Below are 143,747 nucleotides of genomic sequence, written 5' to 3' on the forward strand. Positions count from 1 at the left end.
GACGTCCTCAACCTATGGCGTTTCGCCGATACGTCAGAACTGGTTAAGGGCTGGTTCTCGGTTTACAACGTATAACGTTTTGTCGTTACTGGTTACGTGGAACTAGTTGGTGAGCGGAGCGGATGAATATGATGTCACATGGCGCTATAAGACGGCTTTGTTTAAATTTGCCTGTTGTATGTCACCTTGGATTGCGCTACATTTACTAACTTTTTGCCCTTTATTATGGCTTTATTCTAGCCATCTCCGTGGAAGTGTGATATCATGATGCATGTAACGGCTTTGTTTACATTTTCATCGGAGTTCTGACTTAAGGCGAAAATCGAATTATGTCGATCCTCAGGAACGGAACACCGACATAAGTCGAGGACCTCCTCTATATATTGTTTTCATTTGAATAATATTTTTAGAATCTATTTTCGTTTAAAGACAGATAAATGCTTAAACAATACACTGATCACAAGATTGAACATTTATTTGCAGTCGGTACTGTTTCATCTTGTTTCCAGTAAAGGAAGAAGTTCAAAGTAAAATTGCCAACAACTTAAAGTCTTACTTGAGTTACGGTTGTTGGCTTCACACTCAGGGCAGAACCATTCTTCTACAGGAACAGAGTCAAGCGGAGGCGTGAGGCATTCCATATGATACCTACAAAACAAAAACGCTTTACTGACAAGTTGTAAGCTGAAAAAAGTGTAAAAACTGACTTTCAACACACTAACACAGGTATATTTAGCGCAGTAATATCCATCTCACCCTGCATCACAGCCATCACAGAGCAAGAGGCGGTCCTCCCGGTCACTGCCTCCACACACTTCACAGTTTGTCTGCTCCAGGGTCAAATCTACTGTTTCTTCTTGACCTTCCTTCACAGGCTTCTGGACTGTAATCTGAATAAAGCAATAATCACAAAGCAAACACACATAAGTAATTAATTCACACAGCACAAGTGTATATGGAGTACACTGAATTAAAACTGTTCCACATAAGTTGTGTAAAATTGAACACACTCACCATTTTCTTCACTTTGCCTCCATAACATTTCCTTAGGTATATGCTGTTGAAGGCAATACGGTCTACAGGACACGAGTTTGCATTCTAAATAGAGAAGAAAAAAAAACATACACAGCTGAACAATTCATCTCCCTCTACAACAGATGCTTAAAATACAGAGAAAATACCAACGATCAAAAATATCAGATTCTCTTAAACAGAATGCCTACCTTGGCCCATTCAAGGATGCAGTCGAAACAGAAGTAGTGCTCACAGTTCTCTGGTGTAGCAACAGGCTGACTGTTAAATGAGTTCAGGCAGATGGGACACTTGTCTGAATCCTCATCTGAGCTCATCCCAGCAAACTCTGTAGACGTTCCCCCAAAAGCCCCATTGTTGGGCTTAGCATCTTCCTCCTCTTCTTCATCTAATAAAAGCAGGGAGAAACCAATGCATGTACTTTACAATTACATTAATACAGGATATTGCAATAACACATAAAGTCTGGGGCAAATATTAATCCTTGTTTGACACCACATTCCACAAATGTGGAAGCATGGATATTGATTCCATTGAGTAAAAATGTCATGGATAAGCTGAATCACAGCTGCAAAATTCAAGACTACAACGCACAGCCTCGTTATGTAAAGCTTAATCAGAGAAACAAGAAGCTATGCAAAGAATAATGTGTGATAATGATGAACATGGAGCAGGGCATCCCCATCTCAGGTAATGTAAACAACAATTAGAATACTATGAATTGCACATAGTCACTCCTACCATCCTCCTCTTCATTCTCTTCTCCATCCTCCTCCTCATTCTCCTCATCATCTTCTCCATTTCCTTGATCTTCCTCTTCTTCACCACTGTCAGATTCTCCGTCCTCTGACTCCTCTTCACAGTCGTCTGAGTCATCTAGGACAAAAAAGTAATATTACAATATACATAAAATGCAGTAGTACAGGCAAGTTGGATACTGTACTCTTATGAAAGTAACAGAATTTTATGAATCGGTGTACTCATGAATTTAAAAGCTCAGAGTCTACCTGAAATGACCCATAATGCAGCTCTCTTCCCTTTGCTGTGGGATGTACTGCGGTTGATCAGCTCATCTTGGCTGTCGTCTTCATCCATGACTGACCATCAGAACAACAGCAGAGAAACTTCTCTGACAGCTTTTCTCTGAAATAATACTGACATGACACAGAAGCAGTTGGTTTCGTTATTTTCCCCTAGCTAGATTAAGGGAATATGACCACTGTGTCTGGAAAAACAGTGTAATGTTGGGTACTACTAACATGCAAGCAAGACCAGCTGCTTTTCTGCCTAAGTTTATCAGCAGACACAGAAAACGGTCATCATGCTTGTCTATGGGACACAATTGTAGTGAATTAAAAAAAACAGGTAACGCTTTCTCAATCTCCGCAGGTGACATTTGGCTTTGCGTTTGTTTCGTTTTAACTGACAAAACACTGCTATTTATTTTTAATCTTTGAATACAAACAGTAAATGACTGTCTTACACCAGCTGGCTAATCAACGGCAGCCTGTAGACTATACAGAGGCTACATTTGTAAACAAAGAAGCAAACTCGGGAGCAAACGCCGTTTTCTCTATTACTATTATAAAACATGCAAGCGACGCAAATGCAGATATCCACATTGTAGATTTGTGTTCTGACAGGAGAATGAGACTGTTCTGAAAGGCTGTCGTTACTGAACAAATGACGCTAGCTAGTAAAATTAGCTTCGGTGTAGCGTGTTAGCTAGTCTGAGAATAGCTAAAATTAGCGAACGTCAACTACACGCTGGTTTGAACTCTGTGCTAAAAAACACTCCCCGCGTGTGTGCCCTTCCACGGACTCCCTATTCAACCCCACGCAACTACAGTGTCCAGTTAAAGCATTTAATAGCAAATTCAAACGTACCCTGTTCAGTAGCGTGGGGTATGTTTAGAGTGGTTTGAAGTCTACACGGTTGTTGAGTGACACCACCGGCTGGCTACGGACGGAAATGGCCGAGTGCACTCCGACGAATGTGACTCTTAAAGAGACAGTACACGGGATTATTACTACAGTACTAATGTACAGTGTATGTGTGTATTTTATCTATGAGTGTATCCACTTACACGAAGACACAGTCTGCCATCCAAATATGTCCCATGTTTACTCTGAACTGACACTAGAAACGGATCTATTGGTGTAAAGTCTCGTCATTAAATTTAGAAAAAACATATAATATTAATATAATAATAAAACACAGCTAATACTACAAAAACATTTATATTACTATTTATGTATAAATTTTATTTTCACTAGAAATGGAGCGAATGGAAGGTAAAGTCTCCTCATTTAATTTAGAGAAATAGATATTAAAATATTAATATAATATTAAACCTTCTACGACTCCGACTAATAATAAGAATGTTAATTGCTTTGATAAATGATACATTGTTTCTTTTTTAATTTAAATTTATTTATTTACTTATTTAATAATTCATTTGCACTAGAAATGGATCTAATGTTTTGTGAGTCTAAAGTGTAAAGTCTCATCATTAAATTTAGAAAGAAAAATATTAGAATATTAATCTAACAATAAAACTACAACTAATACTATAAAAATATATATGGCTATTTATGTATTTATTTAATTTTTTAGTAGAAATGGAGCTAATGTTTTGTGATGTCAATTTTAGATGAAATCTCATTATTTAATTTAGAAAAATATACATAATATAGTAATAAACTTTTACTACAACTATTATTATTATTATTATTATTATTATTATTATTATTATTATTATTATTATTATTAATAATAATAATAATAATAATAATAATAATAATAATAATAATAATAATAATAATAATAATAATAATAATAATAATAATGGTGATAAATGCTTTGTTTTTTATTTAATCTAATTCATTTATTTATTTGCACTACAAATGGATCTGAAGTTTTGTGAGTCTAAAGTGTAAAGTCTCATCATTAAATTTAGAATAATATGTGTATTATAATATTAATATGACAATAAAACTACTAAAATGTACTACAAAAATGCATATGATTTTTCAAAATTTTATTTTATTTTTGCTAGAAATCAAGCTAATGTTTTATGATGTCAATTTTAGGTAAAGTCTTGTCATTTAATTTTGAAAAATATATATTAAAACAGCAATATAATAATAACATCTACTACTACAAAAACTAATAATAATAACCATGTATGTGATAAATGCTTTCTTTTTTAATTTAACTTTCTTTCTTTCTTTCTTTCTTTCTTTCTTCATGTATTTATTTACTGATTTATTTGTACTAGAAATGGATCTAATGTTTTGTGGTGTCAGTATTTCTTGTCATTTAATAAAAAACTGCTAATATAACAATAAAATTATTACTACTGCTAATATTGATAATAATAATGTGCCCAATATTATTATTAGTTAGTTAGTTAGTTAGTTAGTTAGTTAGTTAGTTAGTTAGTTAGTTTATTAGTTAGTTAGTTCATTTAAACACAACCAAATTTGAACCAAGGTGCCGCAAAACATCAGTCAAATAAAACCACTACCCAGGTTACAACAACAAAAAACAAACAAAAAATAACAAAAGTTAATTTAAAAACCACAACAATGATAGAGTTGAGAGATCTTATCTTTCAAATTATAAATGGCACAACATTATGATCTTGGATTTATACAGCTCCTCACATCTCAGATATACAGTGAATATAACTGAATAATATTATAAGTCATACATACTTTTAGTTGCATTTGGAGAAAAACAAATATAGTAAACACTGTGAGTGAGGAATGATAAAGTGAAAGTAGTCATCAGTACATGAGGAAAGCAAATAGGGTACAGTGTGACACTTTGGATTTAAACTTCTAGGTTGGAGAGCAAAATGAGTTCACATATCAGAACAGTTCTGTGTTGCTGTCCATTATTTCTGCGGCGCTATACAGCCTATCCCTTTTAGCACAATAATGATCAGATCAGCAGCACTTTGACTGTAGGCCAAACAATTCTGAATGCCACACTGTGTATTCTGGCTGTTGCAATAAGAGATATCAGTCACAGCAAGTTGCAGAAAGCACAACGACAAATGTACATGTATATATATTATTTTATTTTTGTAGTTCAAAGTGCACCTCACAGTAGGTGGTGGGAACTCAACACGTGTCCATGAAGTGCTTTAAGTGTCTATAAGGCGATTTTTAAAAAGTTATAGCTAAGTGTAAGTATAAAAAGTTATAGCAAATCTGCTTTAGTCTTCAGGTCCTGTTACCTGAATTGCAAGCTGGCATTAGAGCAATCCCTGTCGCCCCCAAGTGGCAGTTCCAACCTGATAGAATCAGCTGTTACATAACACAATGTGTAATCCTGATTTGCTACTTTATGTCATGGGGTTATGTGTATCCTAGCTGTGAATAATCCGACAGGGCTTTGATAGTCAAAAACTGGTTAGGAAGAAAAGAAAAAAAAGACTTTAAATCAAAAAAGTTGTCTGACAACATCTCCGAAACAAAGAGAGAACACAATGTTCCAGCTGACGGTCCGAGGAGGGGGGCAGTTAAATGAAGTGATGCGTGTAGATCTAAAAATGAAAAGAAAGAGATGTTTTATTAACATTGACTAAAAACTGCAATGGACATAAAATCATTGCATCTTTACCCACGTGCTATTATGTGATAGATCTAAATACACTTTCAAAAAAATGGCATGATTAGATTTAAAGGAGACACACATTTATGTTTGTTTTTTTTTTTAAATATTATGTTACACAATTTGTTAAGGATGTCAGGGAGTCCTCAACCCTCATTCCGTAAATAATTGAATGTTCATCATCATCATCATCCTCCTCCTCTTCCACCTCCTCGTCATCATCAGATCAGACTGTCATGCAACATCCTTGGTACGTGCACAGCCACACTCTGCTCATGGCAACACTGTACACAAGTAAGCCGAGTTCAACCACTTCACACTGTAGGGGTAGCGGCGCCCTTTGTCCAACCGCCTTAATACACACTTGTGCCCGCTCCAGTGGCAGCTGTCGCATCACACGGCGTCTATTTAAGGCCAAAGAAACCTGTGTCGCGTGGATGTTTGCAATAAATAATCGTCCAGAACAGGAAACTGTTAACAAGATAATGGTTCGTTCCTAATGTACGACGTGCAAAACTGAACGCGCCGCACCCCAACTATAACTCTAAACCTCAACCTAACTGCTGCTATGTAATCCCCGCCCACATGTGGCTCTCATTGGGCGGTTATCTGTAAAAGGCGAGGTGTCGAACTTCAACTCCGCACCTGATTGGCTGTTCTTAATGCCGATATTGTTTCTAATTTGCATAACCAGGTCGGGTTGCAGATGCAGGGAGGTGGGCAGGGTAGGGGTAGTGCAAGTGAACTGAACTTCTGCGTCGGTGTAGGCTACACTGTATTCTTGAAATGCACCTAACTTTAATCATGCACTGAGATTTATTTTAGAGGAAAAAAACTATTTGGACGTTCGGGTTGATGGTAGACAGGGACCCATGAGCGGAAATGAAAGATTTTCCCATCAAAAAATTATTCTTGAAAGAAAACTTGGGACTGGTAAGTAGCTCCCTTTATGTGCCACTATTCTTTATTCTGTCTATATGGTGTGGTTGAACAGGCCACATCCGCTCTATCATTAGGTGGAAATTTTACAGTGAATTTTATTTTTAGTTGTCACATTATCAGTTGTGATTATTGTTTATTTTGGAACTTTTTCATGGGAATTGAAATTGAAAGCATTATGATGTATTTCGGCAGCCTGATCCATACGCTGTGGAGGGAAATCCAACTGTAATTTATAATTCAGTAGCTGTTAAAGTGTTGGAATAATGTGTGATTTCATAAATTTGTCAATTTATTTAAATTTCTATTATTATCTATGTCATTTAATGCTGTGTAGACCATTTTAAACAGTGCAGTTTCATAAGTATAAGTCATATGATTGTAATATAGCTACAGCACAAACCCCCCTCCACTCTCAAATATGTCTGATTTATGACTGTTTTTATTACACAGCATTTGTCTGTTTTTGCTCTCCAGATTGTGTGCGCTTTGCTGTCTTGTCAGTGTTATGCATGAGATCTAAAAGCAGGTAAGCCACTGACTAACGCACATTGTGCCAGTTGCCAGTTCCACTGTGCGTGTGACAGCGGCTAACCTGGTTTTGGGAATACCTCTCATATTTATTTGCCTCATCCAACACCAGCCCCAGCCGGACCAGACACACACCTATCTGCAAGCAGCCCTTGATCATGTGCACTGCCGGGACAGGCCTGCTCAGTTATGAATGCCCTCCCAGTGATCTCTATGTGTACTGTAGCCTACTTCCTACTGCACCTTATTTAGGACCAGTGGCTTTTTTGCATTTCCTCCTCCTATGGAGCTGACCTCTGTTTAAATGAGACTGTTGGTGAGTGTTCCGTTTCAGTTTCAGTTTCATCCGTGTGATTTAGATCATCTTCATGCTACCAGTTTGAGGTCAGGGGGCCTCCAGGGTTTCCTGGAGAGCCTCCTAGGGGCCCTCCACTACAAAGATTGAACTTGAGCACAAAACGGATAGAGATAATAACATACTTTCACCCGTTTGCATGAGTAGAAACAATGTACAGCTCATTTATAAATCGCGGATAGCTGCACAAATCTGAACTCTGTGAGAAAATGGACATGAATTGTTTTTATACAATATGCACAATGTATGTTCCTAAAGTGACAAGTAAAGTTTCTACCCAAATCAAAACTGTGGCATCATGTATCACGTGTGTGTCTCACCATGTAATGCATTTCTTGGTATCAGTAAGGGTGTTTTACTCCCTTCAGTGCATAATGAGTCGTTGTGACACAGAGGAATAGATAAGTGCAGTATGTCAGACTCATTAACTTGTGGCCCCATTCATCACTGTAATGTGGACGTGCAGATGCTCACTCTCGTCCACATCGAGTCGAGGAGGTTCTTTCCCAGACACCCACCGCCTGTCAGAGACACATATTGATCGTCTAAAAAGTGGTCAAATGTTAAGCTCAGCGTACCCTTCCAAAGTAGATTTCATTGGGGTTCATGTGGAGTGCAGTTGTGTGATGGAAAAATAATTCCCTCTGCACGGTGTCCCGAAATATCAGCATAATCTGTTAATGTGCCGTTATGAGATTGAAGTCCTCTGGGTTTAGACATGAAATGGGTGAGGTTGGATGTATTTTATTTTTTGTCTGGAAAAAGGTACATGCATAACATATGTCGGTGGTGATGTGAATATAAAATAATTGTCCTGAAGTGATGCAGGGATGTACAGAAATCAAACTTTTTCCATTCTTGCACAAATCACATAATCTAGCCTTGAATATTATCAATTTGAATGTAGCAGAAGCTGGAAAACGAAGACAGAAAGACTTTGTATTATAAGGGTTTTATGTGTAGTTTCCTTTCATGTCCACAAGTTGGCGTCAGTGTCACACCAGCCGCTGGGTTTGTCCAGACAGTGTGAACTAAACAAGGATTTGAAGCTTATCTAACCCCAGCAAAGCCAGACAGCTCTAAATCTTCTCAGTATAATCCAATTGTGCATAATTGATCATAATATCGTAGCTGGCCGTCGTGAGTACGTCTCCTTAATTCTAACACACGGTCACAAGTTGACAACACTGATGTGAAGGTTTTATTTGGATGGATGGAAAGAGTTTTCAGTGTGCATTTGTGTAGACAGAGAAAAGCAAGAAATGTGTGCGTTTCTTGGAATTTTACCTGGCACGTGTTAGCAGATGAGAGTATTTATAGAAGTCCACGGGGTTTCAGTAGGGGTTAGCCAGAGCACTAGGGAGGCTCATGTCACTCAGTGTGTGACAGCCTGTATATTTACTCTCCAGAGTAAACAAACAGGAAAGGAGTGGAGGACAAAAGTGTTGTGCTGAAGCCGAGCGGTTATCTGCTTATCCAATACCATGGTGATTTTTATCACCCATGACTAAAGAAACACATGTTGTTTGGTTGTCAGTATTCTACAGATATGTGCCATACAAGGACTCAGAGGCCCAAAGTCCACAATGGTCTGCAATCACATGTCCTGTGGTGGTGAGAAAGCCAGATCATTATACTGATAGCACAACCCTAAAAGCAAATTCAACAAGCTACATTTACAGCTAAATAGATCACCAGCCAGCCTTCTCAGATGCTCACAAGTCTCCAGTGCTCTTGCGTCTTTACCATCACGTCTTGCAGATGTACCGTGTTACATCATCCAGAACAGCAACAGCTGTGATGCCGGGATGTTTGCCACATTTCCCCCTGCATCCAAGGATGCACTTTGTTAACTTTCGGTCAGCCACCTGTGAACAGCAGCTTTAAAATGCCCCAGAATTACCGTGTGGGCACCACAGTTCCCATTGTACCTCAAGCAATAAGGAAAGCATGCATATTTCAGCACTTATAATATATTCATATTGCATTTCACATAGGACCTCCATGGAACTGTAATTTTTTAGAAACTGTACATTTGTGAGTAAATTATTTACTGCAGGGTATCCCAGATGTCGTGTACTTCCAGTTACTGCAACTAGAAGTGATTTAATAAAGAGGGTACAAAGAAAAACAAGCAGTCAATAAAATATTATCTAAAACACAATGCACATTTTATTATATTTAAATACATAGTAATAGTAATAATTTCTCTAGGTCAAAGGTTTCTAAATTATTTTACATTTCATATAGATACTTAGCAGTGTTTACAGTAGCAAAACTGTAAATATATTTGTCTTATGTATATACAGTATGTATATCGTAGTAGATTGAATAATGAATGAAAGTGTTACAAAGCAAAGGGTTACATAAGACATGACGGGTGACAGAACAGTGAACAACTTTCTCTTGGCCCTGCGGTCCATGTTTTATCTCCATGACGACTCTCGGGATGTCAGGACTGCAAGACACACAAAAATAAGTGGGGATGACGATCCCTTTGTATTCTGAAACAAAAAATACTTTTCAGCTAAGACACAACACCAGAGACCTGGCTGAGCTAAGAAATTCACACACGCCTGTGGAAAAACACAGGCGGACATAAGACCAGTCATTGGGTTAATTCCTTTATCCACAGAGTTTGTGGACTATGACTGAAGTCTTGTAGTCAGTCAGTGGTTTCAAGCTGTTTCTGTAACAAGCACTGAGATGTCTTCAGTTTCCAAACTAAGGAGCGTTTGAATAATCCCACAAACAAAACAGCACACTGCAGACAGTAAAGAGAGTGCACACGCAAACACACGTCACTTTGACCTGTCAGTATAATGCAGAGATGAGCGGTATAATGAAAGGTTAAGTGCTACGCTACAGTAAATACTGGCTTCAGCCGGTTTGGATGGTCATTTGTGGATAAGAGTAATGGAGATGATCAAAGTAGTGAAAACAACAGCTTCCCTTGTTTGACTTATGTTTGTTATTGGGACTTAGGTAAGTAAGCTCAACCTAAATCTACAGTACACTGAGGCACAGTGCAGGTTACGACAGGTCAAACATTAGGTGTGATGGCAGCAAAAGAACCAGGTGCATCCATCCCAGCGGAGGAACAGAAAAGCATCTTAACAAACCATGGGCCTGTGGCGCTACATTTGGAATGTATCTCTTCTTTTAACAAGAAGCTTGACAAAAATAGACTTGCGAAAGGCGTAAGCTCCCAAAATAAGTTATAGTGTCTTCAAGCAGAGCAAAAACTAACAGAAAGATACATTTCTCTGTAGGCACACGAGGACCAAGGTTTCACACAGGGAGAGAATCGGACAGTGCAAAGACATTTTGCAGAGCCCTCCGTAAAAGGCTCTTGCTCTTTGGAAGTCAAGCATCACCAAAGTACAAGGCATTGTATAGATACGCCCCCTACATATAAATAGTATCCATACGTAAAAGGCAAACCGAAATGACATTGGTCTCATATCTTTCCATGTCACAGTATAAAAGCAAACACACAATCAGAATGTCTGCCACAATAGTTCCCAGTGCTATCGATATGTTACACGGAGGTACGGTGAAAAGCAGCTGTTGGTAGTCGATTACTGACTTGAGGGTGGGAAGGCCACTCTGTATTACAGAGGGGGGAATTAGCAGCAAATCCCCAGATGCATTAAAGTGTAACACAAGCAGCTACTGTTAGTCCAGAAGCAAACAGTGAGAGAAGATGAAGACGGGGAGCAGAGAGAACATGAAAGGATAAACACATCCAGAAAACTAAAACATACAGGGATAAGTGAGAAACTGAAAGAAGGAAGATTACATCAGCTGGTAAAAGCAAGGAACAGAAATAAGCAGAACACTGACAGTTAGGTATAGAAGAAAAGTTTATCGGCCTTTCATGGTTGAGCACAAGGAAGCTGCTGAAAAGTTGAAGGAACCTCCACCATACAGATGCTTCCACTACCCAGCACCAAAACCGGTAGTTGTAGCCTTAAACCCAAACAAGCCGGGGTAGAAAATATGGGGGCAAAGGAGGGCTCTGGGACCAGGGATTGGACATAGCAGGGCAGGAGAGGGGCAGGATGGACTTGAGAAGCAGTGGGGCCTCACACATACACACCCTCAGGGTTGAGACTGGACACTAGAGGGTTTTGCAGGTTGCGTGGATGTCCCAGGAACTGTTTGGCAGTGGGGCGAGGCGGAGATTCCACTGGAGTTACACTGCGACCTGAGGGAAAGACGGAAATATCTTTAGAGGACAAGCTGTCGGTCTTTTGCCAGCCCTGTGTAAAATATGTAGTTTGAGACTTTATTTTTAGTTCCATACTTCCGTTCCTATATCCCTCCTGCAGAAATTGTGCCAGCTCCAGCTGCTCCAGCTGCTCCTGCAGCTCTGTGCGTGAGTGTGTGTGCGCCGGCAGGACACCTGTCTGCTGAATAAATTGCTGCAGGTTGCACTGCCTCAGCTCCTTATTCAACTCCTCCAGCTCCTCCTGTTTGGCCTGAGTTGGGAAAGAGAAACATGGAAAACAAAGGACCATCAGTCAGGTCTGAAAACAAACACTGACACCTTGTTTACAAGTTGTTCAAAGTGGATGCAGCTTATCAACATGGGATGTGATAAACTTGTCTGTTAACCAGCAGATATAATTCTTCGCTGCATAAGTTTAATGACTAATTTATTGACGCCTATAAAGAGGCATTTTCTTGCCTTTACCACAAGGGGGCAGCAGAGTCTACAAATCTACTCTCAAGTCACTGAGCACACTGTCTGTCAGGTCACCATCTATCCATTCAGCTACAATGAATCATCAAAGCCAAAAAAAAATGCAATATGAATTTTTCTGATTTCATTAGACTAAAGCAGCCTGAGGTATACTTCTAGATGTACACACTGCAATGATTATTTGCCTGCTGGCTTTCAAATTGGTGTCAATTGATGTGACGTCAGTGGTACGATATTTATCAGCTCCAATTATTGAACAGTTCAGAAATATTCCATCAAAACGGGGGGCTCGTCTTAACGCCTACAGATTAAACCTTGATGCACACAAGCAGGCCAGTCAATCAGTCTTAAATTGACTACACATCTGCATTTAATCAATGTGTCTGCACACAGTAGAGGAGGCAGCAGTGGTATGCTATGGCTCCCTGTGTGTCTCTGCGTATATGGGTAATTGATATTGGACCGAGGTAGCCTGCTGAGGCGGTTCACACCTTCAGGTCTGCCTCCATTTGCCTGATGACAGGAATGCTGTGCTCATCAGCACCAACACTTAAAACGCTCGGCTGGCAGCCTCGACTGATCAGTTGACTGATGACTTACATACACACTTTCTCGCACTATGGACTGAGTTTTATTACACTCTGTCATGTCAACATTTCATTTAAAGGGAATAAAGGCTTATTATTTCCTCTATGCAGTTACTGTCTGGGTGATAAAATGCCTCTGGGGTTACTTTTATGAACACTTAGAGTATTGTTGGTTACATGTTAAGACACGGTGAAGCATTTCACACCGGAATGTATAGAAAAAAAACGAAAACCTAATACCTCTGATCTGCAACAGGATGATTTCTACATAATTGGTTTCTGTGATTGTCTATGATACACAGTTCCTCTCTGTGCTATCAACTAGGCACTAAATCCGCTGAGCTCACCCTCAGAGTCGAACGCATCCCCATAAGGACGAGCGACTGAAAAGCAAATGAGCTTCCTCCCTATATGTTAATCAGTTTGGCAGCCAGTTTGCTATAACCTGGGGTCTACTGGATTAGGAAAGGGGTGCAATGGTCTTATAGTCCTAATGGAAATGAAACACTGAGCTACAGTGCTTACAGTGTGTTCTGTTTCATTGTGACACAACATTTAAATCAACGCCTTCTACCACACTAACATGACGAAGAGATTAAATTTTCTTTAGTCCTCTGGCTGAACCAGCTCCATGAAAAGGACACCAGAGTCGTGGGTTTCATGTGGATTATGAGGAAACTTGAGTTTCACTTTAAACTGGGTTAGCCTTTTATTGATACAGCCGCATCTATGACAACCACCAAAAGCAAACAAACAGTGACACCACAAACTACCATACGTTGAGGCTGAGTAGATAATAATAATAATAAAAGGGTGTTTTGTTCTAAAAATCAGTCCTTTTAATCTCCTTTTCTAAACACAGTACAACAATATGTAGATAACTGTCAGTATAATAAACACCATTAGTAAGCTTGTGTTTAGAGCATGCAACACATATAAGATGATACCTGCCAAACCAGTATAGCTAGACTGTAAATAGCAGTTCAGACAATAAAACACTTCCATACATGATAAGATAGGAGTGTACAGCAAAACATCATCAAATGATAACTTATATATCAAAATGCCACAATAACTCATGTTTCCTTTTTACTAAGGAACCATTTTATCTTTTGTTGTGTCTCTGCACTGCCTTGTTTCTGCTGCACTGAACAGGTAGGAGAGGGATACAGTTTACAGTAACACAAAAGAGGGTCTGTAGTTCACCCTGCAAATGGCAACACAAGGGCTGTTGTGGATTTACAGCCCCTTTTCCAGAACCGTGACCTCTCTCCTTACCTGCAGCAGAGACTCTGCCTTCCCCAGAGCCTTGTCAGTCTCAGTTAGCTGCTCCTCCATTTCGGTCCCATGCCTCTCCTGGCTCCACAGCTCCGTCTTCACAGCATCTAGCGACTCCTCGGGCCCATTGGCTTTCCCCTCTGCCTGGCTTTCCCGCTGGATCTCTTGCTCAAGCTGAGCAGAGCGAACTGAGAACTCGTGGAGCCGCCGTCCACAGTCGTCTAACTTGGCATGGAGCTCCCCCAGCTTCCTCCTCATTCCTTGCTCCCTTTCCACCTCTGCTTGAAATTGCTCCTCCCAGTACTGCTCATGTGCGAGCTCGGCCTGGTTCCTCCGCATGGCCTGCTCCAAAGCATCCAGCTCGTCTTGCAAGTGACCGTCTGGGACCGGTGAGGGATGGGGAGATGGGTAGGGGCGCTCCCATGTGTGTGACTCCCTCTCTAGGGATTCTAGCTGGGCCTCAATGGCCCTCAGTCTCTCCTGTTGCTGAAGAACTTTCCTAAAGACCTCCTCTTTGGAAGGGCCTATAGGTGGTGAGGGAGAAGGAGATGGCATGTGAGGGGATACAGGGCTGGGAGAAGATGAGGGAGAGGTTCTTTGCTCTGGAGAGCCCCGAGGAGACCTCTTAAACTGTTTGGCCTTGGTTTTAGGGGAGGTGGAAGGTCCCAAGTTAAAAGTCAGGGCTTTCTTAGGCTGGCTACGGTTTGAAGGCTCAGGCTCAGGATGCTTGGGCAGAGGAAGGGGAGTAGATCTTTCTTGTTTTGAGCAAGGCCCATCACTGCTGCTGGGGCCGGTGCGGCGCAGGAAGAACTGAACTTCACTGCCACGTTGGCCTAACTTCGCTAGAGACTCCAGAGGCCTCTCCGTGGCCAGCAGCTGCCTTTCTGTGTCCCTCAGACGCTGGATGAGAACATACCGGCCTGTCTGACCTGGGAACACAGAGATACAGAGTGAGTACAAATTAATCTGTGTACCAAAACAACACAACCTTAGCAAAGATGTCAGCATGATAAGTTGGAAAAAGCTACAAAACACTCCTGGTTTTACTCAAAAATGAGTCGAGTCTGAGTTATTTGTTACTTGTGAAAGACTTTTTCTCCTTCAATATTAATAAAGCAACTCCTCACACTGGTTTTCTGCAAGTAATTCTAAGTGAACAAATGACATCAGACACATTATGATAATGCTGATACTTCTAAATCTCTGCCACTGAGGACTGGAATAAAAGGCAACTGCATAAGACTCGCACAACATGTGAAAAATGTTCAAATAAACTGAAGTTTCCACAAGGACCTAGAAATTAGGACAAACCCTCCCTAATGACTTGGCAGTCGGCTCACTCATGGAAGGAGGAGAGTGCTAAATCTGGAGTTATGTTGTTCAATGCTGCTGCAGCGTATGGCTTGAATAAAGCTGGAGGATACAGGGACAGAAAGTCGGCCCACATCCAAACTGACCCACTGACAATCCAGACGAGGACACGACTCGGGTCAGTAAAGAATGTAAAGGTGAATGCAGAACAGGACCACTGCAACCTTGGCGTTTGTTGGTAAACTTATTCTGTCTGCATCAAAATCTTACTCCAGAGCTGTTATCTAATCGAGGCTTTTAGAGAAACTGTCAAGTAGAGTCAAACAGGGTGCAAAGTAAGAACAGCTTAGACGCTGGTGTCACATAATAGGCTTGTTTCAGACCTGCGCGGAATCGATTACCAGTGATCACTGCACAATGCATGCCGACTAGATTTCTGTCCGACTTGCAAACATTGGCAACGCTAATCTCCCAAGATCAAGGCGGCTGTGGCCACTGACTGCATGACCTTGGAGCATGATAGGAAACTACAAATTGATTTAAATGTTGGCTCAACAATATGACATTTGATTAGAAGTTTTCATTTTATCTTAGGCTTATTGTGCTGACAGAACACATGGTGCATTTGATGGTGATGTTTATCAGCTAGAGAGGCTGAATACATTTAGATTACGCATTATGAACTGCATAAAATACATCACAGGTGTACTTTATTGTAGATTAACGTTGGACAGATTTAATTCTTAAAGTATTTAACAATTTCTGGAAAGTTCTGGAAAGTGTGATGTAAGGATGCTAAACAGCTATACAGACGTTTCAGCCCTGACATATCAGTAATGAAAGCTATTGTCTTGTATTTCTCTCTACTGTATTTGACTATTTAAAAATGCACAAACAGATTTATATACAAACTGATAGCATGCTGATGAGAATTCATGCGAACCATCAACAGAGGTCACAGATCACCTTTAAAGCCAGTACATAATTAAAACAATTAGAGATTGCATTCAAGTTGACACACAAGTCCCATAACATTGTATTATTCTAATTATTGGTATGAGATTTAACAAGATGTGAGTGTTTCTTTGACTTCCTGTGCAGATTAAAGGCTGCTGGAAGCTGTCCGACTTGGCAGTTGACTTATTACACCACCCCCTGCCGCCGCTGCTGCTGCTACACACCCTCGTCTGCTTTCCAGGTGAGTCAAAGTTCATCTCAAAAGAGCCTCATGGTGACACAGTGATTTTAAAACTAAAGGTACTCACCGATGGCCTGTGCCAGAGCAATGACCACATCCTGGCAGGAAGTCTCCTCAGACAGGCCGCATACCACCCGCACCACTCCATCCACCCACACTTTGAGCTCCATCTGGGATCGAGGAGGGCAGGGTGAGGGGTAAGATGGGCTTCAGAACAGATCACTTCAGCTTGGCTTGACTCAGCTTACCGCTGCATGGCACTGGCTCTGGAAAAGACGAACAGCAGAGACAGATGAATAATTAGAGGTGTGTTAACCTGATTGATGACTAGTCAAGTTGCAAGAAGGAACTTTTGTGGATGACGAAATAGAGGTTCCTTAAGGTTGGATACCATTTAATAACAAGCAGGGTTAAAAAAAACTTTTCTGACTTCACTGAGTTGTAGACCATGATGTAATCTTACCCCGGCTTGTTGGTGACCTAAACAAACTTCATGGAAAGCAGTCTTGTACATAGCACCCTCACTTGTGATTCATTTAGCTGAAATGCCAGTTTATACACCAAACAGTGCTGACGTCAGAACTGTACTGTGCTGAGTGAGAGCATCATTGAATCGTAAATTTGAAGGCCTGCAGCCAATGGGCAGAGCATTGTAACATTTTGTTAAGTTCCTAGTGGCTAGTTAAGAACCCCGGCAGTATCTTGTGGACCTGGGAGCATAAATGCCAATCTGTAACCCAATTAAACGCTCTGCTGCCCTCCTTCAAAGCCGTTATGATAGCTTATTGCCGAGGGAAACAGACAGGGAAAGTGGAGCAACTCAAGTGTGTCTATGTTTGGGAGAGGGTGTTTGTGGGAGCAGAAATACACAGAAACATAGCAGAAGAGATAGAACAAGTGTGTGTATGTGTGTGTTCAGTTTGACCGGCCTCAGCAGGACCAGAACTGGGTCTCTTTAGACTTCAGAGGGCGCATCAGCAGGTAGTCGAACACATGTCTGGACAGCCTGTTTAACCTACAAAACCATCGCTATGTGCGGGCCTCCCCCCCGTCTCTACTTTTACAGCTCAACTTCAAAACAAGGTAATAAAATACTGTAGTGCACATAAAAAAGTGAAGTGCCTCAGGCAGAGGTAGAATTATCTGTAGAGCTTGGCACAGTAGATGAAATTTTGTAGCCTAGGTGGGTAAAAGACAACTCTTCACCCACAGTCAGACAGATGGTGTTCTCTTTCTGTCTGTCTCTCCGGCTCTCAATGGGAGGTGTTTAATACTGAGCCCCACCATTATCTTGCCCTTCATTCAGCTCATGGCTGTGCTCCACTGGCCGCCTATAGGGAGTTGCTTTGGAGGAATGCACTGACTTCATCTGCCAGCCGGAAGAATTCCTGCGTTCCTTAACAAAGCCCTCACCCCACCCCTCCCCTGCCGCTGACCTGGCTGCCCCACACTGCCATTACTTCTCTGCTGTTTGAACGCCAAACACAAACTCCGCTGGGGAGCTGCAGCACTATCTGATGTGGCAACAACATCGCACAGAACGGCTCAACATGACACCGCGTACGGAGGCAGAATGACGGCAGAGCTCGGAGATTGAACCCGCAGAACGAGATCACAGGAAACAAGCGGGAGATAGCGATGGATGATCACATGTGGCAAAAATTCTTTTGGAGCAATCCGAGAGAGGTGATGTCATCTGGCGAGAAACTTGATATTGAAAAGGGAGTGCTTATCAAAATCAAACACGAGAAATTTCAACACAGCACACATGCCAGTATTATTCTTAGAGGGAGCACAGAGTGTCCTGTGTTGCAATACATAATTAAGCCAAACTGGTTGAATTACAGAGGGAGTCAATCATTTACTTTAGCTCTGAGGGTTTTTTTTTTAAAACACACCAATGAGGAGGAAGAAACATTTTGATTCTTCAAGCCTTGTGCAATGGAATGCTACTTTACAGGACTGCACAAACTTTCCTTTATACAAAAAGCATCATCATGTACTGCACATTCAAAGTTCCAAAACAGGTTAAACTCATAACATTTCCACAAAGGGAAACAAGAGCCACCTGACTGGATTTTGTTTAAAATTTTCAACATCTTGCAGACAGTAGGTAACCTCAAAATTTCTATATCAGTTCAAGACTTTTATGCACCATAACAATCATATTAGAGGAGAGCACAAACACACAAACATCTCCCAGCTAAGAATCTCACTCTCCCATGAGGCTTAGCTCTTGTTCCTCCTGGCTGGTGAAATGTGATAATCTGCACTAACAGGAAACAAACAGGCCTGCGAGTCTCAGGTTGCTGTCTATTCTTTTTGTCACAGGCACAACAACACCGAGAACCAGACATCCGCCCGACCCGGCTCATTTTCCTCCACGCAGCTCTGGAGTCCCGTGTCACATCACCTGGAAATACAGATGGAGGAGAGGCCCCTTTACAGTGTTTGTGAAATCGGACTGAATGTAGGCTCCAGACTGGGGCTGCAGTGATGCTCGGATTCCTGCAAAGTCTTTCAATCCAAACTGTCAGCAGAGAAGGATGAGTTTACTGGAGAATGTTTGGTTTCAGAGTCAACATGCAGATGCTGTGAACAAACACAGGCTGCAGATTTGCTTTGCACATGTTCGGAGTCGCTGCACGCACACGCCCAATTCTAATCCAAGCCAGGAAAGTTCCAACACTCATAATCTCGCCCACATGACAACGCTCCACACCTTCCAACCCCACCCCTTAACCGCAGGTCGAGTCCACCCAATCCCCTCCTCGAACGGGACAAAGCACATCCCAAACCCTACTTTAACCCAGGCCCCAAACAACACTGGCAGAACCTATCCCCTCAAAGAAAGAAATTGTACCATCGCTTATAGAACTGAAGCAAGAAAAGAAAAATCTCCTACTCCAAGTTCCGACAAAAACACAACTGTATCCATGAGAAAAAAAAGCCACTCGAGGAGCTTGTCTGCTGAATTGAATACAGAAAACCAGTCACACCGTATGATGAAAGGGAGAGAAAGGAAGACAGTGAGGAAGACAGACGGTGAGCAAATGAGAAAGGCAGAGAATAAATAAGGGGAAAAAATGCTGACAGATAAAGAAGGAGAAGGGGAGGTAGAGAAATGAGCAGTGATTAGAGCCATGTGCCATTCTCTCCCTTCCCTCTCATCATCACTCACCCATCTAGCTAACCCGCTTTGCGTCTTTCATCACCCTGTCTTTGGCTCTGTCTGTCTCTCCTCAATAACAGCCTCCCAGCTCCTCTGTGAATTCAACTGAAGGCAGAAGTGGTTAGCATCAGAGCCCGGCAGACGCGTGGGGCATGATCTGGCGCGCCTTTTGTGCCACTCTGTGTGAGCAACAGTGCTGAGCTGTGAATTGATGGGCCTTTCTGGACAAGCTGAGCAACAAGAGGCTTCCCTGTGAAAAAATGTACAGCCGTTTACTTAAAATAATTGACAGCACATGATATCCCGAGGCTAGAATATTTCAGATAGTTTTCTTACTGGATGTCCACTTTGCGGTGCGATTTATGCCTCTCCAATTAAAACAAAGTTCTAGCCCCGACAAGAATCTGGTGGGATATTTGGGAGACATTCAAACTCATATTTTTTTCTTACTCATCCAAGAAAATGCATGCACGGGCACAAATACACACACACACACACACAACGCACATGTATTCATTCAGTTGGGCCGACACACCCTTGATACCCTTTAGAAGGTACTAACAGTTAATTTCTGTTAGTCATGAACGGTATTGGGAAACGTGGAAATGAAAGCTTTCCAGAAAAATTCCAAGCTAAGTAATTAATGTACTGCAGCTACTCAATGCCTGAGGCTACATGAAGAGCAGGCTTACTGGGTGTGTATGCAATGTGTGTGTGGAAATACAGAGCACTATGTCAAGCTAGAGCAATGGTCAAAGGCTGGGTATGTATGCCTTCATGTACAAGCTTGTATGTGTAAGTGTACTTGCAAGCAGACATGCCATTTAGGACTATCTTTATGAGAGGCTGCTCCAACTCAGAGTGATTACTGCCACTATCTCTGCAGCAACAGAAGCCTGAGAAACAATGGCAGGAGTGAAAGGGCAGAGCGTACGTCACACAGATCTCAGCAACAGATGGATAAACAAGCACAACAAGTGTGGACAAACAGTTATCCCCTATCAGTATCTGTAGAGAAAATAAGACCCAGACCCAGGCTGGTTGAAGTGTACATAATAGGATAGATATTACAGTTAGAGGACAAAGCATAGTGCTGGGGGATACTGTGCCCTCTGTGCCACTCTGCTCCAGGTTGGCAGAGGCAAACACTCAAAGAGCCAGGAACATGCTGGCACCAAGCAACCCAGTCTCATCTCTCCTGCAGAGACACTATTGTTGTTCTGGTTCCACACTCAGCAGACAGTGTAGCCTCTTTTGTGGCCTCTGGCAAAGCCGAGTCGTCTGCCACGGCAGCTTTTACTGCCGTTCTGGTGTGTCCACATGTTGCCACCGATAAAACTAATAAAAAGGGAAAACAGATACTTTCTTTTGTCCAGCCTCGCCCTCTCTGCTTTGCATTCTTTATTCCGCCTCCTCCTACTTCGTCCTACTCAAGTGTTTCAAACAAGCGAGCACAGTTTATGTCTTCAAAGATGGACGAGGCCAAAAACAAAGACGAAATTCCATGACATACTTTTGAAACACAAAATAACTATTCATAATGGTAGAAAACTGTCCTTTGCCTACAGCAATTACAGCTATTTCTCTGTGGAAATCTTCTGATAGTACACATAAGAATTCCCAGTCACTCAGAAAAGTGTGTAATTAAAGCATGTCTGTAAAGGTTGTAACACAGAAAAACAACTGAGAACATGATAATTCTATGCGACTGCTCATATTTGAACAGAAGTATCCAGGTGGTGCTTAAGGCAAGTAGGTCAAAAAAACATCATCAACAGTGAGCAAGTGTTTGCAGCCACAGTCCCAGGGCTTTAAGGAAGATTCTCAAGATTGCACTAGGATTATTACAATTTCTTTTATATTTCTCATTCCCTTTACATGCACCTTTAAAAAAAAAATCATGAGAATCTTCCTAAAGTATTGCTCAAGTCACATACTTGTCATTTTTGAAGATGAGGAGTCTTCCCAAAAGTAAAAGTTGCCTCAAGGATAGCACCGTGCTAATCCTTGTAAAAAACAGCTGTGCAGACTAGGACAAACTCAGTCCTCAGGCACATTCAGAGGATATTTGGGAAAATGCTTTACATTACATCGTACCACTGACAGGCCCGGCCTAGTCTCATGTATTTATCTTTCGCAATACTTTTCAAATTCTTCAAGAGCCACCTGCTGAGGCTCAAAAACACTGTTATTCCCTTGCAGAAGTCATCATCAGCAGAGCTCCAATGCCTGCAGACACAGCAGGCAGTGCTCCACTGGGCACGCGAAAAACTAGAAAAAAGATCTGAGTGCTTCCACTGGGTGACATTAAAACTTAATAACTTTCCATGGTAGACACACCTCTCACATGCTGGATGATTTAGTTTGTCTGGGTGTCAACAAGATATTAAGCATTCACTTTGTGATATAAGCAAAACTCCTGCAGCTCTGCTACCTGGAAACTCACTTTTGATACAGGCATTAGTGAAGCTTTATGAGTAAAGTGTTTAAATGACAGTGACTGTAGTGCTTCTTCCTCACAGTGGAGGTCCAGGGTGCAGCAGGCTCTCCAGATACACTGTTGGTTAATTAGACTGAACGGTTGCCTGATTCTCCGCTAACGGAGCTCCACTGAACACACCTGATGAATAATGCATTTTTTTTCGCAGCATTTTTAATTCGGCAAATATTTCTTGGAACAAAGTCCAAATGCTTGTTACCGACTAGCTCTTTGAAAATGTCCCCCGTCCGCTTGTGTCTCCACTCTATTGACATGCTAATGACTCAGCGCGAAGGAATCAGAAACAGCGCTAATAAGCTTTAGTCGTCATACTCGCAAACAGGGATCTGATGCCGCAGCCTTCAGCCTTCTCCATTATAATTATTGGCTCATCCAAGTGTGAAATCTCACTGTTGGTGGATCAGTGGTTCATTAATCCAGGGGTCACCTTTACCTCCAAATCAAGGGTAAATGTAGACAGTAAGATCAAATAATGAAAAAAAAAATCACTGAAAAGTTGCAAGCTCCGATACCAGATCACCAAAACTAATGTGGTTATTCACCTCCAAGATGTGTTCCTGTGCAACTGTTATGCATGTAAGAGATGATTGACGCGAGTTTAAAGGTTAAAGCTGATTACTCCATATGATCTGAAGCAGGCCTTGACGAGACCATTCAGAGTCTGACCATCACCTGTGACTGTCACTACTGCTACAGTCACAGTGTGTAAAAGAGCACTTAGCGTGAAATCCAAGTCATCATGAATCACCAGCAGCACTCACACAGACATGAAGGCAACCTGGCCTGAATCACAAGAGACAAAGAGCATGAGCAGATGTGAGAGAATCTTTGCTTAGTTTCAATTCTTTAATATAACGTAGGCTTTGCTTTTACTAATTTACTTTGGAAATCTGAAGCACCTCCTACTCACTTGTGAATTTCATTGATAAGCTTTACAAACACTCACATGAGCATGTGGCTGCAATCGTTTACACAACCCTAACCACAATAAAACAATACCACATTATTCAGCTCACCGAGTGAAAGACTTACTCATACCTGCTTTGGTCATTATCATTTCACTTGTTCTCTTCAAGCCCGGAAATCGAGCGGAGCTGAGTACATTAGCGATGAGGAATTTGCTTGCGCTGACTCATGGATCCACCCACAGAGCCAGCAGCTAATGGTGAGAATGATAATAAAGGACCGCACGCCCTATGGAGGGCCGGGCAGAGCTGGTCTCTGAGAGCTCAGCTCTGGATGAGTGGTTTGGTTGCCTGCAGGCTGAGCCTTGCGATCACAGGAGTTTTTATTGTTGGGTGAGCCGGGGAAGAAGGCCCTCAGACTGCTGATGGGCACCCATGTGTAATTATATACTCCCAATCTGACTCAGCAGTGCTCGCCAGGGAAGCAGGACATCGCTCTGTTCCCAGTCAAACTCTCTGCACTAGATAACACACACGCTTATATAGGCTGTTCACTGCACACATATACAGTGTCTGTCAGAAATATTCAGTTAGCACGGAGCCAAAATCATATGTTACATGGGTGTAAGTATAGACAGCAAGCTCAAACTAAATACTGATGCTTAACTTTGGACTAAATTAAAATGTAACCCTAAAAGTGGAGGCACTAATTTAAAGGATGCAATTTACACAGTACATAAGTGGAAAATGTGTAGTTTTAAATTTACCATCACTTGCTATTTATAGCTATGTTATTTCCAGGTGCACGTTATGATGCTTCACTCTCACTTCCTGCATGTCGGCGTGCACGTGTCATTGAGGAGTCAGGAATGCCACGGCCTCTAGTGTCACAAGTTTGAAGCTGAACTCATTAGTAATTTAAAGGTCGCTTCCATGTCTGCTCATATCAATTATTCACTTCTTTTTTTGTTTTCTTTTCTTTTTTTTTTGCAATCCTACATTCTCAAAGCACAATTCAAAATGAGGCCTCGAATAATACACAGAAAAACATTTATTAAAGCAAACGCAATGCAGTCTACGTGAATCAAGGTTGATTCAATGTGAGCAACTGAATGTAATTTAATTCATATGGTTTGACTATAAGGATATTGAAGGAAGGTCATTTTGTTAGTGACTTGAGATTGGTGTTTCATCATATTTTAATTCCATGTAATCTATGATGCAACATACACTTGCCGGTCCTTATCTGGGCTGAGGGAATATTGCCACAAGCATGCCCAAGGAAATAAAATTCAATGTGCTGCAGAAAAGGCACAGAAGAAATCCGAAAGCCTCATCATCTACACACAGCACCAGTCTGTCACATCATGTGCTACAGTGATACGAGGGAGACTTCCTTTCAGTCTTAGGTGAGGCAGTTACGAATCCACCAGGACATAGCAGGTGTACATTCTTGTGAAGGGATGGAGTGGTAATATTACAACAATAACACATGACTCCAACAAAAGAAAACACTGACCTGTCTGTACAATGAATGTTTTCACAGATGAAAGTGAAGAATTCCTCCCAGTTTCCTTCCGAGACATCAATCTGAGGTCAAGACCATTACATGGACAGTTCGCAAACAACTACTATGGCTAACGCAATCCATTCACTGCTGGTTTTCATTTGGTTTTGACTTTGAAACTGAAAGCTGGAGTTCCTGACTGTGACGATCTTGGAGCCACTGACAGAAGGTCTGAGAAAAAGCCACCAGCTGCACGGATTAACATGTTACTCCATTGCTAAGATCCTTCTGCTATGCAAAACATCCCTCCGCACACCTTTCCAATATTTACCTAGGGAGTTCCAACATACCTGGCCCTTAGAGAGAGGGATACAGGTAAACACAGTCACGGAGGGAGGGAGACTAAAAGTCACCTGGTGTATGTATACACCTTCAGGTAACATATCGTAGCAGGGCCTTGTAAAATCTCACCACAGATAAATAAGATCTTCCTTTTCGTTAACATAAAGGCGAATCATTCCACAAAAATGTGATTTGTGTGTGGTGAGATAAGGTCTCTGTTGAGTTCGGACAAGCAAGCGCTCTGGTATTTACAATACGTCATGAAATTAGGAACAATGATCACCTGTATGTAGAGCCTTACAGTCATATTCTAAATAAGCAACCTAGAATTCAAACACAACAGTAGAATGGAGACGGGAGCTGAGCTCACAGGCCGGTTAATGCAAAAATAGACTGAAAGAAAACAAAGCTTAAGAGAGGTAGAGAGTAAAGCGGTCAGGCAAAGTGCATCTTTTTCCCTCAGGCATCAAAGAGGTATTTTTGAACATTTTACTTTATAAAAGCACATTGAGGGTACAAGGAATAACCAGTAAAGAGGTAGGAAAGAACTGAAACTTGTGTTTGTGTGAGGAGTATGTGATATTTTGGGAGGAGGATAAACCTATGTCAAGGATGGTAAAGCATAACAATTGTAAAATGGAACTAGGTTTGTTTTGAAGTTTGTATACACTCTTATTCATAAGATACCCAAGTTTTGAAAAATACTTCTAAGTAAAATGTAAGCAAGTTTCTTCCTAAAAAACCTTAACATTTGATAAAAGAAGCCAAACCCCGTCAAAGGTCCTACAAGAGGGTTTTCTAAATTAAACAAAATAAAAAAAGCTTAAGTAGTAGTAAGCATTGTTAAAAACCTGACCATTTCTCTGTTTTTAAGTGCCTCAGCTCTACCTATTTAAAACACAGACAGCATGGTGGGATGCTTGTGTTGCATAGAGATCACAAGGCTTGGGTGGGCCTCTCAATAGGTCTGATTTATAGTTTGATTGGGAGGTGTCACACACGACCCTCTCTCCTTGTCATTATTCAGAGAAGGGTCCCGCCTATCGGAGCTGTGTAGTTAGAAGATGTGTGGACAGTCGAGATGAGTAAGGAAAACGTAGGAGGGCAGCTGGGCAGATTTATAGCCCATTCCCAGTATCTTAGGAGCACCTTTGGGACACTTCCAGATAGCCACCTTTCACCAGCCTCACAGAAGATCACCAGGGTGATCTTTGGCATGGAAGTGTATGTATTACTGACAAGGATGCTGCTGCTGAGTTTACATACGTGTGATATGTTGGCGACCCTCTGGGAACAGTAAAGAGAGAAGAGAGAGAGAAGCATGATGAAGGGGAAGCTGGAAAACACAGTACAAAGACTAGTGTTTGTTAAAGAGGGAATATTCAACAGCAGGCAGACAGATGCAAACACCAAGTCTGAGTTATGTCGAAATGAAACTAATACTATGAATAGAATTCTACATTTGAGGGGGTATCCAGGTTTTACGCAGCCAAGATACTCGAGGAACTTAGTAAACCTGCATTTTGGAGCGACGCCCAGATATGAGTCAAGCGTTGCACTTAAAACCACAAAGAAGGGGGAAATGTGACACTGAGAATATGGCTTATCTGTTTATCTCTATGGATGAAAAAAAGATAAGATAAGATAAGATAAAGTTCTTTATTTCTCCCCACTCCAGGGGAAATTTACATTGTTACAGCAGTTTTATTTACAATATATACAAGGGTGGCAAAATTTTTAACAGAAAAAATAAAAATAAAAATAAAAAAAAGTGTCCGCTTCGGTCTTTTTGTCACTGAGTTATGGGAAGCTTGGCAGTCTAAACTGTACACGTGATCAAGATTTACCAGTGAAAGACGCCTGTATGTGTGGCAGCTCACTAGGGCTGTGTAAAAAATTTACCAATACCTACATATGAGGGACACACTCACCTAATTCTGTTCATTTGGTAGGAACTTTTCCAAGATGCTTATGAAATCTATTAAAAAAAAAAAAATCCTTACATTTACCTTCAATCCTGACAAATTAATGCTTATACTGTATCAAAACAGCAGCAATGTGATTTATAATCACGAACACTTTAATATTTAGCACATCTGTGATATCATTTTTTAGCAAATCCTGTATTAAAAACCCAAAAGTTCATGTATTTTGTCAAATAAATGTGATTTTGATATGTCCACTTCTGCTCATCACTGTGCATTTGTGTACCAGTAGCTCCCGTCTACCCGTGAGCAACGTCTGCTTGTTTTTCTTGTAATGTGCTCGATCAGAAGCATCTACATTCAGTGACAGGTCTACCGTCAAGCCATCTCAGCGTGAGGGACGGTTCTGTCAGATCCACCTGCCTCCTTCCTCTGCTATCTGTTGATTTAGTATCTCCGAGCCCTGAGGCAGACATTTTCTCTTTCTTGCTGGCGTCTTGACCCCCCTCCTGGCTCTGTCCGGGACCCTCGGCTGAGGCACCATGTTATTTACTGCCCAGAGAGCTCTGTGTGCAGAGTCAACACAGCATGGCTGGTTGAGCAACGGGAGCAACCTGCTGCTCACACAAACATCCACGCACGCACACACACACCCATCCACGCACGCACACACACACACACGCACACATCCACACACACACACACACACACACACACATCCACACACACACACACACACACACACACACACACACACGCACACACGCACACATCCACACACACACACACACACACACACACACACATCCACAGATGGGAACACAAAGTCACAGGAGCATCCCAGGGGGTTGGAGATGTTTACCATGCTACAATCACTACAGATGCTACAATTGAGAGTCATGGACAGAGAAACGAACACAGACATCCAACAGCAGTAACCTGCTACCAGTTTTAGACCGTTTTAACAGGGAATGTGACGCTACAGACTTGAGGATGTCACGCAGCAAGCCCCATCGAAGGCTAGGAGAAGTTCACACTGACAGGACATGACAGCATTCACTCAGGTGAACTTTACGGTCAGCTGGACTCAGTCGGAAACATGTCTTTAGGTGAGCTAAGCTCTGCATGAACATCCTGAGAGTAGGTTGCTTAATGAAACCTCTGACCTGCACATGCTGGATGAATGAAGAGAGACTGCGGCTAAGGATATGTGTGGCGTTCAATGACCTCAAAGTATTTCAACAGGATTTCCTAAAAAGGAGGGCTGAAGACTAAAAAAAAAAAAAAAAAACCCCAATGCCGAGCAGTTGGCAACAAACCATTCCCCTTGGGGGGATATCTCAAACTTCCAGCTGGGATCAAAAGACTTAAACACTTGTTTATGATCAGTCTGCAAATTTCTGTGCAGATTTACAACACACACACACACACACACACACACACACACACACACACACACACACACACACACACACACACACACACACACACACACACACACACACACACACACACACACACACACACACACACACACACACACACACACACACACACACACAAACACAAAAGAAAATGTTTTCAGGTGCTCATAAAAAGGTACATGCTTAAAGAATTATAAAACAGAAACGCAGTGAAATTCCTTCTCCAAATCCCCTCCTTCCTTGGTAATTATAGCCTGTCAGCTGACAAACTACAGGTCTGTTGTGTTTGTCTTTGCCTCCTCAGATAAAACAGGTGAAAAGAGGCATGTGGATGCTGGGCTGGATGCCAGTCACTTACTGGTTCTGCTAGCCAAGTACATATTACCCTTCCTGGTGCAACAAGAACACTAAAGGAGATACTATAAAAGAACTGGCCCATTTCTTTCCCTAAAAAATGCACTGTCGAGAAAATTTCATCAGGAGGAAAGTATTTTCTTTGCATCACTGACAACTTGTAACCTTGTACAAGAGGCTGAGTACAGCATCCTACGCAAGAACAACAGAATGTTCTCCTTTGAGAAATCCTGTGAGGAAAAGTTTGCCATAGTAAACTCAGTAAGGATGATTTATTTAGAGGACTACAGATGATTTGATAAATTGAAAACTGGGTTGACTTTGGATTGGAAGCAGGGGTGTGAGAGGATGAGGGAGCAGGGTGTGAGGGATGTGAATGTGATGCAAGGAGGACTGGATCAATCTTTTATCACTGCAGTGTGCTTTCATCCCTAATGGATCCGACATGAGCAGAGCACAGCACTACCTTCCGTCACATTGCACAGGCAGGGGGGAAGGACGCACGAAAAAATACAAGGCAGAGCAAGTGAGGTAGAGCGAGCAACACGAGGAAGAAAGACACCAACACTGTAAGTGAGGGAGAAAGTGGCTCGAAACACCTTCCCAAACCCCAAACATGCAAACGTATCATTTCACCAACATGCTGTCATCACATTTCCTATTACCTCTGGCCCCTGAGTGCATCTGCAGGAAGTGGAGAAACACTACTGATAAGAACGGCGAGAAATTAAGTCACTTCACAGCTTGAAGGATGACTTAGAAAGTTCCCACCGAGAGTCCCGTGAGATGTCATGCAGTGCATGGGCAGACTCGCTTTCCCTGCCATGCGTGCTGAGTGATAGACGGACACACTGACAGCGGCACAGACAGACAGACTATTCTAGAAGACGAGGAGAGGAGTCCATCTGCGTATTCAAGCAGTGAAAGAGCCGTAAAAATAACATCGCGGAGAACAAGGCGCAACCACTCTCTGAGGACACTCTGCTCTCCCCATGCTAAACAGGCTCATTCATGTGATAGAAAATAAGAAATATCTAGCCAGTGAGGGAGACACAAAGGGATGGAGACAGAGAAGAAGTGCTAACTAAACACAGCTGGGAAGAAAGTTTAAAGTTTGATGATGCGTTCCAGCTACTGGCATTACCCTGCCATCTGTTTTCAGCTTTAGCTGTAATATCTATAGCACTTAGAAAAAGAATTAAACACTCCTCTGCACTGTCCATAAAATAGCTTCCTACATTTTACTGGAGATAATAAATACCCTGAACTTGATAGTTGCGATAACTTGTCACGTGCAGAGTCAGTATCAGCACTTAAGCATGCAAAGGTCAGCTGAATTATACGGGTAAATGATCAAATGAGCTAACTACAGCCAAATTAAAGCCGTTGTGCATGCTCGAATCCAAGTTACCCATTTGGTTCCTTTCCCTACAGCCATTTATTATGCTGACATTATCTCTCTAGGTACAATTTAACTGTGCAAAACACACAAACAGAGATAACACATGAGGTATAACTATGTAGCTCTCACAGCCAGTCAGGAAAAAAAAAAAGAAATCACATCCCGGGGGGAGGGGGGTTTCCAATCGATGGCCCTGATTGGATAACAAATACAGCCTGCTAATGAGTTCCACTGTTTGATACGTACCATGCTGGGAATTAAGGATTGCCTGGTTTTTCAGGGCCTATATCATTATTGGTTATCAGTAATCAAGGGGACCGATGGTAAATGATATCAGGAACAGATACACTTGGAGTAAACATCAATACCTGGGTGTCAAAATTCAGAATAACACTAAACTTCATTGAAATTAATTATTTATGTTTGGAATATGATAAATTAGAAGAGACCTTTTCACCATTTATCTTTTCGATGTTGATAAAGCCCCTAAAAACTCAACTTTCTGTATCCAAATGACATGTTTAGAAGTTTATTTTTCATGGAAATAATCCCTTCTCACCCTAAAACGCTTTAATGTAACTCTAAGTTGAATTGTTGGATCCTTCAAACTGTGCAGATTTATGAAGTCTCCACCTTTATGTAAATCCACCTCTTCACAGTTCACTGCAGCCCGAGCACACCAGCTCACCGACAGCTCTGTTGTAAAACTACTCTATGCTACACAATGGCAAGTGGTAATTTTGGAGCAATTTAATCTTAAATGTTAAAATCAGAAACCAATTCTTAAGGAAAATAAAGATACAGAAAGTCCAACACCACAAGTTGACAGGATTGGGTCTTTAAGGTTTGTTTTGTTTGAAACCATGGCAATCTGAATGTGTGTTTTTTTTTTCAGATCCTGTCATTGTAGCTTCAAGGCAGAAATTCCCAGCCATGGCAATGACTGCTTACTTCACTCATGATGTGTCCTCTCGCACATTAAAAAAGGCATATGGACATGTTAACAAGACAAAAAACTTTCATCAGAGGGGGATCTGTAACTTCATTTATTTTATTGGAAAAAAAGTGCTGAATATCAGCTCAATAATAGTCAAGGCCGACAATTGTTCAAACCCTAGGGGGGATCTTTAAATAAGATGCCGGCCGTGCATAATGATGAGCCAGTGATTTAACCAGGGTTGCTTAGAGGTTTAGTGTATTGCACGGTGTTGCCATTTCAGATGTGTAGCACGTAAGCAGTTAAATGTGGCAGGAACACGCAGCAAGTGAGCTGAACTCTGCCCAAGTCCACCATAAATTAATCTTTAATCCTACGGTGGTAAAAGGAGCTGCCTGTGTGACCAGAGACCAGTGTAAGAGATAGCCTCTACTTCTCACACAACAGAATGTTTGCACATAAAAAAATGCACATGGAGACTGTATCTCTGACTCCACGGGGAGAATTCCAAACAGAAAAATGTAGAAAAAAAAAACTAAGAAAGAAAAAAACACAACTGCACACAGAGTAAAGTTTCACCCAAACAGGTTTGAGTCCTTTTGTCTTGACTTGGGTGGCGGGTCTAGTGACAACAGGTACATGTGGAGACTTGGTTGAACTACTCACAGACAAAACACACACTCTTTGTTTCCCTGCCACTCACAAAAAAACACACACACACAACCTGACACCTATTAATAATGATGGCTATCATTACAAGCGTGCTGGAACATACAGCGAAGCCGTAGACAGATCGGCTGACTTCAGAGAAACTTCCTAACGCTGACATTCAAACCGGCAAGGACAAATCCAAGCAATCCCCCAAAGAAGCCCTCACACTCACCGATGGAGGCGATCCTTTGCTTCTGTTTAATGATTTAAATTTCCTCTCTCTTTCCCTTCTGCCTCACTTGGGGGAAATCCTCGACTTCTGACGGTGCAGCGGAGCCGGTTGGTTGTGTGGTTGGTGTGTAGAGGCAGCGAGCGAGAGTGAATGTGTGTGTGTGTGTGTGTGTGTGTGTGTGTGTGTGTGTGTGTGTGTGTGTGTGTGTGTGTGTGTGTGTGTGTGTGTGTGTGTGTGTGTGTGTGTGAGGAGCGTGCGAGTCCAGCGGAGGTCAGAGGCAGGCAGACGTGGTCAGCAGGACATTTAAAGGATGTCGCGACTTCTCCTCCGCTGCTATTCTGCTGCTTTTTCGTCGCCGGCTGCCTCAGGAATGCACTTCCAACTGGGTGTCCTCACCACAGCCAAGATCTGAGAGACTGCCAGAGTTCTCTCTCTCTCTTTCTGTCTACACCCCTCCTCCTTCTCCCCGTGTCTCTCACCCACACAGAAACACACCCTCCCAGTCACTCCTCTCTCTTTTCTCTCTCGCTGTCTTTCTCCCCACCCTTCCTTGCTGTGCTGACAGACCAGATACCTCCCCCTTTTCAGGTAGTTGAAAGCGTGTTTTCTGCTTTGCCAGTCTCCCTCAGTATCAGTTTTCTCGGTTATTCTGGTTGCGTCCTCCATGTCCCAATGACAACAACAAAAAAAAGAGACTGCTTGTAAGTAAACTCAAGAGGCACGAAGAAGCATAAACTCAAAATTCTTTGCATGCATGTATATGTACATGTGTCTTTACTGTTTGCACGATCAATAACCTGAAGCATGAGGCATCCACACTCTGCCCTGCAGCTATGCGAACAGCTGATTACACAAATGAGCCTGTCAGGTGATTTTCTCTTCCTTTTCCTGGAATGAGGTCATAGTCCAGGCAAGACCAGGTGCAACTGGAGAGTGGATATGTCTGTGTTTGAGTGAGACAACGCCCTGTGGGAAAATAGGTGATGGAGGCAATTTAAACCTGACCGCTCCAGTTCAATACACATCTACTGTACAAAACCTAACGATTTTATGTGAACTAAAAGGATAGAAGATGTTCCAAAATTCGTTTATAAAACAATGCCACAATCTTGAACAGCACTCCTGTGTCCATAGCCCCCTCCCACACTCACAATCAGAGCCAAGACATGCGTGACCAATGGGTCAGGCAGGATGTGTGGAAGCTCCTCAGCGGGAGCCAGACCCTGCTCCCCATTAGCATCTCTCCTGTCTCCATCTCTACATCTCCCTCAATCTTAAATTTTAACCAGTGGCCTCTTTTTTCCCCCTCCTCCCTTACCATCGCCCCAAAGCTGAAACTCAGACTGGACTTCATAACAAGCAGACATCAAGCAGAGGCTCGGCGATGACTAAAAACCTGTTAATGCTGCATACTGTAGTGAATGATACTAACAAAATCATATAAACAAGCCTACCGTTATCATCTGCAGATGTACAAAATTAACATCTTCATGCATAAAACTAACTATGGTAACATTTTTAGAAGAAGCAGACGTATGTGCCAAAGTTGCTGAAGACCATGTTAACTACTGACATTAATATTTGAGAATATAGCGATATATAAGTGGCTATTTTCTTTCACGTACATGTCTCTGATGAGTAATTCCAAAACTTGTTCATCACTAACTGTGACCTAGATTTGTCCTGAGCAGGATATTTTATAGTATGTGTCAATGCAACTATGATATCACTGTTAATAATCTACCTAGAGCATTCCTAACCGCCATTTTTGGTTACTTATCAGCTAACAGCAATACCAGCATACATGTACAGAATAAGCAGGTAACATCAATATGTCAGCGAGGTTCCTATTCAAATCTAAATTTTACAATTCCTTCTGGTTAGGATGGCATGGCTGTTTAATTTCTGTGAAATATACTGCTACTTTCATTCATTTATTCAATTTTCTTAGGTGAGTGAAGGACATGAGAAGTACTGAAATAAATGCCTTACGTGGCAAAAATGTCCACAAACTAAAAAAACTAACCTAGTGAAAGTAACATCATTGTAGTTCTGGAACTCTGATGCCATGATTCAGCAGCAGCAGGCCGTCAACAATACCTCCGTCATCCCTGTGTTGACTTTTCCTCAAATTGACGTCAGATAGTACTTTGGACAAACTAATGAGGACATGCAGTCACAGCGCCTAATAACCAGCGTGCACATGGTAAAAAGCAGATGTTCCAAAAATAGATGTCGGGGATTAATTGCATTAATTTGACAAATTAAATCATGCAAACAAAAGACCACTGCGAAGAATGCTGCAGCTTTCGGCCAGGCTGACTCATAGAGGTCCACAGATCACATGTATGCGAAGTGTTTGGCTGTTCTGTCTATGAATCAAAGCTTTTGGCACATCTAAGAGCTGTGCTGTCTGACAAATCACTTAAACCACACTCCTGAATAAAAGCAGGGGGGAGAGGGATGAGTCTCTGGGGTTTGTGTTTAGGTACCAAAGGCCACGGTGAGAAAAGGCTGAGGTGCCAAAGAGGAGTGACATTTTGAAAGCGGTAGAGAAGTAACTACACTTTATGGGTCCTGACAGGCTATTACCCCTCAGTGGAGCATATGCTTGTCCATCCTCAGAGCGGCATCAAGTTCATTTAAGGGTGAGGTTATTGTATTGTGATGCGGGGGATTATCAGTCCAAAGCCTCCCACACTTTGCTGACACCTTCCAGGCATTCCTCAGGGCTCCTCCCACTGCTGTGCCCCCCTCTTTATCCCAGCCTCCCCTGTCAAACTCCACATATCATCCCTCTTTTCTGTGTGACTCAAACATTCTTGCAACCCCCTTCCCTTCTCCTCCCCCAACACTCCCTCTGCATTCAGCAAAGGAGCTAAAGAAAACAAAGATGAGGCCTAAAAAGCTTAAAAACACGCGCTTTCAGAAGAAATCCTTCCCCGTTGTGTGCTTCTTTATTATTTATCCCCGTCGCCCAAACACTGAGAATGCGCTCAGCTCCTTCATCAAAACAGCTACTTGACTGCTTTCAGTCACCACCTACTACTAAGTTAATACCTCAACAAGTGAGTAGGTATAAATCTGTTTAAAGAGCGGCGAGGCGGCCGTAACTCAGCACCGAGGAGACAAGAAGATGGCTCTGGGAGTGAGAAATAGACTGGTCGGGTCTGGCAGCAGTTCAATTGGTTCTGTGGAGGGTAGCAGAGAGAGGGGAATACATGCTGATAGTGTCTTTGTTGGCCATTATTCACTAAGAATGAATAGCATTAAGTTGCTGCTGAGGCTCGCTGCTTCCCATCTCCCCCCCACCCGACCCTTTCGTCTCTATTTATTCAGCCTTTCACTAAAAACAGCCTTCAACAGGTGGCAAACAGGTCGGTTAAGACTCAAAACCTGGACGGTTGAATAGGATGAGAACAGGCTACGGTAGCTCTATTTTCAGACACCAAAACAAGTTACAAAATCCTGAACTCTTGTTGACATCGGTTTGCATACTCATGGCAAGCGACGCAAGGTAGTAATGCCCTGTTTGTGCCAAACATTCCTAAGTATAGCATCGCTGTCTCATTATGGTCAAGCCAATGTTGTTGCTCCAGTAGTGTAGTTATGTCTTGTGTATCATTATGACAGGCACGACGGCTTTCGCCCAGCGAAGGTAATGGCCCTGTTGAGATGTAGCACATCCCACATCAAGAACAGACAAAGACTTTTGTTTTCTTCCCAGAAAACCTGGCTCCGGAAGATGACTCATGGTTTGAAAGCAAATGCATGTCACTATTTTATCTCCCTACAAATAACAACGGGTACATTGATAAGGCAAGGTGAATCTGAGGTCAACGACATGACAAGTGAGTACAAAGGGAAAATGACAGGAAGGGACGGTCAACTGGATCAGCATATAAACTTGTGGTAAACAAATTTCGTATCCTCCAAACACTGGATAGAAGAGATATAAAAAAGCACACACACAACCATAACAAATAAAAAGCATAAGGCTCTTTTTTCTTTTCCCTCTCTCTGAACACTCCTTTCATACCGTCCTAACGAAGCACAAGAGAATCTCAGTTGCCTTCAGCAGCTTCCAAGTTGTCAGGACTTTGGCTACACTCTGGCACCCTTTCTCCATCGTCTCTTTTTCTTCGTCTTTATTGAGAACCAGCCCAGACTGGGCAAAGTTACTGCCATTCAAAAACACTGCTACCTTTCACATGGCCTCATGTTGCATTTTTGAGTTGCCGTATGAAAAGCTATTTTCAGAATTGAAATAAATTTTGGACCAAGATCACAAGCCCCAGCGTTGTCCTTCAATGCTTTCAAGTGGTCATGTTGGAACTAGTGCCTCAAATCTTCTTTCTTTTATCCTGTCTACCTAAGCTGGCGTTTTTTTCATCGTGCTCCTAGATGTAAATTCGCTCTCTGTCTCTTGAGATAAAGCTGTACCATTAGTGTCACACTGTGCTGCCCTTCCTATCAGTAAATGGAAATGGGCTACAACCGGCCTGAATGGCACAGGGAGAAAGCTGTGACTGTCATAGGGCCCTTAGCTTTTCACTCTCGCTCAAAGTCAGATGAGATGTCGATGGCAGGACTAGTAGCCAATTTCATTTCTTCTTGCCTCTCCCCAATGCAAGAGGGGCAAGTGAGCCGGAGAATAAAAGAAAGTCAAAGTTAAGTCAACAAGACGTTCTTGCCGGGGACCGCCTTGGGTCCTCGCTAAGCTGAGGATTTCTCAGGACAAAAGGGGGAACCCAACCCACAAGCTACAGTCCTGGTCAATGCATAACATCAGCACTGAGAGAGCAAGTAAACAAAGACAAAGAGAAATTGGGCCAAGATGAGATATTGCCCTGCGTGGGGGCTTAAAGTGCTGATGTGATCTCAGGAACAACAAAACCACAGTGGAGTGACGCACTGTGGCTCTAGATGAACAGGAAATCCAGGTTGGTGACGGGGGAGCTATCAGGTGGGTGCAGGTCAGGGGTCAGAGGTGAACAAAAGCTTTGTAAGCCCCACACAGAGTGAGAAAGAGGCCCCCCGGACGCACTAACTGACCCCCAGTCTGTCTGCCTGCAGCTTCCTCTAGAGGCCTCAGGCTTTAGTCTAAATGTTTTCTTAAATCCACTTTCTGGGTCTAAACGCTTTTCCATTTGTCCTCTATATAGACCAAGATGTCACCCTCAATTTTCTGTCCATTTATTCTTGACTTTGGTTACAATACTGGTCTATTCCGCCAAGCACCCAGGGGAAAAGCACTATTCAAACACCTGCAGGAACAACAGCATTTAAAAGCTTTCACTGCACCAGGCCTGTCATCTCTTTGCTTGTGTGGTTTTACTGGATCAAAGCAAAGCTGTAGCTGTGTTACAGCAAGAAAGTCTTTTGTAGCTACAATTATGCGCCATAAGCGCATACACAAACAGCAACAGAAATGAATGCACACACGCGTACACACAAAGGATGCGATGACACTGGTGCACAATGGAGTTGGGTCTTTTCTAATCATACCAGATATTTTAGTTTGAAGCAAGCGACGGATGTAAAACTGATCCACGGAAACTTCGAGTACAGACACTTAAAGACCCGTTGAATTTTAACAAGGCCGGTGAGGCTGCCATCGCCGTCTTTATTCAGGTTGTAGAGCATCTGAGTGTGTGCTGGAGTGGGCATGTGCGTGAGACTGAATTAATGACGTATGCGTGTGTGTGTCGGTGGATATGCCAGATTACTAATCAGCGCTTAGACAAAGGCCATATGTGTGCAAGTCTGTGCATCTCTCCCACGTCTCTCTGACATATTCCCCTCCATGTCTGCGTAAAAACCCTATCAGCAGGAATGCTAGGATTGTCGGGTCAGCAGTGGTGACATCATGGCAGCCAGTCAGAGGCAACAACAAGGCCTTAGCACCAGTTTCCTCCTGGTTGCATCAGCAATGCAATACCAGGCTGCGGATCAATGACACCCACTCCAGCCCTGCTTCCTGCCCACTTTATGAGTCTTCAAACACACAGACAAGCCATTGACATGATACACTGAAACTAGCAGAATCATAACAGTGGTTTGACATCCACATGACCTGAGCGGGCAGCTTTAAATCAAATCCACTTGCCTCTCGGTAACAACAGACTTGAAGCGCTTAATGGTCCACTTGGTTAATTATTTTAACAAGCCCTGATGAATGACCTGATATGACGCACAGGATTCGGTAAGACTCCAGAAACTTCACCTGCTTGAGGGGATCTAAGGTCAACAGCCAGACATAAATGGCTCGAGTGTTTAAAAAGAGACAAGTGTCTAGCCTGAGGGCAAGCAAACTTGGTGACAAAATGATACATATACACAACTACTATGCTATGTTTGTTATTATACAATCACAAACCGAAACCAACTTTTTTTTTTTTTTTTACTAAAATCAGTCACTTCTGCAACCGACAAACCTGTCTTTCATGTCTCCGTGAGGATCAAGTGTCAGCAAACAGATGCTAGTGTGTGTTTGTGTACGGCAGTGTGAGTGTGTGTGTCCAGAGAATCCTCCAGGTCATCAGATAAAGTGCACCTGAGGGAGGGGCACAGAGACGGTTGTCAGCGTTACCACAGCAACCAAACACAGAGGCAGCCACCTGGTTGATGGAGCCCAAGAAGGGGAGCTGAGAGGGCACCACTTCAGTATGGTAACCATGCCAGAAAAACCCTCTCGAAGTGGCCCAGTTCCCAAAACACAACCCTTATTGTGTCTGCGCTGCGATGAGTGGGGCAGAGATCATGCACAGCTGTTGAATCTTTCATGGAAAAGAAAAAAAAAAAAACTACTAAGCCCACTGCACAGCTCTCGTTACAGCTGTGAAATAACTTGGTCTAATCTTGTCCATGTTATCCCCACATGGTTTTAGTCATGGTTTGTCCTGCTAAACATTTGAAAAGCCATGGTCACTTTAACTCTGTGCCGTGTCACGACCAAGAGGCATCTAAAGCAGAAAATTTTTGGCCTCACTCGGAATTGAGGGGCATAACTCCCATTTTGGGGCTTAACTGTACACTATAAAACCTTAAATCCGTGTCCACAAAAACTCAATTATTTGAGGTAATCAAGAGAAACAGAGAACAATTTTGTGCTGGCATACTGTTGCTCCAATACAATGCACCCATCCAGACAGCAGAGGCAGTCAAATGTAGCTTTGAACTGTTGCCCTATGCACCTTATTCACCTGACCTGACACTGCCTGACTTCTATCTGTTTCCAATACAGAAATCCCATTTTCAGAGTGATGATAAAGTCTGTTGAGAAGTATCTAGAGGTTCAAGATGTGGCCTTCTTATTGATGGGGTAGTGAAGCTTGAACCTCGGTGAACCAAGTGCATTGAAGTTAAAGTAGACTTTGAAAAATAATGCAAAAACAATAATTCCCATCAATATTTCCCATGTGATGTTTTCTATTGAGGTCAAGACCTTTTTCAAGTAGCCTCACACCGTGGTTCAGTGACAACTGCTGGATGGTAACTCCAAAAACTCCCTGGCTACAGCTGACATTCAAAATGCATCAATTTCTCTTAAAAAAACATTAAGTCATTAATTTTTTGACAAGTCATTACCACCAAAACCTACTATTGGTCATTTTGAAATGACAGCCCTTTCTAATAACATTCTAAGGCTAACAGAAAGTATTGATGTCTGTCACGATTGACAGTTTGCTCATCTGCTGCTCTCCCCAGCTACTAAATTCGCTTAGTTTCAGGCTTTTTGAACTTTTAAAAGAGTACACTGCAATTTTTCTCCATACATGCAGTTCTATTGCAATTGTAGCTTAAAAGTTACACTAAAAAGCCCCTAATACAATGCTGTCTCACAATATTTCTAACAGAAGTCCATATTTAGACTGGTCAGCACTGGCAGCAAGCTTGCTATTGTTCACTTTGGTCCAAGGTAGCAGGAAGAGAGTGTTAAAGGTAACACCCTGCACTCCTTATTTGTAAAGTACTGGCTCCAGATGGAAAAGACAGCGCCAACTATAAGCTGCCATTCAGAGCTTCAAACCAGGTCCTAGTGGATGGTATCATATCTCACTATGTCCAGCTTTATATACAGTCTTGGACCATAATGAATGTATTAAATATCTCCCGGACACACAGACTTAAAATAGCAATAATCATGGCATATGGTCTTACTGGTATTCAAAAGTATTTTGGAATGATTCGTCATCAGTTAATATCACTTAATTATAGTGTCACAGTGCTGAGCAAGCATGTTTCCTAACATGTCAGGGTGACTAATACCAATAATAGGAGTATCTGTCAAACAAAGACTGAACTTATGTTTAACTTTAAAATGACTGATAGCTATTTCATGAATGGCTTAAGTGCACATGACTTGCTGTTTGCTTAGTATAAAACTTTTAAGCACTGAAAACAAGTTCATCTAGAAAGGAAAGTGTAAAATTTAATGGGAGAAAAAAATAATTATTAAATCCCCACAAACGAGGTCATTTGTTTCACTCACCTCCTGCAGCCCGAAAGGTCTCTATGACTGCCTGCCCGATGAAAAAGGAGAAGAGTGAGATGAGGAAGAGCGAGACAAACGCTGTCGCTGCCTGTCGCACTCTCGGGCTACCTGATCCACCAGCCTGTGGAAGAGAGAGAGACAGACCGGCTCAGAACAGCACAGAGAGCAAGGGAGGGGGGCAGCTGCAGAGAGAAAAGTGAAGTGGTGCCGCCATTCCCCGTCACCCGGGAAACCAACGCTCTTTTCAAAGAAAATCGGCCAATGGCAAACACCGGCAATTGTGTTCAGACAAAAAGTCACATGACTGCCCAAACACCACTCCCTGTGCACTTACTGAGAAGGGAAGAGAGGAAAAAAAAGAAGTATGGGGTGGAGGGTTGATAAAGAAGGGAAAAATAAAGAGGCAAGGACAGAAAGTGTAGTAGATAGTGGTCCACAATTAGAGCAGACTTACCAAGGCAGGAAACAGGACACCAGAGCAGACTCTATGCCGTCCCTGAGTGAATAAAGTATTTCCACCTGATCTTCTTCACAGTCCCATCTTCACAGCAAACAGATTGGCTACAGCTTATTTCTGTTTGCTAAGAAGAACAAAGCCGAGCCGCACAGTGGGATACTAAAGGTACAGCACTATCTCTAGCTGGCACACTCAAACATTTCCAACTTTAATATTAGGCTATTTATATGCAGAATGTATAAAACATTCAGTTTACTCCCGAGCATTGACCATCGCTACATCATCAGAGGTGCTGGCACTGTCAAAATCCACAGAAAACACAGATAAGCTTTAATCTGTCTTTGCTCCAATATATCAACCAATATTTAAATTCATATTGATATATATTTTGCCAGTGTACCCTCAAGAATCTGACAGTTGCTTTACATGCTTCACAAATAAGGCAAAGTCACAGATTGAACAGAGACACAACTGGATTAAAAAGATTTTGCTCATTCTTCAATGATGGTGACACATTCGCATTAGTAATGCTGTCTAACATGGTCCAACAAGTTTTCTAGTTTTGCCAAATCTGGGTGAAATGATTCATATCAATTATCAAGAACATTACCTTGTTGTCCCTTTTATCTCATTCACAATAGTAAATGCAGCAGACCAAGGTGGTGCTGAAGTGTTGGAGCTACATTACAGCTGAAAAACCAGATGGATTAGTGGTGACAATGGCTAAAGAAGCTTTATCTACTTAACCCTAACCCTAACTCTCAATAAGCCACCATGTTTCATTTTAAAATTAGCAAGTGGTTACAGAAGACTCAGCTTATCAGCACCTTCAAGTCCGAGGTCATGGTTCTCTGCTGGAAACCGGCGGATTGCTCCCTCCAGGTTGGGGGGCTAGATGCTTCCCCAAGCGAAGGAGTTCCAGTACCTCGGGATGTTGTTCACGAGTGATGGGAAAATGGAGTGCGAGATGGACAGGAGGCCTGACACAATGCTGTTTCATAAGATTTCTGACACAAGCCCATGTATGGATTGGACTGGTAAGTGTTTCCAAAGCAGAGCAGCAGATGTCAAAGCCCAGTGATGCCAGCAGAACTACATCATCTGCAGGAGGCAGTGATGCAGAAATCCCTTTTCAGGTTGATTAATTTGATTCAATACCAGCAAGTGACTCAGGAGAGACCTGAAAATGCATTTGCACAGCAGAAATGATTTCCTGATCTTATCCAAACCATTGGGATGGACATTCTCATTGTTCCGCAGGTTAATGTTATCTCACAGTGTAATGGAAATAAATGATTCTGCAATATTTGTACATGTGGACAACTTCTCAGAGCTACCTTTTTTTCTCTTTACAAGATGGCTGTTGCAGTTAAATGTGCTAAACATGGACTTCAAACACAAAAACCTCATGAACATGCTTTTTATTAGGTTTTACATTGCACACTGGCATCTGCCTGGGGTAGTAAACGAAATTATAGTGCGGCTTTCCAGCGTGAATTCTCAACAGAGCAGTGAGACAATGCAGTCTACAAATTTTAGTCAGACAGTTTATTACCCAGGCTGGAATCACACATCTATCACTTTCCTGGCAATATAGCGTACACTTGAACGCAATCATCTGCCTTGTAATACATCGCTTCAGTGCCACTAAATTACCCCGTTTCAGCTGTGGCAGGCAGGTCTCATTCTCAGAAAAGCATCTACCAAGTGGAAAGGGGCCCAATTACCTCTCTACGGCGTGAATTGTGAGAGGATAGCGGCGAGGAGCCTCGGCAAAAGAACAGGGACAAAGCTGACAGTGTCCAACGCATGGACAGCACTGACAAGTCTGAGCCTCTACCATTGATTTTTTTTCTTGAAAAAGGTAACGGAGAGGACTACCTCAGGCTTAACAATCCTGTATCAGCTTGTCAATAGATAACAGGCACTTTGTGGATCCAGGCTTACTGTGGATTCTTAGGATATTCTGAAGAATGGAACATGCGACCTGGAGATTAGGCCTAATTATAAAATGACACCAAACTCTGTGTTGCAAATTCGAGGAACAATAACTGACACTACGCAAAGCTGGTCTGCTTCATTCACTAAACTACACCTCGTTGTTCATTCTTCCTATACAACCGAAATGAAAAAATAAAAAATAAAATGGAGCCTATAGAGCTATATTTACACTTGCTTGACGAACTCAAATATAAGATCCAATACTTGGTAATTACAAGGCAACTGCTATTCTAAATATACCATTCTTCTGCTGCAGTTCAGATTGGATGATGTATAATTTCATCTGACAATCACTGCTCGAGATGCGGAACTGATTGCTGTATTAAAGGCACCATTTTCAAGTATCCACAAGTACCTGTGCTCCTGAGAGTCAATAAATTAGCATCAAGGGGTGAGGAGGTGGTAGGTGTTGCAGTGATTTTATATCTGAGTGTCTCCCAGCTGGACAAATGAGTCACAATGGAGGAGCTTTACAGTGTAGAAGGGACAAAGAAGCAACTCAACACTTTCAACTTTTTGTCCCACTTTTCCTTTTATTCTGGCCTCATGACTAGAGCTGCAAGTCTATTATGGGAAAATAGGAAAAAAAACTTGCTTTGTTAGTGGAAAAACATCACAGAAAACAACTTTTTGATGTGCTACTCATAATAGATCTGATTTCAGACGGGTTTTATCATCTAGTTTAACCATCATTACCATTCATTATCATCCTCATTACTGTCAAGCTCAATTCCACCATGAGCTTTGCATTTAAATTGACTTAAGTTAGTTTATATTACAGATCGCCCAAACAAAAATACTCAACAGCCCTCTGCCTTGGCCTCATTTTATAAAAGTTACTCATGTCAACATTATTCTAAGGATTCACTCCACAACAACACTTACAAGGTTGAGCTATTCGCAATCAGTGATGTGGGAAAGATAAAGAAAAAAGAAGAACATGATATAAAATACAAGGAAGTCAGAGACAACAGGCACAAACAACAGATAAAAGAGGAGGAAGTACAAGAAAACAGGAAGACAAATGTTCTCTAAAAACAGACAAAACCTGAACAACAGCACTGCTCAGCAGGCAGGTAAAGGTGGAAATAAGGTCAACAAACTGATGATATGATGGAGCCTTTTGGTATGAATAAGGAAACACAGATATAAGTAGAGCTGATACAATAAGTTTATCAATTCTGGAATCAAGAGAAATTTAATCTGCTGTTATTCATATATTCAGGTAACTTTGCCAGTTGGTTGTGAAGATTCGCTGTTTTCTTGTATTTCATGTGACGACTTTAGATTTTAGACTGTTAGACTGACTTTTTAGGCTTTTGGAATTTTTGCATATTTCACTATTTTCTAACAAGCCAACCAATTACTTATTATAGCCAGCAAAGCCACTAATTATAAGCCAGTAAAACAAGTTCCTAAATCTCTTGATTCATTTATTCATCTTTCACAATGCAGATTTACTCTAAAACAACTCATCACTAATGCTCATGAATAACCATGCTTCCTTTGACTGCCATTGACTTCAGGCTAGAGCTGAACACTACACACACAAAAAAATAAAAAATAAAAATCACATTGCAGATTTTTTTCAATACCACGACTGTGATACAAGCGCTGATCCTAGTAGGAATGTTAATCTGTGAATTAATTTTACACAAAAAATATATATACATTTAAAATGATGCACTTTTTGCTGTAGTTTGCACCAAATGGGCACATACCTCTTACCTCTGGAAAATATGATTTATCTGGCCGAGCGCCTCTGTAGCACTACAACATTTTATTTTAAGTCCCTCTCCTGTCATTGATCAAAGTTTGTTTAGGGCTTTGATAGAAACTTGGATTTCTTTTTGAACTGCACTACTGAGTTAAACAATAATCCTTTATTGTTTAACTTTATTGTTAATTGTTTATCATGTTTGAGTTTTCAGTTTCAACCTACAGTTTTCATTTACATTTTATACAGTGGTGCATTACACAGTGGAATATGGACTGTCAAAATAAAATGAACTTAAATCAAATGCTTATTTGCTTTTTTTTGGAAGAAAATTAATTGTTTAGGTTAATCAACTAAGTGGTAAAACAGACAAGAGATTGATCAATACAGAAACAGTCGTTAACAGCAGCACTACTAAACAAGTATATAACTCCAAAAGCATTAATCTGTGTTTCTGAGACGGTCAGCAGTAAACTTTATCAGAGTGGTTCTTTAAAATGGTATGTTGTGGCTCATTTTACCAAAAACTGCAGCTCCTTTGGATATTACGCCTGCCTATATTGCAACTTCAATAATATTATGATTGATTGAGAGTTGCAGGACATTTTTGTCTTTTTTTCCATTTAAATTTTTGGATAATTTTTGGCTGTGTTAATCCATGCAGTATACATCTGGCAAATGTGTGTATTTATTGGAGACTTTGAAATCTTTTTTTCCTCAATCATAGCTCCAATAATACATCAATATCATACTGTGTACACAAAAATTGACCTTAAGGACAAAAATGTCCCTATTATTGCTTTACACGTGCATCAGAATCAATGTTGTTGCTAATCCATGACATATCCTAGGCTGTGCCAATCCAAAACAAATACCTACCATTTATTACATGAAAGATAATTCCAATGTCAATGGCATAATGTAACAATCTGACATTTAAACTGTAAAAACCCTGAAAATGAATCAATATCTGGTCTTAAACTGACACTGCACAAAAGTAATAAGCAATCAGAATCTGTGTTGTTGCTAATTTTCCCCCACTTATCCCTTAATACGCGGAAAATAATTATTTCCTTATTTTATCATTTTTAAAAAACAAACATCATGTTTTTAAAAATGGCATATAATTGGTTAGAATGCAAAAAAAATGAATTCATATTTGATAGTTATGATCAGGACTGGTGTTGATTAACTTTTTGAAAATGGAAAAATATGTTAAAACAAAAATATCTTCATAGCATTTTCTCTTTTAAAGACATTTTTGTTCTTCGTGCTTACTGTGTAGCTTTTTCACGCACAAGGGTGAAAAGTTTATGCTAAAATAGCGGATTTTTAACAGGTTTTTGCTGTTGAAGTGACTTAGCTGATCAGTAGTTGACAAAAAAAACAGCATTAAAAGCGCTCATAAACCAACAGGTGAACTTTCTGACCGCATGCTGTCCTTGTAAACTCAAACTAAACAACTCGGTTGGTCGCTACTCTTCCGTCATCCTGCAGGTGCTGACGTCCCTGCACTTGTTGCATCAAAAGTTTTTTTTTTTTTATGTTCATGACCATTTCAGTCCAACAAAACCGTGTCTAAATATAAAAGCACAAGGCGAAAACAACTTACAAGTGCTTTAGTAGTCGAGCTGAAGTCGGTGATTCATCTTTCTGCTCCCTCCTGAAGTCAAAAGTCCGCTTTAGGCAGCAATTCCGGAAATAGAAACGATACAGCTTCCGGTACGCAATTTCAAACTTAATGTTGTAACCAAGAATATTATTGTTAAAATTAACTTAAGGGGTAGCAAAGGCAAAATAATAATAATAATAATAATAATAATAATAATAATAATAATAATAATAATAATAATAATAATAATAATAATAATAATAATAATAATTATTATTATTATTATTATTATTATTATTATTATTATTATTATTATTATTATTATTATTATTATTATTATTATTATTATTATTATAGATATATAAATAATAAATTGTATATCTAAGGATAAATGAAATGTTGTTCATACAAAATGCCACAGACAGGACTAACCACAGATTTACAAGCAGTTACTGAGGAGCAGCCAGGAAGTGTATTTACATGGCAACAGCAAACACTAACAAGCAACTGGGAATTGGCTCATTAGCTTTACTTATTATGATAAAACGCTGGTTAACCTGTGTCAACACATGGCTGGAGGTAATCACAGACACACAGCATGATGGCAGCAGCAGACTTCATCTCACACCAATGTATGACAGTAAACAGAAACACTTTTCTAATACAGGAAAATCTGTAGGATGACAGCAGATAGATTACATTGTTGGATTATTTAATGGAAATGTAACTAATTACAGTTACAAATGACTTGGATTCCAGACTAAATCTAATTCCATTTGAGACTGAGGCACCACTTTGGTTCCTTTTTCTGACAAAGTGCTGTTTATGTTACAGCATGTGTGTTTTAATTATGATGGGGAGGAAATGTTAGAAGCGGAAGGTTGTAATTATTTTGGCAATAATCTTTTCATCACTTGAAACTGTCTTTAATACAAGTTTACGCTGTTTCATCAACAAAAGCAATAGAAACCACCCGTGTGAGTGCTATCACTGATCTGAGATAAGATTTGTTATGGGCTAAATAAAAGCCTTGAATGGAATTTTTTTTATGCCTGGATCATAGATGTGTGGGGCATTTCTGTTTATAGTACAGTTCCTATCTAGATAAATCAAAGAATACAATACTCCATTGTCAATAAAAGTTGCCTCAGATGTTTGAGTTTCATGTATCTGGGTCAAACATTCCTTAAACTTCTAAATCATGTTTGCGGAGTGACGCAGGACTTTTCCAGCATATGCAGCACTTAAATAAATTTGGTACTGGTCCCACTAATCCCAATTACTGCTCTAAAAATGACTAAAAAAGAAACCCATAAGCATAAATCTGAAACATCTGCCTTGGAATGCTTGCAAAGGCAGTGATGGATGTCACCATGTGCATGTAAAATGAGCTATAATATGTCATTTGTAAGCACAAAAACAAGGACCTTACCTGTACACATTAACTGTTTTGCTTTATTGCTTTGGCATAGAGATGAATCACCTAATGTGACAAGAAGATTAGCCTCACTTCTGAATTCTGTATATATAAATGTCTAAATGACATTACAGTTATGCCTTTTGTTTACCATTATGTCTGACGTCTGTCTTTGGTTATAAAGGTGTCTCCAGAAAATGAGTTACGAGGCTGAAATATCTTACAGTGAATGGGATGTTCCTTCTGGCATCCTGCAGTACTGTACAAACAGCATCTCCCGGGCCTGTCTGAACTCATACCGGGATGTTTTTTCCAGCTGAAATGCTTGATAGGAAAAGTGATTGGTCTCAAGTCAAAACAAGATGATGGCGTGATTACCTAATAGAACTGAAATTTCTAGAATGCATTTCCCTGTAATTTATTCACACCCATCTTGTTTGCTGTAGTTACAACTTGAGTGTGAACCTTTGATAATGTTTTGAGGAATGTAACCACAACCTACCTGACATGATCACGATTTTAATTTTAGACTCATCACCTGGTATTTATTTTAGTAGTATCCATGGCATGTGCTGATAGTTTTCTCTGCTTCATTGTTTGTTTTTAGGACGTTTTTCTTGATGTATACTCTAACATCAGATATATTTGCCTTAGTAACATAATCGGCTACCTGTTTTTATTAATTATCTCCAGAAAAATTATTTCACATAACTCATTTTTAATGCAGTTGTCTTTCAACATCAGTGTTGTATTGGATAAAATCATCAGTACTGAAATTACTCTTTCTTTTCTCGTAATATTTACTATCCCAAAAACCACATATAGAAACCAGACCTTTCTGTTTTGTCTCATCATCTGGTAATAACTGGGAGTGGAAGAAAGCCTCTCACAGGCCAGATCAGGTCCCCAGTCCTGACCGGCTGTAAGAATGATGCCTTTCACAGAAATTACAAGTCTTTTCAGAGAGACTACCATCCCACTTTCCCACCATAAAAGGCCTTTCCTTTCATTCCATTCCCCTCCATCTGTGTCTTGAGATGTAACCCAGTGTCACCGCCGTGATGGAAGTGTGGCTGAAAAACACCTGACAGAGAGCAAGGCAGCAGAGCAATCCCAACAAATGAAGCTGTGTGAGGAAATGACGGAGAGTGGTACAGCTACGTGATGGAAAGTGTTACTAGAAGGTAAAAAAAAAAAAAAAAAAAGCACAAACATGTTACATAACAGCTGAGTAGCTATGGGCACCTGCATGTATCCGACACATTCCTATGTCTACATTGTGTACATCTCTTAATCCACACTGCGGGGAGGGGTATTAGCAGAGCTGTCAAGGTTTAATAACTGGCTGCGCTTTGTTTCGTTGACTCATTTATTTACATCCTGTTTCTGTGGACAGGTCTGATGCATGGATGACAGAAAAATGGTAAGTGCTTTCTGATGTGTGTTCATGGTGTGTGTTTGTGTGTGTTTGTGTGCCCAGTTCAGGTGTTCATGCAAAACACAAATTTGGAAATATCACCGTGCTGGTTTCAGCTGTTTCCCTGGAATGAAATTCAATGCTAAGACCACTGTGATGGCTTTCAAAGACACCTGTTTAACATTATATGACCTTAAGAGCTACTGAAGTGTTAAAATTGTCTCCCTCTCTGGTCCTCATCCACCCAGATATAGCAGCGTATGTTCCAAGTGTGTCTCAGAACAAATGAGTCTGAGATTGTCCTTCACAGTGCAGTAGATGGGTAATTTCCCATAGCTTTTGATAAACAATGGGATACGTCACAGAACGTATAAACTCCAAATGGACTTGATTCGTTCCACTGCATCACTTCTGCTCTGTATCAGTAATACGTCATGAAATATTTTAACATGTATTAGCAGCAAGCAAGGCGCAATGCTTACATTCTTTATATTTTAAATGTATATCACTTTAATCTAACTCAGACCTCAGATGTTTCCAAACGGGCAATACACTAATGATTCTTTTTCTTTGAAATGGTGAGTTGTAGAATGATCATTTGCTCAAGGGGTTTGAAGCAATGGATTGAGATTCTGATTTGATGTTTACAGATAGTGCCCTCAAGTGACAGTATGAGACTATTACACCGTGGATATAAGGAAAATCACCGTCACTGCAGCGACCTAAGGCAATAATTTGACTTTTCTTTATAGCTAAGCTTTATTGAAATAGAATCACAAACTGATGAAAGTTTTTTTAACTAGGTAAAACAAAAGGATGCATTTGAAATATAATTTTATATTTTGTCCTGAGAGTTGCAAGTCAGTTGTCAGTTACATCCGATTTCATTTTCATCCAGCTAAAACCGGCAACTCTGTAGTATTAAAGAGATTATCTCAGTCCTTCAATTACACTGTTAGTCATGTTAATAACTTGACTGCTTATGTTGAAGCCCTATGAGTAATGAGTTCCTTGGATGTTGATGCACTGGTGAGTCCCAACAAGAATACATTCAATAATTGCTAAAAGGGAGAGAGTCTTCAAATACAAGAAATCTCAACACACCTGACAGCATTGTGCGAATGATGAGTCATGACTGAGTGATGAGTCAAATAATGGGAATGATTCTCCTCAACAGAACAGTTCCTGGAGTCATACTGATGCCTGCAAGTCAGCCCAGTCTGCTGTCAGTCTGGCTGTGAGCGCCCTCTGCTGGGCTGGAGTATGTGGTGCTGGTGATGTTTTTGTAGAGCTGCCCTGGCTGTGTGAGGGTGAGTAATTGCTGGTCTGTCGAGGATTTTGGACATCTTGTGCTTGTGGAGCCGCAGCTGTACACTGGATAGGTCCATGTCCTCACTGAAAGAGAGAGAACTTTTGTTTGGGTCCACCTGACATCAACATTACATTTACCTAAAACTTTGTTAATTTGAACTTTGTTAATTATCAAGTCACAATTGTAATTTAATTGCAAAATGATATCATATATTGTGAAAAACACTGTCACATGTTTGAAACATTCACTTACAAATTACATTTTAATATAATTTAAGTATTCAATTCTTTATTTTTCTAAAATCATTCAAAAAGAAGACCTTTATATCAAGCTACAGCAACAAAACAGATTATAATCTATTAAGATCATACTACATACATGTATATATAAAAGTAACTTTTTATAAAGCCACACCATGAATCTATGAGCCCTTCATCTGGAACACTTGTTGGAGGTGGGTGGAGAACGTGGCCAGACTGAGGTAATACAGGCACTTTGGTCCTCGTCATCTGCTGGACCCTGTGGAGTATGAGGTCTGCATCTGCAGGAGTTGTACCTGGTCCAGACTCACATGCTACTCTGCTGAAATCAGGTACATTTTCTGAGTTGGCCTGGCTGAGACGAAGCCTGCGTGCACGGATCTGTGATAGCGTCCGTTTACCAGTAGCTGCAGTGGCACTGAGAGGGGGAGAAGGAGACAGCGGGGTATCTGAGGACGAGGACAGTTGAGCCACAACAGGGGAGAAGGCTTCTCTGTGATGCAGGTCTGAGAACAACAAAAAAATAAAAAAACATTAACTGAAAGAGTTTAGCTATTAGTTTAGGATCAAGCACTGACATTACAGTTTGTATTCTGTAAGACTGCTTGGAATCTGTAATAAATTCATATTAATTTAGTGAGCGTTCACCAGGGGAAAAAGACTTGAAAGAGGAGTCTGGTGAGGCAGCATCTAGGCTGTCGCACTGTTTGTCCTCTCCAAGTTCTTCATCACTACTGTCACTCCGCATACCACCAAAGCCTTCTTTTTCTTCATCATCATCATCATCTCTCTCATCATCATCATCATCATCATGCTGAATGGCCAGGACCTGTGGCCGTCTTTCTCTCTCAATGGCCTGAATACGACTGAAAAATAAGAAAGGAAGATATTTAGTTTCATCTGCAAAAAGTCTGTAGGTGCATCCAGGTTGACAGCTGATGTAAGGAACAAACTGGAACACACACATGCATGACAGCCCTCTGTTTGTGCGAAGTATGTAAGCATTTACTACCTGCTATGCTGCTCCCTCCAAGCTCTGAGCTGAGCAAACACATTGACACGTTCTCTAAGGTCAGGCTCCTCAAGGTCATACGTGTGTTCTGGTACATGGATGGGCAAGTCCCGTGGGGTGAAAGTAGATCTGGTGGGTGCTGTCTGTGAAACACAAGACAGGGAGAATGAACATGAAGGGTAGGAGGGGAAGCTCGGAAACATAACAGAGGACTGGAAGCCTAAGAGCGGAGCACATTAATTATGGATAGACAGTTGTTATTATGGTCAGATGGAGAGGGAGGGGAACAGACTGAGCAGGAGGGGAAGGTAAGAGGAAGAAAGGCAGTGACAGCAGTGGGGAGTGTATGAGCCAGTTTCACAGTTCTCATGGTGTTAGCAGCAAAAGCCCCATCTGTCAGTCCCTCTGACACTGCCCTTCACACATCTCTATCACTTGCATTCTCCCCTCACTGGGCTTATCTTCTCAGGTTTCTGTCCTCCTGCTAATAATTAGCTGCTTCTGTTCATACTGACATGACATTAAAGAGATGAGCTGCTGGTGCCAGACAGCCATAATGGCCTGTCAGAGCCCATAAAGCCTGTTGTTCCTCTCAGCTGGCACTAAAGGCTCCAAGGCTTGTACTGGAAACAGCATGTCAAAAAAGATAGATTGGTATGTATTAATGTGATAATTGACAGAGTCAGATTTTTTTTTTTTCAAACAGCAAAATGTTTTTTCCTGAATTGGAGGAACTCTGTTGCCACTTACTTTCAACTTTTCTCGTCTTGCTCGAATAGCCTGGACTGGGTTTCCACAGAACAGAATTTTGCCAGCTCCTTCAAAAATTAATAGATAAAAAGGGATTTCTGAGTCAAAGTATCAGTGTTTCAACACTCATTTGAGTCCTCTTGGTGGCACTGTTGAGTAAAAATTGCTGATACTGTTCTGAATGTTCATCTGTACAGGTTGATGCTAATCAAGAACAATGAAAATGGCACTGAAACTGAATAAAATGTTGAAATTAAACACCGGTGTGCCTAACCATGTGTAAGGGCACTGGTTTCTGCTTCCACTGCTGCTAGATCTGAGTCTGCAGAACCAGGTCTGGACCCAGAAGGGGAGAGAACTCCAGGTCTGGCTGCGGACACGGGTCTGGAGCCAGTTTTTGGTCTGGAGCCCACAGATGACATGGGCCAGACACAGGAGAGGCTGGAAGAAGGACGTCTGGCAGAACTAGGTCTGCTGTAAGGGCACGCACTGTCTGCTATCTCCTCTACAAAGACAAAAGTCAGTTGCTCATTAAAAATACATCTGTAATTAACCGTACTGGGTCGACTCATTCAATACAACTTATACATACACACCGTCCATGCTAGTGGTCAGAGAGGAGTTGCAATCTCTAATGGCGTTTATGACGATCTCCAAGTCTTCTCCCTCGGTGCTACAGCAACTCAGTATGTCCTCCTCCACCCTTTTACCATCTAGGTAACGCAGCTGAGGGACCAACTCCCTCACTGCTGCCCGGTAACTATAGTCTGCAATCTGGGTGGAAGAGAAACACAAGAGAAAGAGTGAATGTAGAAAACACACAGCTATCTTACAAAACAAGGAAGGGGTACAAAAAGGGAGAAGAAGCATGGAGCATAACACAATTAGTGGGCCATTACGATAGTTAAAAACTGTGACTCAGATATTTCATACTTGTTCAATGCTTGACATTGTTTTATCAAGTGGCCTTTTGTGTACAGTAAGCCATAACTGCATTATGCACTGCAGTTATTTAGGACTGCTTCTATTAACAAAACATCATTTAATATAAATTTTAAAACTGGACGTCTCATTTCTGTGCTTGACATGGACTGACCTACTTAATTATGCTTTGACAGACACAGCAAAACCAGATCAATGCACTTGCAATCTAAATTCTATTCTATTATACACAAGTGCACAATATGGGGCCTGGATGAAAAAATAAATAAATAAAATTATTTGTGACCCACTTTAAAAGAAAGTATTGATTTATATTGTTAACCAAGCTAATGATTTACTAGCAGTTTAAAGGCCGAATGATGCTAACTGTGTCTTTAGTTACTGGCATCACATTAAAAATGTTGCATATTAACTAGCTTTCATAATGTCTTTTTGCATTCACCTTGCAATGCAGGTTAGTGCTACGAAGATCTTGCACTGAAGCCTGGTCTTTTATCAGCAGAGACAGAAAGAGACTCCCGTAAATCACAGAGCTACTGAGCGATCAAATTAGAGCTCGGCACTCCTGGTCCTCACCGAACCCCACAGATGCAGTGAAAGAAAAAACAGAGTGAGTGGCTGGCAAGGAGGAAACAAAAGAGAAAAGAGGAGGAGAATAAGGCCTAAGTGAGAGGAAGTGAGTGGATGTGTGTGTGTGATGGAAAGAGAGAGAAAGAAGAGTGATAGTTTGGCAAGACAGCGAACCCAAGAACCCCTCAGTCACTACAAAGCGCAGGCCTAATGCATATTCAGCTCAGCATCTCCCTTCATTGCCCTAGTTTCCTAATTAATGCTCCGCTGGTGGGTGTAAATAAACACATTCACAGTGGCCCAAAAAACTCACAGCTTAGTGCAGTGGAGATGCAGCTTGTACCGTACCATGTACCCAGCTACACTCTGCACCACTGAAATGGCCCATGGTGAATCATGCACCGGACTTTTACACTGAACTAATAGTGTACCGGCAAGTTTACAGAGAGACCACATAAGCACTGTAATGTAATAATAACACATTATCTCTGTGTCATGATGTCTCTCCACAGAGGAGTGAGTATAGAGTGTGGTTGTTATGCTTGACTAGTTAGATTCATCCTGCTCTCCCAGACTCCTCTCTGGTGTGTTGAAGATCCAGATGCAGAGTGCCGAGATCATACTGATATGTTTACATCTCAGCACACGCTAATTACATTTTCATGATTATCTGACAAAGGCATGAGGGCTGACGGCCTGCTAGCACAGGAGAGACCGTTAAATGATCAGGACCATTTGTAAGTTGGCTTTTACAACATCAGCTGAATACAACACTTCCTTTCCAGGAACTGTGCCCAGCTCATTGCTCAAGCTTTATTCAACTCCAACTGTTCTCAGTTTTGTTTTATCATCTGCCAGACTACTGTCAGTCTGAGCTTTGCACCACTTGCTAATGATTGGCTCAAGACGCATTGATCTAGGATTTTAGAAATATTCTACTGTCTACAATTGTGCTCAAAGTATGTTAATCTGAGTAAGAGCATCTGCTAAATGCCTAACACATTAGTTTTAGAACATATTAAAACACACATCATGTATCAATGCATTCCCATCCTTTCATCATGGTACAATTGTTGATCTGAAATAACTATTGGTCATATTTACAGCACAGGTGTGACTTTTGTGGCTAATTTTGGATATCACAGATTAAAATACATTTCCACTAGAACAATGCTTACTTGTCAGATATCTGTCTGCTGATTCACAAAGGACAAACAAGGAGTTTGACAAGGACAGGCTCATAGGTCTTTTGAAGGAAAAGCTCACATTTGGATTTAAACATGATCTGTATTTCCTTATTCAAGTGGGCTCTTTTTAGGTAGATGATGACAAATGTACACTGCGCATCCAAAAAGAAAGTTGCACTCTCTGATATTTCACTGGACCACCTTTAGCTATGAGAATGGCACACATTCACTGTAGCATCGTTTCAATAAGCTTCTAAAAAAGCCACAGCATTTATTTCTGTCCAGAGTTGCACTAATTTTCTGCCAAGATCTTGCACTGATGATGGGAGAGTCGGACCGCTGCGCAAAGTCTTCTCCAGAACATCCCAAAGATTCTCAATGGGGCTGAGGTCTGGACTATGTGGAGGCCAATCCACATGTGAAAATGATGTCTCATGCTCCCTGAACCACTCATTCTCAGTGTGAGCCTCATGAATCCTGGCATTGTCATCTTGGAATATGCTCGTGCCATCAGGGAAGAAAAACCCCATTGATGGAAAGACCTGGTATTTTTTAGTATACTTAGGTAGTCAGCTGACCTCATTCTTTGGGAACATAACATTGCTGAACCTGGACCTAACCAACTGCAGCAACCCCAGATCATAACCCTGTCCCCAACAGATGTGTATGGTAAGCGCTAGGCATGAGGAGTGCATCACTTCATCTGCCTCTCTTCTTTCTGTGATGCGCCCATCACTTTGGAACAGGGCAAATCTGGACTCATCAGATCGCACGACCAACCACATTTCTTCCTCGAAGACGATGGTTCACCACTATCCTTCCAGGTTTTAATGATGCATTAGATGGTTCTAACCCAATTTTAGTAGTTTCAGCAATCTCCTTAGTTGTTTTCTTTGCTTGATGCAGGCCAATAATTTGACCCTTCTGAAACAGATTAACATCCTTTCCATGACCTCAGGATATCTCTTCCAACACGGTTGTTTAATAAGTGAGAAGCTCCTCACTGCATCAGCTAGGGTTAAATAAGTTGTTGCCAGCTGAAACATATTCATCACTGCAGTAATTATCCAATACAATTATCCTATTTACTTAGTTAAATCCAGGTGGTGATTTTTTTTGGACAGGCAGTGTATATGTCTCAGTCTTAAACTATTAAGAACATTAGCAGAGAATTTTCCTACCTGAGTTGAGGTGGGGTTTGGGCGTAAACACACCGGGTTGCCCTCCAGTGTGAGTGTCCGGAGAGTGCTACACAAACCCAGATACTGAACCTGGACTAGGTCATCCACATCATTCCCTTCCAGATCTAACAGGTGCAGGTTCTCCAGCATGCCAACCTGACTCACGTCTGACACGTTGTTATAGGCCAAATACAGCTCCTGAAAACAGGGACAGAAATCACAGAGAGCAGAGAATGGAAAAAAGAATATTGAAAAAAATGAAGAGGGGAAGGAAAGATGTGAATGAACAAATATCCAACTGAAATGCATTAAACAGAGGAGAAGTAAAGAAGTAGGTAAGACAGAGGACATGTTAGACAGGTCACAATGTCAGAGAGAGAGATATGGCATTTTCCCATATCACAGCTGAAACTGGGATTCTATGATCACAAGAACTCAGTAGTAGTAGTCAGACATTGTCACTATTTGCTGTGTAAGTATGGAAATAACGAAGAATAGAAATTTGGTCAAAAACAAGAAAGAAGCTATAAGCTCAATTCAAGAAATTCCCCCAAGAATGCCTGATTTTTATGTATATACACATTTTTAACCATTGAAAGATACATTTTCCTAAACTCTAGCCCCCATGGATTTTTACCCAGATCACTTGACTGAATTGCTGAACTATCTCCACTGAGCCATTTGTAACCTTTAAAGTCTACCTTAAGAGAACACAAAGTAGAAATGCCAGCTAGGTCTTGCAGGCAGCAGCGAGACATCCACAACACCTGCAGGTGGGAGAGGGTGGTTCCCAGGTCTCTAAGGAGACAAAATAGCACAAACTTGATTTAGAGGCAGGGAAGGGAGTTACACAACACTATGAATCATGGGAAAGGCTATCCATTCTCTTGGCCTTTGAAACTTCTTCCTCTCCCCCAGAATGCAGTCCTCTCCCTTGTTTCCCACTTGTCTCTACAGCTCAGGCCCTTCCAGAAGAGTCTCAGTGTATCTATGACCCTGTAACACCCTCTCCACTACAGCTCCCACAGCCCAGAGCAGGAAATGCTATCAGAGGCAGTGCACGTCCGGCTGGGTCTGCTCTGCTGCTCACAGGGTGGAGCAGACAGTTTGCTATCTTTCTGTTCATACTTGTTTATGCCTCAGCAGTTGCTCTGGTAACATTTTTCCACCTGTCTTCTTATAAGGGCAGTTTATATAGTGTATTGGTACATGTGTCTGATTTCTGATGTTTATTGCTTGTCTTTTACTTGCTTTTGATGACATAGCTGTGGCTACAATCAGACTGGTAGGACAAACAAGGAGAAACTGTCATTTTCCCTTGTCTTTCTCTAGGATTGTCCAAGTGGATGAACTTGAAAGCTGATATTCCACAAATCCCTCTACGTTCTATTGTGAGGCAGGTAGTTGAACCTGTTCTCCACATATATCTATTTCTAAGACAGTACTCAACGTCACATCTGCTGGTGTCTGCTTTGCAAGCTGCAACATGCATCTTCTATGTTTACATACTTTATTACAAGGCACTGTTGGGAAAACTTGGCTGAAGCAGAGCAGAGAACTACATCTACACTGCAACCTACACTTCTTAAGGGACACATCCCATGACTTTGACCTGCTATACTACCTCAAAGCACTGCCTTTTATAGATTTCCAAGACCACCGTGAACAGTATTTCCCATGTCTACTGAAGTTCAAATTACAAACCCTTTAGAGAAAAGACTTTGGTGTACTTGCTTGTTTCTAAACATATATGAACTAACTCATACAACGACAAGAAGCAAACATCAGTAGCACAAATTCAATTTTGTTGAACACATTTTTCAATCTTGTCTTTGACTCTCTAGCATGTTCAGTTTCTTCGTTATCTGTGATCTTCCATTAGGTAATCTGCTTTAAAAGAATACGAACAAGGAAGAAAACAGAGAGGTGGTTTTTGTGTTACATAACTTACCTCACTGACATGATGACACTGTTGTTCATTTTGAGCTTCTCTAACTTGGGCAAGTAGGCACCTACAAGATAAACAGATAACCAAAGCCATGTCTCACTCTTTAGCCACCTGATTAATTTCCAAATTAGCTTACTCAGATGTTCGGCTTCAATTAGTTAAACGGAAGTGCTTACAGTGTCAGGGATATGACTCACACATGTATGGACAGTGATCTATTTTGCCTGTGCTCGTTGTGCAATCTAAGATTTTCTGAGGACCAAAGTGGCCATAGCCAACATTTTCCTCAGTCATGTTGCCCTGGCTGACATACCTGTCAAGAAATCTAGCATGGATATGTTTTCTACATCTTTGTTTTTCTGCTATCTCTTTCTGATTTGCGAATGTCTGTGGTATCATTATTATAGACAGGATAAAAATCATCTTGTCAGTTTTTTAAATGTGCATATAAATATAATAAGAGTGACTGAGATTGTGTCCTTTGTCACATAGGAAACAGCAAATAGAAATAAAACCAATGCCAACTGCAAACAGTGAGCTGTAATGAGTACATATATAAACTTTAAATGTGTGCATAATGGTTTTAAATTTTAGATCATAATATATTTGTAAATGCCTCGGTGCATTGTATATCTTACCAAAGTTACCCAGTGTGCTTTCTTGGGTGTCTACGCAGACCTCCAGTGATGTTACATGAGAGAGATCCTGAGTTCCACACAGCGACTTCTGCAGAGGAAAGTAATTATCAATATATTAGCTGACCTGTACTGACATAATGAAGTGGACTGTGTCCTTACTCCACCCAGTTTCATCCTTCACTAGTTACAGTAGACATGCACTCGTGACTTTGATAAACAAATTATGTTCGGTGTATGATGTGAAATAACTCTGTCTGCAAATGTCACCTTTAAAAAGCAATCTGCCCAGTGTGTGCTTGCTTATCTCCAGTTACTGTTCATGGATTAGTGTATCAGGTATCAGACATATCATTCACACATTATATACCAGGCAAGACGCACTGAATAGATGTTTAATGTTGACATGTACAGTGCTATTCCACAACTCCAGCCTCTTTTAAATTATGCAATGAAAATGCCTCTGTCACTACTGTCAGATGCACAGATGTAAACATAACAAATATCTAAAAACAAAAAAACAGAGGTTTGCACAAGCAAACAGCTACAGTATCCAGCACACAGAGTAAGCACACAAACTAGACAAAAACAAGGAGAAAATAATGTGTCATTTACATGAAAACTGACTGTATTCAGAGGAATTTACCATCCTATCTGGGGAAAGGTGAAGCTCCTCTGCGGTTTCAGAGTCTTCAGAGAGTTTGGTGGCAGGAGTTGGGTTAATGTAGCCTGAACCACTCAGCTCAGTCACCAGAACTCGAGCTGTACCAGGCCGGAGCTCCGGGGACACAGACTCATGACAGCTATTCATTTTCCACGGTTAACTGAAATTAACAATATGAAGCATGGACATTTTGATTGAGAAAGATGAAATACTGAGTAGTAATCTTGAGCAATCTCTAGCTTATCTAGCTAGTGTTCAATTAGCTACACATTAGCTTAAAATAACTGAACAAGTTAAAAACTAGCGTTAACTTCTGTATTTAGATGTTGGCATTAGCTGGAGGCTAATTAACGCATATTTCACTCTACGCTAATTCTTCCAACTGAATATTATACTGTAATTTTACATATAATTATCTATGTTTTACCTGGTGTAGAGTAGCCCCGTATAAAGATACAGAAAATACATTTACACACAGGAATATACAGACTGAGAGCTTCCAAGCAAAAGTTTGCTTGACGACCACTGACCACTTCCTGGATACAGCACTAACAGACCCGGGGCTCCCTGGGATATGTAGTCCAAGCGTGGCAGTTAGCATTAAATGGAATGCTTTCAGTACAATTCTTAAAGGTTTTTAGTTTATGAAGCATTTAAATTAATAGTTATTCTGTCACGACTATTATCAGAAATTATTGTTATTATTATTATTATTATTATTATTATTTTTATTTCTGTCTGTGTACAGTGATCTGGTGCTGCCTTCAAATGCTCGATGTAAATATCGCATCTGGAAATTCACGAGGTGTCTTTATTAATAATATAGAAAAATACGTCTGTAACTCCAATAATTGTAGTCATGACTGGTTATCTAAATTACAGACTTAACGATACAGAGCTACTTGTTGAAGCAGTGTCACAATATAGTCAAGGCATAATTAATGTTTTTTTGTTTGTTTGTTTAGTTTTTTACACATTATTGCAATTTAGGGAACAATGAATTGGATTGCTAAGTTCAAACAAAGAGGGAAGATGGAAACATACTGCAGAATTTGCAACAACATATATACAGAGCTATGACTAATCAGCAGCCTTGAGCAATCACACTGAGCCTGACTGAAGTCATAACCCAGATAGTATTTCTGAGAATTTTATGATTGAACCACTTACATTGTGAGCTTTTCACGGTTATTATTTGATATTTGTTTTAACTAAACATTTAAATATATAGCTTCTTCAGTACCATGCTCCACCAACAATTGTGCGGAATACTTTTTCTATATTTGCAGAAAATGTATTACAAGTGCCATGTGGTGTTTGGTTTTAGGCGGCCATGTTGATTTAAGGCCTGAAAACAGCAAAAAATGTCAACTATGATACCTGTCAACTATGTTACAGTAAGTCCCACAATTATATATTGACTCAACTATGATCATATTTTATTGAGTAAATGATTACTAATGATTACCAAAGAAATGAGTAAAGAGTTAATCAGGAACTTCATGACTTATGAATACTGACTCACTTTACAGTAAGGGGCACAATATTTTGTATCGTTATCAAGGAACAAATACGGTCTTATCTTAACACTTCACTTCACACTTATAACTGACTGTTAAGAACAACTTCTCTAATGATTCCTAATGGAGAGCTACATGGCATATAATGATGGAAACTGAACTTGTTTTACCTTTAATCTACTGTTAGGTATTATAACTTGCAACAGAAAGATATTCACCTGGTAACTACCTACTGAAAACGGTGGGGTTGCCATGTTTCCGAGCGGCCCCTGAAGGCAGCAGTAACATGCATGGTAACCGGGGCGGATCTATGTTTGATAGAAGCTGGGCGTGGGCTCCTCCACTCCTCATCCCCTCCGCTCTCTGGAAAGCACATTGTTCAACGCGGGCTCATTGCAAGCCAGCACCAATGAATGCCTCGGTGCATTTTTAGTTCCTGAGAATTAAAAAAGAAAACAACACTTTTCTGACAGAGACATAAACGAGGCAGACACCTGAAGACGGAGGGAGGAAGGAAGGAGACCGAGGAACATTTTGTAATTTTTTTTGCCTCCTGATTACAGCTCGAGAAGCAACAGAAATTGAAAGATTTTTTTCTTCTCTCAGCTCTCTGTCTGTCTCTTCCTCTCCGGTGGACGAAAAACGTCGCTCTTGTCGCTAATTAGACCTCTGCTTGTTGTAAGTATGCAGTGCACATTCCTGTGTCAGAAATACGTCGGCAGTGAGGCTTTTTTTTCTGTATTTTTGGACCCCGCTGGAGACTGCGGTCCACAGTTGTTAGCTAGCTATCACAACATTTTATGTTAGCTTATCTAAACAGCTCAAACTCAAGCTTTCCTCCCTACATAGTGAAGAATGAGCAATTTTAGCTACGCGTTTTGTAATATAATTTAGATAAAGCAGTCTCTCTTGAAACTTGACGGGATAACATTTCCCCCCCTTTTTAGCTCACTTTAAAAAAGAAACCAATGACATTTAAATGGGTTTAACTGTAATTCACTTTCAGCCTCCAGTAAATGGGTAGACAGTTTTTTTGTTGTGTTTTTTTCAGTGTGAGGGTTTTTGCTGGTGCCTTCAGTGGCCACACAGACAAGTAGGGTGACGCCCCGTCACACTGACTAAAAACTGAATGTATCACTGCGGAAGTGAGATTCCATTACAGGACATTTATACACACATGACATGGGGTAAATTCTGCTCTCAAATCTGTTCAAGCTGTTTAGTAAGTTGAAAAGGAAGAGAGATGACCGAGGCAGCACTAATGTATATTTGGCTGACACTCAAAGTGAGACCATAAGAACTCTAAGGGAACCATTATCAACCCAAAACTGACTCAAATCCTCGTTCAAATTTGTTGTGTTCAGCTTTTAAAGTAGCAGCACACATTTAAGCTAGTGGTTTATTAGAAAACAAAGCACGGCAGGTTTCAATTTTGGCTTTTTTTTTTGCATGTAATTGCTCTCATTTTTATCATCTCTGCTGCTCCCCAAAGCATCATATTAGTAGAACAACTGTATATGTTATGTTTATTCATTGTCATATAGATCAGAGGTGTCAAACTCATTTTAGTTCAGCCCAATTTAATCTCAAGTGGGCCGGACCAGTAAAATCAGAGCATAATAACCTATAAATAACCACAACTCCAAATTTTCCTTTGTTTTAGTGCAAAAAAGTACATTCTGAATATATTCACATTTAAGGAACTATCTTTTGTACAAAACATTATGAACAAACTGAAATTTGTTCAGAAAAATAAATTACATTTCAACAATAGTATGCCTCAGTTTATCATTTACACATTACAACTTACAGATCACAGTGGATCTACAAAGGTGCAAACATTTAGTCACAGGCATCTGGAACTGAATGATATAGTATTTTAAAGACAAAGACATAACAAAATATTACAAAAATGAGACACAAAACGACAAAAGCGAGAAACAAAATGACAAAAAATGAGACAAATGGCACGAAACAAAACAAAAGAGAAAAAAAAATAGATAAAAAGTTCCAGTGACAAAAAAAATGGACAAACGAGACAAAAAATGACAAAAGCGTGAAACAAAATGACAAAAACGATACACAAAGCGACAAAAACGTATGACAAATGATAAAAAATCTGACAAAAAAAGACATAAAAAACAAGACAAAATATTACAAAAATGAGACATAAAATGATAAAAGAGCAATGAACATTATAGTATTTTACTTTATGATCTAAACGACTTGTCATGGTCCAATAATTATTTAAAATTTCTAGTTTTACAAATTTACAAATTGGAGTTAATGACTTCTCTGTAGTTTTTACACTTTACAAAGCCATCCCCCTGATATAGATTGATTATGAGCATTAGATTGCTATGATGAAGTCCTGAGTCGGTGTCTGTAGAGTTGAGGAGAGAATTCGGGCAGCTGGATAACAGCTGGAGGTCGTCCAGTGACGGAGGTGTGATGTTGATGTGTTGTCCCTTTTCTCTGCACAGCTGTAGCCGGGATGCTGCCAAGCCGCATGCCAGAATAAGTGTGACTCTTATAAAAACCACGCTCTTACAAATGACAGCTTATCCTGCTGCGTTCAGTCTGTAGGGTTTTGCTTTAAGATTTGAAGCTTAGGATGGATAGATTTTTGTGCATTAAACAAACTCCTGACTTGATGTTGTTTTTGTGATTTATTTATTAGGTTAGTAATTCTAAATGAGGTTAGTGTGAATGATTTTACTTGTGAAAGCTCACTTGGAAGAATCTTCTGCCAGCTTTGCATATGTGACATTGTCTCGCAAACTAAAACAACTGAACAGTCCTTATGAGTTTTAGGGTGTTTGGTGCCTGATGATTAGTCTCTTCTGACTGGCAACCCTTTGTGTGGAGGTCAGCTGGACCTTTTCATCTCTGCTGCTGCCTCCACCTTCTCACCCTGACCAGCAAGCTAGAAGGGAGACCCAGTAAGGAAAAGGTCACTTGGATTCCATTGCTAAGTGCAGCTTGTTTAAGCTGCACGCAGATGCAAAAAGACTTTATATAAATGTTTTTCTAAGGGAGGAAATGTTTATTAGGAGGATTTTTACTTACGATTAAAATGATACTGTTCTTTCATTCAAGTTTTAGTACTTTCTTTGGCTTCCAACTCAAGAGGAACGGTTGGTCCTGTTTTCAGTGTGGTCTAATCAACTAGATTTGTCCTTGAAGTGATAGATTTCATAAGACTTGACTCAAGTTCTGCCTTATTGTGTTTCATTGACGTCACAGAGCAGAGTAGTGATTCCTCAGCTGCTGGTCAACATTTATGTTTGGATGCTGTTTAGGAGGATGATGTCATTGGAGAGCAGTGGGAGGGTGTGGTGGGCTATCGAGGCTTTAGGATGGGTCTTGGAGTTTCAGTGTTCGACCGTGATACCTCCCTAGAGAGGGTCTCCTTACCATCATTACTCCATTAAAAATCTATTATCTCTGCAGTGGGCTTGTGGCTCTGCCAGTATGGATTCTTTAACCAATTAAGCACTTTAATGGAGAGCAGAATGCACGATCAGGAAGACGGTTATCCGTGTTACCTACTGTTTTGCATCGTGTGTCTTGAAGTGATGGAAATGATTTGCAGGTTTGCAGGGCTCGTAGAAAAAGTAAAGAGCGTTTATCGATTTACTTTGTTCGAGCCAAGAATTAGCGAGGGAAAAGCTTGGATTTAGAGAATTTTAATTATTGATATCTTTATGTATTTTTCAGTTTGCAGGTCGACCCTTCTCTCCTGTGTTTGTTTTGCCCTTGGCAGATAGTCAGAGTAGCCCTCAGCCACTCTCCTCCTACCACCCCTATTGCTGCTCTGTGCTTGCACCCTCCGTAAGCTGTCATGTAAGATTATCCTCTTGGTCCAGGCGAGGCTCTAGGGTTTCAAAACGAACTGTTAATTTCCCAGGCTGGAGGTGGCATGCTATAAATAATCCTAAATGCAAACATGCTGTTTAGTGGTCCTTGATCGAATAGGGAGCAGCTCTGGAAAGATTTTAGGGACTTTGGAATAGAACAGGTCACCACTTAGCAGATAACGCTGCGGTTGTAGGCCGTCTGAAAGTGAAAGCTGAAAAATTACTGTTTTCTCGAAAACCTGGCCACTGTGTCACCTCATCACGCTTGTAAGGTGTACTAGTATTATTACTATTAGAACTGCACAGGTTAACCATGCACTGGACTCAGAAAATCAGAATTGCAGCAGCGAATATGAGGCTGCTATAGGGGCAAGATACCCATCTGTGTGCACAGAATAGAAAACTTTGACAAGAAGTTCTTATGCTTGGTCCCTACGTGTGGGTGAAATATGGAAAACCATTGATGCTAGCATTGATGACTGAAACCTCCTGAGGCTGTGTCCTCATACGTCCTCTCTATCTACACAGAGACCAGCTCGGCATGAGCCCCCACTGACAACAAGTGGCTCTAAGAACACGACAGTCTATCAATGATTAATTTTGCTATTCATCTCCATATGTAAGTGTGGATTATTAATCAGTCGCTGACATGGCCTAGTTTGAGAGAAGATGGCACGGCTGTCTGCTTTCCTTCCTCCAGCCTCCCAGTAGCGGGCGCGGGTGTGTTGAATTTGCGTTTTAGACTGTATTTGGCAGGTGTACACTTGAGATCTGGTTATGTCTAAGAAATGCTGTTAGCAACCGTGTTACAGTCTGCAGAGCTGTGTATCTGTATGTGATAGTGCGGATGTCAGTCTCTTTTTATTTGTGTCCTACATTCTTATTGCTTATCGGTTCATTCAACTGTGCGTCACTGACATAAACAATATAGGAAAACCTTCTGTTTATGATTTATGTTTTGCTGCATATTGATCGACATTAATTATTAAAGATGCGTTTTGCGCATGTTTGTGCCTGTAACTGTCCATCATGAATTCTTTTTGCCATGACAGACTAGTGTGGCAGAACACTAATATATGACTAATGCTTTGATTGGATGCGTACATGCTCTGGAGACTTGTGAAATCTGATTAACGTGTCAATATTAGTAATGGGACAGAGGTGGTACTGACAGACGGGCAGATGATGGAAAATTTAAGATCAGCTGATTAAGAGTGAGGTTAAGAATTGTGATGTGATGTTGGTGTGGTAGAGGTCGACGTTTATGTTTCTTTTCACGGCCAATACAGATGATAAATAATGAAGGCGACCCAGAACTGATATTTGGAACCAACATACATCTTCATTTTTCATCAAAGTGCCTTAGTTTTTTATTTCTGTTTTACATATGTTTTATTATCAGCAAACTCTTCAACATTTATCCTTAAGTATTATTAGGCTATCATGCATGATGTGTAAGTCTTTTTTTTAAAAAAGAGACATCAATAGTGGGAAAAATGCTGAATATGAGATCTAATATTTGGCCATGTCGATTGTCGATTTACCCTTAGTGTGGTAAGTTATAGGAGATTTAATCAAAGGTCTAAAGGAGAAATAAGGGAAGCAGAATCCAAATATCCCACAGGTAAAAGTGTTGACCATTCTTTCCCATCTTGCCCATTTACTCAACACCCATTATTGTGTTGTCACTTGTACCAACAACACTGGACTTTGATTTGAATTGTGCAGTTGATCTTACAAATTGCCATGTCAGTCGGTTAGATAATCAGCCAAACATTACCTGACAGCAGTTTTAGTATTTGGTATTTGTTGAAAAATCAAGAATTTATCAAGAAAATGTTAAATACAGCTAGACCAATACTTTAAAGCTGACAGTGATATTATATATTACTTAAAAAATATTTTACCAGTCTAGCTAACATGATGAAGAGATGTTCTCAGCAACATACCTTAAAGTTTTGAATTATCTCTGGTCAAGAAGCTATGGACAATGGAGATTCTAAATTTTCTCATTGCATTGGTGTTCCTGTACTTTAACTATTTGTTATCTATCCATCAATGCTTTATCTTTGCTATTCTAATGTTGTCTGTCAGTAGCTGTGCTGAGATTTTCTTCTGACTCTCAGAAATTGGAACTTTTATAGACCAAACAATGAATTAGTCAGAACATAATATCTGACTAATTGAATTAAAATAATTGTTAGTTGTAGGCGGAGAAATGATGGCACTCTTGTGATCCCCTGTTTTTAGTGAATTGGAAGAATATTAAATCTACTGTCTGTATTCCAAATGACCAATTCATAATTTAATATTAACTTTTGTGTCCACAGTATTTCTGTTAACTTTTCCAGTGAAATATTACTAAAGTAGCTGCCAGTGTGTTATTACCTCCATGCCCTGTCTTTGAGCTTTGCAGCCTTCGGTGACAGAAGATATTCCAGCATCTGTCTGCCCTGCACAAGTCTCTCTTTTTCGCACAGCTGCTGTTTATTTGGTTAGAGGAGGCTCTTAGGAGCTAGGCTGGCTCTGCAGCTCTGCCACAGTCTCTGTACTCCAGCCAGGGCGAGCTGCACTGTGTACCAGGTTGATTTATTTACAGTGAGGGAAAAGGAAGCTAAATGTTTGGCCACAACATTGAGGGGTCAGTATAATTCCCTTCCTGTTGTGCTTCAGAATTATAGCAGCGAGGGTGTTTTTACAAGGAGGTCATTGTTGATACTGGTGATGCTCAGAGCTACCTGTTCCATTAAGGCAAGCGATGGCTTATGGGATCAGGGATGTGATACAGGAGCGTGTGTGTCTGTAATTGAATGAGAACAGCTAAATGGCTGTGTCTTCGGTTAGCAAGTCTACTTTTCTGTCAATCATTAACATCATTCCAGTCCAGGCTAATCTTAGTCTGCCCCCACAGCAGAGTCACGCACAGCTCAGACACAAATAACACAAACAGGGTTTTTTACAGAGGTGGGTGCATGCTGAGTCTATTAATACAACACCACACCCAGACACCCAGAGAGACAAACATAGGAGGTTGTCTTATTTTTCACTCCCCAAGACTGAATTAACTTTATAAGTTCAGTTTTCTTTTGACGCTGTGTGTCTTGTCCTTTTTTATTAAACTGTCCGGTGGTTGGGTTTTGTCACCTGTTCAGCTTCTCTTTCTACAAGCAGAGTTTAAGATTCACTCCAGCTGGGTGTGCTCCTTTGGGACTTAAAGCACCAGAGAGAGGGTGTGTGTGTTTTCTACTCTTACTGACTGAAGCATTAATGTTCAGCACTCTCTAGTGAGCCAGGAGTTTGTGTAACAGATAAAACATGGAGCATATTTTACATTTCAGTTGACGTTTGATTCCCTGAATAAGGTACTACAACATATGTGACCTGTGATGCTCATGAAGTCCTGACGGATTGATTACACAGCGTAGCAGGTGGTGCAGGTTAATGATTTTCTTTTTAAGGAACATTCAGCAAAGTAAGAAACGGTTGACGAGCACGCTTAGATGTTTAACCCAATGTGCCCGTATTTTACTCGGAACGGCTTCATCTGAAATATGACACACAGAACTTTTGAGGAACAGAAATTTAAAGCTACACCGAGTGTTTGGGTGGGGCAGATTGGCATAACAGTGGTATGGCATAATAAGATTCTGACGCCATTATTCTAAGTTTGTGGTGAAAGTAGCAATAGTGCTATTCATTGCATTGTACCATTATGGCAACTGAGGCAGGATTTTTGCTTGTGTTACATAAAGGCACCTATGTGTTAAATATTTGCCGTTTCTGGTGTTTTTATTTAAAGCTCGTCTCTGTGAATGACAAAAAAAATCCACTGGGGGCTTTTTGGTCACTGCTGTCAAACCAAAAGTGAAACTAAGCTGCCGTTCAGAGCTGTTGCATCCAACCAGGTACAGGAACTCCCAGTTATTTTCCACGGCAGTCTTTCATAAGGATGACACCAGTATGATGACATCACTTGACCACTCACTAACACTTTAACCGCATAAGATTTCTACGGTTGCTATGGGCCTCCAGCAGACTGTTCTTGTGGTTAGCCTCAGATTTGTACTTGCAAAATCTTCATGATAAATTACTTTCTTTCCAACTCTGACTCATCAGGGTTCCACTGGGCTGGTATCGGGTCGTTTTCAGGTCATATGTTTGGTAACTTTGTGGTACATTTTCAGTGAGCTTAGTCATACTTCACTCAGAACATAGTGGAAACACCTGTATGAGTGCTTTCTCTGCCCATTACGCCTGGAATTTCACTGGCCAGCACTGCTGTTGTGGGGGTGACATCAGGGGATCTGTGTATACCTTTGTCTAGGCTTGTGTCTGAGCATGGATACACAACACTGTACATATGTAGTTCTAGCTGACTCGACAGTTAATGCTGTAATAGCACAATAGACACCTACTTTTCTGCAAATTTCCCATATTTGTTGAGCATGCCTGGATTAGTTGTCCTACTTCACTGCCAACTGCCTCATGTCTGCTTTATCCATCAGCTCTGCTACTGTTACACATCCACAAACAAAGATATGTATTTTAAGCTGAGCAAATTTCCCATTATCATTTGCATTATCTAGCACAATTTTGCATGTCCGTCGATTACAATACAGTATTCCAAACAGTAGATCACAGGTCATGATCACATTATTCATTGGTTGGTGTCAGTGTTAAGCTAATGTTTGCTTTTTGCTAACATGAAATTGTTGTGGTCAAAGACACAAAAATAAGTACTGCACTTGTTTATGGAAAAATCATGGGGTGGGGAAAAAAAAGTCCTTTTGCGTTCTTGTGTTCCATTGTGACAATGAGCACAACAGTTTGTTGTTAGGCTTTTTTAAGTTAACATTTGATTAATAGTTCTTCAAAGGCCAGCAACTGTCATTTCCTGACAACTTTCATAATGGAATCTACTGTATATTGGAGGAATTCAAATATGCAAACAAATTTGGTTTTGCTCAAAGTTGGATATGGAAAATACTCAACAAAAAAATTCTTTGCTGTTCTTCACATTTTAGGTTTTAAAAATTAAATCTGTTTTCCTCAAGGCTTTCTAGATATTGGTACAGTTTTGTCCATCCAGCCCTGTTACTGCCATGATTATTACAGAATTATCAATAAAAATATAAATATACTGTTTTCATACAATATTTAATTTCATTTAGTATCAATAATTATTGTTCATTTTTATTGGGGACCTGGGAAAAATGTTTAAAGTTATTGAACGTAGCCACCTTATTTCAGATTTAGCCACTTTAGTCTATTTATCAAGGCACTCTGATAGTAACTTTAATGTTAAGACGATTATGGTAACAAAATAAAAATATAAATTTACATACGTAATTAGCACAAGGTAAGGATGAAGGAATGATCTCCTCTTGATACACATTAAATAATGAAAGCGAATATTGCTAAGGGGGAGTTGTTTTCGATTTCAAACCTTATCTCATCAGGTCAAGCACCAGGCCCTGCCAGTAGCAGACCTCTCATGGTGGGGAGGGAGGAGGATCTATTTCAAAAAACAGACCTATTCTTGTTTTAAATTTTTTTGTTTTGCATTATTACTGCTTTATTTATTGAACTTAACAGTCATGGATTTTGTGATAATTGGCTTTTCTCCTATACCATTTTAAATAATTTGAAGCAATTTATATCTGTAAGTTTGCAGTTTTTGATGGTGTCTCCTGTGGTCCTGATCACTTGGTACACCTGTTACACAATTAATATTAAACTGTAACTTCAAAATTTTTTAACCTAATTCGCAATATTTGTTGGAAATTAGATGTTTTCCCTAAAATCTTTCAGCCCTAGTACGACGAAAGGCTGTGGACTAGCATCCCTGAGGCGACATGCATTGAAGCCATGGGTAGAGCGACTTCGGGCGAAGGGGATCCGTTATCTAGCAATGAACCAGGGAGTGAGCACACTTAGAGTCTGTTCGTGAAGCTGAACTTGAGCGTTTTTATGTGCTTTCATGCCAGTTTGACTCTAATGCATTTTAAGTGGAACTATCAAACATTGTATGAAACTATTTTATTGTCGCTATTGATGAAATGTCTATCAGTGCTACATATCGCTGTCGTTTTGTTCTTCGAATTGTACTGTAAAATTTACATGTGGATGTTGAAATTGATTAACCTTTTCTACTGGGCTGTCAAATACAAACTAGGCCTATAAATTTTGTAAAGGTAGCGTTTACCTGTGTTGTTCAAGTTTAAGCTAACAGAAAATGGATATCACTTATGTTTCCTCAGGAGACTGATATGTTTCTTTCATAACATACCTTGATTTATGACCAACACAGCCCTGCTACTACGACTAGACCCATTAAGTATGTTTAGTGAGTCTATAGGGGGCAACTGTAAGGCACACCTGGAGTCATAAAGTCCTCTTTTAGGCCTCTCCTTCTGGTGCTGTGGATTGATCCCTATGGAAGAACCAAGGCAAACCAAACCGGTCATTTTCTTCACTATGTTTTTGTCATTTGTGCTTTTTTGATCATTTATTGAAATTGATAGTTTTGGCTCTGGCATCTGCCGCTGTAGGTTCAAAGGTAGACATTAGCAGCGTAAAGCCTGAGTGATGAGGATCTGTCTGCTGGTGTCATGCCCCTCCTGTTTCTCTCTCGCTGCCTCGCCAGCTCTCCATCTCATGCACACTCTCTGCTGCTCACACTGAGCGCTAGAGGATTGGAACATCGAGTACCTTCAGCACATTTTTCACATTCCCCTTTGAGGGTCTCAACCTCAGCCCCCACTGCACACACACTCCAACACACACACCACTGACGCTTCTCACCAATGGGCAGTAATGGTATTGTTGTGTGTTTTGCACAGGTTGTGGACTGCATCACTGGCAGAAGATAGCTTGTCAAAACTCTGTGTCTGTGGTTTATGCTTCTATTTTTTGTCACTGTACTAACCTGCACCGTTTTGCTCTCTTCCAGCAGCAGTGTGTGTGGTGAGCAGCAGCGGCAAAAATGACGGAGTACAAGCTGGTGGTAGTGGGAGCTGGAGGCGTGGGCAAGAGTGCACTCACCATCCAGCTCATCCAGAACCACTTTGTGGACGAATATGACCCCACTATAGAGGTATGACTGTCTTCCCCTCCTGTTCTGCACATTATCCCTGTGGGAGTCATCTTGGAGGTTGGGGTGGGTTGGAAGATGACAAAGGGTTGAGCATATTGTCAAAAAGAATAAATTCTTTCCCCTTGAGTTGTTGTGTGGCTGTACTATTTATGCGTTTAAATGTGGAAGAGCAGCTTATGTGTAATTAACCTACAAGGCTCATATAAATGTCCAAGCCACAGTCACTGCTGAAGAATATTTTGTGGGCCCTTCTCAGACTAAACCATGGTGTTTTAATTGAATTAACTGAATGCTGTGGCAATTTTCCAGTGGTCAAACTTGGAAGACATTCCTAATTTTGCTTGAAGAATAAACATTTACTCCACCCATTTTTTTTTCTGGAATTCTCAGATTTTTTTGAACATAAGATACTGCAGACATTGCAGAAAGAGGAGGGAGGCCAATGAGAATGTTTTCTCCCCTCCTTTCTCTCTTTTCCTCCCTGTCTGTCTCCACTCTCTCCCTCTCTTTCTCACCACGCCTGCCTCTGGCCAGACAATGTCCTTTTTGTGTATTTGCATTCCTGGCCCCTATGCTCTAACAAACAAAGGGACAGCACTCCATGTTTTTGTGACTGCATGTTGGAAGGCTAAACATTGGCTCTGATACCCTGCTCTTCTGATCTATTGATTTTCATTTGACCTGAAAGTGGAGAGGGAGTTAATCGTAGATATAAGTGAATACTGTCATTCTGCATCATACACACTATATTTGCGTGTGTATATGTACATGCTGCTTAGCCCTGTGTGGCTAAAGATGTGGCATCATTTCTGATGGTCCGCCGGTTGCCTTGGATCCCACCAGCTCACCTGTTTTGTGTCTCACTCACGTTTTTAAAGGATGTCTTTGCGACCTCTCTAAAAGTTTCTCCCTTTTTTTCTGCAGGACTCCTACAGGAAGCAAGTGGTTATTGACGGGGAGACATGCCTGCTGGACATCCTGGACACTGCAGGTCAAGAGGAGTACAGCGCCATGAGGGATCAGTACATGAGAACAGGGGAGGGCTTCCTGTGCGTCTTCGCCATCAACAACACAAAATCTTTTGAGGACATTCACCAGTACAGGTGTGTTGAAAAGGGAAGGAAATGAAAGAAACGGAGGCATCACAGTCATGACTTTGAGTAATACTGCTATTGTTGCAGATGTGTTGTTGCTGGCCAGATCACAGACCGGTTGAGGCACAAAATCATCTCTCTTACCTTCTCTGCATGTGCATTTGTATATGCAGTGTGTGTTACAGAGACTCCCGTGGGGTGTGGAGGGAGAGGGGTGTGTATATGTGTGTGTGTGCCAGCTCTCTGCAGTAGTTGGGTGATGTCATGCTGTAGCGTTTAACACGGCTAAAGAAAGCTTAGCCCCCAACTGGAGGCTTACAGCACGATGCCAATGAAATCGATCCTGACTCAATTAGAGGAGCAGGGAGAGGTAGTGCTCCCAAGGACAGGGAAGGAGAACGGGAGGGTAGGAAACGGCGGTGCTCTCTCTCTTTGCCACATTTTGTCTTTCTCATCTCATTAGACACCCTCTTGCCAGTCTTGCATGTGGCAACTAAAAGAGGCTACGCATTAGCTGCCAACTCTTCTGCAGTTTTGCAGGGTTATAGAGTGTGTTGCACACACATTGGTTTGGCTTGCCTCCACTGCAACCCAGCCTTTTTTGGTGTGGCTTGGACACAACTGCTGTAAAACCATTGTGCAACTTGTGAAGGCATGCATGGATCTTTGGCTCAATGCTAGAATAGGTGTTGGCCTGGTGAAGTTATTTAAAGATCTGGCGTCTGTTTTTTCCAGGTAAAGATGGTCAGGTTTTTTTGTTTTTTTTTATTAGCACTAAATGACATAGCAGTGTTATACCATAGCTAAATATTCCAGATTAATAAGATTATAGGTGCTATTGATAATCACTGTCATTTTCAACACACCTTTTAGACTTGAAATTCCTGCTTTGCCAGCGAATAAAAAGTCAGTGGTCAAAATGGATAAGATGTTTGCTGTGACATCAAAACTTAACGACTGTGGTCATAAACTCCATTAGCAGTGCTGCCTGCAGATGGGCTGATTATAGTGGATCCATCCTGCTGTACAGTGGCTGACTGGGAAGAAGGGCTGAGCTGATAGAGTGATCTGACCCACTCCTCTCACTCAGTTCCCCCTGGCTGTCTGGCGTTTGGCACTTGCTGCTGTAGTGATGAGGTAATGCTATTTGCCGCTAGCCTGTTGTCCATCCCTCCCCCTCCCGCTCTTCCTCCCCCACCTCCCTCCTTCAGCAGTGCAGCACAGCCCAGCACCGGCAGGCCCTGGCTCTTCCTCTGGGTCCTAGAGTTCCCTGGGTGGTTGGTTTTCCAGTGGTGGAGCTGCTGTTTATGAAACTAGGAGGATCCCAGACAAGAGACATGTCACTGTGGCTAAATGCGGTGCTTTGACTAGTCACTAGAGTAACGTCAGTTAAATGTCAACTGTCGCAATTTTCTTGTCTTGCTTTTTACAGGGAACAGATAAAACGTGTGAAGGACTCAGATGATGTTCCCATGGTGCTCGTGGGAAACAAATGTGACCTCCCTGCACGCACGGTGGACACAAGGCAAGCCCAGGAACTAGCTCGCTCCTACGGCATCCCTTATATTGAAACCTCTGCCAAAACACGACAGGTAGGCAGTGAACGTGAAGCACACACACCAACACGCTGTGCTTGTGTTTCCATTGAACTCTTTTCTTTCTCTCTCCCTTTTTCTCCGTTATTTGTATTCACCTTTATCCTCATTTTTCCCATCCTTACAAGCGACAAAATTCTATGCAAATTTGAACCCCTCTTATGCTGCATCATAATACATTCTTCAAGTTATGGGAGTATTCTAATTTGGACTGTGTAATTTTACATTTTGCAAGCACATTCATGCATGTAAAGTGCAGTGCATGGCCTGCGGTTTGATGTGATTTGTGTTGCTGGGAACATTTTATGCCGCAGGCAATGACTCATAGCCAGGTTACCTTGGCTTGAGAAGAGAACTACAGTATTTGAAAGGCCTCATAAGGACTAGTCGCTGCATAGCTCCCACTGTCTGTGACTCACTGTCACATATTATGTAGGTACACAGAGACTCACGGTAATGGTTGAACCTGCAGAATGTCTGTCACTCAAAACCAAATGAATCAAGATTTAAGCAATGACGTCTTTTTAATCACCCTGATTTTTATTTTTTTTTGATTAACGGTGCCTGAAATTATCAGGGTTGCCATGGTAATGTTACCAAATGGTGAGTACACCTGAGAGGTTTGCTGCCAGTTATAAGAGGTGCATTCGGTGTGCTCCACTAATAATTGACCATTGTAAGCGCCCAGATTTTTCTGTAACCTTTCTGTTTGTTTGTGTGTGCTAACAGGGAGTAGAGGACGCCTTCTACACACTGGTTAGGGAGATCAGACAGCATAAGCTGAGGAAGCTGAATCCACCCGATGAAAGCGGTCAGGACTGTATGAGCTGTCGCTGTGTGGTATCGTGATGCAGGTGAGCAAAAACCACAGCAAGTAAACTAAAAATTATCAGCAAATTTATTGGTTTCGCTAGAACATGAATATTCTTCTGTTTTTGAAGGCCCATTGAAAGAAAAAACAAACGTGAAACCGTTTCAGCTTAAAACTTTAACTGAATCTTGGCTTTCAAAGCAACAATAAAAAGGCACTAACATCTGTCCCATCTTGTGTTTTTTTATTTTCCAGATCACCAGTACATGTTGAGGAGAAATGAAACAGCACGAAGTGGCAGCATGGACTTGAAGACAGAAAGATTAAACAACTCATTGATGAAATATAAACTTTTTCAAAAAAGAAGATGATTGAAGCAAAAGCTCTCAAGGAAACCACCAGGGCTGATTGAACCATAGACTTTTATGGAAAGGAGGATTTTGGACTGTTGCCTGAGTGGCTAGCTGAACTAGCCTGGTCTGGTCCCTTCTTTTTTGTTGGTCCACATTGACCTGTGAGCAACACCACTAATGACTCTTTGTCAACTCCAGTGTGGTCTCACTGGGTAGCTCCACAATTTTCCTGCTAACTTATTGTTTTCAGTCTCAACACTGGTCGTACAGAGGGGTGTCTGTCACTTCCTCCCACCTTGAAAGCCTAATTCCACTTCCCCCTGCCTACCCGCTGGAAGGACTGACTGATTTAAATGGAAAGGACTGGAATGGACACTCCTCACATAAATAACCTGCCTTCCCTCTTCACCCTACCTACCTGCCTTTGGTTCCCTTTGAATGGCTATGTAGTAACTTGGTTATTCTGGATGCAGGGTCTGGAGGCTGACATGGGAAAGACTGTAATTCTTTTGTTGTTTAACAATTAGCCTAGCTGTAAAAAAAGAAACCTTTTGGATTTTGTTTTTGATATGAAACATTTTTTTTTGTGATTGGAAGGTCTGAAAGTCACTGAGCACTAAAAGTGAGCAAGGGTGCTTAATTCAGATGGCACCGGGGTTGACATTTTTATTGACCTGCCTGAGGTAGTTCCTTTTTGGAATAGGTATCGTGAATGGAAAATATATAGATAGATGGATTTCCAGAATGCAGCGGCCTTCTCTCTTTACATATGTTTCATTGCGAGTTGTCTTTGTGGAATAATAATAGTAATGGCTAGTGTATGTAGATTCTGGTGCAATAGAGTTCTTGACTTTCCATATTACACAAAGTATTGGGAATAAATCATGTTCCACGACTACCTATTTTTCTGTTTTACTTTGGTTTAAGAAGGAGAGGTACAGTCCATGAAGATGTAGATGTTGTCATCTTTGCAATTGCTAAAGCAGAAGAGGTTACCTGTAGAATGGGCTAAATACCCCACACTTGTACAGTTACACAGTGACAGATTGACAAACCAGTTGATTTTCTTGCATTTCTTTTCAGTGACTGGATGGTGTACAACTGTTGTTTACTACATGGTGATTTTTAGATTGCTAGAATTGTTCCTTGTGAACAATAAGGCTCAGGAATCGGGGTCCAGGAAGGTCTCATCTAATTGTCCTGGAAACCAGGGTAAGGGATGTCACAAGTCAGTTTTGCAGAGTGTAACGCACAAGTCCTGCCTCAGAGTTGAACTTCAGTTTCTCCACACACAATACTATCCTCAAACCACTCCTCTTCCTCTGCCACCTTCAGCTCTTTAAATGAACAATAACAAGTCAGGTGCTAGTCATGTCAGAACCATAGTTACTGTATATGTGGGACTATTGTGTGAGGGATAGCGAGTTATGGGAGTGAATCGCTTGGTTTCTTAATATGGACGGGCTTGTGCTCTCCATAACTGTATTAATTTGCTGCCTAAATAAAAGACTGATTTGTGTTTACTTTGCCTTATCTGTCAACTAGTTTGTACCTCATTTATGCAGCAAGGTCCACCAGAGACGATTATCTGTTCTGTTTGCTGTACTGTTGTTATGTTTGAATATGTGTGCAACAAAAAAAATATACAAGTGTGTTGGCTTTAGATATGCGCTGTACAGAATTTGAAAGGCGAGTCCCTGAAAACACTACACTGATTTAGACTTGTCCTGTGACGGCATGTGTGTCTGTGTAGGATCAGTTTTTGAGAAGGTCCAGTATAAGCCAAGTTTTTAGAAATACAATATTGATCCTATTTTAGGCTTGTTACATTGGAATATGTCATGTTAATCACTCAACATTGTTGCAATTGGGACGAATTATCCAGAGACTGTACTAGATGATTGATTCGGCTGTATTTGGTGACATATTTAGACACTACAGGCAGGTTTAGGCAACATGCTCCAAATGCAAACCTCAGACATCTTGGACGTCCTCTGTGAAAGATGTCGAATGTCGTTTGGCCATTGTCTCCTTTCAATCGTTTTTTTTTCTGGATTTTGTACAGTTAAAATGGCTCTTCTCTCTCATGCCATAGCTTACAGAAATATGACCAATCTGTGTGGATGACGGGGGTCGAGTTGTTTTATCAGTTACCTGTTCATTTCCCCACTTGGAGAAATAATATGAACTGTGAATGTGTTTGACTCCTTAGATATTGTTTGAGAGAAGCATTGTGTTTTAAAATTTATATTATTGAAATGATGCAGGGGATGATCCTTGGCTCTGCATTTGGCCGTGTTGTTCTCAACTTTTTAATTTTGATCCATTGTACTCAAACATTTTAATGAAAAAAAAGGGCGTGGAGTGTTTAACACGTAATTACAGTCCTGATGGTATGCTTGTCCTCTCCCTGTCAATCTTTAAACAGTACAACCATGATAATAATACCATAGAATTCCACTGATCTATGCATTAGAATTCCCATTGCATTAGAATATCAGCATCACGTTGTCGCAATACTCAGCCAGCAAACCACCAGTATACGTGTCAGAAAATCTGGCGAGCATGACAAAGACTGTAGGGACCATTGGGGGTTTTGCACAAGGATACAGTGGGCACAAGGGCTTGTTTCTCCCCTTGCAAACTGTGGGATGGAGGTGTGGAAGGAATTTTGTGAAAATGTCAACTGTTTAGCTATTTAAGATGTATTTACTCTTTGAAAATGTGGCAAATGTATTGCAGGACAGGAATAAAGATGTCAAGATGAAACTGTCTTCTTTTCCTAACCCATCAAACTTTGATGTTTCTCCTAAATTTGAGATTTGCTTCCACCTACAGGCCATTTTGTGTATTGTGTGTGAATATGTCCGAGACGGAGCTTCTTCCTTCAAGAAAAAAATTGTTTTTCAGCTGCTATAAACAGTTAAATGAACTACATAAATGTTATTGAGAAATACTTCATTGTTTTCCTGCTTGTATAGCCGAGTCATAATGTGCAACATCATGCAGTTTACACAATAAGTGTGAGGCGTGCTAAAAGTCCAAAGGACAGCCATAAAACCTGTGTTTACACTAGAGTTTAACCATCAACAGCGTCATTTACATAGTTTTAGGTCATGCAGGGGAACAGAACAGCTTTGTTTCTATAAACTTAATGAAACATATAACGTTAACACTAATTCCTTTATGCCTAAACTGTTTATAAAGTTAATATGTTCATGTGGTCATGGTAAATAGATGTCTTGGTATCAGTTTTGATTAATTTTTGGCTTTAAAGACTGCGTTTTAGTCACTTTCAGCAACTGAACAGGAAGACGGAAATAAGCAACACTGTGTACTGTGAGAAAATTATAAATCTGCAATATAAAAATAAAAGTACTGATGTCTGTCAGGGTAAGCTAAATATAATGTAAACAAACCATTTCATGCTAATGAATGATGAGGTACAGTGAGTATGTGTTTCCAAAACAGAGCATTTGGAAGGTCTTTGCATTTCATTACTGCTGGTAATGATGTTATTCATGTTACTACTATAAAGTAGCCAGCATGGTACCACAGAAATTGCTGATTTGACTGTGGTTAATGGGCCAATATATAATCATTATAGACAGCATTTTGCAAATGTTGAGCAAAAGTGCTCAACAAATGCAAATTACAGGGAGAAAAACACAACATATATACCAAAACATTATCAATCCTGACCCAATAAACTGAAGTGTTTTTCTGTTTGTTCCATCCATGTAGCCTAGTTTTTGCTTTTTATGGCAGGTGATTTGCATATTTGTGAGGCGGTCTTCTTCCTGGCTACCAAGCGCTATAAAAGATAGAAGGTTCTACAACAGCCAAGACAGACAGAAAGTTAAGAGTTGCTCAGTGTTGTCGATCAAAAAGTGATATTTTCTGTTCAGAAAAACTCTAATCATGTCATTCCGAGGGGATACACTCAAGAGGATGCTTCCAAAGGTAAGAATAATTATGTGATTCAGTGTTTCTATTCTCACTGGATCAAACATCAACAACAATCAACATAGACATTAGCGGTTGTAATTTTTTTGTTAGTAATTTTTCTGTGTTCAGTTTTTTTAACTGTTTTTATTCTTGTTTGTGTGTTTTAAAGACGTATCTTCGCAAATATGTGTCTCATGACATACACGTCGCATTAACTTACTTCCAAAACCTTGTGCCCGTGATGGATAAATTTGGTAAGGGTCAAAATAAAAGCTCACAAATTTCCCTTAAAGTTATTCAACATGAAAAAAATCAACTCTAGATGATGATTATTGTTGTATTTCATGCAGTTTACAATGATGGAACCACAAAGAACTTGATGAGTCTAACCGGAACTGTTCCTGTCATGATTTCAGGTAAAAATGAGTTCATGTTTTGCACTGTGTTCAACAGATTCTGAACCTTTCAAAATAAAAAAAAGCATAATTATGTAAGAAAAATCAAAAAATGCCTCTGAATATTTTCTCTGTCAGACAAAACCTACAACATACCCATATGTTTATGGATTGAAGAGACCTACCCCCAAACTGCCCCTATCTGCTACGTTAAACCCACAAGTGAGATGATGGTCATCAGAGGAAATTACATCTCCAGCAATGGTGAAATCCTGCTGCCTTACCTGCAACACTGGAACAAGGTGAGCAGCATCTTGCATATTTTGATGGAGCTGCATGTTAGAAGAGGCAGACGACAGGATCCAGGTTAGGAATTGATGCTTCCCGGCACTAATGTTTACAGCATGGTGCGGTTTATAGCTTTACAGTCGCAAGTCTGACTTGTTCTTTCCCCTATTAGGATCAGTGTGACATTGTCAGCCTGCTGCAGGTGATGGTTGCCATGTTTGGAGAGGCTCCTCCTGTATGTATGCGGCCTCATTCGGACCCCGAACAAAGATCATGTAAGTAACACGTAGAAAATAAACCTCCACATTGTTTTGAGATAAAAACCTTTGCCCTAGATAATAGCTACTTTTGATAAGACAGAGCCAACACTCCTATCTGGGCCACACCTGAGTGTAAATCAAGGTTCATCTCTCATAAATTAAGAGTTGCAAATGCATTTTCTTTTCAAAATGTTTGACATTTTTGTCATTAAATGAAGCAAATGTATTTTTTTAGGTGGGCTGCAGTACTACAGACAAGCAGAAGTATTTCAAGACTTAGATGGAAGCTCATATCTACCTTTAGCCAGAGAAGATAATGAACCTTTCCAGCAAGAAAATGAAAGCAATTGTTAGTTTGTTTGTCGATGATGAGTGTAATTTGTGTTTAAAAAAATGCTTGTGTGTTACTTTTTATTATCCTGTGCACAGTGTCAGATGGTATCCATTGAATGTACAGTTCATTAACAATTTTTCAAATGATTTATGCTGAAAATATCAAGCAACACGCGTGAAATTATGTGTTGTTTGTTGAGAATCTGTAGCACTTCAAAAAAAATTAAATACTGCTTCAATTTTTAAAGACTATGTGTTAAGAGACTTCATTGCTTTACAAGCAGCTAAAACTGTTTTTTAATTGCATCCAAAGGCCAACGTTGTGCTCTAATCTAAAGAAAGCAGATTTTTAAACCACAGAAGACATATATAGCTGGGTGCAGCCTACTAAAGCCTGATTTTTTACATAAGACTGCAGCTTTTTAACATTGAACACAGACTGTTTTGTTAATCTGAAAAGCTATCACTTACAACAGCCACAGCCGCAAGGTTGATCATTAGTGTAAGCCACTTATTTTGTTTCTTCGTGTTGAATTGACAGTTACTTGATTTGGTTTTTTTTTGTGTGATATCTATGGTAAAATTTTCACTATAGATGCACAGGCTGACTACAATTTTTCATACAGAAAATAATGTTGAAACTTGTAAAGGACTTGTAAAGACTATTGGTTCATCTATCATTGTAAATAAAAAGCCATATTAAACCCATCTCTGTTTATTATTGTGGAAATCGCTTCCATTAGAATTGTACTTTATTTTTATTTTTCTCTTTGAATGTGAAAGTTGGGTTCACACTAGGGATGTCCAATAATATCAGTCTGAAATTGGCATAAAATGTAATATTGGTATATTGGTCAACATCGTTATCATTTTTTTTTTTTTTTTGCCTATTCCGACATTTACTGGACTCATAGAGGGAGGGAGGAAGAGAAAGAGAGTGTGAACTGTTGCTTGAGACAAATTTTTTTTAAAAGTTGCATAAATATGGCATTTTTTTCATAACTTAAGTTGAAGTAGTTTTCTTAGTTTCCACAGACAGTGTTTACATTTGAAAACCTTATTGCACTGGAGAAAGCATCCAATGGGGCATCAAAATAAAATCAGGCATGATATGTTAATTCCACGACAGGAGATACGTGTTGTTACCAAAAACTAGTTATATAGCCCACATATATCGTTATCGGTTGATATCGGAATTCGGAAATTGAGAGACAATGTGGATAATATCGGCATATCAGTTATTGGCAAATAAAGTCAATATCGGACATCCCTAGTTCACACATATTTTTCTGAAAATATCCTGTGCGATTTTTCTTTTAACCGCAACTGGGTTCATCATAGATGTGTTCCTATTCTCTATGAAGGAATACTGAGATTTGTAGGATTGCTAAGATTTAGAGAGATTTAGAAAATGAGTCTTTTTTCAACTTTTAGGTGAGTGAAAATCAGTAAGTACTGCAAATGGACTTCATCTGTGCATTCATTGTGTTCTAGGCTATTTCTTTTCACCCTGTAGCACCTCATGAATTAGGGTCCTACAAAATAACACAAGATTTTGTATGGATATTCAGTAAAAAAGCAGTCATATATCACGTCTTTCAAAAATAATGCTTATCAACATAACTGTAAGTGACATAGTGGGAAATCACATCTAGCCTACAGCATGACTCAGTTACATTTCAGTTCAACTCAGTTTGCTTTATTGGCATGAATATTAGGTTAATAATATTGCCAAAGCATCAAAGATGGTGTTAATTTAAAAAAATGAGGTGAGAAAAATAAAGAGGCAAAAATAGTGTACATTAAGTAAAAGAAAATGAAAAAGATGATAATAAGAGAATAACACAAAATATTTAAAACAATGTTATTATCTGCCTTGCATGCATTGGTTGGTTTTTCTTCCTTTGATTGTTTAAAATCAACCAGAAGTATTCTACACACAGGACCTCTAAGGGATGCTTGTCCCACCTGGTGCAGTCTTGATGGTTTTATTAGGGTCCGAGCACCGACGGTGCGAAGACCCTATTGGAATGCTAGGGTTTATTATTATTATTAGGGTCCGAGCACCGAATGGTGCGAAGACCCTATTGGAATGCAAGGAATTATTTATTATTATTATTATTATTATTATTATTATTATTCTTTTCCGGACTTTTGAATTGCCTTTTTGGCGGCCTTATCATACCCCAAAACGCATCAAACGTGGCATGCTCATCAGGCCTCGCGAAAAATTTGATATTTTATGGGAGTTGCGCATGTGTGTGGCAAAATGGCTCCATAGCGCCCCCTGGAAAATTGAAAATTTGGTCATTAGGCCAACTTGCACGATGTTTCATGTACAGCTACAAAATTTTGTATGCATATTCAGCACATCAGGAAACCCAAAAAAGTCAATCATGACCACGCCCTAACACCAACAGGAAGTCGGCCATCTTGAATTAGCTGTAAATTTTTCAAAATTAATAACTCATCGGGGATAAGTCCGACAGACGTCAAATTTGGCCAATATATGCAAACACGCGACCTGATGAAAAATTATCAAAATGTTCATTTCATTTCAAAGGGCGTGGCCATGGCGACTCCCAAAAAAATGGATCCTTCGCCATGAAACAGGAAGTGGTGTCTAACTCAGCTGTACATGGTCCAATCTGCCTGAAATTTGACATGTGTGATCAATGTCCAGCCCTGACAATATCCATGTGGTTATATACATTCACAGTCATAGCGCCACCTTGTGGTAGCAGGAAATTGACATTTTTCACACTTTGATGTACTATTCTTAGCACGTTGATCAGATTCACCTCAAATGTGGTAACATAAGCCTGAACACATTGATGATGATTCCCAAAGAAAATGGTGACTCGTCGTCAAGGGGCGTGTCTGTGGCATTGCGGCGAATTTCGATTTCTCGCCATAAAAATTGAATTATTAATATCTCAGCTGGAAATGATCCAATCCGGACCAAACTTAATGTGATGGACACCAGTCCGGTTCTGAACACATCCACATTCATAAATTTAGAAATACTCATAGCGCCACCTATTGGCAACAGGAAGAAATTGTCATTACATTTGCACGTGCCATTGCCTGATACTTTGTCATATGATTCTGAAAATTGGTCAGGTGAGTGACCACACATTGACGATGGCACAGTGTGAAGATTTTGACGATTCATAAAACGCTGTTGCCGTGGCAACGTATCGTTGCCGGAATAAACAAAGTACTTTTTGACAGGTTAAAAATGCTCAAATGCTCGCCAAAATTACCACACATATCTGGACCGGCAACCCATTTCAGATTTTAGGGAAACTGCACATGTGTTTGGCAAAATGGCTCCATAGCGCCACCTGGAAAATTTCAAACATTTACTACGGCCAGTACGTGTCACCTAGAATTATGAAACTTGGTAGGCATATGTAACTCGTCAAGACACACCAAAATGTAATTGACAGCCATGCCCAAAACCCAACAGGAAGTCGGCCATTTTGAATTATATGTCATACGTTTTGACGATTTTGGGTCATTTTTGTACATTTTCAAAAGCTATAAACTCACATAGGGTAACAGCGAGAGAGCTGAAATTCGGCCAGGATGTAGTCCAGGCATGGGTGATCAAAAGTTATCAAAATGCTCACCTTAAGTCTGAGGGCGTGGCCATGGCGGCCTCGTGAATTTTGATGCTTCGCCATGAAACATCAACTGCTGTGTAACTGCCCTAAACATGCTCCAATCTGCCTCAAACTTTACAGGTGTGATCAGAGTCCAGTCCTGATCACATCCATAGGCCGACATAAACTCTCGGTCGCAGCGCCACCTGGTGGATGGAAGGAAATGCTCTATAACTAGCCTGGACATGGTCCGATCTGCCTGAAATTTTACGTGTGATCAGAGTCTGACCCTGATCACATCCATAGGCCAATATACACTCTCGGTCGCAGCGCCACCTGGTGGATGGACAGGAAAAGCTCTAGAAGTAGCCTGAATATGCTCCAATCTGCCTGAAATTTTGCACGTGTGATCAGAGTCCAGCCCTCATCGCATCCATAGGCCGACATGCACTCTCGGTCGCAGCGCCACCTGGTGGATGTGCGTGGATTCGCCGACCAGCAAGGATGCGAGGACCCGTCCAACGCTGCTTGCAGCTTTAGTTTACTTTTTGATCGCAACAACTTGTCAAGATATGGAAATGATTTTAATTTGATATTCATTTCCACGTGTAGTAATCCTGACACCACAGCATACAAACTAAACAGGAACTATTAAGGAAGAAGTTTCGGTTATCTCCCTGCCTTGTAAATGGAGAAAATTTATTTTTAAAAAATGCATAAAAGTTTTCTTGGTGCATGAACTGAGGCTGCTGACTGACCTTATATTGCACAATGTTCAATGTCTTTAAATATTTTCACAGTAAGGATTCATCTGTCGATCTATCTATACCTGAAACCTGATCCTCTCTATATAGTCTTCTACATGTTTGTTTTTTTTTTTTTTAAGAATAAAGTCATCTGTATATAATGCTATGGGCAATTTTTGCACCGTTTTTTTCTTATTTATTCTTGCACTGCCTTTATACTCTTATACTTTCTCCTTTCCTAAGGAAGAAGTTTCGGTTATTTCCCCAGTTATGTTTGAAATGTAACATTACTTCTTCAGCTCAGTGCATCAGTGATCATATTGGTTTAGTGGTTGGAAGTCAATAAAACATTAGCGTCAGTCAAATTGAATGCGTCAGTGGATGGAAGTGGTGGTTGCCTTGTGCTGCTCTTCACTTGACTGCAGCTCCATGGCTCCATCTGCTGGACGGACAGAAGTGCAGCAGCTGATGGCAGCTTCTTTGACCTCACGCTGCTGTCAGACCCACAGATTAGGGTTTATTTCAGATATATATAATAGAAAATAGTAATTAAAAAATAAGCTGATGTTGTATTTTTGCAGCAGTGAGTTTTACAGGGTTAAGAGCAACCAGTCAAAGGTTATTACTGAGGATTTTAAACAAAAACATTCAGGCAAACAGTTAACATCATAGGGTGCCTGACATGTTTGTTTTTTTTCCGGGTCGATACAGATTTTTTTTTGTAATCAAGGAGATCAATAACCAAGATTTGGAATCACTACACATTTGCAGAAAAAATAAAGTTTTTGAACAGCACATAAAGTTAAGTTAAAATTAAAATAATCACGAGTTGCAGCCTTTGCTTATTTATGTTTTACATGCTGAAGTTGTCCTTCAGTGTTTCACTGATCAGATTGTGCTGTGGGCAGGAACAAGATCAGAGGGAGACAGCTGCAGCAGACCCAAAGTAGTTTCACATTCATTTATCTGATCAGATTTCAGGGGGCTTTTTTTTTTTTTAAGAAATGGGACCAATAATTGAAAACATGCTAAATATCAGATGGGATCATTGGTGTCACAGGACATCTGCAGACACAGGTCAAAGATTACAAGGAGTTTATTTAACGAATGAAACTAAAACCAACACAGAAAGGATAACTAAACCAAGGTGAAAACAAAAAGGGGAAACCAGACTAATTGTAGGAGAAAGGTTCTGCTTTCAAAGTCTGTGGTCTGGCAGAGAGCGGAAGAATGAAGAACCGGGCCTTCGTGGATTAAGGTGATTGAGAACAGGTGAATCAACCCCCACACCTGTGAGAGAGATGGATGGATGGATGGATGGATGGATGGATGGATAGATGGATGGATGGATGGATGGATGGATGGATGGATGGATGGATGGATGGATGGATGGATAGATAGGTAGGGAGGTAGATGGACCATAGATAGATGGATGGATAGGTAGATCCTGCAGTGGGGAAATTTTCAGTGTGGCAGTAGCAGATAGGAAAAAAAGTAAAAAAAAAAAAAAGCAGCACTCAGTGCACAGATATAAATAGATGCTTTCTCCTTAGAGAAGAAATAGAAATGCTTGTAAAAAAAAAAACCCTGTGAAATTGCACATATTGACTTATTTACATTTTATTGCAGTTACTTCATGGGTGATCTGAACTACTGGGAGCAGGCTTGATTGAACACAGTCTGACTGCTGCAGGAAGGAAGGACCTCCTTCAAACATCGTGGGTGAAGCAGTCTGTCCCTGAAGGAGCTGCCGGTGATGGTCCTGTTTCCTGCAGGGGGTGGGAGATGTCCTCCATGATAGACAACAGCTTTGTCATCATCCTCCTGTCTACCACCAGCCCAGGACAGAGCTTGCTTTCTTAACCAGTTTCTTTAGTCTCTTCCTGTCTGCAGCCGTGATGCTGCTGCTCCAGCAGACCAGTCCATACAGGATGGCTGATACCACCACACAACCATAAAAGGTCCTCAGAATTGCTCCCTGCACCCCGAAGGACCTCAGTTTCCTGAGCAGGTGAAGTCTGTTCTGACCTTTCTTACACCGTGCGTTGGTGTTCTATCTCTAGACATGTTTGAATGTCTTTATCAATAAATGCTCAAACATATGTTGAGTGTCAGCTCAGCTCTTTGTTCCATACATGTAAATGTTCCTATGTGATTGGTGTCTTGCAGTCAGAGTGTAAAGAATTGAAGCTGTCAGAGGCTTTCTATGGTGAAGAGGCTGCAGGACATCAGCTGCTCCAACAGGTGAAGCCTTTGTTCTTTGGCTCCAACCAGAAGCAGCAATAAATCAGCATGAGCTGCAGCTTATCCACCTCATAGAGTGTATAATAAAGAAACCAAGAGGTTTTAGTTGATAGCTGTCGCTAGCAGTGTGTTGTTCAGGTTGTGAGGAGAAGTAAAAAGCTTACAGCACCTGGTATTCCCAGGTAGTCTCCCATCCAAATACTAACCAGGCCCAACCCTGCTTAGCTTTGCAGATCAGATGAGATCAGGTGTATTCAGTCTCAGAAACAAACCTGACATGATTCAGATCTCCACTCACACCTTTTATTTGTCGTTTGGTTGCGCCAGTACTAATTGATAGCATCATTTAAGCAAAGTTAGAGCAACATCTTGTAGGACAGGTGGTGTAGAGGTAAGTTTTTTGCCTCCCCGGTACCTTAGTACCTTTATTATCTTCACTTCCTTAATACTTTTGTGTACCATCATTTACGAAAACTAACAGCTACACCCAGTAGGAAGGATAGTGCAGTGGTAAGTTATCTGCCTCTCATCCAGGAGGTCCTTGGTTTGAATTCAGCTCAAGGCTCTTTTTACACTGGCTGCATGACAACCTCTTGCAACCATCATTACAACAAACTCCACCAGGGACCTTGTGTGACAGATAGCTCACACAGAGGGTGTGTGTCTGTCATGTGGACGGTCACGGTTCGAATCCCCGCTGTGGTGTGGAGTGTCACTGGACTGGAGTGGACTGGACTGGACTTCAAGGACGGATCTGGCAAAAAGGAAAACAAGGAGATTTACCCATAAGCAAGGCACGAAGGCACGAAGGCACGAAGGCACGAAGGCACGAAGGCACGAAGGCACGAAGGCACGAAGGCACGAAGGCACGAAGGCACGAAGGCACGAAGGCACGAAGGCACGAAGGCACGAAGGCACGAAGGCACGAAGGCACGAAGGCACGAAGGCACGAAGGCACGAAGGCACGAAGGCACGAAGGCACGAAGGCACGAAGGCACGAAGGCACGAAGGCACGAAGGCACGAAGGCACGAAGGCACGAAGGCACGAAGGCACGAAGGCACGAAGGCACGAAGGCACGAAGGCACGAAGGCACGAAGGCACGAAGGCACGAAGGCACGAAGGCACGAAGCTGTACTCTTGTTCTTTTCTTTCATTTTTTTTTGGTGCTTTCAAGGCTTGCAAAAAATAATGATTAAAACCATAACTGATTTAATGAGCCATTCGCAGTTTCACTGTACCGGCCGTGTGTACTTAGACTTGCATGGCTTAATCTTTGAGACAAGCATATGCTACTGGCAGGATCAACCAGGTAAAAGAAAATTCCTCGAACTGCAGCGACTCGAGTCAAATGTTGATCAAATCGGCTGCAGATGGAACAAAAACGTGGTAACAGGCTGATAGATTTTAGTTTGTGTGAAGCGAAACGTGATTCTGCACCTGAATAGAAAAGAGTAGAAAGCCATATAAAAGCACATGGCAAAAGTATCCTCTGCACTGCTGAAGAGATAAAATATCAAAAGTTATAGTATCAAGCCATTTTACCAAGTTGTTCACTTTATCTTAGGCTGTTCATACCTCGTCATACCTTGGTATGCAAAACTGCAGGAAATTATAGTCTACACATTTCACTGAGAGTGAAAAGTTGTCAGTAAAATGGAATGTAATCTTCTCAACAAATCCGTCAACCCAAGTTTAAAGTACAGTTTTCAGAAGTAGCCATCATACAGGAAACCCTTCCTATGCCTGAAGGCACATTGAACCCATTGAGCCATGACACATGTACCATCCATAAAAACACTACCTGCTACACTGGACACTGACAAGGCGGGATGGATAGAATATGGTAATAGATCTTTACCAAGGAAAAACTTGGCTACGGTATATAATCACTGCTATTGACAGATGTAGAATTTAGTGAATGTGACTTTTTTTTTTTTTTTTTTTTTTTACACCCAACATTGCTTCAAAGGAGTTTTGTGGACCAAAGTATCACAAAGGTTTTAAATGTTCAGTTCAAGTAAAAACATACAACTGACTAAAGTTAGAGGTCGAGGTTTTTTTTGTTACGTATCTTCGCACCTGTAGTTTGAGGGGCCCCATGTTTTTGACCGGTGGAGGCCGACAAGGCTGACCCACGACAAAGATGCAGCTGCTCAGAGAGGCAGAACTGACCATGTTAGACACAGTTACTTCCAGTCTGAACTCTCCTAACCTGTGGAAGACGTGCTCCTCTGTGCTCTGTCCAGGTCTGGTCGTTCCGTCTCCGATACAAATTCTCCTTGTATATCTCCATGCAAAAGCTGTGTCTTTGTTTTACAGGAGTCTACATTTTTGCTGGTTGATGTGTGTTTTTTTGGAGTTGTGTCTTTGTTCTTCTCAAAAAGCCAAATTAAAATGACTATCATTCAATGTTTAAAATGAACTGCATGGGAAAACTTTCAAGGGGGGTGAATATGTTAGGTTCTATATGTAATGTGTAAAGTGATATATGTAGCATTTTAGCAATAAATAAATCACAAATGAACGTCTGTAATGCCACGTGAAGAAAGATACTTACTTAAAGCGGCACAAACCAATATTTTTACTAAGTATGAAACAATTTTATGCAAGGCACGAAGGCACGAAGGCACGAAGGCAAATTTTGCCCAAATGTAAAAAAAAAAAGCTTGAGCAGGGTGGGGGATTGAACCTGCACTCTCCAGGTTCCAAACCACCACCACTACCTCAGGACTACCAGTCCTACATACCCAAATACAGGCTTTTCTTCTATTCGTCAAGGCGGTGACATCAACACTGAAAGAAAATAAAACAATCCACAAAATCAAAAAAAGAAGATAATCTACCTACAACTTTTAAAGAACACGCTAAAAAACACAATACTAAAAAGTCACACTCTTCTCCTCATCACTCATTTTTACATTTTAACACAATTTCAAAGCCACACAAATCACATTCTTCATGTCAAATCACTTCTCTTCACTACAAATGGGAGAGAACAGCAAACAAATAAAATACAACTTATGGCTTAAATATCTTCAAAATCTCTTTGCTATTCCTCTACATTCAAATTCCTCAACACCACTCAACAATCACCTGCAGGATCTCTTACTTCTTTCTTAGCTCTGACAAAACATCTTCAAGACTCTGAGAAGACAACTCATTTTCAACACATTTGCTGCTTCGTCTAAGTGTCCACACACATCTCCAGTCATCCACAGGCCTCACCACTGATCAGCTGCACAAACTTACATGTTAAACTTCTCCAAAGATAAAATACAGGCCCTTCTGTCTGATCACAACTTTTACTGGTGGCTCATATTTCAAGTTCATTTCCTTGCAAAGTCTTTATTTTGGATTAAAGTGGGATCTGTGACCAGGCAGATCACTTGTTTATTCTTAGCATTTGGATTTCACTGACATTCCTGTCATGTAGAAAAATAGAAATATCTTTGCATTGATTCAGCTAAACTAACTGCAGACACTGAGAGGCGTAAAGTTCAACAAATGCTGTTTTTATTTACTTCACTGGTGACATCAGTAGATGCTTGCAGTGAAACTACCACTGCAAATATTTATGCATTTAAGTATTACAACTGAAAACTCCCTACAAACGTCCACTTCTAACACCGCAAACATTGTCCAGAGGAAATGATATTAGCTGAACATAAAAACATGTAAAACAGCTCTGATGCTTTCATCCTGAGCTCCACTCAAACATTTCACTGTGCAGCAGCTCAGCAGTTTGTTTAAGAAAAGCATTTAGGTTCAATCTGTGAAGCCCAAAACCCACCAGCTTTGAAAAATGACACCATTTACCAGAGTCACAAACTGTAAAAACAGAAGGAATTGTTGGATTTTCTATGTGAATGTGTCGCCTCTCTAGTTAACTCACCCGGTTACGTCTCCATCCTGACGCTGCTCTGCTGGACCGGAGCTTCTGGACCAGCCGGGTGGACCTTCCTTCACAGATCTTCCCGGTGGGAGTGATTCTGAGTCGGCCTTGGTTGACTGCAAACTCCTTAAAATGGACACAGAGAGGAAATCGTGGACAAATCGATACAACAGCTTGTTCGGTTTGTCCTGTTCTTAAATGGGTAGAAAACTGCTGAGAGCTCTCAGTTCAATTCAATTTTCAATTCAATTTTATTTATATAGCGCCAATTACAGTCAAATTGTCTCGAGACGCTTTACAGAACCCATATGCCTGACCCCCAGAGCAAGCCAAAAGGCGACAGTGGCAAGGAAAACACCCTTTTAACAGGGAAAAAAACCTCGAGCAGAACCCGGCTCTAATGTGGGGGGAACCATCTGCCTGCTGGCCGGGCGGGTTGAGAGGGACAGAAGAGGTAGAAAGGTAGAGATAGAGGGGTAGAGGTAGAGATAGAGGGGTAGAGATAGAGAGGTGGGGGGTGGGACACAAGGACCATAAAACACAGCCACACATCTGAAGCATCCAGCATCCAGCTCTGGGACCAGGGACACTCGGAGAAAGGACACAGAAAGAAACAGAGTGAATGTAATGCAATAATGGTATATGTAGTAAATACATAGGTAGTTAGAGAAGGGCTCAGTGCATCAAGAGAGGTTCCCCAGCAGCCTAGGCCTATAGCAGCATAACTAGGGGCAGAACTAAGGGACGTCAAGAGGGGAAGTCAGTTGTGCAAATGAAAACACAAGCATACCCCGTCAGGGTCCCCCAGTCAGCCCTAACTATAAGCTTTGTCAAAAAGGAAGGTTTTAAGCCTGGTCTTAAAAATAGAGAGGGTGACCGCCTCCCGAACCCAAACTGGGAGCTGGTTCCACAGGAGAGGCGCCTGATAACTGAAGGCTCTGCCTCCCATTCTACTTTTAGAGATTCTAGGAACAACAAGTAAGCCTGCAGTCTGAGAGCGAAGAGTTCTGCTAGGATAATATGGTACTATCAGGTCTTTAAGATATGATGGAGATTGGTTGTTAAGAGCTTTATATGTCAGAAGAAGGATTTTGAATTCTATTCTAGATTTAACAGGAAGCCAATGAAGAGAATCCAATATAGGAGAAATATGATCTCTCTTGCTAACTCCCGTCAGTACTCTGGCTGCAGCATTTTGGATCAGCTGTAGATGTTTCAGAGAGCTATTGGGACAACCTGATAATAAGGAATTACAGTAGTCAAGCCTAGAAGTAACAAATGCATGGACTAGTTTTTCTGCATCACTCTGAGACAGGATGTTCCTGATTTTCACAGTATTTCTCAGGTGGAAAAAGGAAGTCCTACAGATTTGTTTTATGTGCGAGTTAAAGGACATGTCCTGGTCAAAGATAACACCGAGGTTCCTCACAGTAGTACTGGAGGCCAATGTAATGCCATCCAGAGTAGCTATATGCTTTGAAAGCAATTCTCTAAGATGTCTGGGGCCAAATACAATGACTTCAGTCTTGTCTGAATTTAGTAGTAAGAAATTATAGGTCATCCAGGTCTTTATGTCCTTAAGACAATCTTGCAGTCTAGCTAGCTGATTAGTTTCATTTGGCTTCATAGATAAATACAATTGAGTGTCGTCAGCATAACAATGGAAATTAATACAGTGCTTCCTAATAATGTTGCCTAAGGGAAGCATGTATAATGTGAACAGTATTGGTCCTAAGACAGAACCCTGAGGAACTCCATGATTAACCCTAGTATGCTCAGAAGAGTCATTGTTGACATGCACAAACTGGAACCTGTCTGATAAGTAGGATTTAAACCAGTCCAGTGCTGTCCCTTTAATGCCAATAGAATGTTCTAGTCGCTGTAATAAAAGTTTGTGGTCGATTGTATCGAATGCTGCACTAAGGTCCAATAAAATAAGTATAGAGACCAGTCCATTATCTGACGCTATGAGAAGGTCATTAGTAACTTTCACCAGAGCTGTTTCTGTGCTATGATGCACTCTGAAGCCTGACTGAAACTCTTCAAACAAGCTATTCCTTTGTAAATGTTCACATAATTGATTTGCAACTGTTCTTTCCAGAATTTTGGAGAGAAATGGGAGGTTGGAAACTGGTCTATAGTTGGCTAAAACATCTGGATCTAGAGTGGGCTTTTTAAGTAAAGGTTTGATTACAGCAACCTTAAAAGCCTGTGGTACATAACCTGTTACTAGAGAGAGATTAATCAGATCTAACATTGAGGAATCAGCTCTGACAGAGTGTTGCTCTGACTCCATGTGTGACTGAGGCTGGAGTGAACAGAGCTGCTGCTGCTCAGATGCAGCTTCTTATTAGCACAACAACAGACGCTGCGTTCACTACGTCTGTGGGTGTGGAGCTGATAAAGAGGATCTTCACCACTGACCTGAGCTGCTGCCACACGGTGAGACGTCCAACAGAGTCACTGAGCAGCTGATGATGAAGAAGATGAAGGCTTCAGGAGGAGGTGGAGGAGGAGAAGCTGCAGGGCCACATGAGACACTGAAGAGACAAACCAGAAATGATTCACACACTAGACATGAAGAAAAGAAAACATCAGAGAGTGTAAAATACAAGAATGAGTCCTGAACATCACAGGCGTAACCCGTAGAGCTACATGACCACACATGTTCTGGTCTTGAAAACGTGTATTAATCCAATAGAAAGTCTAGGGGTAGGGTTAGGGTTGGAGAGGAAGGTCCTTACAGTTGTAATGAAAAAAATAGGGTAATTAATATTACACATAAATATTTTTAATGTTAATACTAAGCAGCCGAATATTCTGAGAAATTAATCCGTGGTTTTTCCTTCAGCCGTTGTAGATCTAGATAACCTAAAGGTACAGTGCAACCACAACGGCTGAAGGAAAAACCCCAACTTTATTCTAAGAATTTTTTGGCTAGTGTGACTTAATATTAAATTATGAAAAAATGTATAATTTTATATCCATGTTTTTGGTACATTGCTACTGTCAGGACCTTCCTCTGTAACCCGAACCCTACCCCTAGACTTTCTATTGGATTGATACACCTTTGCTGACAGCCAACACGTGTGATCATATAGCTCTGCGGGTTAAGCCACTGACGCATGTAGTTTGTTCTCAATGCTGAGGCCCTGGTTCGATTCCTGCTCGCAACCCTGTGCTATATTAGTTGTTCTCATTCTTATTTCCACCCCATTGTCTGGCTGTCTCGCACTACGCCTATCCATCAATTAACTGCAAAAGACTACAACACTTATTTACAAATTTCCTGTTTATTTATTAAATACAATTCTTTAATTTCTTACATCTTTCCCCCCCCCATACTTTATAAAAGTTTAATTGTCTTAACTTTTTCCCATTTATTTAATTGCTTCTTTTTTATGTATTTTCTTTCTTTAATCTTCTTCTTCTTTCTAGAATTTAACACCAACCTTCAATTTTGGGTCATTTTTAGACATTTTGAAAAGCTATCAACTCAAACAGGGTAACACCGACAGATATGAAATTCAGCCAGGATGTACTCCAGGCATGGGTGATCAAAAGTTATCAAAATGCTCCACAAAATCTGAGGGCATGGCCATGGCAGGCTCCCAAACTTTGATGCTTCGACATGACACATCAACTGCTGTGTAACTGCCCTAAACATACTCTAATCTGCCTCAAACTTTACATGTATGATCAGAGTCCCGCCCTGATGACATTCACATGCTGAAATACAGCCACAGTCATAACGCCACCTGGTGGATAGAAGGAAAAGCTCTATAACTAGCCTGGACATGGTCCGATCTGCCTGAAATGTTATATGTGTCATCAGAGTGCGGACGTGATCACATCCATAGGCCAATATACACTCTCGGTCACAGCGCCACCTGGTGGACGTGCGTGGATTCGACGACGAGCATGGATGCGAGGACCCGTCCAACGCTGCTTGCAGCTTTAATTTATTATTATTATTTATATTTAGTAGACCTCAAACTTCACAATCATAAAGGGCAACTGCTCAGATATGCCAAATATTTTAGACCAAATTCTATTGCCTGTGTCTGTTTTGTAAAGATTGTCTTCTAATCATGTAAAATTGTCCATATGCTGTTTGTTTCAATGCATTCACTGAAAACAAACTCATAAGATGAGTCTCATATCCCAATACACACCATGCATTCTATATTGGACAGTGTCTTTTTGCCGAGGCAAAGGAAACAAAAACATTGAACTTAATAACTTTATTACCTAGTTTTTTCTTATGAGTGCCCCTGAAGGGAACGCTACCAGCGGCTGGACCACACCTGAAAACCACCGACGTATTGGTAGGGGCCCACGTCACACGCAGGGCGGAAGTAGTAAGGAGGACTAGCGGAAATTCCTTTTGTTGACCATAGGATATTTGTTTTCGGCCTCTCATTAGAGCCACATCGTAGCTGTTTTTGTCTTGTTTCTATTCCTAAATAATTTATTGAATCTTGGGGCTTCGTCAACAGAGACTTTACTCGTACTAAACCGGAGAGTTTCATACGGAAACCGAATCACTGTCTTAACTGTAGTTGCCCCGAGGGTGGGCTAACGTTAGCCTAGCATTCGCTGAAGTCCTGCTAGCTAGCGTTAGCTTGTGTTAGCTATCCCTCTAGCTGGCTCAAAAGTCAGCTGTTTACTCGCTTATCTTAGTTCGAGAACGGTTGAAAGAAACACCCAAGAAATATGGCAGTTGTCAACGAAGGCGCCCTGAAGAAAATGCTGAAGGTAACTGCTGTTTAACTGTTGTGGTATTTGCTGTAGCACGTTAGCTAATGTTACCGATAACAAACATGACCGAGTGAGCTAACGAGCTGGCAGGTTAACATTTCCTGGTATGGGTCTTGTCAACTTAAACGGCCTTTTTTGACGATTTTTGTGCATTAAACATTTGATTTTGTCGTACAGGTTCACTAATGTGTTGTATATGCTGAGTTACCTCGTATAAATCTTTTAACTAACACTTTACAACATAGCTTAGCCACTTAGCTAACGTAACTATATAGTAATCTAAAAGTATTTATTTCATCAGTTTGATAGCTATAGACACGAGTTACAATACCGAGTTTTGAAATATGATTGTTTCTAAGTATTTGTTTTTATCGTCCCACATGGTATTGAGCTAGTACAGTCTTCGAAATGATTTTGTATTGTTGCCATCTTAATAAAGAAGCTGCATTTGCTTCAATAAAAATAATTTATATGTGATAGAGCTAAGGGTGAAGGTCCTTGTTCATGCTAAAATGAGTAGTTTTATTAAGGCCTAATCAGCCTATTTTATCATTCAAAAAGGCTTAGGATAATGCATAACGGGTGTGATTTACAAATGAAACATTGCAACCAATAACAAGTTATAATGGAGCACTTTTTTAAACATTTTAAACAATTATTTCTTTAATTATTTATTTAATTATTTCTACAGTATCAGACTGAAAATTCATAATAACCCACATTTACTTGTAATTTTGAGTCAAACTTATGAAAACATATCTGGAGTGAACTGGCACGTTCCAACCACAAGTTTTAACTTTAATTTTGAGCCCACATTTCCAATTTAAACCACAAATTCTATCTTTGAGCACCCTAATGTATCTGACCAGACTGCAAGAAAATAACTGTAAAGTATCACCATTGGCTAATGTGCCACCTGCACAAGAACTAAATTGATATGTTTAGTCCACTAATGTGTCACTTCTTTAGATACTCTCTATCTGCGTGTCGACTATTGTGTCTGAGCCTAAAGTGTTTCAACATAACATCTGCTATTGTTTCTCTTTGCTTTGTTGCTATTGTCCAGCAATACAAATACAGAGATTTGACTGTTCGTGAGATAACCAACGTCATCTCCCAGTATAAGGACTTGAAGCCGGTTATGGATGCTTATGGTAAATTAAATAATACTTATCTACTCTTTTTGACTGTCAGGTCTCTGTTGTGTGTTCTCGTATAACAGTATACGTCTTCTTTTATTCCAGTGTTTAATGATGGCTCCACAAGAGACCTGATGAGCTTAACAGGGACTGTTCCTGTGAGCTACAGAGGTAAAGAATATTTCTCTAACTCTCTTACTTCTCTAAAATATATTACACATTGTTCTTTCATTTAGACTGAATGACTGAGGCATAGAGAGTTAAACACAAGTTTCCTCTTAAGTTTGTTTATTATTTACCCACCTACTCCTTCTCTCTTGTGTGTTTACTCTGACTTTGTTGATCTTTCACCTTGTAAAACAAATTAGTCATCTGATCACTCACATAAAGTAGCAAATGGACAAATGTTTTGTGTAACAAAAATGTCTGTCTTATTAAGGCAAGGTTGCAGGATTTCATATAGATCTCCCCTGTGTTCTTGAAAACTATGCCTTGTTGATGCCTCAAAATAACATAATTTGTTGAGTGTTAAGGGAGGGCTGATGAAATTGTTGGGACTTAAAAAGAGTCACACGATAACGATGTGTGTGTGTTTCCTGCAGGCAATGTCTACAACATCCCAGTGTGTTTGTGGTTGTTGGATACATATCCCTACAACCCTCCTATATGTTTCGTCAAACCTACCAGTGCCATGATGATCAAAACTGGCAAGCACATTGATGCAAATGGCAAGATCTACCTGCCTTATCTACACGAGTGGAAGCATGTAAGTTTAATGGCTTCAACCAATATTGTTTATAATCAATATTAATTGTATTTTTTGTGGGGAAAAAACATGGTGTTCACAGACTAAAATACTGCTCGCAAAAGTGATCAATTAGACAAAACGTGCACCCTCTATCCTCTTTTTACTGCACTCATGAAGACCACAAAAGTAACTGCGACTCGAGATACTGTTTGTTAGTGAAACTCATTCTTCTCTTTATGTCTTACAGCCTCAGTCGGACTTGTATGGTCTAATTCAGGTGATGATTGTGGTGTTTGGAGAGGAACCTCCTGTGTTTTCTCGCCCCACCACACAAGCCCCCTACCAAGCCTTTCAAGCAGCTGGACCCCCTAATCGTGAGTGAGATGCGTTTTTGTTGGAAACAGATGGAATGTAAAGGGGCCATGGTACAGATAGAAAGAACAAACATGTTTTTTTTAAATATTTCTAACTTCTCACTTGAAAGTGCTGAATAGATACGTCACCTGAAACAATTATGTGAGGTTTTGTTAAGAACTGTTTTTCACTGTCATATTTTAGACTCAAAATATTAATATAGTATGATAAAAAAAAAAAAAAAAAAAAAAAAAAAAAAAACCATAGTCACACTTAATGTCTTCCACATTCGTATGCCATTTGATTAAATTTAGAGGTTTTTAGTTATGGATTTTTTTTCCCATCGGAATAAGCATCTCTTTTCTGAAGGGATTTTTTTGTTGTGTTTTTGTGTTAGATTATGTACATCTGCTCCAGTTTAATCATCCAACTACTGAGTAAAATCAATATTCCATAATTTGGGTTTGATATTTTGTGTGGGAATAATTTTTATACAGTGGCAGGGCTTTAGGTTGTTTCATGTCAAAATGTCAGCAATCAACTTCAAATTATTATCTCAGTGAAAACTTTGTTATTATTGATGTACATATATTAGTACAAATTCCTTGTCACTGCATCATGTAAGCAATGCATTTTTAAAACTTCAGCACCAGGTGGAGCTCACATATCAGTGCAGTGTCCCTGTGAAACTGAAAGTTAATCTGTCTTCCTGAGAGGGAAGGAATATGTTGACCTTTTGTCCTTAAATCTGACTGTTTCGCCATCTCTCCCTGCCTCAGCTTCTTACATGCCCGGTATGCCTGCAGTCTCACCCTATGGCCCAAATCCTAACTCTGGGTAAGATGTTTGCAAAGCAGCAGCAGCCTTCTCCCCCATCTACCACAAATATAGCGCATTCCAAACAGGTCCCAGCATGTTTATGTTTGTGGTTGCTTCAGCAACTTATCTCAAAAAACATATTTATTCTTAAAACCATGTATAGCTCATTCAGTTTCATTTATAGTTAAAGATAGGTGTTAAAAGCAGAACTATAAAGCATTGCCTTGTTGGTTATGTAACTCCTTTCAGAGGCTACCCAGGTTACCAGTATCCAGGGGGAAACTCTTACCCAGCCAGTGCTGGACCCGCACACTACCCCACCCAGACTCCAGTCTCCACAGTGGGTATGTATTACATCTGGGTGCTTTACTTTTCTGTCATGGGTATATTTGAAAGTTGAATCGAGCAGTTTCCAAAGTTTTTACAAATGGCACAGGCAGACTAAAATACATTTGTGCTCACTTAGAAGCTGTGTTTGACTGCACCCCTCCATGCTCATCTCCTTTTTGTGTCAATATATAATAGAATGTTGAATTTTTTTTCCAAAGTTTAATACACCTCGGATTAAACAATAACTTTCCATGGTCTTTAGTTAACCCTGAATGAAGACACTTGACCTTTTGACTCAAACTCTCTCACCCTCTTGAGTGACTTCAGTGGCGCGCCGAGCCATCAGTGAAAGGTCGTTTGTGTAACTAGAGTGGGGAATATTAAAGGGCAAAGGGTAGGATGGACCTCAGAGGAATGTATAGATGACCCATCTGCTCTTACAGCATGAGTTGGCAGCAGTGAAATGCTGGTCAAGTACAAGCAGGCAGGAAGAGCTTTAGTTGACTCCTATATTTAGTAAAGGAGAAGAAATGAGTTTGCCTTTAGCTTGAATCAACTCTGACATTTGGGGTGCTGTGTCCAGACTCATGAGGCGGTTTTGACTCTTGAGACATCTCTCAGTACACTTAACACTTATATAACCTGGAATTTGTCAGGTTTTGAACTGTATTTACATGTACATAGGAGCACAGTATTAGAAAAACCTGAAACACTAACAGAGCTTCGATAAAATGACAAAAATGCACTAGTGTGAAATGTAATAATGTCTCTATATGTGTTTGTTCCATGAAAATAATCCTTTGATGCCTTAAAATGGCTTACAGCTCGGCGTTGGTGCTTCCTCTATAGTGTGAGCCCCAAACACAGCAGCTTGAGCTCAATAGCTCACTTACAACTCTGCTCAAACGCTGTGAAACTCGTCTATGTTAAAATTTTGCAGTGTTGCACAATATGATAAAATAGCACCATTAAAAACAGGTGTAATGTTTACAAAAATAGCCTTTACTACTGAATTGTATTAGATTGCATTTTTATATTCTAAAGAAGCTTCTATGTTTTCAGTGAGTATTGAATTGTCAAACTGTCTTGGCGCATTCAGTCTCTGTTTTCAAAACCACCTACTTTGAAGAGGAGCTGTATTATGCCTGTCATCTTGGATACCATTAAAGTAATAAGATTAATGAATGAAAATCATTTTAGATGGGTGATTAACCAAAGGAAAAACCTGAACTTTTGATTGGTGATGCATAAAAATGCAGAAGCTTCCACACGAGGGTTCATGAATGATTTCATATTGAACACGGGAATCTTATGCTACACCATTCACAACGAACTTACTGAACACAGATGGAAGATTTTGCATGGTTTCCACCACTATATTAAAACATGAGAGAATATAATCTAGATTTATGGTTTGATCCTCCTTGATTTCCAGAGACTTGAAGAATCTGGCCACTTTACCAAGACTCTTCATGTTGTGTGTAGTGTTTTGTTTGTTTTTTGTTACACACCAGTATATAATGAAGCTTTGCCGACAGACCTTTCGCCGGTGCTTTTTTTGCCTTGACTCTAGTTACCTGTGATTCAACCAAATGGTATCTTGTTCAGTTTGTCCAGTATGTCATATATTGAGTGCTTTCTCAGACACAGGTTTGTACTTGACATGCCTTCCATTCTTGTGGAGCTATGCATGAAGATAGATTTTTTTTTTTTACATGTATGTGTGTAGACATTCTACCAATATTCTAAAGATGGTCAGCTAATTCTTTGTTGTAAGTGTAGTGTCGTCACACAAACCTCATACTTTGCTTAGTTTTTTAGAATGTTGAAGGTTTTTTCCCAGTCGTCATCTCCTGTTTCAGTTCACTGTCTCACGTGACTTAAGACTTCTTCTGTTCCTCTTCAGGCCCGAGCAGAGATGGTACCATTGGCGAAGACACCATTCGAGCATCTCTGATTTCAGCTGTGAGTGACAAGCTTCGCTGGAGGATGAAGGAAGAGATGGACAGAGCTCAGGCAGAGCTGGATGCCCTGAAGCGAACGGAGGAGGACCTAAAGAAAGGTCATCAGAAACTGGAGGAGATGGTCTCAAGACTGGACCAGGAAGTGGTGAGATACCCTCATCTTTTAAGTCTTAAATCTTAGTTTTTTCATGTCCTCCACTCATATCTTGTGCTGTTGTGGAAGTTTTCCATATTTACACATTTTTTTCTGTGATCATGATGTTTCCACTAGACTGAAGTTGACCGGAACATCGAGCTGCTGAAGAGAAAGGACGAGGAGCTGAGTGAGGCCTTGGAGAAAATGGAGAACCAGTCAGAGAACAATGATATCGATGATGTCATTGTGCCCACAGCTCCGCTGTACAAACAGATCCTGAACCTTTATGCTGAAGAGAACGCAATTGAGGACACAATCTTCTACCTGGGAGAAGCCCTCCGCAGAGGCGTCATAGACCTGGAAGTTTTCCTCAAGGTAACCACATTACATACTAGGAAATGTGTAAAAGAAACATTCACACACATGCTTGCATCCGCTTGGGTTTTCTCCTTATTGACTCTTATTCTGTCCTGTTACAGCACGTACGTCTTCTGTCCAGGAAGCAGTTCCAGCTCCGTGCTCTCATGCAGAAAGCCCGGAAGACTGCCGGTCTTAGTGACCTCTACTGACACATTGACTACCTGGAAACATTCATATCTTCACACCCTCTTACTCTTTTCTCTTCCTCCTGCCGTTTTATTCCCTTTTTCATGTTTCCCTCGATATCAACCAGCTGCTCATTTTTAAATTCAGAAATCAGAACCACAGAATTGTGAAATCTCAGACTGTGGCCACAGTTGTAGTATGACGCCATTTGTATTTTTGATCAAACCAAACACTTCTATCGGGTAATTATGCAGAAGCAAACATGACCCAGACACGACATCGTTCCTTTTGTGCCCCCAATGTTCTATAAATATCACTGTCGCCACTGTGAATTAGGTACTGTGGTTGGCATGAAAACTTGCTCAACACACGTCATTATGGTGAGTTTAGGTGGAAGTCTGTTGTGTGTACAGTGTGACTTTTGCCCAGAGTGTTTGTGCTGGGACTGTGCTGGCGTACAGCGAATTTGTGTGTCAACCTGTATACAGTATGCTGCACTGCAGGGTAGCCCACAGGTTTTAATAGCCCCTTCGCCAGACAAAGTTATTTGGCTAGTAAGCACAAATGTGTGGGCTAGGGGAGAGGGGCATTGTCCGCAGCCCCATATGTCCACGCCATCTATTATGAAAAGAGTTGGCTTTGGTGTCAAAACCCAAAGCTACTTTTCAGGAAGGACAGGTTCAGCCTCAGGATTTATGCTGCGAGTTCTAGGTCAGGTTCAGTAGCCATGGAGTCGAAGGGATCACTTTTTATACAGTAGAAGAGACGATAAACGTGAACCTGAACTGTCTTGTTTGGGTCACTTACCGAGCTGAAATTAAGAGCTCTTATGCCTCGTGACCACAACACTACACGTTTCCCCTTTTTGTGTCTCGTTGTGAGGTTTGATTGTGTGTCAGCTGCTCAGGTCTACCCTCCAGTCTGACTGCATTAACCAGTCAATCGTGTACAGTAGTTGTTTTAACTCTGTACAGAGTTTGAAAGAACATTTTACGGTGGATGGCAGCCTTGGCATACTTAATTCTAAGGTATTACATAAGAAATTCTCTGTTCAGTTTGTTTACTTTTCTTTTTTCCTTGTGCTGTCCACTTATTCTCAGTCTTGCTGAGAAGTTTAAGTTTTCAGTAAAAGTAAGATAAAAGTTATGAATAAAGCTGAGCGTTGGAGGGTACAAAAACATAAACTATTGTACTAATCAGAAAATTAACTTATGTAAAGTTTGGTCTCTTTTAAATTAGCCTTTTACTAAATGCACTTTGAATTGTATGATAGAATATCTACTGTTATTTTTTTCTTGTTTTCAGTTCAACCATAGACCACCTGTTCTTTTATATCTGTAGATTTATGTAAATCAGTACAAATAAAAGAAATCTGATTTAATTGGTCATGTCTATGATCATTTCTTTAGTATTTTAATGTAGTTTTAAGAATTGTTTGGTTGTTCTCAGAAAAATTACATCTAAAGTATTTTTTCTTTTGCTTAAACTGCATTTTAGAATCCAGTGGTTGGTTCTTATAGATGGAACACATAAAGATCGTTTGGCATTTTTCAATAGGTGCATCAGTGTAAATATTGGTCTTTCAACAACATTTTGTTGTCCTGCAAAAAACCCCAAAACAAAACTTGACCCATAGCTGTGCACTGTGGGTCAGTAACTCTACAAACACATCAAAACTGCTTTTTGGTAGGTTGGACGCACACAGTAAAGAACCAAGGACAAACTTGTATCATTATCCTGGTAGATTTATTTGATGTTACAGCAAATAAAAATATCCAGCTGCCATGACGGGCACGGTTCCTCAGTAAAATGATAAATACTATCCTGTCTTATGTTGTAATAATAACAATACATAAATAGATCTTAACATTTATAAATAACAATAGATTTTCTTTGCATGTCTCTTATTCTTTCAGTGTCAGGTGGAGTAAAATAAATACAAATCCTTTTGAGGGCATGTAGGTTGTGCACACAAACCACGTCTTCAGGACTAACATTCTGCAAAACCAGACTCTGAATCATGATCCTAGCTGACTTTTCCACTGGTGCTCTGTTATTACACTTTTTGAGTTATATTATGGATAGATTTTTGCTGGTAACGCCTTCATTACTCTTTTCTGTAAACTTTGCTACTTATTGAAATTATAAATCGCTCGTTTTAGTTTTTCTGTCAGTGCACTTGTGGTTAGGTTTGTTTAAAAAGGCTTTAACGCCAGGCAGTAGATGTAGCATTGCACTGCTCAAATGATAAGGTACTTTGGTATCACAGGACTGTGTGATATATTAAGCAGGAGTGTTGTTATGGCTGTAGGTGGATAGGAAGCCCTCCTCATAGAGAATGGAATGTCTCTATTATACTCCAAATATAAAATAAACAGAGTTTACCAAGTGGAGATAAAAACAAAACTACTGGTTACAAACAGTCAATAAATATAAACTATGACCAAGGAGTGTACAGAGGAAGCAACAACACAGTGACACACGAGTAACATACAGTACAGAGTATACACGCTCAATACGTAAAGGCCTTACGCTTCTTGTAGAGGACAATGAACAGATACGCCCTTTCTCCAATACAGGCTGACATCAAAGGCTACAGTTACGAGATTCTGAGAATTCAGTCAGAAGGGACAATGGCAGGAGGGAGGTGGCAACGGAAAACAACACCAATGTGTGAATATCTGAAAGTAAGATCAAGCTGTGATGGGTTTAGCTACAAGCAACTTGGCCTTTTTACGACATTCAGAGGTCTTATTGGCCCATTGCCGTGAGTAGGAGACACGGGAGGTATGGATTGAGGGAGTCCACCACACAGCGTTTGGTGTAATTGCAGAGAGGACTGGTGGATTCAGAGGACCGATCTTCACAGGGTGAGCTCCTTCTGGACGCCCCACAGGGTCTCAGCGCTATTCACCAGCTGCTTCTCCTCGTCGGGCTTCAGGGTCATGTGAATGACGTCTGTCAGGCCGCTGTTGCCGAGGACGCAAGGGACGCTCAGGAAGACCTCATCCTTCACTCCATGCATGCCCTAGGACAAAAGACAGAAAGAAGACAGTTAGCAGACCATCTTATAACATCTACAGAACGTACAGCATTCGTGAAGAGCTTATCAGACAGTGAGTTGTACATCTCGCTCACGATCTCCTCACCTGGACAAGTGTGGACACTGGGTGCACTTTATGGAGGTTCTTCATGATGCTTTCCACCAAGTCAGCCACAGACATGCCAATGGCCCAGGAAGTGTAGCCCTTCAGCTTGATAACCTCATAGGCCCTGTACACACAATAACATAAAAACTGTGAGGAACTAAATGCCTCCTGGACTAAAGGAAAAAGTAAAGCTATCAGTGTGCTTTGGTATTTTCCTCCAGTATCCTTTACTTTTTTGCCATCCGTCCTTCGGATTGTTTATCAGCACACTAAACTGTTTGTCTACTTATCAGTGGCTAATGATGTTTAGTAGAGGAAGTTTATAATGCTGAGCTCGATGTTTGCATACAAAGAGTGGTACATAAACAAATTTGCTCCATCTGTGGTAGCTGACTGAACTTAAGGTGAGGGTAGTTCACCCTAAACTCAAATCCATTTCTAAATAAAGACATATGCTGTGCACTGTCATACCTATTTCTTAGAAATAATGGATCGCAGCCAAGGATATCTTCTTGTTTCATGCAAAAAAAGACATGGAATATGTCTTTTTAGAACAAGATCTCTTGACTACTAGCCACACAGATGGAAAAAGGAGCAGCTCTCTTCCCTGTTAGGACATATTTATTGTACCCCTTATCTTTGTTTCCCGTTACGAAAGCTTTTATCACGCACCTGACAGCTTTACAAAGGTGTTCATTAAATCACCTATTGTATGGTGCATGGCTGACCTCCATTTTAACCCAGCTATTATAAGATAAGTCAGGTTGACTGACAATAAAACTATGGCGCAATACCAAAATCATTTAATAGGGCAAAGTTTGGCAATGTGTAACTTAAAGAAATGGCACGACAATTCGATAATACACAATCCAATGCTGATTATAGATAGGTCATATTAATTATCATTGCAAGACCACAATGAACAACATTGGGCTCTATAGACTAAAAGAAAAAAACAACTCATCACCTGGCCAGAGTGAGATTTGAACACACTCCAGCAAAAAAAACCCCAAAAAAACATGTTTTTATTTCTGCCTCAACAAAACTGCAACTTAGTCAGATAATTTAGGGAAAGTTAAGTGTTATTAAACCTACATTTGCAACTGAAAAGACAATAAAAGCTATATTAATTTTTATCATACTCGTGCCACGCATGACAACCTTTGAAAAATGGCAGCAGTTGTATTATGGTCTGTCCCAGTGCAGGGACCTCCTGGGTGAAAGGTTTTAAGGGTAACTGTGGCTATGGGCCATTAAAACCTAAAGATCTGTTTCAGTGAAACATATATATGGTTCCCACTAGAGCGCTGGACAGATGGTCTGAATGCACATGGCTGATTGCTTTGCAGATTTAAATGTGAGAGAAAAAATGTTGTTTGCAGAATAATTATTATGAGTTCTTTAAGTTCGGTGGTGGATTATGGGTAAATACATTGTACTCACCCATCCACAACCTGCTTATGGACTGCCTTCCAGTTCTCACTGTCACCCTCAGCCCCCATCTGTGGGTTGAGGCCCTGAAGAGAAACTCCAGCAACATTCACACCGCTCCACACGGGCACTATGACAGACAGATGAATTATGGTGTATAATTAGTAAATTCTGAGATGCAATCACGGCAACACAAATCATGCAAATAATGCAGCTGCTGGTCACAGAGCAACAAAAAGCGTACTGAAGACTCAGCAGAGATGTTATTTTTAGTCAGAGCTGCATACCACTGGAGTCTCCATGCTCTCCAATGATCCATCCATGGCAGCTGGAAGGGTGGAGGTGGAGCTTCTCTCCCATGATGTGGCGGAAACGGGCAGAGTCCAAGTTAGTGCCGGAGCCGATGACGCGGTGACGGGGGAAACCACTCAGCTTCCAGGCCACATAGGTCAGGATGTCGACTGGGAGGAGACAGAGTGAGAAGGGAAATGATCAGTCATTAATGTACACTGAGCAAGTGGTAACATTTTAGGGATTACATTATTTCTACTGTAACCTTTGACTGTAGTTCAACCCTCTCTTCTCACATTTGCACACCATCTATCTCACCTGGGTTAGACACCACCAGCAGGATGCAGTTGGGGCTGTACTTGACGATGTTGGGGATGATGAACTTGAAGATGTTGACGTTGCGCTGCACCAGATTCAGACGGCTCTCGCCCTCCTGCTGGCGGGCACCAGCAGTCACCACCACCACCTTGGAGTTGGCTGTCACACTGTAGTCTGATAAATGACAAAAAGAGTGTTATGATGCAGCTACAGAATAATAGGAATATAGAGTCCTATTGGAATGAAAAGAAATGTTTCAGCAGTCAAAGATCGTAGCTAGTTTTGTGCATTCTCACCTTTGTCGGCCACAATCTTGTGTGTCTTGAGGAAGAGGGAACCGTGCTGCAGGTCCATGGCCTCACCCTTCAACTTGTCCTCCATCACATCAACCAGAGCCAGCTCATCGCACAAGTCCTGGTCATACACATATGTGCAATAAGTCATTCTGACAAGCCACCATACACTTTATATCCTGTATTTTACAGTTAACCTCTTATGTGGATAAGGCTTTTTTGAAGGGGCTGATTTATGTGTTATTTCCAGTGGACAGTAATCCATCTATGATTTGTTTATTTAGCAACATTGTTACTTTTTAGACTGTGACGTGGTATTTCTTAGCCTCTATTGTTCTTCCTCAAAATGTTGAGTCTGGAACCGGCTGATATAAAGGAAATGCTTAGTTTCCTGACTTGCTTTCCACAAGATCAGCACACCCTTAAAGTCTATTTCACTGCAGCACCTGGAGGTTTCCCAGCAGTCTCTTCTGTAAATCCTCATTATTCCATTCAAAGTCCTAGAAACGATGCTCTCGATTCAGACTCAAGCTTGAACCTGACCGTTTGTGCTCTTCAAGGGTTTATCTGAACCCTGTTTTCTCACCTTGAGCAGTACGCTGACGGCGGAGGCCATGCCCACCATGCCGACACCGACCACCGTCACCTTGCTCCTGCTGCCAACAGGCTCCTCCTTCATCACATGGCTGATGAGCTTATCCTTGGTGGACATCTGTGGAAAATAATAACACGGGAAAAGGGCGTAAAGAACACAGAAACAAACAGTAAAGGGCAAACAGTAAAGTAGATGGGGAAGAAAAAAGGAGTCAGAATGGATAAAAAGTAAATAAAGAGGCGCAGACGGTATACAAAAAGGGAAGAGAGAGAGGGGGAAAAGAAGAGACGCAGTAATGCAGAGCTGCATAATTTGGCAATGTGAATGCGATGTTACGTGAGCGATTTCACACTTCACAGTGACTGAGTAAAACTTGGATTTCCCTCTCAGTTCATCACCATTACAGAGATGAAAGTTTCACAATTACAAGTCTTCACTATGAGAGACAGTTTACGGTTAGAGCTTCACACAGCTTCTTTAAATCTCCATGGCAACCACTGTCTGGGAAAGCACTGCAGGCCCAGCTGCAGCATGACGTCATACTCTGCTATTTATACTTCCTGGTTGGGTGGGCACGGCCGAGGGCTCATGTTTGCAGACGTTTACATCACCAGCGTGACAATGCTGCTTCTCCACTGTGATGTGAAGAGCAACACGTAGCGGAGGGAGCACTTGATAGGATTAATATATTGTAAAACCTCCTGGAGAGGATACTTAAGACCTCTCCACGGTGAGTTTGCACACAATAGTAGAATGTGGTAAGTGGGACAGCTGTACCTAAAAATTCTACTATCCAATCATCTCTCCCTCAGAGGTGAGCTGCGACCTTACTGTATGCCAGAATCTGACCACGAGGAGAGCCAGGCCTGCTCTCGTTAGCTTAAAGTGCAGGATTATTGTATGGAGTGCAAAATTCTTTACTGGTGACATATGCTGTGCAAAAAAAGCCCACTTCTTTAGTAGCTTTACTGAATGAGGATTACAAGAAAGATTATTAAAAAATGAAAGAGCTTAATGCGATAGTTACAGAAAGAGAGAGGCAGATGGATGTTTTGTGTCAAGCTTTGGATTATGTGAATTTCTTAAAGGAAGCAGCTGCTACACACGACTGATTAACTTTGTGCTTGCTTGGACTGCAATATTTCCATTATGATATTTACTTAATTCAATCAGCACCTGGTCATAAAGGGTTTACTGAGCCCTAATAGGATATCATGTATCATAGTTGGGATTCAACATCTACTGAATTTCAGACTATGACTGGACAAAACATGAGAGCATCCAATTTTGTATTTGTCTTCAAAATTCCGCATTGTAACTGCAGGAAAATCTGGACTTTTAATCCACATTTCATTCATACCATATAACCAGACCATCTGTAACTGCAGACATATTCATCCACAACTCTGTGCCTACAAAATGTGAGCTGCACTAAATGTTCTATTGGGTCAATATTTTGACAATGCTGCTAAAGCAATACAACACCTGCTTCTCCATGTTCCAGTTCATGCGAATGTCTCTCTATGTGCAGTCCCTGGTGACTGCAGGACATTTCCTGTACCAGAACCTCTACTGCTGTCTGGGTGATGGTCATTACGGGCAGCAGAGAGCATGCGTAAACACTTGTGTAACACTGCGCATATTTCATGTGCTGCAGAAATTCAAACCAGCAGAATTTTAAGGCTGTTTTATCCATCGTATCATGTTGGGGATCATCCTGTATTGCACATTATATACACATAGGTGAATAACATCTTTCATAATATCAGAAAGTATAGTTAGATGTCCACTCAGAACATTCATTTTCAGTGATGCGCGTTTATGCAACAAGTAGAAACCTGAACCCACAGACCTCCATCCTGTTCCCCCCTGTGGCCTTGACCACTAATAATTTAAACTTTCCTTGCGCAAATGTGGCACACGTTGAAGATAACGTGACAAAAAATTAAACTGACCTCAGCTTCACTCACAACCAATTAATTGTATTAATTGTAAAGCGACACATCCCTCTGTGTCCCGAAAATGTGGTTGGTGAGCTCCAATTTTCCTTTTTTTTAACCACTGTAGTAAATGAACAGGCAATCGGCTCATAAATAAAGCTTGTATACAGTGTGAGGTTTTTCTCTTACCTTGAAGGATTCAATTAAGAAGATGAGAACCACGAGCTGGAATGTGTGCGCTCTTCGGGGTTATTCTTCCGCAGAAGTGCTGCTGCCGTGTGGGTGTCTCCCGGTATTTAAGGAAAGCCTCCTCTCTGTGCTCTACGTGCCCGCATACTAATGAGGTCTGACGCACAGAGCATGTTCCATGTCACGTCTTCGGCAGGATCCGGCACACAGGTCTGCGACGTCACGTACGGTGCGTCTCTGGCTGCTTCTCCTTTAATGTTTGTGAGCAGCCCACTGTGGAGAGCGTGGTAAGAACGTGAACGCATCTTCGTTTCAATCTGAGGATCGTATCAAGGAATGCACACGTTATCTAGTCTTCAAAATCACACCACGAGTGAGAGACAACCTGTTTAGCCCCTAGCAGTTGCAGATCAAGGATGGTGGAGGAGAATACCCCACAAATAGGCTTTCAACAAGCTGATTTCTGACTTCTTCCGCATTTATTTCATCCAAATATATGCTATATAGGGTAACCTCAACCAGATGATGAAAATTTATGAGTTCTTTTAATGAAACTCAACAATAATGTAGTGCTACCACCGCTCAGTTGCCGGGTGTACCTGTCAGTAGTATAATTATTCGTGCGTAATGAAGATTTCTTAACATCGGTCTTCCATGACTCGTAGAGAAGATGCACGGTTTTTTTGTGTTAAAGGTGCCCAGTGTTAGATGTGTGTGGCTTTTTCTACTGGAACAGTCCATACATTTTATTGGGCTCTGTTTTATTTCATTGCTGATGTGAAACCTCAAAGTTCAGCTTGAGTTCAGAGTGGCGTAACAATGAGGAAATGGTTGGTCACTAGAGAGTGCAGTATGATTGGATGGTGTCATGGTCTCTGTCTAGCCAGATTTTTTGCGCCACCTCCTGTCCACTTTCAGTCATTACAAAGCCAGGTTACCCAACCCTCGCCAGTGTACCAAGCACACTTGTGTTTCGTATCTGTGGAATTTTCTTTGACGTGTAAAACTGATTCAGCTGACAAAGGAGGCTGGAGTTGTAGAATAGTTGCAACACAGCATTTCCACTTTTTTTCATTGTTCTGGATCATTTGATTGGTCCACAGTGGCTCCAAAAGTTCATGCCCTCAGACTATCCACTTCCAGATACATGTGATAAAGTTCTCCCAAATGAGACATTTTGAGTAACACCATGAACTGTTAGGTCAGGATTCTTGGTGTGTTTTTATGAAGGAGATGGCAGAAGGAAAGTAACTGCTCCTCTGTTTCTGGTAGTTCTGGTGGAGGCCACGGTGTTCTGTCACCTGCTGGAAGGGAGGAAGTGAAAAGGTTTTGTCCAGGGTGTGATGAATTTGTAATGAATTCCCCAGCTCATTTCCTAAAGAGTACAAGTCCTAAAGGTTGGGCTACGGAGAATATGTGATTTATTTTTCTGTTCTTTTTACTGTCTGTCTCAGTAGTTCCTTTGGCAAATGCTCCTCAGTTGTTGTAGAAACTACATCCTCTACCAGGCCTTTTTGAGGATGGAGTGCATATTGATCTCCCTCTTCAGGTCTTTGGAAATGGCCTGTATGCAGATTTAGTGCCATCTTGGATGAGTCTGATCACTGCGATGTTGTCTGCAAACTTTTAGGAGTTTAACAGTAGGGTCCTTCGAGGTGCCGGCTTTGATGTTTAACAGTCTCAACTGTTGTTTTCAGGCAACTGATACTTGCAGATGGGCAGGGATAATGTGGTTTGGAGAGTTTGGAGGTAAACATTTGTGGAATGACATGTAGTGCAGTCCCATCATTCACCAACCTGTTTACAAGGTAATCATCAGTCGTTTGAAGGACTTTATTTATGACCACAAAAGTCAGAGGGTTATGGCCCTTCAGTGCTGTGGTGGAGGTTTTTTTTTTTTGGAGAAAGGTGGATGGACTTCACGCAGCTCCAGAGATCTGCTGAAGATCTGAGCAGAGATCAGAGAGAGTTGGTCCACACAGGAGTTAAGATAGGATCAGGAGACACCGTATGGAACACGTCTCCTTCACATGTCCTCAGTGCCGCTTGAATATTGAGGAGAAGGGTAGCAGGGTTGCCAGAGGTGTGGGTTGTTGTCGTTGGGCATGAGAGCTGTGGGTTCCTCCATCTCAAACCTCCAGCATGGGACATTCAGTTTGTCAGCCAGGTTTTTGTCCACCTCAGCAGGGTGATTAGATTTGATGACTTGGGATGTCTCCTCTAATGTAGGGTCATTGGCTGATAACCTGTTTCTGATCTCCTTTGTTACTGAGTTCCACGGGTCTCTATGCCCTCTTGTGAAGGCATCCTTCTTCACCTGATGAAGTAGTTTCAGCCTGGCTGTAAACCAGTAAAATGTCTTCATATTGTTGTATGTGCAGAAGGTTGATTTTCACAAACCCCGATGAAAGATGTCTGTCTGTTCATGCAGATTCCCAGTTGCAGCTTCAGGAACACCCACATCCATACAGCCAAAACAGTCTTGCTCCTCTATTTCTTCTCTGTTTTGACCACAGACTAATAAACTGAACCAAGCAGTAGACACAGTGTTTGGGGGAAACACATTAATATGCATCTTTTAAAAATGTAAGTGGTGGTCCAGTTTGTGTTTTTCATTGTATCGTTGCTGCTCTCCGTGTTTTGGTAGCTTGTGGTTTAGTTTTGCTCTGTTAAAGTAGATGGAATGGTAAATGTCGCACATTGTCAAGGGATAGATTCACTGAGGCAAATTTTAGAGAAACAAAGGCAAAAAATAAGTAAAGTCATTCTTTGTCATGTTGAGAAGAATCAGATGAATAATCCCATCATACAAATAGACGTAATGTCCCCACAATCTACAGTATGTACAATAGAACTTCAGAAGCTGTTATTGATTGTCCAGTTGTGCCATTACCACCATAGGGATCATTCTTTGCCAATTTTAAACAAATGACTTTATAAATTGTGCTTTAATAGACCTGGGATTTCCAAAGCATTTATGTTCAGGTTAATACAATTTTTCTGGAAATCCTGTCTTTGATAAAGTTGCAAAATTATATTAATGGTAATAATCTGCACTTACAGAGCACTTTTCAAAATCCAGATTACAAAGTGCTTAAGAAGGCAGCAAAATGAAACATGACTCATAAAATCCTCTGAATTTAAATGACAGATTAAGAGTCAATATAATGTATTAAACCAGGACAGTGCTAGAAGAAAAAAAAAGATAGTTCAAAGGAAATGAAAACTTCAATAAAATTGTGAAAGCCACTCTGATTAAAGTATGTTTTAAGATGAGATTTAGAAGAGATCACTGACTCAGCTGACCCTGTTTCCTCAGGCAGATCCTCTGGCTCTGACTACTAATGCTCTGTCCTCTATAGTTTTCAGTCAGGCCGCTTGAACAGACAGACAATCTCAAGGTGCATTCTGATGCATACGATGATAAAAGGTCAGAAATATGACTAGGAGACATAATATAACAAAGAGATGAGGCCATGAGGGGCTTTAAACTGAAGAAAAAGTGTATCCTTAAACATCTTGAGAGCCAAAGTAATGAGGCTATAACAGGACTAATGTGCTTGTGTTTCTCGGTTCTTGTTAAAATGTCATTTATTTAATCAAAGTATTTGTCCAAACAGGCAAAGTTCTATGGGCCAATATACATACATGGAGAGAATTCAGGTATCCTTGGATGGTTTTCTCACAGATTACAACAATGACAGTAGGTCCAGTGATGCCGACCTAAGCTCAAACCGTCAACTTTTGCAGCCACTTTCGGGCCCTAAGTTCATGGATAGAGTCTAGTAGTGGTTTTTCAATCTGTTCATGAAGTTAATGTACTCTTACTTCTCCGGTTCCTGCTCTGTGAGCCTGGTGTGTCAACTATAAAAGGCAAATATCAGCTACTGTGTGTAAATACTTGGCATTTACAAGACAACCGTTTCAATGTGCTTTGGCTGAGTGAACTGTCTCAGATGGTTTCTGTCAAATCAGTGTTGATTATAGAAGACTTTAGAGAAAGTACAGGAAAAATTAATTCATAAAAGCTAGTTATATTTGCATATGAGTGTATATGACAGGGAACAAAAAATGGTTTGCTCAGGTAAAATACAAGAATATAGGTTGTTCTAACATGCTAATTTTTTGCTATTTCAATCAACATATGAAATGCCACCTTTGTATTTTTCCTTTTTTTTAAAAAATTTTTGACTTTGTTGTTTTTTGTCATGGGTTTCAACTTAATTACACCATTTAGTTTAGTTTTGAGAATTTTTAAAGATCTTGTTTTTATCAGACTCAACACCAGCAGGTCACCAGCAGGAGGTGCTGTCATAAAGGCAGCAGAAGAACCTCCAGGCTTGGTTTTAGATTGATAACATTTCCACTTGGACTTGAATTCTTATTTGAGCACCGGCTAACCAGTTAATCCGTCCAACAAAATCTTGCGCCAAGCCAGCATGACAAAATCGATTCAGCTCTTAATTCAAAATTATGCAATCAATTCCATCTGTTTTTAGGTCATGGGATATTCATCACATTTAAACATTAATGCTGTAATACTTAATGATGTGTGTAGAAATGGTGTAAAAATCTGCCTTTTGACTACTGACCCATGAGTGAGATCCACAGGAGTCTTTGAGGTTATCTGAGGGTACCTAAGCTGAAGAAAATTGGTTTACTAAGATGTATTTCACAGTTTTTCGGAGGACTATCCCTTCCTAACAGTATACGATGTTGTATTGAATCAGAAATAACAAAATTATCCCCTGAGATCCCCGGGATAATTCTCCTCAAATTGCAGTCCCAGTTGTTCACTTTCAACAGCATCTATCACATGGCCTGTGACTTGAAAAATAATGAAGACTTCACTAAAATGTGTTAGGTGCTTCAGTGTGTGACTACGACAGATGAAGTTTCATTAGATGTGTGCGAAATCATACTTCATCTCCTGCGTTTAATGTCTTCACTTTGCCTACAGCGATATACTCCAAACTTTCCCAGACTTTAAGCAACTTATTTTTGTGTGTGTGTGTGTGTGTGTCCTTGCCACTGAATTGCTCGTCTTTGTCTCCATCTTGCACCCACACTTTCGGCAGGTCTCTGGAGTTTGTGCAAATTTGATCGCTGTTTGCCCCCCAGTGGAATAAAGAAACAGTAGTTTGTCATGTTAGCTTCCCCCTCTAACACCACAGGGTCAGTTGCCAACATGCTGTTATTGCACAGGGCATTGGGACTGAGGGGTGTCTGCTGTGGGTGATACCTGTCTCAGCCTGCCACGGTAATAGAGAGGAATCTAATCACCTCGCTGCAGCCTCCTCTTCCTCCTCCGGCCTGTGTTTAGAAATAGAACCGAGGCAGACGAACAAGGCCACATCAATCATAAAAGGATTCTCCGGGGAGCGGCATCATGCTCACTACTCTGTCAGAACACTATCCAGCTGCACTCACCTTACTTTACCCCAGATGGACACAGGTTGCACTGCAAATCTTCATCACGTCTCATTACTGCTTCTTCATTTGCTAATTTATCCTTCCCTTTTCTTTCAGCATCAATTAAACATTCTTCTTTTTTTTTTGCACAATCACGTCCCACCTCTATGTTTTCCCTCTTCCTTGCTTGTTCCCAGCCCTCTCTCTCCTCTCCTTTCCTTTCCTGGCTTCCAATTTTGCTCCACGCACACCTTCTGCCTAAGACTGATAACATCCCTGATGGAGTTCCTTTATTAGCCACCCACAGGCAGATTAACCAGAGCAATAATACACCAATCAACAGCAATTATGCACTGATAAGCCCAGGGAGAGCTCTGCTGGGTGTGGGAAAGGATGTGGCAGTTGTAGAGTGATTGGATGTGTTTTAGTGCAGGATTAAAGGTTGTGTGTCTGTGCATACATTTACATGTGTTTTACAAATCTGTACTTATTTTTTTTTTGCCTGCAGTTTTAATCCCTTCATAGGCCATAGTATAATGATCAGATATGAAATCACTCCTGGTCCCCAGGTCCTTATCAGGTGCTAATTGGAGCCATGATCATGCAGGCTGTACTCTCATCTGTGCAGACTCCAAGTTATAAAGGAAAGTATAAACACGAATCCTGCAGACCAGCTGAATAAACAGAGGTTTTGAGTCAATATGGTGCATCATTATTCTCCTAGTGTATTATTATGATCGAAGACATCTCTTCTCCCATCATTATAGCACATTAAAACACTTCACTTCCAATGCTGGCAGTTGTTAGTTTTGGACATCACAGCTTAAAAAGCAGCCTGGCATTGTTATGGAGCTGTTAAATGATGATGAAAATGAGTGGAAGCGTAGATATGAGTTTCCCGCCTGCAGACATTCGCACACCAGCCAAGTCTGACTTCAAGAACAGCTGTATGGATTTAACCTCCCCCTCTCAGTCATGCACAAGCCCACATTAACATGCATGCAAATACACATCTGCATGTGCACACGCGTGTGTTCTTGCATGCGTGTAGAAAAATCCCAAGTAGGAGCTTCTTTTTAATGGCAGACCAAAGACCTTGGAAGCTGTTTACTGCTGTGCAGCTGGAAAACCCACCAGTCTTTCAGTCCCAGACTGGCTTTATACAAATGAACTTGCCAAACTGTGTGTGGATACATCAGATTAATCCTCCTTTAGAAACAGTGATCTAGTGATCTATCTACAAAAGTGGACCTCTAATTATACTCATGCTCATTTTATTTGGCTCTCTTCAGATTCAGGCACAGTGTTGGAGCCAAAATATAATTTCTTTGTTTTGATTACTGTGAGTGGCAGTATGACTCTGTGTGGGTGTGGCTTTAATGGTCACCAGGGTTGTCTGCCGTAGGGGGAGGACCACAAATATACCTGCTAATGGGTGAATGAAGGTTTTTATTTTTGGTTTATTTGAAACTTAACATGTGAATTGAATGATAACTAACCAGCCACTGCCATAAATAAATGGAGCATCATATCCAAACGAGCAGAGACACTGTTTTAATCTGAAGCCGACCTAACTGCCACCTCGCAGTGACTACAGGTAAAGTCACTACACACAGTGCAGCACATTTTGATTAATTTTAATGTCTAAATCTTGTGGTGGAATTCTGGAAACTGGCATTGAGAAACTCCTGTATTTTCACTTGTATTTTCACTTGGCGTCTGAGCCCTTGACCTCCAAAAGTTAATCCTAGAGCACAAAATGAAACACATTTTGTGACATTCACCATTTACTTGGAGCATGAAATTAAATACATTTTCTTTTGCTGTCCAGGTTCTAATTATTTCAGAGGATTTATGACAGTGACACTGTTAGTTGTTTAAGGACAGTGTGCCCACATGCAGTGTAGTCTGTGGCAGGCAGCCTCACATTCTTCTACATGCCGCTGGAGATGCTATGTGAAGCTTCTGTCTCCCAGTCCAGTGACCTTAACACCTGTGATTGATGTGGGAGGGGGGAGATGTGCGTGTGCAGGCGTGAGCTAGGTGGTGTGTGTGTGTGTGTGTGTGTGTGTGTGTGTGTGTGCTGGTGCGCACATGGATGTGCGGGCATGAAGGGGTAAGGTTAATTGAAGTTGTTAGAGTGAAAATGATTCCCTCAGGGGGACATAGCAGGTGGAGGCAGTGGGTTGATTCAGCAGTGGAGAGAGGGGTGAATGGAAAAGGGGTTTAGGGGTTGGGGTCAAAGTGGTACCTCCTCCCCTCCAGTGTTAAGAGTCAGTGATACATGATGACGGCGAGATGAAATGATTCATCTAAAGGCCACATGTCTGTCCGTCCCTCCGTCTGACCCCGCTCACCCATCGCTGTTTTATCTCTGATCTGATTTTCTTATTTTTCTTGGCTTAATGTGGACAAATTGACTCTTTTTTTCACACTATGTCCTGTTAATTTACACCATAACCTCTGCTAAACCAGCTCCTCCCCTACTCCTCCTCCTGTCTCACACATCCTCCTCTACTGTCTGTCCGTCCTCCCTCCTGTGGCCTTTCCCCTCTCCTCCCATACGAGCCTTCATTTCACAGATGACAGGTTGGCTGACTGTAATCCAACAGATGCCGGGGCGGGGAGGCCTGACCAACTGTTTTAACTCCAATCAGCTTTTATTGCTCTCCAGAGGAACCCCACACAACCCCCTGCCGGCCTGACATTTTAGAGAGCGGGAGAGAGAATTGTACATGCACATACAGTATATGTGTATATGTATCTGTGTGCGCATGTGTGTTGATTAAGGCAGGGGGCTGATGGAGAAACAGAGGGTGACAGTCAATACCCCCTGTGCCTAGTGTGGAGCCAAACCGCTGGCTTCAATCAACTTAGACACATGTGTTTGTGCGCCTGTGTGTGTGTGTGTGATGGCGAGAGTCCGGCAGGCAGCAGGGATGGAGATGTCGCTGGTAATGCATCTGCCACTGTTGCCTGGTCCCGACAGCCTGAGCCACCCCTGCACTGCCCACGTCTGTCGCCTCCTTGCCGTTCTCCATCCATCTCTCTCTCTGCACAGAACCTCTGTTCTCCACCCTCAGCCTCGCTCCATCCCTCCCACTGAGACAAAGACGAAGGGAGCTGCGAGTCACTACACTGTGACTTTGAAGCTGTTGTTCGCACAAGATTATGCTATATTGCTGTTTGTGTCATCTTAACAGCCTCTTGTCTGAACCGCTAAACATCAAGAGATGCCTTAAATGGCTCTGTACAAATAGCTATTTTAAACTGTTGCATATTTAGCATCTTACTTGAAGTCACAACAGCCTCTTTTCTTGGAATTTAACTTTCAAAGAACATAACAAGGATTTAAGAAAAGGATAATCTAATTTCGAATAGATTGTGCAACCAGTTTTGTGCTGTTGTCAGACTACTATGACTACAAAAAGGGGAGGTAATTCAAACTAAATAATTTAGCTGTGATTTATCTTTGCATTTACCCTCCAGAAATTTTAACTAGTCTTCCTTAACTACTAATGTGATCTTCATAGGTTGTATAGAATGGTAAATGTGGCTTATATTCCAATGCAGAAGGTGTTCAAAATGCATGATAAATGTCAACGTATCTCCATAGTTTCGTTTTCTTCAGACACCCAGAAGCCGTCAGGTATTTGATAAAATGGCACCCCTGTTTATCTGATGATTAATGGGGTTTTACTGCTCCCTCTACAAGCGTGGGCCACTTGAACTCCACTGTCTGACCTACAGGCAATTAAAAGCAGTGAAAGCCGTAGAAACATTTACTGGAGGGCATGTGAATCTTCCCTCTTCTAATCACTTTTACTGCTGCTGCCACAAGCACTGATGTGGCCTTGGCCCCAACGGTGACACTCAGCATGACATAAAACACATACAAGCACACCTCTAAGGCAGCACACATGCATTCCTTTGTAATTATCCATGTCTGTGCTCCTGCATGAACATGTTTGTGCACATGAACATAAGCAGTACTTTAATTGATTGATGATTAATTAATCATTTGCACTTTTTAGAGTCTTAGAATTAAGATGGAGATAATAGAAGTGGGTATGTTGATGACAAAAGCTTTTATTTTCCTTGTATGCTTCTACATGAAATGTATTTTAATATTTTAATGGCTGTTTAAATAATTAGCATTTGTATTTTTAAGACACTTTAAGTTGCATTTATTCTATAAAAGCTTCAACATATATGTAAAGTTTATTATAACAGCCATGATATTATTACCTGCTACTTGGCCTTGTAGAGGAAAAAACTACAAACTGTAGTCAATATTTGATTTCCTTACATTATGTACTGCCAATCAGTAATCATATAATATGACAACTGATGATGAAGAGCTAAAATGAAATATACAAAAGTCTTCTATCAATATACATGTCATGTGCTGGCCACTCATATCATTCACATTTTCTCCTTTTCAAATATTGCCTGATTTGTTGATTTTGTTTTCTTCCTTCTTTTTTTTCTTGCTGCAGGTTGAAATGCCATATATTGTCTTTGACTGTCAGCAGGAGCCAGTTGCAGTGACACACCTGTGGAAATTTCCCAAATGTTCTGTGTGTAAGTATGTAGAGAGCTTGGTGTTTTTGGTACAAGTTGATTGAAGGTATTTGTGCTTTTTTTCATCACACATCAGATGCTTTTAGGGGTCAGATTGCAGCACCATTGCAGTCTCCACTCCAACTTGATTACTAGACACCAGCAGCACATGAAGCTGCCTCCACAAACAACCTCTTGAAGCAGATTTCCTTCATGAACCCTGAGCTGCATTGGAATGCCTCACTGTAGCAAAGAGACGTACAAAGCATCATCTCTCCATAATACTTTGACATTATCCTTTCAATAATTACAAGATAGAAACATACATCACTGTTTAAGACGGTACTCTGTTTCCTCAGCATGTTTGAGCTGCCCTCGAAAATAGGACAGTAAATTGAGGGGTTATTACACAGAAGTGATGGAAGTGGTTGGGTTTTCCAAGTAATGAATAATCAGATGTCATGCACTACAGTGTACATGGTACACATGATACATGATGTACAGTGTGTTTTCCTTTTAAGTAAACCCGTGAGATCATGTACAATAGCTGCTACATATAGCCAGGTTCTAAAGGCTGGAGCGAGTGACATTGCCAGAAGCGGATTTCAAATTGGCTAGAGAGGAAAGCTTGCTTTAGCATGTGTGTGAGTCATTTTCAAGGGTACTCAGCCAGTGTACAACAGGGAAAGGTCACCTGTGTAGCCAGACCCACGAGCAACTGCTCTTAATAGCGACTAAAAGGGTATTGGCAAATAGTCTGTGCTTTTAAAATGTCTGGCCAGGAATCTGCAGAATCTCCTGCGCACGATAAGATCTAAAGTTGGAACAGCTCGATTTAAGGATTAAATGAGAAAAAGTGTAAAAAAAAAAAAATGTTTAAAAAACCCCACAATGAACACCTGGTGATTAATGTTTGGCATGTGAAATATATATTTGTTTAGGCAACAGCAATGTGCTACAAATGCTGCTGCTGATATGTTTTAATGAAGCTTACACCGAGGAGTAATCACAGAAGAAGACATTGTTATATCCTTGTAGCCCGCATGTGTTGTGTTTCTCTAAACTCAAACTGATAATGAGCGAGAGAGACGACAGTGACCGTGCATGCCGAATGAATGATCAGTGAATTTATTACAGCTAAATGTAGTTGTTTTAGTCCTTCACCCCACGCTTCCATTTAATGTCCCTGTGATTAGTGAGGCGCACACAGCCAACCTAATTATCCAACGCCACAGCCAAACCCTCTACATGATTACCAACAGTTTGCTTCTTATACTGCAATTACGTTCTTCGTAATGGCAAAAAAGCTATGATTAAAGAGGAAATGCTTGCTTTGTGTGTGTAAGTGTGCGCATGAATTCAGGGATATGAAACAGTAAATATGTTTTGTTGTATCCTTCCAAAGCTAGCGTCACTAGTTGCAGCTCCATTGCCCCCTTTTTTGTGTTAATTCAGTGTTTAATTGTAAAAAAACAGAAAGAAAAAAGAAAAGTCAGTTTTGGGGCTTCTTCAAGTGGCTCCCTGCTGTGTGATGCAGGGATCCAATTTTCTGTCTTAAGACTCACAATAGGACAGAAAAAGCCACCTTTATTCTCCAGCATATTTCACTGTTAACAGAGCTGTTCGGTGCTTGAAGGCTGCAGCTTCACGCAGGAGAAACAGGAGCAAACTGGGTCAGATGACTGTGGTTGTGATTGCATGATGTCAGTGCAGAGAGATGAGACGTGTGAGACAGTCTGAGATGTGAGAAACTCAAAAAAAACAGAGCCTCTGTAGTCGCAGATGTCGTCTGACGAAATTTGTATAAAAGTGTGTATTGTCATAACTGAAGGAGAACAATCAGTGTTTCCATATGCTATCATTAGAGCATTATGGAGGTCCCTGTTGGGGAAGCTGGGGGTTTGTGTGCTTTTTTCCCGCCAGCAGGGGGCAGTGGAGCTGCAGAGGTGTTACTATGCGACTGTGTATGTAAGTGTGCACTGTATGTGTGCGTGCAAGACAGAAACAGAGAGAGAGAGGCTTATTCCCTGGGGTGAATATATACCCTCCATAGACTCACTCATGGGCATGTCAGTGTATAAGTTACATGCTGTAGTGACATTTGAAATGAACACCAGCCGACTACTGAACACGGTACATGAACATACTGGATGGTGGAACATATGTCGGTGTGTGTGATCCCGCTCATTTGCATACAGAAGTGGAGAAAAACTCAAGTGTCCCACACTCCAAACTCCTCATACAGCCTCCGAGACGTGCACAAGTGTCCTCTAGTGTCGGGATAATTATGAGGTTTCATTCCCACACACATGTGACTGCAAAGCATGTGACATGTGACTATCCTTCTTGTGTTTCCCTCGATGCTACGCTCCTTTTGTTAGGTAGCCATATGGATTTGGTTACCTTTTATTCAACTTTTTAGTTCAAAACTAAGCAGACAATACCTGTATTTGCTCCATGCATATTATGCACACAAACCTGCAGGGATGGAAATGAGAGCAACACTATATGTCATGACCCCTGTCAGGAATCTATGCCAGACAATAGAGAGAGTAGCCTGTGCTTTTGTTTCCTTTGGGGCCTTGCTCTATGACCTCCTCTCAATTGTTTGTGTCTACAATGGAAAGTGATCTGTATTATGTGTCCAATGTATGCATAGAATCTTTTTAGATCGCTTTCTGTCATACTTTGCCACCTTTTCAGTTCCTGATGCCTTTCTTCTTTCTTTTATTATCCTCTCGGCTTTCACCTCATCAGTTTATGTGTCAAACTCAGGCTCAAAAAGCCACCAGATATTTTTAATTTGCCTAGCAGAGGTCCGGTCACCCTGAAATACAAACACACTGCCCTTTCATTCATTTCTCTTCCCTACAGCTTTCTAAATGTTTGCAGATGAACACTAATAGTCTCCTCCGTGTCCCGATGACACGCTAATTAATCAAGCACACTATGCCGGCCAATCCAGTAATGGCCGACAGCTTTCAGCACGCAGCTAGCTGGCAGTAACCAGTTTGTACAACCCTAAAGTGCTGCGAGTTCACATGTATGTGTGTGCAGCCGGTTGTTCCTGGTTGGAAACACTGTTGCCCTACAGGAGCTGTACGTTTGTGTGTAAGTGTAGGATCGTGTGTGTGCAGAAACTGAGTGTAAGTTAATGTGCTCATGGACCCCTGTTGATGCAGCTATTCATTACATGGTAGTATGGCAAAGTAATTATGCAGTCCAGCTTCCATCTCACCTCCAGAGGTCATTGGACTCTTGCCGCATATCGAATATGTTCCACTTTTTTGGTAAACCTCTCCCTCTGTCTCTCACCTTCCCTGTAGTGTTTTATTTTGCTTTGGCACACCTCTACCTTCATCACATCATTCTCTCTCACAGAGAAAGATGTGCAGATCAAAAATCAACATTCTCATTGAACAGGTCTTGCACTGTACACTTTTTCCCATTACTTTTATCTCGTCTTTACAGAATTGTTTACTTGATCAGTTGTTTGGGAGGAGACTATTAGTATGCACATACTGTGAAGAGCTTAGAGCCTGCAATTCCAGCCAATTGCTATTTGGCTGATGGTAAATTTGCCTTATCTAACACAACTCTTTGATAATTCTTGCTTTGCTGAATATTCCACAAACACCCAGAAGACAAGGAGCTTTTTGGAATTTTTGTTTATCCAGCTGATTGAATTTTGCAGCTTGGTGGCTCTGTGGGTTTGGCACATGTAAATATGCACATAAACACATGTTCACACGTGAACACCACAACACACAAGCTCAAACACAAGCTAAGAAGCCTCCTCATTAATTTGTTTGGAGGAAAGGAGGGAGAGAGGGAGAAGGAGTGGAGACGGATTGATGGGAAGCAGGGAGGTACAGGCAAGGTGATTAAAAACTCAGGCTACAGATGTTTCTGGAACACTTCAAAGTGGTGTGCCTACCAGTGCCAGCGCTGGGCATGATGCATTATTGAGATGGTGCCCACCTGGCACCTGGCGCTGACATCACATACCCTGTCCACCTGGCACCATGCAGTCACGTGGCTGACACTTTGGGTCACACCTCCTCACACAAACCTGGCTCCCAGCAGGATGAAGGGCATCAGGGAATGCAGCACACATTTTCTACACAGACCTCAAAGGCACTAAAGTGGGCCATGTGCAGTTAGTGAACTTTAATGAATGAAAAGTGAAAGTGAGGTGAGGAATAATTAGTTAGGTGTGAACATTTCTCCACAGAATTTATAGCATAAATAGAATTTTATTGCTGTAAGTGGCTTAGAATAGCCTGTTTTAGGTTAAACACACGGCACAGTTATACACTGACGAGCCACAACATTAAAACCACCTGCATAAAGGTGTGTAGGCTCATTTTGTGTCCATTGTGTCATGGACACACGTGGGTTAGCAGCAGATCCTTTAGGTTCTGTGGGTTATAAAGTGGAGCCTCTGTGGATCGAGCTTGTTCTGGCACCTCTTATGGATGTGCAATTGTCTTGACTCTTTGTTATGTTCCTCAAGCGAAGCTGGAGAAGTTTTTGCGATGTGACCTGTCAGTCATTTTACTGTTGTCGTTGTTCAGTGTATAATGTTTAAGCAATACCACATTTTGAGGGAAGATTAAGGGAATTTTAATAGGAACATTACCCACTTCAACAATTTAATTTCTTATTAAGTATTGAAATGCAATGACTGTAATTTAGTAGTATTGTTTAGAATATTAAGAGGTAAACCTGGGAATCTTTCTTGAATGCCCTCATCTGTGAAGTAGCCTGCAGCACGGTGTTGATGCAATACTTTCTGCTTAATATTTCAGCAGCCGACTCACCCTTGTTGTGTTAAAGAATATTTGGAGGTCATGTAGTGTGCTGGTGTGTGTGTGTGTGTGTGTGTGTGTGTGTGTGTGCGTGAATGGATATCTGTGTGGGTTTCTCCTGCATGGGTCCCCTGACACCTGTACTCTCTCAGGGTGTGAGGAACAGACAGAGGCCAGAGCCACAGTCACAGGTCTCAGACCAGTGGGGTGTGAAATGAATCAGAGGGCCGACACACTCTCCCCTTTGCTGCACACACTCACAGTCGCTGTGCGGTTGGGTTTGTGGGCTTGTGTGTGTGAGAGAGAGAGAGGGGTGTAAAAGGAGAAAGGATACAGAAAAAAGGGAAAGGCGAGGGGTCAATGACAAAAAAAACAACAAAAAAAAACAACACACTCTCCTCCACTGTGATTCTTAGCTGCATTAATAGCACCTCAGTAAATGAAAGTCAGTATGAATATTTATGAATGCTGTAGCCACTTTCTGGTGAGAGATGGAGTAATTGTGGTTTGGCTTCAGCTACTCATTCTAGTCAAGTCTTTACAGTCCCATAAGGCTGGCTAATTGGGCAAAATGGCAACTGCCCCTGGACCCTGCAGGCCCATGAAAACCCCAAGTTCACTGTATGCCAATTTCTTTTGCTAATTTGATTAATGCCTGTTTCTTCGGGCATCACCAGAGTCCTGTGTGAAAATCAGATTTTATGGACTTATTTAATATTAATCTCACATGGTGTATATTCACCAGTAAATCTGTGTTAATAACCCCAAGGTAAATCATATTAAGTCTTACTCCAACATAGGAGCGCTGGCTGCACTGGGTAAAACAACAGAAGTGTAAGCTCTAATAAAAGGGTTTTGCTTTTTGCTGTTTCACTGTGCAGATTTCAGAAGACCATTTTCTGATTCATCTGCTGAAAGTTAAAAGTTTCTCAACACTTACCTAAAATTTGAATTGAAGATGTGCATGCACGAGCACCGTTTTGTCATCGCAACAAGTTTGGAAAAATATCATGATCTAATTTGCAACATACACAAGTGTGAGGTATTGTTTTGAAACCTCCAAAGCAAAATACACTTTTCAGAGAAGTAAAAGACATCACATGTTCAGTAGTTTAACTTTTGAATTGAAAGATATGTGAATATTCATAGATTCTGTTTTTTTTAATGAAGACAGAGTAGCTATAATTTGAAGAATTTTCAGGGATAATTGAACCTTTTTTTGAATAAATGCATGATTCAAAGTAGAAGTTTTCGAAACGTGTCAGTGAGAAAATAGCAGGTGTAGTAGCAACTTAAAGTGACACAGTACACCCCATTTTTGGTCATTTATTTGTCAATTTGGATTTTATTTTTTTCAAAATTTGGTTTATAAAATGTGCCTCATTTCACACTAATGGAAAAAAACACCCAAAATACAGATATAGGTGTTTGTTGTGGGGGTAGACTTCAAATTCAATGCATATCTTCTCAAAATTAATTTTTCTCTTCATACTCTGAGCCATATCCATTTAAGTAGCACTTACACACACTAAACTTCCCAACTTTAATTTTCTGTCTATATTTTGAAAGTTTTTACGAAGGAATGTAAATATATAGACGTCATAGCCTGATTTGATTTATTTCAAAAAACATGCCCTCATTTTGCCATTTCCTTCAGTGTTGATTAGCATTTTGCTAATTTATGGACTGATAGAAAATAGTTACCAGAAATCACCTTTGACACAAAAATATCAACAGAATGCAGCAAAAAATGTACCGGTGGCTTTATCCAATGTCGGGAATGAGGGCTTTGTTGGTTTATGACACCTCATTTACTTTTTTAAACATTCAGTTTCAAAAAGTCACAGCCTCCATTATACCATATTCACCTGTAGTGTTTCCTCTCAGCACATACAATCTTGGACGTTTGATTGGGCTGATTTGAGATTCATCCATGCAGTTTATGCTTTAGACTCTTTACATTTTGCTCAGAATATGTTATGCTTAAATTAGGCCTACACAATTTCTCTGTGCTTAAACTGTCATGATCCTAAACTCTCATAGTCTGAGGTGCAAATATCCACTTCAGCAGAACACACCAAACTTTTCCAATTTATTGTTCCACATCTATCTATCTTACTCTTGCTACCCTATTCACCTGTAGTGTCTCCTCTCAACACTTACAATCTTGGACGTGTGATTGGGTTGGTTTTAAGATTCAGTCTAGTGAATACATCAAGCTCATCGTCCCCAGTACTTCTACTATTTTTGGCCGTAACTCCTTTGGAACTCCTTACAAAACACCCTCAAACTTTCAGCTTTGACTCCACTCACCACCTTCAAGCTTAAACTCCAACAGATTGTAGCTGACTGTTGCTCCTGCTGATCACTTTGGACTTTACTTACACACATACTTATATATATATATACACACACTTTATACACCTCATGCACATTTTTTTCACTCACATGCATCTTACTTGTTCACTTTTGTTCTTTGTTATGTTTATATGTCTATTTGTGTCTGTAGTTTGCATGCGTATTTGTTCCTGCTGGCGCCTCTTTGCCAGGTCATGTATTCAAATGAGAACAGGCTCTCAGACATTACCTGGTAAAATAAAGGTCAAATAAATAAAATAACAATGATATCATTCATGTAATTTATGCTTTAGATGTTTTATATGGTTTGTACTTAAACTCTTGTGATCATAAGCTGCAACTCTTCTGCAAAAAACAAACAAACAACAAACAAAAACAAACAAACAAACAAAAAGCTCCAGCAACAAGAAAGAGGGCAGCTGCAGCAGCAGAGGAAATCCGGCTCCGTGATTGGTTACCCCAGCTGTCAATCAACCCACCGGACGGCTCGGCAGCACCTCCCACAGACGCACAGCGGCAGCGCAGCTTTCACCGACACTGATATTCCAGGCACTTGCGGCTCGTCTGCAGCGATAGGAGAGAAAAGAGGAGAGAGAAAAGGAGAGCCTCACCTCCTCAAGCGGCGAGTGAGGCAGAGAGAGCGAAAGGAAAGAGAGACGGGAGAGCAGCGGCTGTGGTGGAGTTTTTTTTTTTAAACGTGCGGCTTGGACCTCCAGCGAAGGAGTGTTTAATTGTCTGCGCTTTTATCACAAAGTGTGTAATTTCCCACAAGAAGATTCGACATGTCATCGTCCGGTAAAGACAACAGCGGTGCCCCACACGCCAATTACGTGGGACCTTACCGTTTGGAGAAGACGCTGGGGAAAGGACAGACAGGTTAGTTGGGACAGCTTTGCTCACCGCCTCGTTTCTTCTTTTTTAAAAAAAAAAAAAAAATTCTTTTAACTGCACAATTTTACTCCTCCGCAGCGAGTTGAACATTTGTTCTTTGGCCGGCTGCGCGTCTGCAGGTGACAAATAACTAATTCCAAACACCTGTCCAGCCTCGTGAGGAGGGGGAGCTTGTTTTATTTCACCGGTGGTTTTAATTAATTATTTTTTCACGATAATTGCTCACACTGTGGGACGAGGAGGAGATGGTTTTATTTAGGTGCTTTGCGATGGTTCGTTGGCTGTGCGTTGGCGTTGGATCGAGAAGCAGATCCATAAAAATCCTGACAGTGTGATGGGCGATAGAAATGGAACTTTTTGTGTTCCTCTCTGCTCTTGTGTGTGTGTGTGTGTGTGTGTGTGTGTGTGTGTGTGTGTGTGTGTGTGTGTGTGTGTGTGTTCTGTGATTGGAGCACAGCGCCGTTAATCCCGATTTGCCTGATACATTGATCTATTCTTAGTCTGCAGGCACACAAGGAGGGGAGGCAGGCAGGCGTTTCTCCTATAGGCTTCTGACTGCAATACGTGGGTTTTCCTCTCGTTGTGGAGCGTGGAAGGGTCCCACCTTGACAGATCACACACACCATGAGCTGAGATAAAACATCTAAGCTGCGCTGCTCTGTGTTCATGTATGTTCCCCAGGTGGATGTGACTGGGCTTGCTGATTGAGCAGCACATGCTTCATCTCAGCCCAGACAGCAATGACACTGCAGTTTCCAAAGTTGCACGGCACATGTGCTGTATAATTAATGCAAAGAGGACCTCGTATTCTAAGATTTCATGTCACGTTAGGTTATGCATTTGTGTGCATGAGTGCATTGCATTGGGTCATCCCTGCACTGGTGGCTGGACAGTCAGTGAGGATCCTCAGCGGTCAAAGCACATGCAGCCAGTGGAGCCATGTGAAAAGAGAAGCAGGCACAGCCCTGTGTAGGCAGAAATAGCAGGAGTGATGCAGCATGCTCTGTAAGCCCTTCACAAGAGAGAGAGTCTGAGACTTTTCTCCTCCTATCTGCTGATAGATTTTCCTCCCATCTGTTGTCTAAAATGGCTACAATAGGCGTTACTTCCCCTACTCGGTCCAGCTGGTCCTGCTGAGCAGCCGTGTGTGTATGTGTAAATGTTTATGCGTGCTCTCGGACAGTATGCTTTCTTGAAATCTTCTCCTGGTTGCTGAATTCACCTGGCCAGTGTTTCAGAGCCTCGTATCGGATGCCCCTCTGTCATCGTGCAAGAGGTTTTCCCAAAGCATGCTGCAAACAAACATGTCCAGCTTAGTTTTGCTTGCAGTCCTCCATATTTACTTGCTAATGTAATGATTGCTGCAGAAATCAATGTTGCAGACCACGTTGCTGTTGGTTTTGCAGAACAATTTAATAGCAGATGCAGTATTAAAAGCACCTTGGCTGCTCTCGGTTTTCTCCTGCTACTCGCATTTAATCATTTGTGTTTACAGGAGGATCACTTCCTCACATCCAGACTCGGCTTTCTTTCAGATAGCTCTCAGGAGTCCCTAAGGGGTGTTTATAGTGGTATAGAGCTACTACTATGGTCTGCTCGCTACAGACTTTAAATGATATGGTGCCACTGAGGGCATCTGTGGCTCATACTCGTGTCAAACTTCTTCACACTTCCACATGAGAATGAGAATTTTAACAATTTCAGGAACGGCGTGAACTTCTAATTGAATACCGCCTATTTGGCCTGCTTTTTCAATTACATTTGTGTGTTTCAAATGCCCTGAAATAACCAGACCCGGCATTATGTGTGTGTCCTGTGTTCGAAAAATCATTTGGTCACTGGCATCTGGGTAGCTGCTCCATGCCAAACCTATTCAGATTAATGACGGTGCATAATATCCCATTCGCCCATTAACCGTTCGTTAATCTGTCAGATCTTTTTCCCAGGCCCCCCTACGGAAAGGGGTTGGCCTGGCAACCGCAAGCACCCAATGGGCCAGGCCTGATCATGAGCGGCATCTGGGATCGTCCAGTGAGCTAAAGCCCCTGTGAGGTTTCCCAGGCCGCAGTTGGCTGATATTATTAGAGGAGAGAAAGCGGAAGGCCTCTGGTTGATCTGGCTGTCCTGCTCAGAGGAGTTGCACTGTTTCGTGTTCATTAAGTGATTAGGCCTCGTCCTGACAGACACACACACACACACACACACACACACACACATGGCCACCGCAGTGGTTCTGGTTTGGCTTCCTGATTTAATCCTCTGCACAGCACAAAGTCCCCATGGCTGTCACTTCCACACTCACGTGGCCCAAAGGTAGCAAAAGCTTTCTCGTTCTAGCTTAGCAACATAGCACAACTTCAGCTGCACAGGACAGGCTACACACTGTTTTTTTTCCATGAAATGACACATGCGTAGTATGAATAGCTGCGTTTTACAGATTGAGAAAGTATTTGCACCACCGTTTCCCTTCAGTCTTCTTTCTTTATCTTTAGTTTCTGCAGACCGTGTGTATGACCTCTTCTTTGTCAGGTGTGCGTTGGGGCCTGAAGGGGTCTATAGATATGGAGTGTCTGCATGGCTGGCCACTGATTGGGGCTGAAGCAACAGAAGGCCATTTCCAAGTGAAAGACGGTGTTGCTGTGCTTGAGGGGTGGAACCTGGCCAATGCATTGCGTCTGCAAGTTGGTTTTGTATAGATTCTGTGCTGGATATGGTATATATGTGTCTACTCTACCTCATGATTGCCAATCAGCCTATTTTTCTATTGAATCCAGAATTACACCCTTGCACTGCCTGTTAGGCTGTGTAATGTTCTGTACCAGGCTCATGAGCCTTTAATCTATGTCTTGATATTAAAGTAACCGAGGTCACACTCCCTGAAACACTTTCAGAGCTTGAGTGTCTCAATCACGGCAGGATTTGCAGTAACAGCCTTTTTGCATTTCAGAATCTTGAAGCTTTGTTTGACAAAGCTGAATACGGTGGATTTGTGTTTTTGCCAGTGCACTGATTTAAGACAGGCTGAATCACCGCTCTGTTCCCTAATGCTTTGGAAAACACTGCCTTGCTTTGCCTTTACTTTGTTCCTGAAGACTGTTGATTAGTGGAATAGAGGCCTATTGTCTGGAAAATACTGCATGTTAATCCAGTGTAAGTCCTTGTTTTCTTTACTAGACTGGGATATTGACAGGCTAAGAGTTGGAGGTTGATGTGTAGGCTCCTTGATTCTGTGGTTGACGTTTAGAGAGTGAAATCATTTGTACTTCAGGGACTTTCATATTGACTGCATCTGACAAAAAGCTGTCTTGTGATGTTGTGTCTTTGCTCTCTCTTCACTCTTTAGCTCTCTCTGTTTTTTCTTATCTGCAGGAGATTTCTTGTATTGGTTTCACTGGGCTTACAAGCCATTTAAGCCAGCATCCAGCTGTTCTCTCTGCCTCCATGTCAGTAAAATGCTGGCCAGTTTGTAACTCTTACTGTTGATTTTGCTCTTTGCAGTGTCTGGGTGTGTTTGTGCATCTTTTGTATGACAGAGTGAAAGAGAAGCCTCCATTTGTCTTTCTTTTCATTCATTTACACATGCACACACGTGCATACATTAACTAGATCGTTTCGGTAGTCTGCTACATTGCACACTAACGTAAAACCGTTAATTCGACGCTGATTGATAGCTGGTGAGCTGTTCACGGTTGATTCAGATCAATGGCCACTCCCAAAGATTTCCTGTCAGATGGAGGAGATTCATACTGTTTCACAGCACATGATATTCCTGATGATGACAAGTGAGGAGGGCACGTTCAGTCAATTCTGTCAATGAAAAGCCACTTGGCAGCTCCACAGAAAACTAAATGGATCTGGATGTGCATACGTGGGTGTTGTCTGTGAGCGGAGCAGGTGCTCAAACTCTCACTGACCTGTGGCCTCTGCGTCATTAAAATAATCTTGAAGCCTATGCTGAGCTCAAACACCGGTATCTATCTCCCCCATGTTCACAAGATTACCCAGGAAAAAGTTTCCAGCGTTGACCTAAAATTGGTGAGTGAGGGGAAGTAAATGAAAGGCTGCGCTGATGGGCTCCATATTTCAGGGGAGCTGTTCAAAGATTCAGGTCAGAGAAGCCCTGACCCAATGGCTGCGCTGTGTTGCTCCCAGCTCGGTGGCACCCTGTGGTAGCAGCCTGGATCAGAGCTGTGGAGCTGCAAGCCAAGCCAGCATGGTCTCAGCTGTTTGACTGTCTGGCTAAAGCCAAAGCCCTGCTTCCTGAGCCCTGAAATGAATCCTAAATGATGGGAGGCTGGTGTGCAAGTGTGTCTGCACCTCAACTGCTACATATGTTGATGATTTGTGAGCTTTTATGAATACATACCTTTTTTTTTGTGTGTGTGTGTGTGTGTGTTTGTGTTTGTGTTTGTGTTTGTGTTTGTGTTTGTGTTTGTGTGTGTGTGTGTGTGTGTGTGTGTGTGTGTGTGTGTGTGTGTGTGTGTGTGTGTGTGTGTGTGTGTGTGTGTGTGTGTGTGTGTGTGTGTGTGTGTGTGTGTGTGTGTGTGTGTGTGTGCGTGTGCGCGTGTGTGTAGGCATCATTGTTATGGTAATTTCTTGCCATGGCTAACCTTGCTTTGAGTAAATCAGACCAGGACTTAGCCTGTAGTCTTTTTTACTGTGTGTGACTTTGGCTGAGGTTATATAATGATGATGGTCTCTGTCATCTAATGCGCCTCTCCTCTCATCTGCCTTGTTCCATCTCTCTCTCCCTCTCTGTCCCTCTTCCCCCGGCCAGTCAAGATTCATACAGGGATTCAGCCATGTGGTAAATCAGACAAGACCTCGGTGGAATTGCATCGATTGGGAGGAATGTATGTAGCCAACGATTTTCAGAGATTAATGATGAGGAAAGAGGTGGAGAACTGGGGGGGAGGAGTGAGAAGGGTGAAGGCAAGGAGAAGTAGGAGGAGGAGAAAAAGAAAAGGGAAAAAAACCTTGAACTGAGAGAGCATGAATGTTCTGACTGCAGTGGAGGTTATTAATTAAGGCACAGTATTGATCATTCTCTTCATTATTTGCCCCTCCTCCATGATTTTCATCTCTCTATTGCTGACCTCCAGAGGAGAAACAGGCTTAATCTTGAGATGGGAGGTCAGTGAGTAAGTGCAGGAGCGCTGCAGTGGTCTCTGAGTGATCATGAATGAGCATGTTTACGTATGTGTGTATTATTTTGGACAGGCCCCATCGCATCCAATTTGGTTCTCATCCTAACTCGCCGCATCTACTGTCACCGTTTCTCTGCCACTTTATATAGCATGGAGAATCAGGTTAGGATGACATGGTGCTATGGTCCATTTTCCCTCACTTATACCCAGACACATACACACAATCTCTTCCCTTCACGCTGTCCATCTCTCACTCCATCACCGAGGTTCCCCACTTCTGCTCGGCTTCTGTGTTTCTCGTAATGTGTTATCGGCTCATGCTATTTAGAATTTCATGCTGCTGGTTTTCTAGCGCAGCAGAGAGAATGCAAGCAGAAAGGCACAATTTCTCTTTCCACAGCGCTCCCAATTGTTACATTTATATATATATATATATGTGTGTGTGTGTTATGTGCACTGTTGCTTTGGTAAAATACGTGTGGTGTTTTGCTTCCAGACGTCTCTGTACCATGCCTCCAGTCTCTCTGCATGTTTGATGCTGCCACTCAGCTATTCAGTCGGTCCAGTCAGCTGCCATGTCTTTTTGTTCTTTGTCAACTTGGGCCATTTAAACCATATAGTGCGCTAAACGTCTGTGCACACAGCAGTAGGCTTAATCAGCCTCTCTCTCTCCTCTCTCACCCAGTTCAGATTAACCCTTGCTGAGCCGCCTGTCTGGCTCTGACTGTGAGAATGCTGGGTTGGTTGCCAGGGTTGGTTGTCTGGTTGTCATGGTTTCCCTGCTTCTTGCTGGTTTCCAGTCTTCCCTCATCAAGAAAGACGGGGAATATTCTCTCTCTCTCCTGCTACTCGCTGTCTCTCGTGCTGCCTCTGTATCCGTTGCTCGCATTTCTTTCGCTCTCTTGCTCTTTAAGTGGCTGCAATCTGAAGTTAGCATCGTAACAGTCGGACTGCAAAATCCTCTGTTGCTCCCTGCGCTCGTCTTTGTCTGACTTATTTCTGTTTATCTGTCTCGCCTCCACACGTCTGTGGAAATGAGTCTGTGAATGAAGGCATGACGGCGTGTTCTCACATGTACGCCACATGTGTATGCGTGTGCGTGCTTGCGCGGGCCGTGTGCTTGCGTGTGCACTCAGACATACGGTCATGGATCAGACCGGCTTGCCCTGCTCTGTGCTGTGTGCTGTGTTCCCATTTAAATCTGGGAGATTAGCACATGTGGGGAGCCTCGGCTTTAGTTGCTGTCAGCTCAGCTAGACTTGGCAGGCTGTCCTCAGATCAGGGGGGAAGCTCTGCGTTCATCCCCCCAATGCTGTCTGTCCTGCTATACCTTATCCGTTAACAAATAGACAAGTGGGCCAGTGACCTTGACTTTGGTACAGTTCTCTTACTGCTACATCGCATTTATACTGTTTACGTGACAATATTTACCATAGAGCTGCTTTACAGGTTACAAAAGTGAACAGAAAAAGTTTACAATATTGCAAATAGAGACTGTTCTTTCTCTTTCTTCCTCTCTGATTCCAGAGGTTGTGTAGGTGCGTGATGCCATATTAATTTTAGCACATACCTAGTCACAATAGCTGCTAGTTCCTATTTCCTGAAATATAGTAGTATGGTTGGTGTATTTAAATACTTTCTACTGGTATCAGTTTTTATTTTGTGAATGTTCAGTTTTCAATCTGTGACTCTATTTTTTGTTTGTTTCTGAACTAGAGCCAAAGTTAAGAATAATCACATTTTAATAATAATCATATTGTGCTGCTACAGGTGAGATTACTGCTAAATGGATGAAGGCTAACTTTTAGTTTTAGTTATTTGTTAGTTTGTTTTTCTAAAACAAAAAAACCCCAAACACTTCATTCCCAGATGCACACTAAACAGGTTTTGTAGAAAATAAATTCAGTGTAAATCAGGTATAAAGAAGTGAAAAGAGGAGAGTGTTTGCAGTTTTAGGATGAAAGTATAAAACTTATTTAAATGTACATATTCAACCAAATTGGCTGTTTCACTTGCAACGCTTTGCCATTAAGAAAGTCACTTTGCTTGGAAAGTTTTACTTAGTGAAGTATTACTGCGTTTCCACTATGAATACGCTGAATGAATGACTTCTAAATGGCACAGACTAGTGCCTTTGCTTTGGCAGATCTGCTGGCAAACTCTCTTTGGACCGTTTTCCAAGAAAAAGTACATGAATGAAAAAGTACGCTCATTTGCTGAGCGCAGCACGTCCCAGATGGCAGGGCCAGGGTAATTGTGATGCAATCACAGTTTTCCTTGCCACATGCTCTGTTGTCAGCTCTTTAGGTTACGAAGCACAGTGTTGCCCATGCCCGAAACACCTGAGATGTGACTTGGCATGTGAAGTGAAGCACACAGGCCTCAGTGAGATGAGGTTAGACGAGCATGACTGGTCACAAACCAGCAAACCTGCACTAGCTGCTTGTCTCTGTGACGCCGACTTCTAACACTTGGCCCGACTAAAGAGAATTGTCGCTTTGTTAGCTATCTCAACTAATTTTATCACAGCTCGGAACATCAAGGAGTCTGTTATTCATGGAGAGAGCAAGGAGAGCAGGTTTGGTTTGCTATTCTGATGACAGGGAGTGTGGCTGCCAGTTTACAGAAAAAAAACCAACACTTGGATCACAGGTGTTACTGCAGCGATCCGGCCAAAATAAACTGTTTCTTCTCTTTGCCACTCGGTCAGAGAATGGGTCAGCGCTCTGAGCTCGCTGCCAGGTCAGATCGTCTGTCATGACTATGTATTAGGATGAACACCGATCACGGGGAGATGACATACTTGAGGTAGTGGGTCCAGTGCGGTTCTTTATGTTTCTCCACTCTTTTGACCTGAATTATAGCTTCAGCCTGTGCTACATCCCTCACAATTTCTGGGTTTGTAGAGCTGTACTGGTTTGTGAAAGTATTTCAGCATAAATCTTTTAACACGGCCAGCATGTTCTCCTATTTGGATTTTGCCCTATTTTTATTGGCTGACAGTCCCCCAAACAGAATTTAGCTTTCTCCCTGTGTTGTGATGTAACATGTTTTACATCAGAATTCACACTTTGTTGCTAGTTTCCTTCTGTATCTTCTCATGTAAAGTGACCAGAACAGTTTTGTGTCATTAGCAGGGATATATAAAGTGGCCTTACAATTTAAAAGTCACGTTTATTTTGTAATAAAAAATTAATAATTTGCTTTTGTGTTCAAAAGGCTAAAAATCTGAGTCAGTAAATCCAAGTTCATACCACTATGATGTCAGAGACCATAATGAATGCCTTAGTACAGGAGGAATAATCCATTAGTTAGACGACATTTTGACCTTTTACAATCTACTGAAAGCTCAAGGTGAAAAGGTACATGAAAGTCATGGTTTGGTTTGGACTTTGGTTTTGGGGTTATGGTATATTTTCAGTGCAGCAGACTACAACAAAAAAATGAGATGCAGAAAACTGCAGAAATAATTTCATTTATTTTGAAAAATGTAAAATCATTGACCAGCATTCTTTCTGCCACAGTGAAGGCACTCAAATTCTGGCATATTGACAGAAAGAAAAAAAACTAGAAGGACACTGGGAGAGCACATCCTCCACCAAAGCCAATGCTCCATCTCACAGTTTTTATTATTACTCGTCTGCCAACGTGAGAGCCATGTCAGCAGACTAATGCAAAAACCACCAGACTGAACTTTCTGAAAGTTGGTTTAGAGGCGGAGCTTGGCAAGAGGACGAAGCTATTAAATTATGGCGGTGAGCCACACCACTTTCTTAATGATGATCAAAATTGCCAGATAAAGTATTGATCTTGCCGGAGGTCTTTGTGTCATAGTAGTCAAGAAAGCGATCCAGAGAATGTTGCATTTTTTTCCGACTATGGTCCACTTCCACACCAAGTTTTACAAAATTGTGCTCAGTAGTTTACATGTGGGCTGCACAGTGGCTTGGTGGTTAGCACTTTCGCCTTGCAGCTAGAAGATCCCCGGTTCGCGTCCGGATCTTCCCAGGATCTTTCTGCATGGAGTTTGAATGCGTGGGTTTTCTCTGGGTGCTCAGGCTTCCTCCCACAGTCTAAAAACGTGTTGAGGTTAGTTGGTAACTCCAAAATTGTCCAGAGGTGTGAATGTGAGTGTGATTGTTTGTCACTATATGTAGTCCTGTGATAGACTGGTGACCTGTCCAGGGTGTCCCCTACCTTTGCCGTAAGTCAGCTGGGATAGACTCCTAATGAGGATTAAGCAGTGTATAGATAATGGATGGATGGATAGTTTATATGTAATGCTGTTGACTGACAGACCAACAAGCAGAACTGAAAACATACCTCTATCTCCTCCTTGTCTTGAAAAAGTGCTGTTTTCGCTTATTTGTACACCAGCCTGTAATAATGCTCATGCATTTTGATCATATGCACAAATCCATCATTTTGTGACTGAGAATAGTTGTGAATATGTGATCCTTATCCCTGTGGCATCCCTTCTGCATGGTGAGGCTGCTTAAGCACTGTTAGGAGAAGAACCTGCTTTCAAGTCTGTCACATTCAGGTGATGCTGTCATAAATGATCATCCAATATGATTCCTACAAACAGTTTTTGTCCAATCTGCTTGTCTTGGTCTATTTTTTTGCTCTAGCTAGCTGTGAAACGGTATTTCTGTCACACAGTAGCTCTGTGTCGTAGGTGGCTCCTTTAACTCAAACCACTAACTTAAGTTCATCATTCTGACTGTAGCTGTAGATTTAAACTCTGAGCTTTGCAAACGTGGCTCACCATAGTAGCTGAGCCAGGGACACTGCCAAAAACTCCCAGGCGGAACTTGCAATATAGAATTTCCGTTTTGTCAAAGCAAGCGTATACATAAATAGACAATTTCTCAAATTAACTTAGAGTGCATACTTAATCAAGGAAGTTTCATACCGAGCTAAACAACCAGTGTTTGTGAATCTACGTACTGTTGCACCCCATGAGAGTCCTCAGTTACTGCAAAGAATTATGTCTTTTTCAAGTGTCAGTTTGATCTTCTTTTTTTCCCGGTCTTCAATCCGTGCTTTCTTCTCTACTTGCCCTTTTCTGTTTTGCTGTCTTTCCGTATGTCTTGCTTTCCTTTCTGGTGCTTTTTTGTGACTAATGTAATGATTGATGGAGTAATTAAGGGAAATAACAATGAAGTAGGGGAACATTTCATCTCTTCATCCCAGATGGTTGACTTTTTCTTTTTGCTAAGAGCTGCTTTATTCTGAGGTGACTGCTGCTGCTGCTGTGTGTGTGTGTTTGTGTGTTTCACGGGCGCTCTGCCGATACATAACAGCGTCTGAGAGCTGTAACTCCTGGGACACAAGCGAACATGAGAGAGACAAAGAGGAGCGGGGAGACCACCTCACCAAAGGAGAGAGTTTCTGTGTGAGAAACAGAGTCACAGCAGTAAAGCAACTCTCAGGGTCAGTGCCTCTATTATCATTCAAATCCAACGTACACAACTGCATTGATGCACAGTTATACATGATGCGCAAACTCAAGCGTGCATGCACACAAAGACGGGAATGCGCCGGGCAGCAGTTCTGTGGGTGATTTTTAGTTTCTGCAGGAGCGACTGCAGCAGAGCTCCTACATCATCACTGGTGGAAATGCAGTCACAGCAGGAAGGATTGCTACTGGTACGGAGTCTGAAGGCTCACAAACACGTGCACACAAACACGTACACACACACGCGCCTGTAGGACGTTTAGGAAGCTTGTTCTTCTACTCATCAATCCTGTCTCCCATTTAACCTCACAAAAAGTTTACCTGTCAGTGGAAGCACTTTGCAGTGTTTCAGTATATGCACTCATACAGCACACACTGTGACTTGCACATACATGTAAGCCTGGTTTTCTCACTGCTTCGATGTGAAGAGTCAGTAGCCATAGCAACACACAGACACATTTTCACGTGCTGTTTCACATGCTGAGGGCATGATTGCGGCTGCGCCCTCGTAAGTTGTTTTTTTGGTTGGTCAGCTGTGTTATCCGTCCACAGTGCTGGTTTTGTTGTATTATGGTTTGTGTAATGAGAGCTTGAATGTGAGCCAGTGATGTCTGTGTCCATTTGCCTCTCTGCACACACACTGCTGTGCATTTTAGAAAAACTTACGCCACGCCTGCGTGTGGCACCGCATGACCCATGTGAGTGTATTATTATAATAATTACAGCAGTTACTTTTGTCCTTGTGTGATGCTCTCTCCACCTGTCTGCTTTGGCAGACACACATTAGCAGCTTCCTCTGGCTTTATTTTGAATATCTGGCTGTGATCAAACCCTTTTCAGTTATATATGTTTTTTTTTTTATTGAAAATATTGCCGAGGTGCCTCTGAAACATTTTATGTTAGAGCCTTTATACCACACCACTCAATGAAACAACAATAATGACAGTGTCAATGCTGATGGTTGATATAGGTGATTAAACTGAACTTCCTTTCCTTTAAATTCTAAACATTTTAATAGAAAAGTTGCACAAAGACAAGATAGTTGAGACCAGACACTGTATCGGGATCCCTTATGTAGCAAAATAACATGATATTGCAGCCGGATTACCTTCTCCTGTACATGTAATCTCAAAAATCATTATTGCTTTTTTCTATTTCTGTACCCACTACACTCATTTCCTACATGTCTTGCCATCACTTTCCTTCTTGACCCTTCCTCCTTTTGCTCCCTCGCTTCCTCGCTTTGTGCCTAATGGAGGTATTCCCCTGCAGCCTCCAGACTTCGCACTGCCATTCTGCTCAGGTAGGGCTCATTTCATGCAGCATGATTAGATCTCACTGGCAGCAGTTCAGGGCTGGATAAGCCAGAGTGCTGTGGGCCTGCATTGTAGCAGAAGGAATTCAATTAAATCTTTACATATACTCCCCTTTGCAGTATATACCTGCCAATCTGCAGACACCTACTGTATGCACATGCACATTAACACACCTGCAGGGACACAAATAGCCTACACACATACAGTACAGTATACTATAGTAGCTGTTGCTTAATCTGCAATGATTTTTGCTTTAATACGATCAGCCTTGCATAGCAGATGAACTGTTATGAGTTTTCTCCCTCCTCTTCTGTTTCTTTTATCTCCTATTTTGCATCTTTCGTACTGTGATGTGAAGAAAAAAATGGTTGTACCATTAAAATAGCAAATCACACACATAACCATTTGTGGTGATGTGTGTAAATGGGCTAATTTGATGTGAACGGAGGCTATCATAGTACGCTTAATGGAAGAAGCATACCCTGTGTTGGCTTTATGGGCCAGTGCTGGTAATTGCTTGTAAAGACTGATTTGAGCAGAATGTATCATCATACTTCATGTAACAAACCACAAGGGAAGATGGTAATAGTAATTGGACAATGATATAAGACGAAAGTGGGTGTGTAATTTTAATGTGCTCCTCACACTTTATTATTCGCCATTAAGTTTTTTTAAAGTCTCACAGCTTTGTGTATGCCAGGATTCTATGGTGCTGGGTATTTGGTCTGTTTATCAGAATAAAGAAACAATGAGGAGTTCCATAGTTTTCTTTAAAATTGGACATCAAGTGCAGATTGGATGAGTTAGAAAATGAGTAAAAGCTGCACTGCTAAATGATACCAGCTGTGCTTATAGGATATTTTAACTGTAATGAAAGGAGAGCATTTTGGAAATGAGTGGTGAGTTTGTTTATGTGCTACATATAACGTATGTAAGTCAAATTGTTGAAAAAAATTTAAAAATTGTCCATAATTACTTACCGTCTGGAGTTCTTTATGTACAAAGAGTGATCAAAAAGTTGTCATACTGTTTGTTGGGCATGTGCACAGTCGTGTGTGCAACATGTGTGAGTAATATTTGAACCGAGTCAACACTGAGCCACCAACAGCAGGGCCTGTGTGACACCTGTTATTGTGACCACTGGTAGCAATTTCTCCATGGATCAAAAACTAGAGCAACGAAGAAAATATCAAATTCTGTCTCAGTTAGCAGCCCAGCATGAGCTCTACTCCCATGTCGAGGATCATCACTGGTGAGGAGACGTGGGTCCACGGCTAGCACTGAGAGAAGAAACAGCAACAGGTTTCTGCAGTGGAAAAGCCTACAGTTTCCAAAATTGGACAAGACTCATGCTGGTTGTTGTCTTTGCCACTGACGTTGTTGTGCCCCTGGAATTAGTCTCTTATGGTTAAGCTGTCAAAGCGGAGTTCTGCTGTAATATCCTGAGGTGTCTGAGGGGGAACATTTGGTGTGTGGTGCCATGACATGTGGGTGCATCAATAGGCTGCACAGCCGGTTACACTATGGTGATTATGCATGTTATTTTGGCCACAGCAGCAATGCAATCATTGTTTTGACACAGTTTAGGAGATTTAGCGCTCATCACAGATGATGCTGGACATGTTTACATAATGGGACTTCCAGGGAGCATCACAAGCATTGCAGAAGCATTGAATCACTGCACAAAAAGACTGCTATATTTGGAATGGTGGCCAAATTAAATGTGATACAGTTTTTCATTTGTTGTTAGGCACAATTTTGGAACTTTCTGATCACACCTTGTATTTAGCTTTGTCAGAGCAGCAGCAGGAAACCCAAAGTATTGTGGCTACAAGATCATACAATGAAAAGAAGCAAGTCCTCACAAACCCTCCTGAGACATTTGAGATTTTTGCTTGATAAATTACTAAAATGATTTATAAATCATCAAATGTGTTGGTGATTAGTTTTCTGTTGATGCCTGAGTGTTTTGGTTTGTGTCATTTCTTGTAGTGTGTGAAACGCACCCCTCATGATAGTTGTTGTTTTCGTCATTTACACTTCATATTTTTCCTGCTATGGTGTTTGGTCTGATGTGGTTGTTACTAAAAGCGCGCACAGCCCACTACTCCATTCCTCCTAACAGGAGATGTATTGGAATGCTCATTTTTATGAGGGAAAATTAAGACCTTTCTTCCAAGTTAAGACAGACTAGGGAAATGCCTCATCTTCTGAGTTGTAAATGGGGAACATTTGGTGTTGCTCACTCATGTTACTGCTGCCCTTAAGCTTGTGACTGGGTCTGTATGACTTCGGCTGATTAGGCTTGCATGGACCGGAATTTATTACACTGTCTTCGCCTGTGTCATTATACCTCAACCTCTTATATTCACTGCTTAATGAGACTTTATGAAATATTCAAACCTTCACCTGGAGGAGCTCTGTGTGTGTGTGTGTGTGTGTGTGTGTGTGTGTGTGTGTGTGTGTGTGTGTGTGTGTGTGTGTGTGTGTGTGTGTGTGTGTGTGTGTGTGTGTGTGTGTGTGTGTGTGTGTGTGTGTGTGTGTGTGTGTGTGTGTGTGTGTGTGTGTGTGTGTGTGTGTGTGTGTGTGTGTGTGTGTGTGTCTACCTGTGTGTGCCCAGCTTTGTATTTGTGCTTCTGTATCCCTTAGTATGTGTCTGCACTTTTTGATCCCTCCCTTAGCACAGACAGGCACAGCAATAAAAGAGACAGACATTTACAGGAATGCATTTACACGCACCTGCAGATGGACACAATTTTAGTAGGTGTAATGATTTGTTATCCCGGAATTTATCGTACCAGCTGATGAAGGGGTCCAGGCTAGCTCAGCCTCATTAAACCTGAGAGAGATGTGCTTGTTGGCTGGGTGTGTGTTCGCCCTACGCTGGATATCCTCCCTTCTTATTTCACTCCTGCTCTCCGTCTCCCTTTCTCTGGCTGTCTCTCCTTGTAGCACAACACTAAATCAACCGGACCTTTTAATTAAAAGACACATTTTCTCTGCTCTAAGCTCACTATAAACAGGCTGAGACACACATGGACATGAACACAAATGCAGACACAAAACACTTCACTGCTCCCCCTTTCAAACATATACATTAGATTGTAGGCTATAAATCAAACCAGTGCAATGAAAGGAGGGTTGAACTTTGAGAAAATTAACTGATTCCTTGTGTCCTTAATTCTCCTACTTGTCCAGAAGAGGTAGTTAATATACCCCCCTCGTCTTATTTGACTTCAGGAGAAGAC

General features: G+C 41.2%; 8 protein-coding genes and 1 long non-coding RNA gene across 27 annotated transcripts in view; 5 read left to right on the forward strand and 4 right to left on the reverse strand.

Annotated features, from left to right (window-relative positions):
- phrf1 (PHD and ring finger domains 1) overlaps positions 1-3,025 on the reverse strand; it is an 82,529-nt gene extending 79,504 nt beyond the window's left edge. For all 9 annotated transcript variants that reach the window (XR_008600831.1, XR_008600826.1, XM_055008480.1 and 6 more), the window contains exons 1-7: positions 2,920-3,025; positions 2,040-2,186; positions 1,774-1,908; positions 1,224-1,420; positions 1,015-1,098; positions 757-890; positions 557-648 (exon numbers count right to left, since the gene is read on the reverse strand). Coding sequence is in view for 7 of the 9 variants with exons in the window: in XM_055008480.1 (XP_054864455.1) it covers positions 557-648; positions 757-890; positions 1,015-1,098; positions 1,224-1,420; positions 1,774-1,908; positions 2,040-2,127 (730 nt within the window). In the remaining 2 variants the exon portion in view is untranslated. The remainder of the gene's footprint in view (positions 1-556; positions 649-756; positions 891-1,014; positions 1,099-1,223; positions 1,421-1,773; positions 1,909-2,039; positions 2,187-2,919) is intronic.
- Positions 3,026-6,392: 3,367 nt separating this feature from the next.
- On the forward strand, positions 6,393-7,769 carry LOC118469116 (uncharacterized). The gene is made up of 3 exons (XR_008601183.1): positions 6,393-6,589; positions 7,073-7,124; positions 7,239-7,769. It is a non-coding gene; the product is annotated as an uncharacterized LOC118469116 (long non-coding RNA).
- Positions 7,770-9,628: 1,859 nt separating this feature from the next.
- rassf7a (Ras association domain family member 7a) lies at positions 9,629-46,277 on the reverse strand. 4 transcript variants are annotated; one of them, XM_023293527.3, is made up of 7 exons: positions 46,199-46,277; positions 40,409-40,532; positions 16,631-16,829; positions 14,055-14,983; positions 11,791-11,965; positions 11,584-11,691; positions 9,629-9,939 (listed from the first exon to the last, which is right to left on the reverse strand). In XM_023293527.3, the coding sequence occupies exons 3-7, from the start codon at positions 16,731-16,733 to the stop codon at positions 9,908-9,910; spliced, it is 1,347 nt and encodes a 448-aa protein (XP_023149295.1). In that variant the 5' UTR covers positions 16,734-16,829; positions 40,409-40,532; positions 46,199-46,277; the 3' UTR covers positions 9,629-9,907. The 4 variants fall into 4 exon arrangements, with proteins under 4 accessions (XP_023149295.1, XP_054865296.1, XP_023149294.1 ...); XM_055009321.1 differs by lacking the exons at positions 40,409-40,532; positions 46,199-46,277 and adding exons at positions 19,745-19,985; positions 31,915-32,350; XM_023293526.3 differs by lacking the exons at positions 40,409-40,532; positions 46,199-46,277 and adding an exon at positions 31,915-32,349.
- Positions 46,278-48,080: 1,803 nt separating this feature from the next.
- lrrc56 (leucine rich repeat containing 56) lies at positions 48,081-60,023 on the reverse strand. Of its 2 annotated transcripts, none has more exons than XM_035940614.2 (13): positions 59,921-60,023; positions 59,476-59,653; positions 58,833-58,920; positions 58,198-58,258; positions 56,948-57,044; positions 56,247-56,444; positions 52,963-53,140; positions 52,641-52,871; positions 52,367-52,434; positions 51,617-51,759; positions 51,355-51,470; positions 50,759-51,110; positions 48,081-50,427 (listed from the first exon to the last, which is right to left on the reverse strand). In XM_035940614.2, exons 2-13 carry the CDS (start codon positions 59,638-59,640, stop codon positions 50,259-50,261), a joined length of 1,866 nt encoding a protein of 621 aa, XP_035796507.2. In that variant the 5' UTR covers positions 59,641-59,653; positions 59,921-60,023; the 3' UTR covers positions 48,081-50,258. The 2 variants fall into 2 exon arrangements, with proteins under 2 accessions (XP_035796507.2, XP_035796506.2); XM_035940613.2 differs by having other exon boundaries at positions 48,083-50,427; positions 51,253-51,470.
- Positions 60,024-61,360: 1,337 nt separating this feature from the next.
- Positions 61,361-78,591, forward strand: hrasa (HRas proto-oncogene, GTPase a). 2 transcript variants are annotated; one of them, XM_023293517.3, is made up of 6 exons: positions 61,361-61,691; positions 71,829-71,969; positions 72,894-73,072; positions 74,496-74,655; positions 75,388-75,512; positions 75,725-78,591. In XM_023293517.3, exons 2-5 carry the CDS (start codon positions 71,859-71,861, stop codon positions 75,505-75,507), a joined length of 570 nt encoding a protein of 189 aa, XP_023149285.1. In that variant the 5' UTR covers positions 61,361-61,691; positions 71,829-71,858; the 3' UTR covers positions 75,508-75,512; positions 75,725-78,591. The 2 variants fall into 2 exon arrangements, with proteins under 2 accessions (XP_023149285.1, XP_023149284.1); XM_023293516.3 differs by having other exon boundaries at positions 61,363-61,691; positions 71,826-71,969.
- Positions 78,592-79,628: 1,037 nt separating this feature from the next.
- On the forward strand, positions 79,629-81,754 carry zgc:123278 (uncharacterized protein LOC641569 homolog). The gene is made up of 6 exons (XM_023293532.3): positions 79,629-79,785; positions 79,940-80,024; positions 80,121-80,186; positions 80,304-80,467; positions 80,626-80,728; positions 80,949-81,754. Exons 1-6 carry the CDS (start codon positions 79,744-79,746, stop codon positions 81,065-81,067), a joined length of 579 nt encoding a protein of 192 aa, XP_023149300.1. The 5' UTR covers positions 79,629-79,743; the 3' UTR covers positions 81,068-81,754.
- A 14,152-nt stretch (positions 81,755-95,906) lies between these two features.
- tsg101a (tumor susceptibility 101a) lies at positions 95,907-103,715 on the forward strand. The gene is made up of 10 exons (XM_023279019.3): positions 95,907-96,295; positions 97,365-97,452; positions 97,543-97,608; positions 98,040-98,203; positions 98,433-98,559; positions 99,319-99,376; positions 99,608-99,702; positions 101,595-101,797; positions 101,924-102,163; positions 102,268-103,715. The coding sequence occupies exons 1-10, from the start codon at positions 96,254-96,256 to the stop codon at positions 102,355-102,357; spliced, it is 1,173 nt and encodes a 390-aa protein (XP_023134787.1). The 5' UTR covers positions 95,907-96,253; the 3' UTR covers positions 102,358-103,715.
- A 343-nt stretch (positions 103,716-104,058) lies between these two features.
- Positions 104,059-110,701, reverse strand: ldha (lactate dehydrogenase A4). The gene is made up of 8 exons (XM_023279015.2): positions 110,541-110,701; positions 108,403-108,528; positions 107,820-107,937; positions 107,524-107,697; positions 107,202-107,375; positions 106,927-107,044; positions 105,484-105,607; positions 104,059-105,362 (listed from the first exon to the last, which is right to left on the reverse strand). The coding sequence occupies exons 2-8, from the start codon at positions 108,526-108,528 to the stop codon at positions 105,198-105,200; spliced, it is 999 nt and encodes a 332-aa protein (XP_023134783.1). The 5' UTR covers positions 110,541-110,701; the 3' UTR covers positions 104,059-105,197.
- Positions 110,702-128,214: 17,513 nt separating this feature from the next.
- The window catches only part of brsk2a (BR serine/threonine kinase 2a), a 175,585-nt gene continuing 160,052 nt past the window's right edge, over positions 128,215-143,747 (forward strand). For 2 of the 6 annotated variants that reach the window (XM_055009009.1, XM_055009010.1), the window contains exon 1: positions 128,218-128,560. In XM_055009009.1, coding sequence (XP_054864984.1) covers positions 128,467-128,560 — 94 coding nt within the window. In that variant the 5' untranslated portion in view covers positions 128,218-128,466. Of the gene's footprint in view, positions 128,561-143,747 lie in introns of all 6 variants that reach the window. The other 4 variants (XM_055009012.1, XM_055009011.1, XM_055009007.1 and 1 more) reach the window with 3 other exon arrangements.

The sequence above is a fragment of the Amphiprion ocellaris genome, chromosome 3 (assembly GCF_022539595.1).
Source record: "Amphiprion ocellaris isolate individual 3 ecotype Okinawa chromosome 3, ASM2253959v1, whole genome shotgun sequence".
NCBI lineage: Eukaryota > Metazoa > Chordata > Actinopteri > Pomacentridae > Amphiprion > Amphiprion ocellaris.

Bases quoted from the DNA above. Each gene is read 5' to 3' on its own strand.
- hrasa (XM_023293517.3), top strand. From the start codon at position 71,859: ATGACGGAGTACAAGCTGGTGGTAGTGGGAGCTGGAGGCGTGGGCAAG. The intron at 71,970-72,893 runs GTATGACTGTCT...TTTTTTCTGCAG, and splicing joins AATATGACCCCACTATAGAG to GACTCCTACAGGAAGCAAGT. The intron at 73,073-74,495 runs GTGTGTTGAAAA...TGCTTTTTACAG, and splicing joins GAGGACATTCACCAGTACAG to GGAACAGATAAAACGTGTGA.
- ldha (XM_023279015.2), bottom strand. From the start codon at position 108,528: ATGTCCACCAAGGATAAGCTCATCAGCCATGTGATGAAGGAGGAGCCT. The intron at 107,938-108,402 runs GTGAGAAAACAG...GTGTATGACCAG, and splicing joins CCGTCAGCGTACTGCTCAAG to GACTTGTGCGATGAGCTGGC. The intron at 105,608-106,926 runs GTGAGTACAATG...TTGTGTGTACAG, and splicing joins CATAAGCAGGTTGTGGATGG to GGCCTATGAGGTTATCAAGC.
- tsg101a (XM_023279019.3), top strand. From the start codon at position 96,254: ATGGCAGTTGTCAACGAAGGCGCCCTGAAGAAAATGCTGAAG. The intron at 96,296-97,364 runs GTAACTGCTGTT...GCTATTGTCCAG, and splicing joins CCCTGAAGAAAATGCTGAAG to CAATACAAATACAGAGATTT. The intron at 101,798-101,923 runs GTGAGATACCCT...TGTTTCCACTAG, and splicing joins CAAGACTGGACCAGGAAGTG to ACTGAAGTTGACCGGAACAT.
- zgc:123278 (XM_023293532.3), top strand. From the start codon at position 79,744: ATGTCATTCCGAGGGGATACACTCAAGAGGATGCTTCCAAAG. The intron at 80,025-80,120 runs GTAAGGGTCAAA...TATTTCATGCAG, and splicing joins GCCCGTGATGGATAAATTTG to TTTACAATGATGGAACCACA. The intron at 80,187-80,303 runs GTAAAAATGAGT...TTTCTCTGTCAG, and splicing joins TGTTCCTGTCATGATTTCAG to ACAAAACCTACAACATACCC.
- rassf7a (XM_023293527.3), bottom strand. From the start codon at position 16,733: ATGGAGCTCAAAGTGTGGGTGGATGGAGTGGTGCGGGTGGTATGCGGC. The intron at 11,692-11,790 runs GTATGGAACTAA...TCTTTCCCTCAG, and splicing joins GGAGGGATATAGGAACGGAA to GTCGCAGTGTAACTCCAGTG. The intron at 9,940-11,583 runs GTGTGTATGTGT...TGTGTCTTGCAG, and splicing joins GTCCAGTCTCAACCCTGAGG to TCCTGACATCCCGAGAGTCG.
- lrrc56 (XM_035940613.2), bottom strand. From the start codon at position 59,640: ATGAATAGCTGTCATGAGTCTGTGTCCCCGGAGCTCCGGCCTGGTACA. The intron at 58,921-59,475 runs GTAAATTCCTCT...TTTCCTCTGCAG, and splicing joins ACCTTTCCCCAGATAGGATG to AAGTCGCTGTGTGGAACTCA. The intron at 52,872-52,962 runs GTGTGTATGTAT...TTGTCTTTGTAG, and splicing joins TCTGACCACTAGCATGGACG to AGGAGATAGCAGACAGTGCG.